The sequence below is a fragment of the Phacochoerus africanus genome, chromosome 2 (assembly GCF_016906955.1).
Source record: "Phacochoerus africanus isolate WHEZ1 chromosome 2, ROS_Pafr_v1, whole genome shotgun sequence".
Taxonomy (NCBI): Eukaryota; Metazoa; Chordata; class Mammalia; order Artiodactyla; family Suidae; genus Phacochoerus; species Phacochoerus africanus.
Window position 1 is genome coordinate 128,443,004 of NC_062545.1, and position 123,112 is coordinate 128,566,115.

Consider the following 123,112-nt stretch of genomic DNA (forward strand, 5'->3'; position numbering starts at 1 on the left):
AGTGTCTTTGCAGATGTAACTAAGCTAAGGAGCTCCAGATGAGATCATTGTGGACTTAGATTGGGCCCTAAATCCAATGACAGATATCCTTGTAAGAGAAAGGCAAGAGATATCTGAGACACAAAAGAGACAAAGGAATATGAAGATAGAGAGAAATGTAATTAGGCAAGCCACAGGCTGAAGAATGCCTAGAGTCACCAGAAGCTAAAGAGAGACCAGGAAGGACTCTCCCCTAGAACATTTGGAGGGAACAAAATTCTGCCAACACCTTGATCTCAGACTTCTAGCCTCTAGAACTATGAGAGAACAAAAGTCCATGTTTTGTTTCTCTGTTCATTTATTGGTTTGTTTGTGGTTTTTTTTTTTTTTTTTGGTCTTTTTGCCATTTCTTAGGCCGCTCCCTTGGCATATGGAAGTTCCCAGGCTAGGGGTTGAATCAGAGCTGTAGCCGCCAGCCTGCGCCAGAGCCACAGCAACTCGGAATCCAAGCCGCGTCTGCGACCTACACCACAGCTCACGGCAATGCCAGATCCTTAACCCACTGAGCAAGGCCAGGAATAAAACCCTCATGGTTCCTAATCGGATTCGTTAATCACTGAACCCCGACAGGAACTCCCTGTTTTGTTTTGTTTTTGCTGCACTTATGGCATATGGAAGTTCCCAGATGAGGAATTGAACCCATGCTATAGCAGTAACCCAAGCTGCTGCAGTGACAATGCCAGATGCTTAACCTACTGGACCACAAGGGAACTCCTATTTAGTTTTGTTTTTAATTGGGGTAACATTGGTTTATAACCAATGAAACACATAAGTTTTCATGTGTGCATTATATTTTTACTTCTGTATACCCTACAGCATGTTTACCACCAAAAATTTAGTTTCCATCCATTACCATATGGTTGATCCTCTGTACCCATTTTGCCCCTCTGGTAACTGAAAGGGAGTAGGACAGTTACAGATAGTTGTAGAAGTCCCAATAAGGGACCATAAGATAGAGAGGGAAACCTAGGGAACTTTGGGAGATCTCTGTAAGGTAATAACTGCTCAAGAAAGCCATCAGAACGAAGCAGGCTTGCTTGACTAGTGGAGGCCTGAGATATGCCTCAGGTCATTGGGTGGGGGATGGAGTGAGGCCTGCATTCAAGTTCAGACCAAGGGCAGATGTTTAAGGACCACCCTTCTGGTGATTTGAATAAGCACCGTGACAGTCCTAGTTTGAAATTTCAGGGTCAAATACTCTTGCTGGATACCAAGGAAGAGATACTACTTGGAGAAAGAGGAAGAGGTGGTCTTTTCCCATCCCCACTCCACTTGGATTATAAAACTATGGCTCACCTAACCCTTGGGGCAGAGCTTCCTCGCCAGCCCGCTTGCATCTCTTACAAGTGTCCTATCTTAATAAATACATTTATTTATTTACTTACTTATTTTTGCTTTTTAGGGCCACACTCATGGCATATGGAAGTTCCCAGGCTAGGGATGGAAGAATCGGAGCTACAGCTGCCGGCCTACACCACAGCTCCCAGCAACGCCAGACCCCCAACCCATTGAATGAGGCCAGGGATCTAACCCGCATCCTCATGGATGCATGCTGGATTCATTTCCATTGTGACACAGCAGGAATTCCTGTTCAGTTTTTTTTCCTGCTTACTTTTTATATTCCCCAATGAGTAAAATCATATGGTATTTGTCTTTATTCATCTGGTCTATTTTACTTAGCGTAATATCATCAAGATCCATCCATACTGTTACAATTGCCAAGATTTCATCTTTTTATGGCTGAATAATATTCCATCATATACATATATATATATACCACAACTTTTTATCCTTTCATCTGTTGATGGGCACTTAGGTTATTTCCATATTTTGGCTACCTACTGTAAATAATGCCATGATGAACATAGGAGTATATGTATCTTTTCAACAAAATTCCGTTGTTTTAAGCCTCCTGTTTATAGTAATTTATTACTGCAGCCTTAGGAAAGTATACAGTGCCCAAAAGACAGAACTAGGCTAGAACCCAAGTCTCTGAACTCCCTCGGTCTTGCACTTGTTTCCCTGCCATTGCTTCACATCCTCTGAGTTCTGACCTTGTCATAGACATGAAGAAAGTCACACTCTTCACTGCTAAAAATATAACTTCTGAGATGGAGGCAATGAAGAATACTGTAGAGGCTGTTGCTTCCATGAGTTGATGTTTAGTCCATCTGACAACTAAGATTTCTGGGCTTGAAAGTAATATATCTGACTATGGTCTTAAGCATTAGAGAATCATTCTAAGATCTGGAAGAGAGAACTAATAAAATGCAGCCGGAAAGGTAGGCCAATTTCCAGCAAAGTACATAAAAAGCAGATAACAGGAGTTCCCATTGTGGTTCAGTGGTAACGAATTGAACTAGTATCCATGAGGACAGTGGCTGTGGCTGTGGTGTAGTCCATCAGGTACTGCTCCGATCAGACCCCTAGACTGGGAACTTCCATATGCCGCGGGTATGGCCCTAAAAAGCAAAAAAAGAAAAGAAAAGAAAAGAAATAGGTTTCAGAGTTCTCATTGTGGCTCAGCAGAAATGAATCTGACTAGCATCCATGAGGATACAGGTTCGATCCCTGGCCTAGCTCAGTGGGTTAAGGATTTGGAGTTGTCGTGGTCTGCAGTATAGGTCACAAATATACATATGCCACAGGTGCAGTCTTAAAAAGCAAAAAACAAATTAAAAAAAAAAGAAATAGGTTTCACTAAGTCTTCAAGATCTTCCTGAGTTCTAAAGGGCAGATTCAAACAGTTGCTAATCAGGGTAGAGAGGGTACACAGAATCAAGGGAGGAGCAGTCAAGAAAGGATAGGGCAGCCTTGGGGTAGAGTCCCAGTTCCCCTTCAAGGAACACCCAAAGTGACACCTTTGAGTTCTTCTACAAGAACTATGGCCCCCACCTAGATGAAGGATGGCAAATTTAGACTGAGACCAAGATTCCTGGAGCACCTCCCTGTTGCCTCACCACCAATCAATCAGAGGAAAGTCACACACTCTGCAGCCCTCACCCCAAGTTTTGTCTGTAAAAACTTCTCTTTGAAAACTACTGGGGAGTTTGGGATTTCTGAGCACAAATCACCCCCATTCACCCTGCATGGCCCTGCAACAAAACTTTCTTTGCTCCAAATTCCAATGTTTCAGTTTGTTTGACTGGGCACATGAACTTGCATTTGGTAACAAGAGGAAGCCACATGCATTTTATAACTTGCATTTGGTAACAAGAGGAAGCCACATGCATTTTATAACTTCATCTCAGAAGTGACACGTCATCACTTCTACCTCATTCTATTCACTGGAAGAAGTCACTGACTCCAGTCCTCAGTCCTGAGGGAAAGAGGTCCCAGAGGGAAATGAAGCTCGACCTGTAGAAGGGAGTAGTATCAAACAATTTGTGAATATATTTTAAAACCAACACAACATTGCTGTGGCTGTGGTGTGGGCCAGCAGCTGAAGCTCTGATTGGCAACGCCTGCTAACTAGCCTGGTTAACTTCCTAGCCTGGTAACTTCCATATGCTGAGGGCGCAGCACTAAAAAGCAAAAAATAAACAAACAAATAAATAAATAAAATAAAGAGAATTAAGGGGGAAAGGAGTTAGCAGCTTTGATGTATGGTAAGAAAAAGAAGTCATCTAGACTTAGTCTGAGGCTCATGAACCAAAGAGTAGTCATGCAAAATTATATTTGAAATTTGCATATTCTGTCATTATGTCAGATTCTCAATATTAACAGTGATATGAAGGCAACACAAATACATCTATTTCCATACTATTATGACTACTAGGACGCTAGAAAATATTCCACCTTTGATATTAGAGCTTCCTCTCAAGCATCACATCCATTCCCTTCATCTAACATGTCCATTCCCGCCCCACCACCACCTCTGAGTTCAGGAGGAAAAAACTATGAGTGTGATGTGAGGGAAGATTAGTCCCCTAGATTCGTTCCCAACCCCAACCTCAAACACCAGAGCAGGGGGCTGAAATCCTCTTCTGTCTTTCCTTTGAATTAAGACTGTCCATAACTACCAATTTACACCTCACCTTTCTAAAAGGAAAATGTGAGGAGTTCCCCAGTGGCATAGTCGTTAAAAGATCCAGCATTGTCACTGCTGTGGCTCAGGTCACTTATGTGGTGCAGGTTTGATCCCTAGCTCAGGAACTTCCACATGCCACAGGTACAACCAAATAATAATAATAATAATAAAAATAAAAGGAAAATGTGATTATGTTCTCCTTCTGCTTAATAATGGAGACTTAAGGTAGTTCCCATCGTGGCACAGTGGAAACAAATCCAACTAGGAACCATGAGATTTCAAGTTCAATCCCTGGCCTCGCTCAGTGGCTTAAGGATCCAGCGTTGCGGTGAGCTGTGGTGTACGTCGCAGACAGGGCTTGGATCTGGCGTTGCTGTGGCTCCAGCGTAGGCCGGAAGCAACAGCTTGGATTAGACCCCTAGCCTGGGAACCTCCATATGCTGTGGGTGTGGCCCTAAAAGGACAAAAGACAATAAATAAATAAATAAAAAGACAAAAAGGAGGAGACTTGAATGGTCCCACAATGCCCAGAAGAAAGTCTCTGAGCAGCTTTCAGGAAATCTGTGAATTCCTGATATTTTATCATAGCTGAAGAATAAGCCTATAGCTTTCAGTGGATCCCCAAAGCAGTAAGTTACCACAAAATGTCAGAAACCACCAGCTTTCCTGAAAAAGCCCTCTCTCAGTAAGGGTCAAGAGATTCATCAATTTGGCTCCACCCTTAGCAAAAAAATGTTGCCTACCATACCAGTCCTACAAGGATCAAGCCATTAGCCACCCACAGTTGCCCACCGGCAGTGTACCCCTAGGGGAATTCAGAATAGAAAGAACAGGAAACAGTCTATGCTTTGGATATACTGGCCTTTAGATAGTTAAGATCTAAGGAAAATTTTCAAATGACCAAGATTCTTGTATCTTCCCAGACACAGAAAAGCACTAAAATCATTGACTTTATAAACAACAAGTTCCTGCTATGTAGCACAGGGAACTAAATCCAATCTCCTGGGATAGACCATGCTGGAAGAGAATATTAAAAAAGAATGTAATATATGTATAACTGAGCCACTTTGCTGTCAGCAGAAATAGCCACAACATTGTAAACCAACCACAATAATATATATATATACATTTTTTGTCTTTTGTCTTTTTTAGGGCCGCACCCGCAGCATATGGAGGTTCCCAGGCTAGGGGGTCTAATCAGAGCTACAGCTGCCAGCCTTCGCCACAGCCACAGCAACACTGGATCCTTCACCCACTGAGTGAGGCCAGGGATCGAATCCGAAACCTCATGGTTCCTAGTCAGATTTGTTTCCACTGAGTACAACGGGAACGACAAAGAATTTTTTAAATTTACAATTTTTAAAAAATCACTAATTTCAGATATCTGTTCTGTGTGATTAGCCATAATCTTTTGATGCTTGACCACATGTTTTCCCCAGCAAAAAAGTTCAAATTTATCCTGGCTCATCCCTTAGGTCTTTGGAGAAGGTACTCACAGCTAGGTAAGGCTTTCTCTCTGGCTATAGTTCTCAGTAAAGTCCTCAGTCTTCACAACTTTTACATTGTGTTTTTCTTTCAGTCCACATCTCCATCCACTCTCCTCTCCATACCTTATGTCATAGCTTTGCCTTGTTTTTTCCAAAGTTGTCTGTTTGTTCAGGCTTCCTTGCCTTTGTTTCTGCCTTTCTCTCTGCCTAGAACACCCTTTTCCCTTCTTTGCCATGAAAATTACTATGCATGCCTTGGAACCCAGCTCAAATGTCATATCCTGGAGGAATGAATGATTTAAGCTCCAATAGACTTTGCATGTACTTCTAGCACGGCTGTAATTATTTCTTCACTTATCTGATTAACCCTTCACTGACATGATCTCAGAGTAAGAATATCTTATTCAAATTTATATCTCCAAGGCCTAACACAGATCATACAAGGACTACTTTTTGTTGGGTGGATGGATGGGTGCCAGCCTGGACCACTGCCTGACAGAACAAGAACATTTCTCCTTCTGAGCATTCCTTTGTACACACACTACAAACGGAGGACCTTTTCTTCTCAGCCTGATGCTTTGCTCGCTGGGACCTGTAGGGAGCTTTGTACTTTTAGATTTCTCTGACTGGAAAATTTCAAAAATAATTTGGGAGATTAAAATAGGATTGCCAATTTTTAATTTTTCCAAGTAAAGATTTTTTTTAAATTGTCACATATTTTATAAAAGTCATTGTAAGACCTCAGAATTAGGAGAGGCATAACCTTAGCCTGGAGGATAGTTCTTTGAATTAAACATATTTAGACTCTTAAAAAGCCTCCTATGTTAACCTTATTACTCTCATTTCATGATTTAAAAAAACAAACAAACAAACAAAAAAACTCATCCCTGTTTAATCAGCTCTAGAATAATGTTTGGAAACCACAGATTTTTTTAAGTTTTTTTTTTCCCCCTCCATGTGGAGTGGCTTGATGGGGGATCTCAGTTCTCAGACCTGGGCAGTGAAAAGCGCTGAATCCTAACCACTAGACCACTAAGGAACTCTATGGAAACCACTGATTTAGACCTTTGCTGAATCCTAACCACTAGATCATCAGGGAACTCTTTGAAAACCACTGATTTTACACCTTTGCTTCTGAGAGGTGGTGGCTTCTATAACATTGACTCAGGAATAAGTTTCAGGCCTCATGACAGGAATAGTCCTGCAGGATCTCCCCATTGCTTTTTTTCCGTGGTGTGGAGAGAAGTACCTGGAAACAACCAACAAACAAATGCATAGTGAACACCTCTGTGCTAGTCACTCTGCATTTATGTGAGGTGCACAGCTCAGGTGACACATGCAAGAATGGAAAAAGGGCACTTATTTGCTTACTGAATTTACTTTTTTTTTTGCCTTTTCTAGGGCCGCTTCTGCGGCACATGGAGGTTCCCAGGCTAGGGGTCTAATTGAAGCTGTAGCCACCGGCCTTACACCAGAGCCACAGCAACGCGAGATCCAAGCCGCCTCTGCGACCTACACCACAGCTCACGGCAACGCTGGATCCTTAACCCACTGAGCGAGGCCAGAGATCGAATCCACAACCTCATGGTTCCTAGTCGGATTCGTTAACCACTGCATCACGATGGGAACTCCTGAATTTACTTTCTATCCAAATATGTTCAACCTGGAGTTCATGTTGTGGCTCAGCAGGTTACAAACCCCACTAGTATCCCTGCTCTCATTCAGTGGGTTAAGGACCTGGTGTTGCAATGAGCTGTGGTGTAGGTCGCAGAGGCAGCTTGGATCTGGCATTGCTGTGCCTGTGGCATAGGCTGGCAGCTGCAGCTCTGATTCCACCCCTAGCCTGGGAACTTCCATATGCTGCGTGCAGCCCTAAAAAGCAATAATAAAATAAAAATAAAATTTAGGAGTTCCCATCATGGCTCAGTGGTTAACGAATTGGACTAGGAACCATGAGGTTGCAGGTTCAATCCCTGGCCTCGCTCAGGGGGTTAAGGATCTGGCATGGCCCTGAGCTGTGGTGCAGGTCGCAGACGCAGCTCAGATCCAGAGTTGCTGTGGCTGTGGTATAGGCCTGCAGCTACAGCTCTGATTAGACCCCTAGTCTGGGAACCTCCATTTGCCAAGGGTGTGGCCCTAAAAAGACAGAAAGACAAAAAAAAAAAAAAAATCCTGCAGGTCCATGTAGGTCCCTACAGAGTCCTGCACACCCTGCCCACACAAGACTGTCTCAGATCTAAAGGCTCTTTATGCCACATATGGGCCACTCTGGGTGTGAGTTTATCTTTTTAGTATAAAACTTTGATCCCTACTAAAAGGCAACACTTACTATTATCAGTCATCATACTTGTACAGTCCAAGGAGCTGAGTGGGTACAAGGGTGGATAATAGGCAGGGAACAGGAGAACACTATATCACATTATTTTCTACTAGCACAAATTCTTTTACTTTCATTTAACTTTCTTATTCCTATAGTAAATATACATCTATGAGAGTAATGCATCTGGAAGTTCCCATTGTGGCTCAGTGGTTAACAAATTCAACTAGGAACCATGAGATTGCGGGTTTGGTCCCTGGCCTCACTCAGTGGGTTAAGGATCCGGCATTGCCATGAGCTGTGGTGTAGGCTGCAGACTTGGCTCGGATCCTGAGTTGCTGTGGCTCTGGCATAGGCTGGCAGCTACAGCTCTGATTTAGACCCCTAGCCTGGGAACCTCCATACGCCGCAGGTGTGGCTGTAAAAGACAAAAAAAAAAAAAAAAGAATAATGCATCTGTCTTATTCATTACTACAACCCCAGAAACTAGAGCACATAGTAGGCTATTAATAAATTTTGCTGATAAAATGAATGGGAATGAATAAGATAAAAACACACCAAAAAATTTTTTTAAAAAAGGAATTCCCTGGTGGCTCATAGGGTTAAGGATCTAGCATTGTCAGGTCACTGCTGTAGCACAGGGGCACAAGTTCAATGCCTGATCTGGGAACTTCTGCATACTGCCCCTGGCCATTCTGGAAGCTTATGTCAGCTCTTCCTTGGACAGTTCCCTTCCACTGTGGCAAGATTTTTTTTTTGCTTTTTTTAGGGCCACACCCGCAGCATATGGAGGTTCCCGGGCTAGGGATCAAATCAGAGCTACAGCTGCCGGCCTACACCACAGCCACAGTAACGCCAGATCCAAACCGCATCTTCAACCTACACTGCGGTAGCGGCAACGCTGGATCCTTAACCCACTGAGCGAGGCCAGGGATGAAGCCCGCAACCTTATGGTTCCTAGTCATATTTGTTTCCGCTGCACCACAATGGGGAACTCCAAGAAATGGCTCTTTCTTCTATAGTATTTCTTGTGTTGTTTTCAGATCATTGCCTTTGAGATAGCATTCTCTTCCAGCTGGAAAATAAACTATTTTGGGCAAGAAGTATTGTAAAGAGATTGCAGTTCCCCATGAAGTATAGCACTCTAAGAGCTAAAAATGCTAGTTTACTGAATAAATGAATGACTAGAACTTGAATCCTGAACATACAGAGAATCCCTGAGGAATGAGTTCAGTGTTTCAGGGGTTTAGTTCAAAGTAGTATCTTCTAGATTGTCCTACTTCCTGAGGTGTAGCACCTCCTAGTGGCTGCAGCCTCCTTCCTGGATGCCCTCAAACATGCATGGGGCCTTCAGTAACTCCCTTCCAGAATTCTCTCTTCTCATCCTCAAAACTTCAGTGTCACCCCCATCATTGAAGCGCAGTAGATGATAAGGCCCAGGAGACTCAGGCAGGTTTCTTCTAGTAACCCCAAGTATTCACAAATCAAATAATGAAGGACTCTATCAGAGCCAGGTACTTCTCTAGACCAGAGCAGCACTTCTCAAACTTTAAGGCGCAGATGAATATTCTGGGGAGAATCTTGTTAAAATGAAGTTTCTGATACAGTAGTTCTGGGTTGTGGGCCAAGATCTGATTATGAACTAGTTTCTGGGTGATACCAATTGATGCTGGTCCAGTCTGTACTGTGTCCCTGCGGTGACTTGCAACTATAGCAGTAGCAGCTCCCAGAGGCACTGAATATGGCCAGAGGCCAAGGGGTTGAATGCTTAAGCAAACACTCTGAAGCTTATAAAACATGTCCCCTTTGAGGTTTTCCCCTTTAAGGTTTTTCCTGTATCTTTCCTGGTGCAAAGCACGTGGTTTAAATCAAGAGGTCAAGGGGAGGGAGCTGACAACTGCTCTGAGAGTGGGAGCAGCAGTCTTGGTGAGGTCATCCCAGGCCAGGGTCTCAGCCCTCAGCTTTGCAGCCCAGAAACTCCATTTTGGCAGTGCACCCAGAGATAAGCAGACTCAAGGGGAATGAATCATACCAACCGGACTCTTCAGAGTCTAAACTAAAATGCCAAAGGTAAGAACAAATGCCAACTAATCAGAAAACTTGTTTAGAGCAATGCTCTTCCTGCAGGAATGTCTACATGGGCAGGCAAATCACTACCAAAATTCTATTTTGTGGGCCTGAAATCTGAGCAAGGGGAATCAAGCAAAGAGGATATCATGACATTTTGATAGCTGGAGGCACCCATCTCCAGGGTAACTGTATACCTGCCAAGGTCAGCAGTCGGAAGTTAGAGCACCTTCCCTTTCTATTACTCTTCCAGCAACCAGTAACTTTCTGTTCACTTTTTAAATTATTTATTTATTTTTGTCTTTTTTGTCTTTTTGCTGCTCCTGCGGCATATGGAGTTCCCAGGCTAGGGGTCTAATCGGAGCTGTAGCCACTGGCCTACACCAGAGCCACAGCAACATGGGATCTGAGCCACGTCTGCAACCTATACCACAGCTCACGGCAATCGTACCCAAAACCTCATGGTTCCTAGTCGGATTCCTTAACCACTGCACCACGATGGGAACTCCCTGTTCACTTTTTTTAAAGCACATTCCTGCTTTTAGAATATATAGTTCAGTGGCCTTGGATGGATATGAAAAGCTAGAGTGGGTCACCTCCAAGGGTATACGTTTGTGGTTTTTATTTTCTTGGTTGACTATTTTTACTCATAAAATACTCACATCTGAGCTGTCCTGTTGTGCAGCTTTAAACTCATCAAATTTAGGATGAGTGTCTTACTTTTACAGGCCATTCAGTGAGCTTTTGCTAACAGATTGCCAGTAAAGGGAGCACAACCTCATCAAAAATCCATCCTTCCTAAGACTACTTCCAAACTTGCTTTGACACCTCTAGGTCCCAAAGCTGGAGAGCCCCGTTGCTCAGGAAGTCCTATCTCATTTCCTCCTTGATAGTGAAACTGCCATTGCCAGCCATCTGAGAGTCAAATCCAAAACTTACTTCCATTTGGCCTAATGACAAATGACAGACCTAAATTCGAGTTTGGATTTTTGCATGTGTGTGTGTCTTTTTTTGCCTTTTCTAGTGCTGCTCTGGCGGCATATGGAGGTTCCCAGGCTAGGAGTCCAATCGAAGCTATAGCCGCCAGGCTACACCAGAGCCACAGCAACGGTGGATCCGAGCCTCGTCTGCAACCTACACCACAGCTCACGGCAACGCCAGATCCTTAACCCACTGAGCGAGGCCAGGGACCGAACCCAAAACCTCATGGTTCCTAGTCGGATTCGTTAACCACTGCGCCACGACGGGAACTCCTGCATTTGGATTTTTTAATTAATTTATTATTATTATTATTATTGCTTTTTAGGGCTGCACCCGCAGCATATGGAAGTTCCCAAGATAGGGGTCAAAGCGGACCAGCAGCTGCCATCCTTTGCCATAGCCACAGCAACACCCGATCTCAGCCACGTTTTCAACCTATGCCACAGCTCACTGCATCGCGGAGCCCGGACACAGTTTAGCCAGGCCAGGCAGGGATGGAACCCTCATACTCATGGATACTAGTGGGATTCATTTCCACTGTGCCACAATGGGAACTCCCAGGATTTTTTTTTTTTTTTTGTCTTTTTGCCATTTCTTGGGCCCTTCCTGTGGCACATGGAGGTTCCCAGGCTAGGGGTCTAATCGGAGCTGTAGCCACCGGCCTACACCACAGCCACAGCAACGTGGGATCCCAACCGTGTCTACAACCTACACCACAGCTCATGGCAACGCCGGATCCTTAACCCGCTGAGCAAGGCCAGGGATCAAACCCTCAACCTCATGGTTCCTAGTTGGATTCGTTAACCACGATGGGAACTCCCTGGGGGGTTTTTTTGTTTGTTTTTTGCTTTTTTTTGTTGTTTTTAATGCTCATAAAACAAACTAAAATTTGCTTTGAACCTGAGGCAGATTAGAAAAAAATCCTCAAGGAGAAAATCCTTCTCACCTAAGAGGCATTGGAGGCCACGAACTCCTCTTTGGCACTCTCACAGTGGCTGTGGGAACCAGAGCCTCCAGAGCGGTCAGATTTTTCACCTGTCACAGTTTACTGTCTAATCTACACTCTTCTAACCATTAGTAAATATGTGCACGATGTTCCTAAAATCCCTGCACTCCCAAGTATTGGGTCTTTAGCCAGTGTGAGGCTTTTTAAGAGAACCTAATAAATGATTTCACCATTGATAGGAAACAAATGAGGAAAGAGAGAGTATCCCACGGTACAATCTCCCTAAATTTAAAAATCATATATAGCAAGGAAGAGGAAGGCTGGCTGATTGACTGGCAGATTGAGTTATAAAGAGACAGTGAAGTCCCAGAATTCATTTTTTGCCGCTTTATAATCTAGGCCCTGACCTAAAGTCAAGCCGATGGGCACAATCAGAGACTTCCAAATCTAAAAAGGCGCCTCTGCCGTGCCATTGTTCCCACAATGCCGTGACTCGGATTCGAACCGAGGTTGCTGCGGCCACAACGCAGAGTACTAACCACTATACGATCACGGCGAGCTACTGGGGCGCCATGAGAATCGCGTCACCGAGTGTTGTTCCTGTTGAGATGGCTGCCGCTCTAGCCTAAAGCTGCCCAATACCGCCCCGGCCCCTTTGGCGCTCATGCCCAGCACGAAGCCGGGTGGAGGCACTGGGCACTCCCGGCCGACGTCTTCGCTTGTCATCTGCAGGCACCGTATAAAACAGGATGTGAAAGTGTTTTACAAACTAAAAGACACCTTGGGAGGTCGGGGCTGCAATCCACCGGGGCCTTCACGCAGTCTGCGCATGTGAAGCGCCGGGGCCGTCCAAATGGCGGTAACGGGCCCCCCCTCTTACACCCACCGTGCCCCGGCGCTCACGCTATCTGAACGGAAATGGGAATGGGGATGTTTCTTAAATCCTACAAGAAGGAAAATCAGTTTGGACCCACCCGCACAACTTCCTTCCAGACGCAGGGTAAGAGAAATTCCGACACGGCCTGCAAGGAGATAGAAAAACGACGGGACCTGGCTCGCGGGCGAGCGCAGAAGAATGCGGAGAGAGCAAGACGCCAGTGAGAAGCGGCGAGGTTAGAGCTGGGCGGGAAAGAGCAGTGACAAGGCAAGGGGGGGCGTGGCTTTAACAGAGAAAGGCTTCAGCGACAGAAAAACAGCGCCGGGCCTCGGTAGCTCGCCGTGATCGTATAGTGGTTAGTACTCTGCGTTGTGGCCGCAGCAACCTCGGTTCGAATCCGAGTCACGGCATTGTGAAAGCAATAGCACGGCAAGAGGCTTGTGTTTTAACGCTCTCATCAAATTTTATCTTCAGTTTGTACCACCATTCGAAAATGGATACTACTCTGCCCGTGACAGTTGGAAACAATATTTACGCCAGACGCCTGGCTAAATTGGATTCCGGAAGAATGTAGGCTTCCTGTTACCCTTGGTTACGCATGTCATTGTTCTTTCGGACAAAGCACAGAGCACTGGCAAGGTTCATAAATGTTATAATTCACATATGTACAAATTTCCATGGCACCAGTGGAAACGGGCTCCCAGTAATAGAAAGAGAAGGATTCGCAGAGGAGGTGACCTTTGAAGCAGCTCTTAATGGCAGAAAGGGAATTTGTCAAGCAGCCAGGGTAATCTAGGGTGCTGAGGTTTAAAGGAGGTCTCTAAAAGGAACTATCACAATTCCTTTTTGTAGGTCTTCTCGCTTCCTCACCTCCACGACTCTCAAAAGCCCTGGCCTGACAGGTAGTAGGCACTTCTCAAGGACGTGTTGAGCAAATGAAAGCGAGTAACTAGGCAATGGGAAAGGACACTGAGGGAAGGCACAAGATGAGCTGGAAAAGGTAGACAAATTTCCTGCAGTGTTGGGGGTGAGGATAAGAGGTGGAGGAGTGAAGGTTTCTATTCGCGTTTAGCAAGATTCCTCTGGCGACTCTGCAGGGTGGAGAAGGGGGCGAGCGATTAGAGCAGACGACACGGAGAGATGGGTGGGTTCTCTGGATTCACTTGTTAGAACGAGTAGCACGTTCTCAGTTTAGCAAAACGTCATTGCCTACTGTGGACTCATGGTTCTAGGAGCCTTGGGGACGGGAGCACGGACGTACAAGAAGAAAAATCGGACCAAGTCCCTGCTGGGCCCAGGGACGCAAAAGAGGAGGGTATCGGCTCCGGCGGGAGCCTTGTGGAGCGACGAGTCAGGGCCTTCGTGGGAGTAAGAGAAACTAGGAAGTGAGTGTTAAAGGAGATGGGAATGGCGGGGTGAGATGTGTTCATTGGGTCCCTTCTAAGTGGCCTGCCGGGTTCTGGGGGAACCCACGTGTTCCGCAGAGGCAGAGTTGGGTCACTCCTGCGGAAATTGTCAGGGAGGAGAAGCCCCGAGGAGCATCCCCTGCGGTTTGGGGCCGCTGGAATGGTCTCCGAGGCAGAGGAGATGGGCGTCCTTCAAGGAGAGTTATTCAGCTTGTGAACAGTCTGAGCTCGGGCCGGGCCGGGCCGGTCCCTGGATCCCCAAGTGGTCCCCACTAAACTTCCACCACCTTTACTGCATTATCTCCACCTCCCGTGGCTGATGGGCCAAACCAGGAGAAACCCGAGCAGCTGGTAAGGGAGCATTGCGCCTGCGCGTTCTGAGACTCGGCCTTGGGCCGGAACCCGCCCCATAGGTGGACCTTTCAGTGACGTACAGAATGGGAAGGCCTATAACTGTTGAAGTAGACAATCAGAAAAGCGGCTCCGCAGGTCCCCGGTAGCTCGCCGTGATCGTATAGTGGTTAGTACTCTGCGTTGTGGCCGCAGCAACCTCGGTTCGAATCCGAGTCACGGCATTGTGGGAACAATGGCACGGCAAGGGGCCTGATTTTTTTAAATTATTTATTTTTTGTGTGCCAGTCTAAAACACGTTGTATAAATCATGACTGACTTTCTCGAAATGAACCGCTGCATCTCTCTACTTTGAAAACTGAGCTACACCTGCGATAGCCACCTTCAGTAATTCTCATTTAATACTCTAAATACGGCTTCAGATCAAACAATTGTTATCCCTTCCCTCATGAGAAAATCGTTCTCTTACACCAACAAACAGCGCCCCTGTGGTTTTGCGGGTTTTTTTCTTTTTCATGCATTTTTTCAAAAAAATAATTTGTCCATTTTCAAATAGAGAATAAAATATGCACAAGTCCAGTGAAGTGTCTCCCTTTCATTCTTCACCCCTTACCCACCAATTATTGCCAGGTTTCAATATATATTTCTTTGTCAGTCTTTGTATAAACAAATATTTATCTATGTATATATATGAAAATATATATCCCCTTGCTTCTTGCATAATAGAGACCACCTCTTCCCTTCCTCCTCTTCACCTCCAGAAATCAGACTAAACTTGAAGCATTAGATTTTGCATCCTAGGCAATTTCCCTTTACCGGGAAGACTATGCATACCTAGAGGGAATCTCCACCCAACTGATCCTGTCCTTTTTCTCCAAAGCCCTGGCTCCTGGCTGGGGAGGGTGGAGCACTGTTTGGGTTGATAAGACAAGGGAAAGGAAGTCCTTACTGTGCCCATAAAAAGCTTTTGGATAGGCGCCTGGGCTCTGTTAGGAATCAGCCCTATTTTGACTTCAGGCTGGAAGGGCACAGAAGCATCCTGGGTTTGGAGTTGGGAAGAGCAACTGCACTTGATAGTTCATTTGGTGACCCCCTGCACTTCCATCTCATTTAAGTCAGGATCCAACTTAAATCACAAACCACTCAAGTTAGAAAATTCTAATGCATTGAAGGGCAGAACTGAATCCTACTATATTTGTATTCCAAGAATACCACCTCTCCATAAATATTTGAACAGAGATTTCTTATTGGGTTCATAAATGAGAGAAGTGGCCTAGTTTACTTTATGGTTGTCTCTTACAAGTTGTATTCTTGCAACATAGAATCACGTTATTTTCCTAGCAGTCCAATGGAAAACGTGGCCCAAATGAAGCTCCATCTACATGCAGAATCTCCAAGAACAGAGTGTGTATATGAGTGTACGGGGATATGTTTGTCCTTTCACGGTTGTGGAGAGCAGATGGGCCCAAGGCAAGGCTGGAGACAAAAGGCAAGAGCCCAGACTTAGAAGGCAGAACCAGAAGGGATGAGAGCTCAGGACAAGACTGGGCATTCAACCTCAGGCAAACAGAAGCAAAGCCACCCTAATCAGTATCCAGTAAGAAAAATAAGTGCTAAGGACTAGGCATTGGGACATGTGCAAATCTAGGAGGTTAAGGGAGGAGGAGAGGATGTGGCTTGAGAGAAAGGAAAACACTGTCATTTTAAAGAAAGTTTGGGAAAAGAAGGTTTCAAGCACAGAGGAAGTCAGCATACTCTGCAAAGGAGAAAGAGGAATAAGAAAGTCAATAGTCTTATCATTTAGAAGTTATTGTTGATGTTTAAAACCTTCTAAAAGAGTAAATAGATAACATGTATCGGGAATCAGAAAAAAAATGTGCACTCTTTGCCCCAGTAACTCCACTTTTGAGACTCTTTCCAAAGGAAATAATCCTAAACTTGGAAAAGTTATCTGCATACAAATGTTTGTTATAGTTATTTAGAAGGGAGAAGAATGGAAATAACTTAAATGCTCAACACATAAAGTGTTGAACTAAACGAAGCTATGTTTATTTGATAAGATATTAAATAGCCATTTTTAAAGTACAAAGTCAATTTCTAAATACCATTTCCAACTAAAAGGAGTAAGACTTCAGAAGTACACGTTGAGTCTGGAATATATTGTATGAGAAAACAAGTAAATATTTAAAGATTGGCAGGACCAAGTCAAATAAAGCAAAAGGCTGTTAAAAAGGATTCTACTGGCCAAATCTGGGACAATTCTCAACATCAAAAAGAATAATGAAGGTAATGGATTATATCACACTGATTTTTTTTTTTTTTTTTGTCCTTTTGGGGCTGCACCCACAGCACATGGAGGTTACCAAGCTAAGGGTCTAGTCAGAGCTACAGCTGCCAGCCTACGCCAGAGCCACAGAAACACAAGATGTGAGCCGCATCTGCGACCTACACCACAGCTCACGGCAACGCCAGATCCTTAACCCACTGAGCAAGGCCAGGGATTGAACCTGCCACCTCTTGGTTCCTAGTCGGAGTCATTAACCCCTGCGCCATGATGGGAACTCCCACACTTTTTTTTTTTTTTTTTTTTTAAAGCTTTTTTGAGACCATGGGGATGGGGAAGGGGAGAAGGAGGAGGGGGAGGGAGGAGGAGGAGAAACTCTTCTTTACAGAGGAATGTCGATAATAAATGCAGAATGACAGACTTAGTCACCATTTTGTACTCCTCACTGTAACAACAAATGTAAGCACAGATCATCAATGGAAGCTAAAACCACTGGGTAAAACACTGTTGGGAACTAATAGTTAAAGGTCTAAGGACATCACAACACAACTTACTTTAAATTGTCAAGCAGAGAAATCTAATAGATTCCAACTTAAGCAAGTGATAAGCCTAGCATCACCAATAAAGAACAAAAGTGTACTATTGGCCAGCCTGCCAGTGTGACACACAGCAAAGTCCACAATGTTCCTTATGTACTTTATATACTGGTCTTTTCAAGAATGTCTAACCTGAACCTAATCACAAGGAAACCATGGAAAGATCCAAAATGCGGGACATTCCATATGACCACTGCCAAAGACACTTTTAAAATGATCAATGTCAGGAAAAAACAAACTAGCAAGAAAAAATGGGGAACTGTTCAAATTTAAAGAGATTAAACAAGTGCAGCAGGGGGAGCTTGATAAATCCTGATTAAGGACAAAAAAAAACCCACAGCACTGAATATATAAAACATTCAGGGGAAAAAAGAAAAAAATTAATATGAACTGTGTAATAGACAATACTATTATGATAATGGTCTTATGGCCCTATAGAATTCCTTTTTCTTAGGAAATGGCTGCTGAAGTATTTAGAGCTTGAAGGGTCATGATATCTGCAACTTGGCATCAAATGGTTAAGGAAACAAAGGAGAGGGGGATAGAACAAATGTGGCAAAATGTTAGAAAGTAGTGAATCTAGGTGAAGGGTATACAGATTTTCACTGTACTTTGAATTTTTCTGTAGCTTTTAATTTTTTTGAAAAAAAAAGTTAGAAGAAAGTAAAGCTTAGATAATTAAGATGGGGAAATTATGCAATGTTAAGTGGAAAAAAACAAGGACGGAATTGTTTATACCACAATTTTAGCTATATAAAAATAAGAACAAGAGAAATGATCTTTATTCATTTCAACATTTGTTAAGCTCCTGCCACATGACAGGCTCTGCACTAAGTGATGGGAACACCCGGCTTTCTCTTCAGAATCCTGAGTCTATGGTATAATGCTTACCATGCTTAAATTCGAGACTTTGCCATCTGGCAAACTGCACTCAAGGCTCAGAGGAACCTTGCTGTCATGGCCTCACCCCTGTGTCCTTGGTTGCTAGCAAGCTCAACAACCCTTGCTTCCAGGAGCCCACACTCTGGTAGCGGAGGAAAGTAAATCAACAAATAGTTTAAAACAAGAGTAAGTTCATCGTGCACATAAAGTATTACAGCTTTTTAATTATCATTAAACTCTACCCTTATGATATCCTCTCCCTTCCTCATCCAACTTTACTTCTTATTCGTCCTCACTTTGAATCCTCCACTTTTTTATGGTATGCTGCTTCCCATCTCAATGCCTTCACTCAACCCATGCTAACCTCCTGGTTTGTAATGTCCTTTCACGCCTTTGATTTATCTGTCCAAATCCTACCCAGCTCAGGCCTAACCCCCTCCATGAAGCCTGCCATCTTTTATGCAGACTTGGTTGATTCCTTTCCTCTGAACTGACAGCTTAATTCCATGTTTCTTAAGAATATGTGGCTTCATTTGACACCTACCCATTGTAAGTATTTTACAGTTTACAAAGCCTGTTCATATCCATCATTTCCCCTAATCCTCACATGACAATTATCATGTTGTCATGCCTTTTGCAGATATAAGGAAAGTGAGACTCAGCGGCATTGAGTACCTTGCCACTGATCCTCAAAGATCTGGCTACAGCCCGTAACTATTGCTGTCAGACACCCAGTGATTGAGGAGACCATCCAATGTGGATCAACTGGACCATTCTTCTAGTCTTTATTATCTCTATGTCCAGCATTGCTTTGTTAGCCAATTTTTTTTCAGCCTTTCAGGGCTGCACCTACGGCACATAGGTTCCCAGGTGAATCGGAGCTGCAGCTGCCAGCCTACATCATAGCCAAGGCAACGCCAGATCCCAGTTGCCTGTGACCCATGGCTGCCTGCAGCTTGAGGCAATGTGGGATTTGTAACCCACTGAGCAAGGCCAAGGATCAAAGTCGCATCCTTATGCATACTAGTAGTGACCCACCGAGCCAAAATGGGAACTCCCTGTTAGTCAATTTTTTAAGCTGCACATTTTTACAATGTACATGGTATTTCCTCTATCATAAGCCATGAAATGAGGAACAATATCAGATGTTTCAGCATCTACTACAGTCCTTCCACTCAGTGTGGTGGGAGGACAAGTTGTATCTGTATCATCTGGGAGCCTGTTAGAACTACACAGGGACCCCATCCCAGCGAGACCTACAGAATCTGAAACTTCAATTTAACAAGTTCCCCAGGAGATTTGTGTTCACATTAAAGTTTGAAAAACACTGTTCTGTAACACCGACTAGAATGTTAACAGGGCAAAAACTCCACGAATATTTTGAGGGCCCTGGGAATCCTAGGAGATTCTCAGTTTTACCATCACATCTTACTCTACTCCAGCTTTAAGGCCTCTTCCCTTTGCGACATCTCTTGAGTCTTTGCCCCCTTACAAGTTAAATAGGAGCCTAAGAATAAGGGAGACACTGAGGCGGTGCCAAGGGGGGTGGGAGTGGGAGTGGGAGTGGGATGTTGGTGAGGTGAAGCTGCTTTCTAACTGAGCCAAAAGAAAATGTTGGCGTCAGCTTCAGGGTTACAACATTTCTGGGGAGAAACGCTTTATTTCTAAGACAAAAATGCCTATTGCTTGAGCATCCCAGCCTCTGGAAGATAAGGGGTTTGTGATAGACAACATTGGAACTGTTTCTAGACTTGATTTATTGACTTGTCTGTTTTTATTCTGTCACTAATCTGATTGACAATGAAACCCAGGATGTGACTTGAAGGGATTTCTCTGTGCGCACACTGCCCTTAGGGCGGGGAGGAAGAGGGGGCATCTGTTTAGCGCGGGTGCGCCTGTGAGTGGGAGGGATTTGCCTGAGAGAAGGATGTGTGGAAACCCCACGGGAGACGTGGGTGCCTCTAGGGAGTTGACTGTAACGTGAGGCGTATCTGCCCAGAGTGGGTTCGAGTATGTGCGGGCGGGGCGGGCAGTTAGATTGGAGGCAGTAGGTGGGGGCTCCCACGGTAGCACGCGGGAGGTGGTGGTTACAGACACATCTTACAGAACAGCCCCTGTTTCATGCCCCACCCCAGTTTTTCCTCCTACGATATTATTTCCCAGGTGGGAGGCCTTGGGGGAGGGTAAAGGTGGGGGCGTAAGGCTCCGGAGGGCCAAGAACCCTGGAGTCTGAGGGCTCCCCTCGCGGCGTCACGCGCGAGGTGGGAGCTGGGGAGGGGAACATATAAGGACAGGCGCGCCCCCAGCAGGGGCACGTTTGGGCGACACATGGGGGATTCATCCTCAGAGGTCGCATTCCCCGCCCCTCGGGGTCGCCACTTCACTTCTCCAGTATTCACAAGGGCTGGAAGCCTCAGCCCTTCTTTTACGTGGGGCAGGGGAGGTAGACCCCTTTAGGTAGCGGAACCCCGCCCCTCCCTTGTTACTGACTAGCCCTGCCCCCTCCAGCCGCCAGTGGAGCTCCGCCCCCTCCCCGCCCCCTCCCCGCCCCGAGCCGGGCCACTGCTCTCCCCGCGTTCAGTCCGGCTGGCCCCATGTTACTGAGCGGAGCTCCTCCGGCTGGCTCCGGCCCGGGGCCGCGGGCGCAGGGGAGCGCAGGGGGCGGCCCGGGGGGATCGCGCCGGGGCGCCGGGGGTGCAGGAGCCGGCCCAGGAGGGGGTAGCAGCGGCGGAGTGGCCAAGTGGCTCCGGGAGCATCTGGGCTTCCGCGGCGGGGGCGGCGGCGGAGGTGGGGGCAAACCGGCGCCCCCCGAACCGGACTACCGCCCCCCTACACCCTCCCCGGCCGCACCCCCCGCACCACCCCCGGACATCTTGGCCGCCTACCGACTGCAGAAGGAGCGCGACTTCGAAGACCCCTATTCCGGGGGGCCGTCCAGCTCCGCTGCCCTAGCCACCCCTGCCGTCCCCGGCCCCACGCCGCCTCCGCGCCACGGCTCGCCCCCCCCACCGACTTATTCGGGTCGAGACCCCTGGCCCCCCAGCGCCCCCTCCTGAGGAAAGGATCTCTGGACTTCCCGCCAGCAGCGACCGGGTGAGTGCCGCGCCGGGCGGAGGTGTCCAGGAGGAGAGGTGGTCAGCGGTCTGGGGCTTTCGAGAGGGACAAAGGTGCCCTGGCCGGGTCCTGGCGCCGCGGTGTCACGGTTCCTGGCGGACACAATTTTAGTCCCGGTCCCCAGGGTTCGGAGCCTTCATCCACCTTTGTTCAGATTCTCGACCTTCTTACCTGGGACGTGCTCCCCAAACTCTGCCTCTATCCCCTATTACTGCCCCAGAACTAGTGACACTCCCCCCCCCCCGCCCCCGCCCAGGCTCTGCTCTCCTCATCGCAGCCCCCAGAGCCTAATCAAGGAGCCTTTTTCTAACGGAATTTGAGCTCCCCTTCTCCCCCTTTTTATGGCCTTTCTGCCCCCTGGGAGCAGCAGCTCACTGCCCTTTGATCTCTGACCCCCGCCCCCAACCCCAGGGCGGCAGAGCTAGCACAAAGCTCCTTTCCTCCTTTTAAGAAAGCCAGAGCATCTTTGTGGGTGCTGAAGCTCCAGGAAGGAGGCGCAGGCTGGGTTTCTCTCTGTGGATACAGCAAGAGCTGGCCTTTGCCTTGCCCAGTGGCACTGGAGCCGGGTGGACTGTTGTTCTCAGGAAGCCAGAACAGGCAGTATGCAGGTCTTCACCAAGGATGCTGACCATTGAGATCCAGGCAGGCCCATTCTTTGTCCCCCCAGGTATGGGAACAATCTATGCTCAGAACCTGTTGCCCAGAAGGGGCTAAGCAACTGAGTCCACTTCTCCTTTCCTCTCTTCCTCTTGGCCTCCTCTTGCCCAGGTTCATTCTAAGGGTGGTTACAGCTTTTCATGAATCTGCAGGCTTGGGGTGGAGAGGAGGGCTGGGCATTCACTGTTCCTGAGAACATCCACTGTGCCTTAGAGGCCCCTGTTAGAGAAGCCACCCCTTGCCCAACCCAGTGTGGCCTTATCCCTCCCTGACAGCTGAAAGCCATCTCCAGGTCCCTGTAGTGCTAAATTCTAAGACTATGACTCTGTGGGCTGCCCTGGCGCTGTTGTCCCTCTTCACTTACCCCTGGGAGCTTAGCTCTGGGGCTTTCTCCCCTCTCCTCAGCAGAGAACACAGTTTTATTTGATTGGAGGCAAAGTTGCTGTCTGAATCCATTGGCTCCATCAGGGTTGAGGCTTTCAGCTGAGAGCATGCCACTGTTCTGCCTGATTTCTTGGGTAAGAAAATTGTGTCAGGGTCAGAACAGTAGCCTCAGGAATGTGAATTATTTTTCCCCTAGTTCCTGCTGTGGGGCATGGCTTCCCATCCTGGGCCAGGATCCTTAGTCTACAGAAGGAGGCTGTGCTTTCTTCACTCATCCTTTGCTTCCTCTTCTTCCTAACTGTTCCCTGCTGTTGCGGGCGATGTGTGGTGATGGTGGCAGTGAGGCAGACAGAACATCAGGCCTTGTTCTTACTATTGACCAGTTAGCCTCCTCCTCCCTGACCACTGCCTGTTGGCACATGGGCCTGAATCGTCCCTGGGCCTCCTCCCCTCTGCATCGTCTTGAAATGGCATAACAGGCTGCCCACCAAGCTGTGGGCTCCTCCTGGGTCGGGACTGGGAACATATCTTCCTCATATTGTGTCTCTCAAGTACCTGACAAAATGTTTGGCATAAAGAGGAGTGGTGCATAAAAATGTCCTGCCAGGGTGACCTGAGGGTCAGAGACTCTCTTAACTACAGTTTCCCTTGTACATTTCCCCAGAGTCCTCCCCCCCAAGGAAGGGGCTGTGCCCACACAACCATGCAGAAACCCACAGATCCTTCTCACGGAGGGCATCCATGCCTCCCCCTTGGTTGCCTCTGTGGTCTGTGGCTTGGGGGCTAAGAGGTATATGACTCCTTTGTCAGCTTCAGGGACAGGATGTAATACAGCAGGATTTCCTTGGAGCCACACAATCTGTTGCTCAGTGTGTGTGTGAGAAGGACCAGGATGTCATCTGAGCTGGCGCAGGCAGAGGGATGCTGACCTGGGGCCTCTCACCATTCAGAGAGCAGCTCCACCCCTTTAGGAGCAGAGTTCAGAGTATCTTCTTAGGGAGAGCCCAGACTATGTACCTAGGCCCCTTACCCTAAACCCAAGTGTCAGCACATGCCTGCAAAGCTCACACAGAGTTGTGGCTTCTGGACAGTGAGCTGGCCTGGTCCCCGAGGCTTAGCTGAGCTGGGGCTTCTGTTCCATGTGGCTGCTTTCTCCCTGGCCTTGGTTTCCCCTCCTCTCAGCCTTGGCTTGTTGCTTTTGGGTCAACTTCCTGAGGTAAGTTGAGGCTGGGGACCAGGTTGTGCCTTGGACTGGCTCATTTCTCTCTGCAGCCCAGATGTTGGGTGGGTCAGAACCCTCTGAGAGGTGCTGAATGGTGAGGTTTGGTGAAATGGGTAGAAATGCTTCTGTGGTGAACCAGAGATATTGAGGGGGAATGAGCTAGTGGATTTGGGGGCGAGAGAGGACCCTGAGAGGCCTTGGGGCTCAGGACCATTAGCCTTCTCCCTATGCAGGGCTCTGGCTGCTGGCCCACCCTGAGACCCATGGCTGCAGTTAGCAGGGGTGCAAGGGTGGCCATCTGGGCAGCCCTGGCATGGCAGGTGTGGGAGCAGCAGGAGGCGCATCCTGTACCAGGCAGGCAGGGCCTTGCCATCTGGCTGTGGGAAGGCTCCCTTGTGGTGCTGGACCCTGTCTGGCCAACAGACCATGCTCTGGCAGGGGGGCTAGAGAGCTGCATCTACCCTTGCTTTGCTCCCTTTTCTTAGGCCTTCAATAGGAAAAACCTGATCTGATTAGGAAAGGGGGATGGGGATGGGAGAGGGGCTCCGACTGGAAGCAGCTTTGAGCTGCCTGTGACCATCTGCACAGTGTGTCCTTTGCCTCCATCATGCCAAGATATGTGTGTGTGAAAGAGAGACAAAGACAGAGACAGAGAATGGAGAATGAGAGTGAGAGAGCAAAACAGAGAGGTGACTTGAACAATAAGACAGTCAGACAGCCGGTATGAATTGAAACTAGGGCTCTTGTTCTTAGCTCATGGAAAGACTTCTGGGGTTCATGAACCTCCAGAAATTGTGTGCAGATGTTTGGGTGTACGAGCATTTTTCTGGGAAAAGGCTCAGTGCTCTCAGATTCTCATTGGTGTTCACAGGGCCCAAAATATTAATAACTTTAAGGAATAGATACTATACTTCATAGATGGTGTCCACAGGGACTTGGATCCTCAAGGACCCAAATTTGAAAATGAGCAAACAGACTGGAAGAAGAAAGTGGAGGATACAAAGGGTGAACAGGACATATCTACCCTGGGGCTAGGAGGGCAGGTAGGGGGCCTCCCTTAGCCAGTGTTCTTTGAGTGTTTGAGTGTCATTAAGCAACACCGGCCTAGGCACTGAAAGAGACTCACTACCTAGAAGACTGGACCCTTGCCTCTTTTTTTTTTTTCTTTTCTAGGGCCACACCTGCAGCATATGGAGATTCCTAGGCTAGGGTTCTAATCGGAGCTGTAGCCTCCGGCCTACACCACAGCCACAGCAATGTGGGATCCGAGCCAAGTCTTCAGCCTACACCACAGCTCACGGCAACGCTGGATCCTTAACCCACTGAGCAAGGCCAGGGATCAAACCCACAACCTCATGGTTCCTAGTTGGATTTGTTAACCACTGAGCCACGACGGGAACTCCATCAGTAGTTTTTAATATATATATTAAAAAAAAAAGACATCCCAACACATACAAAAATCCTTGGGCTTAAAGGAAACCTAAGTCTATTACTAGAAGCCTGGTTAAAAGATGCAGCTAAGAAGGAAAATACAGTGCATATTTCTCTAGAGAGCAGTTTTTAAGGAAGTTTAGGGGTAAGAAGTTTAAAGCTAGTTTGATTGGCTTATATCCCAGGCTCAAACTGAACTGGGGAAAGGTCACAGTGCTAGGTATAGAGTAATGGGATGGTGGTCACTACCCAGAGCCTTGGAATAGATCTTGCTGTCATACAATGCAGGCAACAGAGAGTGAGATAAAAAATAATCAAGCTGCCAACCAATATCTTTAGATCGCACATTCATCATGTAGGTCCAAAAGGTGTAGTCATAGGCCTCTTTTGAGTTTGTTTGCTTTAGTTTTCCTTCTTATGACTTCCAGAGTCTGGAGGTATGATCTTTTTATTTCACATGTGCCCTTGTGTCCTCTAATGGAGATGGAGGAAAAAAGAAGGGTCCAGGTCAAGGGACCTTTATGGACTGGTGAGACCCCTGAACCCTTTGTGGCCAGGGCTAGCTGTCTCTGCTGCTGATGGTGCCACCGCCCTTGATGCTTAAAGGAGGGCTGAGGTCCGAGGCTACCATGGAATAGTGTGGCATGCATGTCTACACTGTCCGCCACTAGTCCCTCGAACTGGGCTCTCAGTCCTTCCGGAAAACATCTTCGTCTTGTTGGCTTGGCCAGTGACTCAGTGACACTGCAGCCCTGGTGTTTCACCCATTGGGAGCCAGAAACAGCTGGGACCCTGTGACTATGGATGGGAGCAGCTGGCTGGGGCCCAGGGCTTGGAGGGGTACCTGCAGCCTACTGCAGTTGCTTTCCTCACAAAACCAGTGTGAAATGATATGAGAGCAGAGGCCAGGATCCAAGCCCTGCATGAGTGAACCTGTGGTGCCTCCAGAGCCTGGAGCCCAGCCTTGCAGTTATATAGCACCTTCAGGTGCTTCACTCTTTTAGAGATTGTTTTGCTTCTGAGCTTCTAGAGGAAATAGGAATCTGTTCTTTTTGTATTTAACAGTGTAATCGTGGACATGGACTGAACCTCTACTTGTATCTAGCACCATTTGAAGCAGCTGATGTGTATTAGACCAGTTGATCATTACAACAACCTATGAGGAAAAGTCTGTTATTATTCCAGCATTACAAACAGGGAGACTGAAACTCAGGAATGTTGTCACACCTGGAGTTCCTGTTGTGGTGCAGCAGAAACAAATCCAAATAGGAACCATGAGGTTGTGGGTTCGATACCTGGCCTTGCTCAGTGGGTTAAGGATCCAGCATTGCCGTGAGCTGTGGTGTACGTCATAGACATGGCTCAGATCCTGCATGGCTGTGGCTGTGGCATAGGCTGGCAGCTGTAGCTCTGATTCGGCTCCTAGTCTGGGAATCTCCATATGCCGCAGGTGTGGCCCTAAAAAGCAAAAAAAAAAAAAAAAAGGAATGTCACGCTTGCATGGTTTCACAGCTAGTAAACTGGAGAGCTGAGGCAGCCAGTGCCTTGCATGGGACCTTTGCACCTGCTGAGAGGAGCCCTGCAGAGAGGAAATGTTCACTAAGCTTTTGCTAATGAAAGAGGGGAAGGAGGCTCTTAAAAAAGGAATGAGGAGGGCATTCTGTGCTGAGTTCACCATTTCCTGAATGCTGAAGGCCAGCACTTGCCACCCAATCCTCAAGTGGCCACAGGCACACCTTATGAGGGTCTTAAAGAATTGGTGGCATGGGGAGTTCTAGCGCTGGCTCAGTGGTTAAGGAACCCAACTAGCATCCATGAGGATGCAGGTTTGATCCCTGGCCTTGCTCAGTGGGTTAAGGATCCACCATTGCTGTGAGTTGTGGTGTAGGTCGCAGACACGCCTCAGATCCCACATTGCTGTGGCTGTGGCATAGGCTTCTGTGGCTGTGGCATAGGCCTTTGGCTACAGCTCCATTTCGACCCCTAGCCTGGGAACTTCCATATGCCGCCGGTACAGCCCTAAAAAGATAAAAAGACAAAAAAAAAAAAAACAAAACAGTTGGTTTTTTTTTTGGGTTGCATGTCTGTGGTGTTTGCATGTTACACAAGCAGGGCATGCTTAGTAATTAGGGAAAGACAACAAATTTGTTGGTGTGAAGGAATTTTCTAGGCAGATAAAATTGGGAAGGCATTCCAGTAAGTGGGAACAGAAGGTACAAAAAGTTTGATCTTGAGGAAGGTAAATAGTACACCATTTCCCAAACTGACAGATTTTTCAATGGAAAGGGGATTTCGTGGTTAAATGCTTTGGAGAAATATTGAATTAAACAAAATCAGACTATTCTTTTGGCTTCAGGACTTCTCACAGCCTTTAACACACTAAGGTGTATTTTAAACCTATAAGTAGAGGAGAGAGATGCTACATTTCCCATTTTGGGGAAGAATCTATGGCAAAGTACAGAGAGTCAGGAGGCCTGGGTATTTCTTGTCTCTGTTGCTGCAAGCTGTGCACCCTGCACAAGCACCGGGCTCTGAGACCTTAATGCCTGAATATAAGAGATTATCAAGGCTAACATTTATTGAGCACTGACTCTTGCCGGCCTCTGGGCCAAGGACCTTTTTTACATTCAATGTCCTCTACCCAGTCCTATAAGGTAGGTATTAGTATGATCCCCATTCTACATAATAAAAACCCAGAGGCTTCCAGACATTAAATGTAAACCAAAGAAATGGAGAAAAGGGGCAGCGGTGGACTTTGGGGACCTTGCAGAGGCCAAATCCTGTGACATGTGTCCTCCTTTCTTCCCAGACCTCAAAACCCCATGGGTGGGTCAGAGCCCAGCTGCAGAGTGGAGGGCCGAACCAGATGGCGGGCTTGCCGACTACCTTAAGAGAGGCTTGGGCAGGAAGGAAAGTCAAAGCCTGACAGCTGTTTTGGGAGGGGCACTGCCCAACTGAACAGAGCAGGGTCCTGGAGGCACCCTGCTGGCTGTCACAAAGGGAGGAGGGAATCTGGCTGGCAGGAGGTATGGGAGCAAGGGACTCTCTGGGCAACTAGTTTGGAAATATTTCAGCATTTCTACAGCATTCTCACTACCAGAGGGTTTGCCTAAATATAGGTCCTGGCTTTAGGTGCCTTCCCTGACAGTTCCTTCCTTCTGCCCTTGAGTCAGAAGGCTGTGATCCACATCAAATGTTGATGCTCCTGACAGGTTGCCTCTAGAGCCCCTACTGGTCAGTCACAGTTAGGATGAATGGGGATCCGAGCATCTCTGTCACTCCAGAAGATGGAGTCTGAGAAGGCGGCCTTTCAAGCATCTAGTAGATGTGCATGGAGCACCTACTGTGTGCCAGGCCCTGCGATGGCTTCAGTATACAATTGTGAGCATGTCGGAGTTGGGCGGAGGGCCCGTAAAGTAAACAGTGTCAGAAGCCTACAGTTTTGTCTCCTCACATGATCTAGAAGCTGCTGGGAAACAGGTCCTGTCTCTGACAGGGTCCTCTATGCTCAGGGCAGGTGCTGGTCCTGCCAGCCTTCTCAGCAGGTGTCCTTGCTGCTGCTCCCAGTCCCGGCCCTGTGGGTGGCTCTTGTGGGTGCCCCATCCCAGGGCGGGGGCTGGGGCTTCCTTGAGCAGGGTGTGGAGCCAGGAATGGAACAGAGGAGCCATTGAGCTGCCCACAGAGCTGCCACCTGGGTGCCCAGAGGCCCTGCGGGCTGGTGCTGGGGAGGCCCACACAGGCCTGGGAGGGGTTGCAGCTCCTGGCACTGGCCCAAGACTCCAGTGGGAAGGGTGCTGCCTGACCCTCTGACTGGCTTGGGAAGGGGTTGGGGGGCTCCATGGAGTTGGGGAGGGGGTACCAGGGCTTGGGCCAGGTGCTTCTGCTTACTGAGCAGCTTCCAGTGGCTTATAACCCCTATCTGACTCCCCAGCCAGACTCATACTTCGTCCTCTTCTGAGTGAACAAGGAAAAGTGCTTCCTTTGTTCATTCTTCCTTCCTGTTTCATATGAACTGATTTAACAGATACTTACTGAGCACTTTTAGGGATTGGGAATATGGCAGTAAACATGGATCCTGCCCTCAGGAAGTTCACAGTCTGCAGGAAGATAATAAAACAAGTGTTTACTATACAGTGTGATGATTGCCCGGCACAGAGGCCTAACCACCTGTGGAGGAGAATGGAAGGCTTTCTAAAGAAAAATCATCTGACCCAGGTAAAGGGAAAGCCTTTGAGGTAAAAAGAGATTATAGAGCTTTCAGGTAACAAAGTGACCCAGGCTGGGTAGAGAGGACCCAAAGAGGAAAGTGGAATCTTTAAATCCCTTTAACTTTTGGACTTTTTCTTGCAGGCACTGGAGAGCCTTTGCAAGGTTTAAGGAGAGCACATATGTTGATTCTGAGTAACACATATGAGTGTGAGGCTGGGGTGGGTACCCAGTGGGCTGGCTGCAGAGCCCCTTGGTCAAGTAGGTGGGGCTGTGGGTACCTGCTAGCCTGGGATGAGGCAGCTCTGGGTGGGAGTGGATTTCTTTTCTCTACTTCTTGGAGAAAGGAGGACTAGGAGTATAGGGCTCTGTGGGGAGATGGGCAGTGATCTAGAAGTGATCTGGTGATCTAGTGCCTACTTTGAACCCGGTGCTTGTGGGAGCTAGAGAGACAAAAATGACGGAGTCCTAGGCTAGTAGGTGATCTGGTGGTGGGAATGGGATGATCTGAGGTGGTGGTCTTCTCAGAGAGTTGAGGGAGGTAAAGGAGCTGGAAGTCTGGAACAAGGTGAAAAGAAGTGAGAGCTGAACTGAGGGATGAGATGGTAGGAGCTGTTGGGATACACTTCAGAGACCCCTCGAGGGGTTTGGTGGTGGTGGGGGCAGGGAATATGCAGATGTAGTCTCTGAGGTGGGAAGTCTTTTTTTTTTTTTTTGTCTTTTTGTCTTTTTGCTATTTCTTTGGGCCGCTCCCGCGGCGTATGGAGGTTCCCAGGCCAGGGGTCGAATCGGAGCTGCAGCCACTGGCCTACGCCAGAGCCACAGCAACTCGGGATCTGAGCCGCGTCTGCAACCTACACCACAGCTCATGGCAACGCCAGATCGTTAACCCACTAAGCAAGGGCAGGGACCGAACCCGCAACCTCATAGTTCCTAGTCGGATTCGTTAACCACTGCGCCACGACGGGAACTCCCGGGAAGTCTTCTTTCTCCACTTCCACCTTATTAGGGATCCCAGATCCTGTCACCCAGGGCAGAGTGGTCACCCTTACAGCCTCCCTGCCCAGCTGGCTTCCACAGCCCTTATCTGGCCCAGAACCAAAGCCCAGATCAAGAACAGGGGAGAGGCTGGAGCAGCCCTTTCCCCATGCTGCAACCCCAGAGCTACCTCTTGTCAACATCTGGCACCCCAGCGTGCAGTGCTCCCCGCCCCAAGGTACTGGCAGCGCTGGGCAGGTTGGGCTCCGTCTCTGCCTCAGCGGATCCTCCAAGTCTGAGCCCAGCTTGGAGAAAGGCTCTATTGTCCTTAGCTACACCCCACCCTGAGCACCTTGGGCTACTCTGTAGGGTGTGCAGCTTGTGGTTCACTTCACCTTGACAGGGAGCAGGGACAGAGGGGTGGCCATGAGCCATTTGTGTGGGAGAAAGGGGCAGCGTGGGATGGGGAGGGCCAAGGCCATGACTTTCCTGTCCCTGTCCTTCAAGAGCCCAAGGGATTTCAGAAGAGCACAAACCTTGTCTGTCTCAGGACTGTCCTAAAGTGTCTCTCTCTAGCCAGGATGCCCAGTGATAGCAGGTTGGATGCATGATTTTGCATAAAAGGCAGAGGTTCCATTCCTGGTTCCTCCACTTATGTGGAATTGGCCCTGGGCATGTTTTTCCCTACCTGCCCTGAGCCTCCATGTCCTTAAAATGGGGATAGTGATTCCCACACGACATTGTGATGGATGTTGTGAGGATAAACCAGTGAACTGTGACATAAAGTCAGTATTCAGCCCTTCCTTCCTTTGATGGTCAGCAAATATTTATTTGTTTAGCATGTGGGAATGCAGTGGTAGGCATGGACCAAAATAGGATTCCCCAAGTTGCCTACTGTTTTCTGCTACTCTTTGAACTCTTTCCACCACCAGTTCTCTGAATTAATTTCCTCTGGTAGGTTGTCTGATAATAGGTTCTGGTCCTGCCTGGGCCCTGACTGAAGCAGGCCTTAAGGCCCAGAGCCTCACCCTGGCCATTTAGCCTAGGGGATGACCCAGAGGCACAAAATTAATAGAAAAGAAAGGTGTACCATTGGCAGCCTAGTGGGGAGACTCCTGCAAAAGAAGAGCCAGAGTTTGCCCCCATTCAAGCTTCTGGGCAGCCTGCCCAGAACTCTTGCTCTCATGGACAGAGCATTTGGGGAGAAGCAGACCTGTCTCTTGTATCTCTGAAGCCTGCTTGCCTCACTCTCTTCCTACAGTTGGCAATCCTGGAAGACTATGCAGACCCCTTTGATGTTCAGGAGACTGGTGAAGGCCCAGCAGGAGCTTCAGGAGCCCCAGAGAAGCTCCCTGAAAATGATGGCTACATGGAGCCCTATGAGGCCCAAAAGATGATGGCCGGTGAGTGATGGAGTCAGGGTGGGAAGTGGGGGTTGCTCCCTGAGGCCTGAGTATCTATCTGCAGAACAGGCCCTGGGACCCACAAGTCTAAAGAATGATTCCTTGGTCCCTAGAAATATGGAGAAAGCCTTTGCTGGGTCCTTGGGGACGGTGGCCATTTCCTTCTAGATAGCTGTTTTGGAGAAGGAGCTGGGACTTAGGCCTGAGGTGGTAGAGAAGACTGTACAACCAAAGGTCAGACAACAGAAGTATTTAGGATAGTCAGGAAGGGCAGCTAGTGGTGTGGGCTGGTGGTCATTGATCCCAAGAAGAGAATCACTAGCTTGAGGGAAGGTGATGGGTTTGAAATGATGACTATCAAAGTGAAACATCTCTGTGGCAATCGGAAACACATGACTAGCAATGCAGATGCAGTGCATGTGAGATTGAGCAAGTAGTTCAAGGATTAAGGCCAGGGAGAAATGAATGGGTCCCAGCCCTGGGAAAGGGATCCAGGGAAAGAAACCAACGGGGGTGATCAGAGAGAAGGACAGGCAGGGGTGGATCAGTGTAAGCCTAGGCCCTAAGGCAGGATGAAAGGAAGGTTTGTTTAGGGGCAAATAATCTTAGTGCTGGGCGTGCAGGAGAGCTAAGATGAGAGAGACCAAGAGTGGTGGTGAAAGGCCTCAAAGGATTTGGACTTGCTCCAAAAGGGGGAGAGGAGCCATTAAGTATGCTTGAGGAAGAAAGGAACAGGATGAATATGGCATTTTAAGAGGATTACTGAGGCTCTGGTATACAGAACAGACTAGAAGAACTGGGCATCATAAAGATGTGTTAGTAGGCTATTGTGGAAATTGTTGAGGCTTAAGGGACCAATAATTAACACCCCTTTCTTCCCCTCTGAGCTTGGAAATAATTGAGAAATAGGATTAAGTAAATAGACAGATGGAGATAGCAGTGTCAGCTTTATGACTGCTAAAGTTGATTGGAGAATGTTACTTACCTATGTCACCACAATGGGCTTCTTAATACTTTGTCCAATATTAAACTTGCCCACTCAGGCTTGGGCAATGCAGGACAGCTACACGCCTCTGCACGGGGGCAGGAGGAAAAAGAACCAGAGTCTTTTCTCTGCAAGTAGGCAGACCTGGGAAAGAAAGGAAGCATCCACTGGGCAATCAGATAAAACTGCTTTTCCTCCTTAGGAGAGGTGGGTGAGGGGCAGAGAGCAGTAGAGTGTTACTTCATGGAGGCCGTGAAGCATGGAACTATAGCATGGAGGTCTGCTCTAGCAGTAATCTAGACATGGAGAGACAAGGGTGAGTGTCATCCAGAATTAGCAGTGTACACGTGGAATTCAGAAAATGAAGGAGACAAAGGAGAGCAGTGTAGTAGACAGAAAAGGAAAAAGTGAGAGGGGCATGGACCTCCAGGAGGTCCTTGTATGTGAAAATCTGCACTTTTTTTTTTTTTTTTTTTTTTCCTGGGAGTAGCTCCATGGCTTTTATCAGATTTTTGCTGAGGTCAGTGATCCCCAAAAGAGGACCATAGAACAGACTAGAAGAACTTTGGGAAGTTTGAAACATCTTTACGGCAGTTGGAAATGCATAGATGCAAAGAGTGCCAGAACACTGGGGAGTGAGGGCAGGGAGAAATGAGTAAGTTTTAGTCCCAGGTAACAGATACCAAGAAAGGATCCAGGGAAAGAGAGCAAACAGGGGTGATCAGAGAGGAGGACAGTCCATGAAAATGACCTGTCAAAGGAGACAGTCAAGGAGGGGGTGGTCAGCAGTATCTGAGAAGAAAGGATTTTCTGATTGTGAAACGACATAACTTGGGACATAAGGAAATCAATGGATCTAGGTAGCAAGGAGGAGATGACCCCTGCTTCAGTTTGTTAAATGTGTAAGCCTCAGCTCCTCAGCCCTTGCTGGCCAAGTCACAGGATCTTTCTTCTTTCACTTTCAAACATCTCTGCCCCTGCCTCTGCTGAGTCCCATGCTTTTGGACACCCAGAGGTGTTTTGAGGGCAGGGGATCCCACTTGCATGGCCACTGGGCTCCCCCCAGAGCCAGAAGCATCTCCTTAGAAGGCTCGTAGCTGGGGAGCACTGCTGGGGTGACGGGGGGAGAGATGAGCCAGGCAGCCAGGTCTCACTCCTCCCCTCCTGCCTTGCCCTGGCAGAGATCCGGGGCTCCAAGGAGACAGCAGCTCAGCCCCTGCCTCTGTATGACACACCCTATGAGCCAGAGGAGGAGGGGGCCACCCCAGAGGGTGAAGGGGCCCCCTGGCCCCGGGAGTCTCGCCTGCCTGAGGATGACGAGAGGCCTCCCGAGGAGTATGACCAGCCCTGGGAATGGAAGAAGGAACGGATTTCCAAAGCCTTTGCTGGTGAGTCCCAGGTGGGGAGGGCAGGTCTGCTGGGGCCTCTGAGTTGCTTTCCAGGCTCAGGGGAATGGGAGGAATGAACCCTAGGGGCAGCCAGGAAGCCCCAGAGCTGGGCTCAAGGGAAGTGTTGAGTCTGCACCACGGAAAGTGGTGATTCGGGCATTGTGGACACAGCAATGTGTACAGAGTCAGGAATTGACTCCCTGTATCACCACCTCTCAGAGGCCAGAAGGCCTGGGCTACTTCCATCTTTTGGGGGGTGGGGTATATTTAAAAATAAAGAAATTCCAAACAAAATGATAAAACTTGTGGCATATATTAAATGATTACACTTAACAAAGGAAGGCATTTAACACTCCAGACAATGAAAACAGCTGTGTGCATCACCTTTAGAGATAGCAGCCCTGATTAGAAGACTTTCCAGTGTCTTCCCAGTGGTAGCTATGCCAGACCATGGGCCCCTAGCCCCAAAGGGATTTCTCAAGAGTAGGAACCAGTGGGGAGAGGGAGGCTGTGAGAAATCCGCTTTGTTAAGCACCCCAGTGTCCATCCCAGGCCCAGAGTTCAACATGGGGAAGGTCTGAGTGGGTGGTTGATCAGTGAGAACATAAAGGACTTAAATGCCATTAGACATTCCCACTCCCATGTCCTCCTCAGCCCTCCTTGGGCAAGGGGCTTATCCTGGTACTGGACCCATTTCTTCCCTCTGTCTTCCACCCTGGCAGTCAGACTGGGAAACCACAGGTTTCTAATTTGTTTCCTATAAAGCGTGCACCATTGAGGATGGGCCGTTTATTTCCAGAAGTCTCCTTGGAGAATCAATACTGTTTGGATTGCTTAATGGGAAAATCTATGCTCATCATTAGGAAACCTAGTTAGCAGTCCTGCAGCTGCCAGTGGCATCACTCTTCTAATTGTCAAGCCTCAGGATTGAGGGTGTAGGGGGTAAATTTCAATAAAACATCTGCCCCTGTGTCTGAGTGTTCCTGATAGGCTGAGGCTGGGCTGTCTCAGTCTCCCTGCCCATGAGTTCCCAGGCTGCAGGTGGAAGGGGAAAGAGAGGCCAGGAGAGGGGTGCCAGCAGGCTGTGGGGGTGCCCGGGTGGTCCTGGGAGTTATGGGCAGCTCCTTGTCCTGTGTTCCCCTGTCTGGTCCCTTTGGGACCTAGAGGCTTGTGAGAGGTCAGACAAATGGGACCTTTGGGGATCGCAGAACAAGACCCTGTGTCCTGCTGTCTGCCACCTGGGCCTCCCACCCTGGTGTGGTCAGTGTGGCTCCACCCATCCCTCCAAGAATCCTGTTCTTCCCTCAGAAGCTGCCCCTGCCTCTGCTCTGACCCTCCTCCTTTCTAGGCTGTCCTGTGTCCTGGCTCTGGATTTTGGTGTCTCAACCTCTGCCTTTCTCTGTCTCTGTCTCTGTCCCTGTCTATCTCTCTCTTCTCCCTGCTGCTTCTGGCTCCAGTTGACATTAAAGTCATCAAAGACCTACCTTGGCCTCCACCGGTGGGACAGCTGGACAGCAGCCCCTCCCTGCCCGACGGGGACAGGGACATCTCCGGTCCAGCCTCACCCCTCCTTGAGTCCAGCCTGGAGGACAGCAGCGGTGGGTCCTGTGGGGACTTCTGGCCAGGGTGACATGTCTTCTCACCCCTCAGGCCCTATGGAATTGGATTGGAGGAGCTGAGAGGTGGGGCAGAGTTCAGAGAACCAAGGAGGAGTCCCTCTTGCCTTGGAGGAAGATGGAATGGATAAAGTACACATTCCTCCTTCTCCTAAAGGTGTGAGGAAGGAATCTTCTAAGGGAGGCCCCTTCTAAGAATCTTCCCCACCATGTCATAAAAACCCACTATTTTAAATTCACTTACTTGGGCAGAATTTTGACCAGATCCTTCAGCAATGCAAATAACTCCTGAGCAGAGTGATGCTAGCACAAAAAGTGTCTAACTCCTTCGAGTAAAGGAAAGATCTGATCTCTGCCTTTGATGCCGGAAAGACAATGAGGGCTTGAAAGTGCTACAAGGAAAGAAAAAAGAGCCCAAATGGGGAGAAAGAAATCATTGCACACTTTGCTTATGTTCCGTTCTATCCAGAATGGGCAGCCAAGGGTGTGCATGCATCTGTGCCTACAAGTGAGCACCTGTTTGTACATTTGAGTGTGAAGGGGTATTTTTTAAATACAGGATGAAGGAGGGCCTTTGGCACCTGTGGATGTGTGCTTGTGTTCCGTAGCCCACTGGCTTCAGACCTCCACAGGGAGGCTCAGCGGTCAGGCCTGCCCTGGCCTTGGAAGGGCAGAGCTGCCTCCGCTGGGCTTCTGTGAGTGGGGGAGGGGAGCCTATGGGCAGCAACCTTGGGGGCGGGGGAGGGGTGGGCTGGCTGGCGGCTTTGGGTAGGATTAGCCTGTCAGGATGGCACCAAGGGGAATCGGATAATTGTTCTCAGATCGATAAGTCATTTCTAGAGAATGGCTTGGCAGGGTGATTTGGAGAACAGTAATGAACTCTGAGGAGGAGAAAGAAACAATATTATCAGCGCTGAAGCCACCCTTGAGGGGGATGGAATAAGGGAAGGCAGTCAGCTGCCCCAGAGGGAGAAGCTTAAGTGGTTTCTCATGTTGCTCCTCTACCCTCCTGCCCAGTGTGGGGACTTGGAGGCCCTGTGTGGCACAGGAGGGCTAAGCCCTGTCCCTACCACCTCCCCCACCAGGCGTGGACCCAGGATACTGTCCCTAGAGCCAGTCATGCCCAAGAGCATGCCCCACCCTTCCTGAATATTCCTTTGTCCTCTTTTTGCCAGAAATGGGGATGGGGCACTGGCTATTCTATAGGGCTCTACTTCTAGGGTCTTCAGAGTCTATGACTGGTATGTTCCCCACAGCTCAGTTTGAAGGATCTGAGAAGAGCTGCCTGTCACCTGGCCGGGAGGAGAAGGGGCGGCTCCCTCCCCGACTCTCTGCAGGGAACCCCAAGTCAGCCAAGTCCCTAAGCGTGGAGCCCAGCAGCCCCCTGGGGGAGTGGACAGACCCAGCACTGCCTCTGGAAAACCAGGTGTGAGTGTCTGTGTCCAGCTGGGGACTCTCCCCTCCTGGCACTGTCTCGCCTGCAGGGGAGATCAGAATGGGTGGGCCTGGATGGCCAAGGACCCAGCAGAGATGCCCCCGTTCCTCTCTCTTGTTCTCAGCTGGTACCACGGGGCCATCAGTCGAACAGATGCCGAGAACCTGCTCCGGCTGTGCAAGGAAGCCAGCTACCTGGTGCGCAACAGTGAGACCAGCAAGAATGACTTCTCCCTGTCCCTCAAGTGAGTGGGCCGGCACCTGGTGACTTTAGGCAGGATGAACCTGTCAGGATGACTTCAAGGGGAATCTGTGGGAGGAAAACCAGCAGGACAGGAGGAGACTCCAGTATCTCCCTTACGCCCAGCCAAGCTGGGCAGATCATCATCCCTGTGAACATGTGCCAGCTCTGGGCCAGACCCTGGGCATATAGAAAGGTCTGAGGCTCAGCCCCTGCTTCCAAGAAACTTGGCGTCCACTGGGGGAAGCGGTTGAGCTATAGAGTCCAGCTCAAGAGGGTTCTGTCACTTTCTAGGCCTGTGGCTGGAGCCCCTTTAACCTCTCTGGGTCTCAGTTTCCTTACTTATAAAATAGAGGAATAATAATATCTGCATTATAGGGAAAGATTAAGTGAAATCACTACTATCATTCTTTAATGGAAGTCCAAGCAAGGAGATAGGAACTTTGCCTAGGGTTCTTAACAGGGTGAGATGGAGGCTGGGTCCTGGGAGGAGGGTGGAGCAGTGGACACCCAGCTATTCTTGTTCACTCTGGAATGAGCAGAAGGTCTGGGTGCTAGAGGCTGACAACTGAGCTTTAAAGGGCCCTGGAAGAGGGAGGGGAGGCAGGGCTTCTCCTTAGCCTTCCACTCTGGGCACAGATATGCTCAGGTCAGCATCAGCTTCCCAGGTTCTACTGACAGGATGGCCAGTCCTCTCCTTGGCATCCAGGAGTTCTGCCTGGTAGAACTTGCACCCCATGTGGCAGTCTGTCAGAGTGCCATGTCCATTCACATCCTCCATCACTACTGGGGCATCTGTCCCACTTCTGCCATATTTTCTAGGAGGCATCAGAGCACAAGTATACCTCTACTTCGAACATATCCAATATATGGAAAGTTGGGAGTATCAAACAGATCCATTTGGGGATAATTTATTCAACTTCACCAAAAGATAATGGAGGAAAAAAATGCCAGACTATAGTCAGATTACCTGAATTTCATTCTTTGTTTTAATAAAACTAGCTTGGAGTTCCCTGGTGGTCTATCAGGTTAAGGATCTGGTGTTTTTACTGCTTGGCTCAGGTAGCTGCTCTGGTGCAGGTTTGATCCCTGCCCCAGGAAATTCCACTTGCAATGGGTATAGCCCCACCCCTCCTCCCCAAACCTAGCTTTATGACCCAAGGCAAATTATTTAACCTCTCTGGGCTTCCATTTCTCCCTTTAAAAAATATGTCCATGGGTACATCTTAGGTTTCTTCCAGTTCTTATGTTTGGGGAGTCTTCACATTATAAAATCAAAGAAGTATTTGGGAAAAATTCATTTGTCAAAATTTGATTTACATAACTTCAGGAATGTGTATTGCTCTAAAAATTCATAGAGCACCTGCTGTGTGCCAAGCAGCATATACACCATCACCAAACCAGCTACCATCCTGCAAGATCCAAAGAGGTATGTGACTTGCTCAAGGCCATCAGCTAATGAAGTGCTCAAAGCAGGATCTGAACCCAGCTCAGGCTGACTCTAAGAACCATACTGTTCCATTGCACTGTTCCACCCCTCATCAAGTTGGGTATGGTCCAAGGGAAGAGGAGATAGCAGGATCTGGCTCCCTGAGCAGAGCAGAACTGAGCCTAAGCACAGCTTTAGCCTGAGGAGTGAAAGAGGGAGGCAGGGCTAGACTCCACTCCAACCTAGGCTGATCTGGCCCCACCAGCGTCTGCCTGCCAGAGCCTCATTTGCATATAAATGGGCTTCTTTGAAATACAATTATGGTTTCTCATCTCTCTGTAATGGAAGGGCTTTCACTGGTAATTAAACAGCTTCCTCCAAAAGCCTGCCAGCCTTGGCCCTGCGGCCCAGCTAGTCCCACCCTGTTTCCCTGAGAGGGTCAGGCAAGGGCTCTGCTGTGTCTTAATGGACCCTTGGGACTTTGTCCCAGGAGGTTAGTTATCCAGATGGAGGCTGAGGTCTCAGCTTCCAACTCAGTTCTCTGGCCACTTGTTGCCCTTCATGGCCAGATCTGTCCCTTAAGGAGAAGATACAATATAAAGTGTTCTGGAGACGCAATTCCTCCAAGTGGATTTCTAGGAGGGGGCTGTCCCCAGACTGTGAGAGTGAAGGGCCTACACTGCTGCTCATAGCCTTGGGCCTTGGTCTCACCTGAGGGTGATCATTCACTGCCCCAGGGGCTGTACATTTTCCTCAGGCCTATGTGGGCACTGTCAACTTCAGTTGTTTATCTCAGACCAACAGATGAAGCATGGCCCCACACCCTGACATACACACCCAGGCTTTGGGGCACTGAACCCCAAGGAGGGAAGGGAGGATAAGGTTAAGGGCCTGTGTTTTCCTCCCATCCTTTTCTTTAATCTCCCCACTCTCTCTGAGCTTTTTCACTTGTGGGCCTAGTGAAATGGGTCCAGTCAGAGCCCTCTCTTCACAGACATGGGATGCAAGTGAAGAGGTGAGGTGCTAGCCTCACCTCTCAAGGGTGGGGGCGTCACCAGTCCTACCTCCCACACTAGCTTCTGAGCCCAGCCCTTGTCCCCAGGTAGGTCCTGACCAGCAGAGACAAGTATTCTAGCTTCAGGGCTTGCCCAAGCATTGCCTGTCTGTGTTTCAGACCAGGGGCCTGGCTGCCTGGGCCTGTGGTAATTTGAACAAAGGTTCTTGCTGGGAGCTGGCCAGAACTCTGAGCAGCAGGGTCTTTGTCTCATGGGCAGGGCTGGGCACTAATGCTGATTTCCTGGATTGTGATGGGGAGATGGGAGAGGCAGTGGAGCGAGTCCTGAGGGAGGGAATGGAGCTGCAGACTCACTGATGATGTCATCCCAGGCAGAAGAGCTGGATAGATGAGCTGGGCAATTGGCCCAAGGCCCAGTAAGCAGGAAGGTGAAGGGATGCCCCCAGGACAAGGCAGCTGAGTATTCCCAGATTGGGGGGCGGGGGGATGTCCAGAGCAGCTCACCCTCCTCCCCTAGTCTCTTCAAGAGAGAGCCCCAACCAAGAGTCCCTTGGTTGTTCTATCTACCCACCCACTGCCCTGCCAAGGGTGTCATAAGGAGCTTTCCGGAGTTCCCGTCGTGGCGCGGTGGTTAACGAATCCGACTAGGAACCATGAGGTTGCGGGTTCGATACCTGCCCTTGCTCAGTGGGTTAACGATCCGGCGTTGCCGTGAGCTGTGGTGTAGGTTGCAGACGCGGCTCGGATCCCGCGTTGCTGTGGCTCTGGCGTAGGCTGGTGGCTACAGCTCCGATTAGACCCCTAGCCTGGGAACCTCCATATGCCGTGGGAGCGGCCCAAGAAATGGCAAAAAGACAAAAAAAAAAAAGGAGCTTTCCCCCCACCCCCTACAGGTGTCCTCCCCCACAGCTCAAGAAGGGGGAGGGTACCCCCTCCACATAGACTGGGGACCAATGACAACTGGATCCCAGGGTTGAAGGATACTGCTGATCATTCCTTTCTACCTGTACACACCCTGTACACTCACCACACACCCATTCTTGACACACCCTGTGCCCTCACCACAAAACCAATGCCTACTCACAAAATCCCCTCCATTCCCTCCCTGCTTTTCTGGACTGACCTCCACCTTCCCTAGTTGTTTCCACTCTGCTGGCTTGGAACAACCGCGTTTGCTGCTGCCAGGGGAGGAGGGGGGGGGTACTGGAGAGGGCCCCCACTCACCAGGGTCTCCCCTCCTCTTCCTAGGAGCAGTCAGGGCTTCATGCACATGAAGCTGTCCCGGACCAAGGAACACAAATACGTGCTGGGCCAGAACAGCCCGCCCTTCAGCAGCGTCCCTGAAATCGTGCACCACTACGCCAGCCGCAAGCTGCCCATTAAGGGGGCTGAGCACATGTCCCTGCTCTACCCCGTGGCCATCCGGACTCTGTAGGTGTGAGGCATGGACACTGTGACAGATCTGGACTCAGCCCTGTGCTCGTCCCCTGCCTAAGGGCTGTGGCCCTTTTTGGGCCCCAAGATCTCATACCTTTCTTCCCCCGTGCTTGGAATACTGGAAGGTGGAGATTCCTTAATTTATTCTAAAGGGGAAGGGCTACGGGGCCTTGGAGGAAGAGGTGGTCTGGAGCTGAGGATAAAGGAATCCCTGGGGAGAAAGGATGGCCCTTGGTCTCCTGAGGAGTTTAAGATCGAGAGCTCCCAGCTCCTTTCAGCCCCTAGGGCAGAGGTGGGATCTCTTTAGCCGCCTCTGCTCTTTCCCCGCCACTCTCTTGCCCTGGGGTGGCGGTGTGGATGTGGGGTGGAGCTGTACGCAGTAGCCCCGCGGGGCGCCCTGACCATCTCCATCTTTCTCCGCCTCCACCCTTAAACCTCGGCGGGTTCCGCCCAGAGTCTGGTGCGGGCTTTGGGAAGGCAGACCCTTGGGATGGAGACGGCATTGGGGGTGGGGAAGGAGGGGAAGGGCTCGGCTGGAGAGAACTTGTGCGGGCCCCGGCCGACCCGGCTCCGGGCCAGAGGCAATAAATAAACCCGGTCCTGCCAGGCACAGCCGCGTCCGCGCTTCCAGCGCCGCTCCCCGGGCCGACGTGGGAGGGAGAGGAGTGAGTACAGATTATGTTTATAAATCAGTTTTGGAGCAGAACTGGAGGCTGTGAAAAGCACTTTCGAACCATCAAGTTCGTTCCTTTGACGAAATGTCAGAACATCCCCCATCCCCGGCTGTGGGCACCCGGAGCGGGCTGGCCCCGCGGCGCCCCCTCCCCGCCGCCTGGGCGAGCGCGGCTCCCCGTGAGCGCGTCCAATTTCCTGCCAACAGCCATTTGTCTGGGAGGAGGGGAGCCGCGGAGAGACAAAGAGGCAGCACGCCAGCCGGGAGGGAGTGGGGCGGCCCTGCCACGCGGAAGCCGCACGCCGGCGGGGGCGGGAAAGCTGGCGCGACAGACTGCGTTTCCTTCCCAGAGGAAGAGCGGAGGCCGCCGCGCCTCCCTCGGCCCCGGGCGGGTGGGTCCGGCCCCGAGTCCTGCAGCCGGCCGTCCTCGGCCCAAACCGCCTTAGCGCTTGTGGTGCCCGACGGGGCCGTCCGCGCGCGCCCTCTGCTGGCCATGCCTCTGCCCGCGGGGCCACACAGCCCACAGCCCTCGTGGCTCCGAGCCGGCGCCCACAGCTGCAACCCGCAGAGGCAGGGGGCCCGTCCTTGGGAGCACCCCTGGGCCGCCAGGCGGAGCTGCTGTCAAACCACTCAGGCCCACCCTCCCACTCCTACCGGCAAGCTGAACAGAAACTATGGCTGAACACCCTCAGGACAGCTGCCCTGGGAGGGCAGTCTGAGGGCCTCCTTCGAATCCAAAACCTCCGACTCCCAAGGAAAGTGTGAAGCAGGGGGATTTGGATTTTCTAATCCAGGGGCTAGTGTATCGACATCGAGGATATGCGACCTGACAAATGTACGAATTCTGGGGGAACAATGGAAAGGATCACTTAAAACTGGATCCTGCTTCAAAAGTTCCCCCATAGAGCTTGCCTTGTCTTTAAGTAGACTTGGAGGGCATTCAGTTATTTGCAGATGAGAAAAAAGAAGCTCTCTGGTTAGGTGTTGTGCTCCCCTGTCTCCTGTCATTTCACTACATAGAAGACTCATGTAAGCACAGGTACGATCTCCCATTGCTCAGAGAAGGACTAGGAGTAACTGAGGTTCTAGAGCAAGCCAAGTGAACTCTGGCTCCCTGTAGGCTCTTGCTGTGTCCTACTCTGCTCTCAGCTATGTGCCCAGCCCACCTTCTCCAGAAGCCCCACTAGTTCTCTGCCCCTCCTGATCAGGCCTCAGAAGCCCCACACTAGCCGCCCTGAGAGGCTGTCAGGAAAGGTGCCTCTGAGCAGGAAAGAGCTCTCTAGCTGGGGCACTTGGCCTTAGGGGAGTTCCTTTATTCAGTGGATAATAGCAAGCTCAGGGAGAATGTCTGGACCAGCCTTGGTGAGCTGGCTGCCAGTGCCTGCCCCATCCTGGAGCAGAGTAAAGAAACCCTAAGGGCAGAAAAGTGTTCTATTTATAAAAGAGACTATAAGAACAGGAAGAGGAGAGAAGAACTGAGGAGAGCAAGACAGATTCTGACTACAGTACATGTTTAACAGGAGAAAAGATCAACTGTGTTCTTAGAATAGGGTACAAGGGGGTTCCCGTAAATTGCTCTCTGTGGGTCTACCCTCTACGCTCTCTAAGGCATTTGTCAGTCCTTTTGACAGTGGGGGCCCAGAGGAGGGGAGATTTGGGGAAAGGGGTTTTAAGATGCCAGCATCTGTGCTCTCACTTCATCCTCAGGCTCACAGTCCCCTACACACACACACACACACACAGGCACACGCACACACACACACACACACTTTCCAGTCTTTTGAGGTTTTTTCCTTATTTTGGAAGAAGATGTGCCACTTTACCCCAAAGCAATAATAGCAGCTCTCCTACCTCCCAACCCTTAGTCCCCATGCAGTGCCTTGCATTTGTCCAGTCTGGAAGTTTCTGAACCCACGTGGGGTGACTGACCATGGCCACCTGGACCAAGGTGGGGAGTTGGGAATGGGGAGATGGCTTAGGGAGCCAGGAACAGGAAATATAGAGGTAAGGTATAGGGTCAGACTGCTGCCCATCTGGGCAGTAGGCAGAAGCCCTGGGCAGGAAGCCTAGAAGTTCTCATAATGGTGAGAAAAATGAGTCCTGTCCTGCCTGTTGATGAGCTGACAGGCCTTTTCCACGTTCTTGGTCATGCCAGGGGGGCCACAGCTAAACACCCCAATCTTCCGGACCTGTCGAGAGAAGAAGAGTGAAGGGTAGCTCAGTGTTCAGAGGGAGGGCTGGCTCCATGTCATGTTAAAGACCAGCAAGAGTCCTTGGTGAGGACTTATTCCATCTTCCTGATGGAGGTTTACTTTATACCATATGCATGGTGAAGGCTGGCTCCGTATTTATAAATCTAGCTTAATTTTGGTAGACTTGCTCTCATGAGTCTAGCCTCTACGCCCCTCCAAGGCACATGCCAGCTTCAAGCGCAAGACAAGTATTTCTTTTTTTTTTTTTTTTTAAGGGCCTTACTCATGGCACAGGGAAGTTCCCAGGCTGGGGGTCAAACTGGAGCTGCAGCTGCTGGCCTACACCACAGCCACACCAACACAGGATCCAAGACACATCTGTGACCTACACCGTAACTCATGACAACACTGGATTCTTAACCTACTGAGTGGGGCCAGGGATCGAACTTGCATCCTCATGGATACGAGTCAGGTTCGCTATCACTGAGACACAACAGGAACTCCCAGATCAGTGTTTCTAATAGGGCCCAGGCCAATCAATGTCCAAGATGAGAGATAGCGCAGTGCCTCATTGAGGGCTAAGCGTCCAGTTTTCATGAGAGTGTGGCTAGCCCAGTGTTCATGGCAAAGATTAGCTCAGCGTCCATGGTGAGGGCTGGATAGTAAGTGTATCTCTGAGTTCATGGTGAGGATTAGCTCAGTCACCAAGCCCTTCCTTCTGGACAAGGCATCTTACCTTCAGAGATGGCAGTTACCTGCTGGCTGCTTTCTCCCTTAGTCCCTCAGGGTGACCCATAGCTCTCCCTTTCCATTCCATTACCCCACCAGTCTCCCAGAGGGTGGGTTCTCCTTCCCTTATGGAGTAGGTTTGGGAGCTTTCCTTAGCCCCCAAACAGTGAAGAAAACCTGAATATGGGGTGGGAACTGACCTGTGGGTGGACCTCCTGCAGGGAGTTGAAGAAGGGCTCAAAGGGAGGGCGGCCAAAGTGGGTGATGGAGCGCAGGCCCGTGAACAGACTCCGGTTCAGCACCTTCTGGAAGTGCCGCTCACAGATGTACTGGAGGAGGGAGTAGAGGAGGAAGGTCACAGCCAGCCAGAGCCAGGATCAGCTCCTAGTCTAGATGGTGGTTCAGCCACTGCCCCTGGCCATCCTGCTTTGCCCTGCCAACCCACATACCCACCGAGCTGCCCTACCCGGCCAGCCCTGACGTACCAGCATGGTGGTCCTGAGGTCAAACTTCTCAGCCAGCTGGGTGATGTAGATGTGCACAGACACCAGGTCCCGGTGGTCATTCTCCTCCACCTCCCGGATGATGTCAGCCAGCCATTCGAACTGCCGCTGGGTCCGTGTCACCCAGATGAAGTAGATCTGGGACATAGGGCTGGAACTTAGGACCCAGCTCATCTCAGGCTCCCTACATCCCAGGAATCACCACACTATTAGAACTCTTCCAGTCTCCACCAGCTTGTGCCTCTTCCCAGGGAGCTTGAGGAGGTAGACCATGCTCTGAGGCAGGAGATGGAGTTGCCCCAGGGCAAGGAGAGGTGGAAGTGAGCAATAGCCTGGGGCATGAGAAAGGACCCTGAAGGGAACCAAAGGTCTGATGGGGTGGGAAGCAGCTTTCTCTTGTGGAGGCTGACCTGCCTCTCCCTCCAGGGGCCCTGCTCAGGCTGCTAGGCTCCCAACCTATAGGCTGCCCAGAGGAAGAGGGTTCCACTAAAGGATGTGTCATAGAACAGCCTCTGGGAAGACCCAGCTGGTTGCCTGGAGTGGATGGGCATTGGCTCAAAGAGAGACCAGGGGAGGGGAAGTACCCCGAGTGACCTATCTCCAGCTTCTGATGGGGAGAAATGGAGCTGTGAGCCATGGGGAAAGGAGTGGGTTAAGCAGAGACAGGGCTGGCTCAGACAGAGGAGCAGGGGAGCTGTCACCCTCTGAATGCTGACAGCATATGGGCTAGGCCTCTGCCGGCTGCATTCCTGTGTCCCTGACTCACCTGTTGTCAGGCCCAGAAAAACAAGCAGAGGCCTGCCAGCAAGGCCAGGCTGAGGTGAGGGGGCCTAGTATGGAGGGACCTGAGGGCCTGGGCTGTGTTCTTGGAGCAAGCCCGGGCTCTACCAGCCCTGTCCTGCCACCTCTCCTCCTCTTCCTCTTAAGAACAAAGCCAGTTTCACTTGTTCCCTACCCTAAATGTGCCACTCCCCCTCCCAACCCAAGAGTGCTTCAAGCGCTGGCTTCCTCTGTAAGAGGGGATGGAACCCTCTCCAACCCCGCCTGGAAAACTCTCAGAAGCAGTTCCTGAGTGGGGTACCCCATAACTGAGGGAAGAGACTGGAAGCATTAGTGAAACAACTCTGTCCTTTAGGGTCTAGGAGTATCCTGACTCCCTTGGAGTCAGATCACCTTGGCCTTGACGAGGTCAAGGAGGCCAAGAACAGAGGCAGGGGACAGTCAGAGATGGACACAGTGATAGGGAGCACAGGTCCTTGGGCTGGTGGTATGGGGGACACTCACTTTCTTACAGAAAACTTGGCAGCTGACTGATGACTTGAAGACCAGATCTTTAAGGATAGAGGCAAAGGGGGTGACCCCAATGCCCCCTCCTACCAACACTGACACCTCGAACTTATGCCACTCCTGATGGCCCTCTCCAAACGGTCCATCGAGGTACAGCTATGGAAAAAGGAGTGGGTTTGAGTTACATTTGGCCAGTCACTACCAGAGTTATGAAGCCAGAAATGGGAGGCAGGGAAATGCAGGAGATTTATGGAGTGAGGGAGAAGTGGGGGACTTGTAGCATCATCTGTGGATTGAGGGGAAGGGAGTAACACTGTGGGGAGTCGGGTGCTGCAGGACAAAGGCTTGCTAAGGGGAATGTGGGAGCATGGGCACCTTTGGGTATTTGGCACAGTTCTCATCTGTTGGAGGTGAGTAGATCTCCCTGAGGCGGGTTGTCCAGGGGCCTGCGGCCCGGATGTGCAGGCTAAGTGTGTCCTCGTGGGGTGCAGAAGTCAGTGTGAAGGGGTGGTACTCCGTGGTCCCCAGAGCCAGGCAGGCGATCCGCACCCACTGTCCTGACTTGTACTCAAAGCCTTGGGGCCGCTGGAACTGCAGATGGGTCACTCCTGAGGAGGGGAGGTAGGAGAGAGGCTGCTGTCCTGAACACAGCAACAATGTGGCCTCGAGAGAGTTCCCCTGCCTGCAGCCTCAGTTTTTTTTTTTTTATACTTATGTATTTATGTATTTATTTTTTATAATGATTTTTATTTTTTCCATGATAGCTGTTCTGTCAATTTTCTACTGTACAGCAAGGTGACCCAGTCGTACATACACATATACATTCTTCAACCTCAGCTTTGCTTTCAGAATATGACAAGGAAGGCCTCCCCCCATCAGGCATGTCTACCCTGAGGCGGCACTAGGCAGCGCTGGGGCTGGTGGTCAGCAGGGCAGGGTGGGCAGCCTGGCCAGGATTCCTCTCTCTCTGCTGTGAGAGAGGCTTGGGCCCCCTGGCAACTCCTCTCTCATTTCTACCACTACCAGTCTCCTCCCCACTCCACTGGGCCAGGCCAGGAGATTGCAAGGTCTAGGCTCTGCCCCTGTCCTGTCAGCTTCCCCAGTAACATCCACCAGTCTGCCCCCTCGACAGCCTCTAGGCTGGTACCTGAAGGCAGCAGCTCCGCCTTCACTACGCTGATCTCCACCTTCTTCCGGCTCAGGCTCACCAGCTTGTCCCCCACATAGATTAGTGCTGGGACCAGGAAGAAGATGTGGAAGCGGGGCAGCTGGATCAGAGCGAAGCTGCCATGGATGATGAGCTGGAGAGAGCAGAGAGTACAGCTGAGATCCAAGGCACACCCACATCAGTGTGGGCCTTATACCCCTGCATCCTTCTCCAATTGGTCCATCCAATCCCCCTTATCAGGTGCCATGCTCCTTCCCAACCTATAACCACTCCCAACCTATCCTCCAAAGCATCCAAGTTAATGCGCCTACTTACATCTCCCTGCACCATCCTAGACCAAGCCACCTGCACTCATGCAGTAGGCTCCTAACTCGTCTTCCATTGTATTGTCCCACTGTGATCCAGTCTCTTCAAGACAGCCAGTGCGACTTTCTAAAGTTCATTTCATCATGTCATTCCCAGCTCAAAAAAACCTACAGAGACTTCCCAAAGTCTTCCTTAACCAGTTTGGCCCAGATGAAACTCCCTTCAATGAGTGCTTGTAACTGACTGACGGAACACTCAGCTCAACAATTAATCCTGTAGTATCTGTTCATTTGATCATTTCACATTTCACGTGCCTGGCACTTAAATCTGCAGCAAATCCTCAGTTCCCAGGGCAGAGTTTAGCATCTCCCCCTCCTCTGTTGGGCCTAGCACAGAATAAGTATATACTAGACCTCAGCAGATAACTGTTAGTGAACTCTGGTTCCTCATTCAGCTCTCCATTCCCGGCTGAGTATTCCCCAATTTTTGAGCTTTTCCCCACAGAGCTAACTCAAACCTCTTTGGGCTCCAGTTTTCCCAAGTTCGTCTTTCCTTACAGAGCACCCACGCCCAACCCCAAGGCTTTCTGAGCATCCAACCAGGCTGAGAACAATGTCAGGATGACTTCATATGCCTTTGTTTATACACCCTCCCTGCTTGGTGCTGCTGCAGACTCTTGGTTGACTGAGGAGCCTGGGGAACAGCTTGCCAGCTCAGCTTCTGCCTTGCTAGCTCCACCTTCCACAGCCTAGATCAGGAGCCCGGACACCCTTCCAAGACCCTGGGACACTGGGGTCATTTACTTGCAACTTCTCTTTCTGCCTGAGGTCAAGTGACAACACCTGGAATAAATGGGCAGACAGGGGTACTTGGGCTCTGATTTCTCCCCAGGGCTCTGCCAGGGCTAGGAGCCCACCTTTCCAAGAGGCTAGCTTCCATGTGGGTCCCCCAGTGATCCTAGAACCCAGAGATAAATCAGAAATGAGTCTTGGTCTGAGGGAACCAGGCTGACAACTCTTCTGGGTCGCCTATCTCATTCAAAAAAAGTTCCTGCTTTATCACTGGGAATAAGACTGTCATCTCCACCCCCTAACAGAAACAGTAACCCAGATGCTAGGGCTGTACCCATTATCAGGAAGGGAGGGAGGGAGGGATAAATTAGCAATAGCTTCCAAAGAAGGCAGAGATTTCTTTGGAAACAAAAACCATCAGTTCCTAGGAAACATCCTAAGCTGGGGCTGGGCAGTCATCTTCCAGAACCATGAAGTACTGAGCCTCAGGCAAGATGGAACCAGATCCACCTACCTACTAGGAGAGACAGGATTGCACCTGGGAGAAGGCAGGGCAGACAGCCAGGACCAGCCTGACCCAGGCAGTGATGACCTCTCTCCCTTTGTCTCAGGACAAAGGAGACTCCTGTGTGTAGGTTTGCCTGGAGCCAGGTGACAGAGCAGGCAGCTATCTGGGCTCTCCTTGAATGCTGGCAGCCATGCTATCACCATTGGGGATGTGAGAGCTTTGGGACTTGGTTTAACCTCTCAGCAAGGCCCTCAGGGTGCCCTGTGGCAAATGCCTGTGTCTATGAGAAAGGCAGACCAAGCAGAGCCATGACACAGGAGCAAAGATGAGAGTCACCTCTGAGACCAGCCAGCTGAAGCAGTTGATGACAAAGCCAGCAGAAGGTGAAGGGAACAGGAGAGGAGAAGGAAGGGAATCTGAAGGAAGGAACCTGTCTCTCCAGGTTAGGGAGAAGGAAAGGGGAAGGGGGGGTCTTAAAAATCCATTTTATCAACAGACCAGCTGAAGACATTTCGAACCATTCATTAACTTTGAAGGTGACACTTAGCTAGCAGGGTGGGGTGGCTAACACCCCAGAAACAGATCAGAACAGAAGTGGCAGAATCCATTGAAGTTTCTCTTTAAAAAGGTGATGCTTCCCTAGTGCAGACAGTCTACCTAGGAGCCCAAACAACCACCCAAAGTGGGGAAAGACTGGCTAGGCAGAAATGATGTGGGGGTGTCTCCAAGGAAGGTAGATTGGACTGGTAAGGCTGCTACTGCAAAACCCATGCCAGGGAGTCATTCTTCCAAGTGCTGCAAAATGGGTCTGTTTACCTGAGAGCCCCCTACAGTCTTTTAAGAGGGACTGGGAGAAGTGAAGAGGGTACTTGAAATAACTAAGGGGATGGAGAACTGGTGTCTCAGCCGTCACTGCACGCCCCCCCTCCCCCCACCCCCGTCCCCTGCCACCAAGAACACCTGTCTAGACTCTGCTGGTCTGGTTTAAAGCCCAAAGTCCTCACCAGCATGTAGAGCAAGATGTATAGGTGGTGGGTCAGCCAGAAGCCCCGGAAGCTGCAGCGCCGGAAGTGGTGGGAGGCAAAGACATACATGATGGCCAGAATCAGGAGCAGCATGACTCCTGTGAGGCCTGCAAAATGAACACTGGGTGAAGAATAGAGGAACAGGCCCTCACAGAGGGGGCTTTCTGAGGTTGCCAGGGTCCCCTTTCCATGCCACCAGTCTAGGTAGGGGCCGGAAAGCCCAGCATCCTTCCCTCTTGCTCTCCCCGACACTACCAATCACAGGTGCCTTTCATTTCAGCAGACTTTACTTGTCCTTCATAGACCTTGTCATGATTTGTTATTTTCCAAACACCTGGATCATTATTTGTTTTATGCCTGTCACTTTCTTGACTCTCAGGTTCATAAGAACAGGGACCAGGCTAGGCCGATTCACCACTGAATCCTAGGGCCTCATGCAAGGCCTGGTACACCATGGGCATTATGGAAACTGTGCTGAGTGAATGAATGCACAGGGATGCCACCCTAGGCCCTCTGGACATTACAGGCCCTGCCCTCGGGGAGTCGAGGCTTGGTCAGCGTCTGGGCAGCATTCCACACGGCAGCCACAGCACAGCATATGAGCACTGGTACCGTTAGTGAGCAAGTGGGACCATGCTGTCCCTGCTTATCACTAGAGCCCCCCTGGGTGCCACCCAGACCTGGTGGGAGACCTATCCTCTCACAGGGATCCCAGGGGTGCAGAGGAGGGCAACACTGGTGCCATTCCAGAGAATAGCCCCTCAGGTGATCAAGGAGAGAGGCAGAAGTGGAAAAGTAGAGGTTAAGAAGGGATCTAGCCAAAGACTGTAAAGTCCTGAATGGAGAGAAGGGCATAAAAGCAGCCTAATCCACTGAACTCCAGTGTGCAGGAAAAAGCACTCTGTGAGGTTCAAGACAGATCGTTTAGGGATTTAAAAAAAATAAAAAACCAACATTCTGTGTTTCACAGAAAGGAGTGAGTGAAGAAAATGTGTTACCCCCAAGGAAGAAGACTGAAGATATAAATAGCTTCAAGAAGCATTTGAATACATTCACAGCTGATAGCTCTAAAATGGGCGATTATGGGGAGTTAGGAATATGCCCCTAAACAGCTCTTGTCAAGACAGACCATGGGATGAAGGGGGTGAGGTGAAGGGGGTGTCTGCCAGACTCCACAAAGAGCCTGGCCCCTCCCCCATGCAGCTGGGGCACAGCATACCTCAAAATCATAGTCATGGTAGGTGTGTGTGTTGGGGGTGGAAGGGTGTACTCCCATTCCTCAGATGAAGGAACTAGTTCAGAAATAGGGCGGGAGCCCAGCTAAGCTCCTGAGAGAAGGCCTGCAATGCAGAGTCTCCTACTGCCCAGGAGAGCGCTCAGAGCAAGGGGCAGAGCCTGGCTCACCATGAGGACCTAGAGTAGACTGAGCTGCTGCCCATGGGAGACAGAACCCAGAGCCTGGACCTCAGAGCCAGGCCTAGAAATTCACAGAGCAGAGAGGGCTCTCACCTGGTACGGTCTGGAAGAACCACCAGTAATACTTCTGGGGGAACTCAGACCTATGGGGAAGGGAAAAGAAGGAAGGATCCTGTGAGGAGATGTCTGAGACTTCCAGAAACGACCTTCCAGGGGAGGCACCCCGACCCAGCCACCAGTCTCCCTTTCTGCCAACTTGAGACTGGGGGCTTAGGCTCATCATTGTCCCATAAGCTTGAAGGTGACATACTCCTCTGAGCCAAGAGAATTTCTGTGAAGAATTCCTCCCCCATCCCTTGGCCCTGAGACACACACACTCACCCATTATCATGGAAGAGGCCAGGGAAGAGGCAGGAGAGGACGCTGAGTGGGCTGATGGAAAAGAGGTACACATTCACCACATGGCCTGCACTGTGTAAGACTGAGGAAGACCATACAGGGTGGGGGTGAGTCTGGGTCAGCCCATTGAGGGTGCGTAACCCATTCAGCCCAAGGGGGAGGACTCCAGACGGCCAGAGTTGGGGGCCTGAAGAAGGACCTGAGCAACATGGACTTCTGCTCTCTAATCAACCCCCTGTTCCTCCTCTGCCCCATATATACACCATCCATGAGAATAACTGCATGGGTCTGATATTATACCATTAGAAATTCATTCCTTTGGTTTCTCTCACAGAATTATGTTTTAAGACATAAAAACTGGGAGAGCACATACATCATATGTACGCATTCTGGGGTGTTAGTAACCGGTCAGTGGGAGGCTGGTGAGGTGTGAAGAGGCACTGGTGGTCCAGTGGGGGCTCCTGGGCTTACTTTATGGCATTGTGGGGGCTACCATCATCCAATAAGAAGGACATCTAAGATGCACACTCAAGTGCAGGTAGAGAGGAGGGAACTTGCAGAGGAGGGGAAGCCTGCAGGGGGCTTGAGGACATGGAGAGAATCCCCGGGACTCCCAGGCCCTGCCTGTGAGGATGATGGCAGTGGAGGCAATGAGGCGATGGAAGTCCACAGCGGCGTCGAAGGGCACGTAGCGGTTGAGGAAGGTCTCTCGCAGGAAGGTGATGAGGTTGCGGCACATAGTGAGCAGGATGTAAGAGAACATGAAAGAGATGCTGGCTGCTGTGCCCCGTGACAGGATGATGCCCACACGGGTGGTGTCTGTGATGCCCATGTGGTGAGCTGCAAAGGCGTAGTCTGCGGAGGGCCCAGGCGGGTGAGGCCACCACTGATGCCTGACAAGCCTTCCACAGTCTCCATTTAAGCAGGCCCCTCACCCCACTCCCCAGAAGGGCCTGCTTTCAGGGCTGTTGGTCACTGCTCTCAGGGCCTCCCACCCAGGGCTGTCATTGTAAGCCTGTCCCCACCACTGTCACTCACAGTAGGCCCTCTCCAGGAAAAGGCCCCCAGCGATGGTGTAGAACACGGCTAGGCAGCCGATGTGGCGCCGGTAGTTCTCCACAAAGCGCTTGAACTGCTGCACTGTCTGGTGACGACGGCTACGTTGAAACTTCTCTCGGTGAGCCTCGGTGAACAGCAGGGGCTGGAACGATGTTACCCTGGGAGATGGGAAGTCTTGACTCTCAGCTAAGGCAGACCCGCTCTCCAGAAGGGAGAAAGGAGCACTGAGTTACTCAAGCTAAGTAGAGTTCAGACCCCAAAGACTCCTCAATACCATACTCCTCAAGCTGCCTGTCACTGAGTGGATGGCTTGTTTCATCCCAGTGGGTGCACTCCATCTACCCCAGCTTCCACTCACACTCAGACAGCCCATTCTCCTTCCAGTCTGGGGCTCTCAACTCCCACCAGCACCATTCTCATGCTTTACTGGAGGCTCCAAGGACGCCTCTTCCAGGAAGCCTTCCCTGACCTCCCAGGCAGAAGTGAGCACTTCCTTGAGTTCTGAAACCCTTTGTTCTCAGCACTATTATAGCATTCATCAGTGGGACACTGTAACTATCACTGTATCAGAGAATCTTATCAGACTGTGATATTCTTGGGCAGGGACTATTCATCCTGCCTGCACCCCCAGTGCCAGCGCAGTGCCTGGCACCAAGTAATCGATGTATGAATGCTGAAGGGATGGATGAACTGCCTGGTCATAAGGGGAGAAGCAGCCGTACTTTTTGCCAAACCTCCGTCGAATTTCCTGGGGAGGGTCTGTGTCTGTGGGGCACTGCAGTTTCCATGGTGTCAGCTCCACCTCGACATCCACATTGCTGCGGGGACAGTGAGCGCTCACTCTGGGAGAGGACTAGGACAGGAATGAAGGAAATAGGATGGACCTTGGCTATCTGAGCCACCTGGTCCTCTGCTGCCCCTGGTCTGCCTCCAGACCCACTCTGTTGAGGAAGGGTCAGAGCTCTTAGCCAGGGAACAACAGGATTCCCACAGAGACCTAACCAGAGGATGAGTCGGATCCTAGGGGGTCCTGCCAAGATGTCAATACAGTTGTGCCATTCAAAAGGGCATCTGATCCAGGCACCAGGTGAGTGCTGAAATCCAGCAGGCTCTCTGTTCTTCTCCTTGAGCCAGACTATGTCTGCCTTTTTCTTTTTCTTTTTTTCCTTGTAAGGCCACCCCTGTGGCATATGGAAGTTCCCAGGGGTCGAATCGGAGCTGGAGCTGCCGGCTTACACCACAGCCACAGTACCACTGGACCCCAGCCACATCTGCGATCTACACTGCAACTTTCAGCAACACCGTATCCTTAACCCCCTGAGCAGGGCCAAGAATCAAACCCACATCCTCATGGATGCTATGTTGGGTTCTTAAGCTGCTGAGCCGCAATAGGAACCCCTGTCTGCCTTTTCCTAATTTGCATGAAGGCACTGCTAGTGAGGGTCCTGATCCTAATCATTCTGGGGAAAGGAAAGGCATCCCCCTGACCCCAGCCCTCCCCAAACATTCCCAGATGAGGGCTCACCAGAGCTTCTCCTGGCTGATGTAGGAGGCTCGTCGGCAGAGGTCCTTGATGACTTCAGGTACCTCCACCCCTGCAATGTAGAGCTGGGCTAGTGAGAAGCTCAGGGCCCAAGAGCCCAGGAGGACTCAGCTAAAATACCTAGTATCCACTCTATGCCCAGACACTATAGAGGGTCCCTGGCCAGTACCCTGCCTCTAGGTGCCCCAGTCTCAGCCTATGCCCCCAGTGGCAGCTAGATCCAGCCACAGGTGGTCAGGGAGAAGGCCTGAAACAAAGTTGGCTGGGCAGACTCCCCTGAGTGTGTTTCCTTCACACCCAGTTCTGGTATCAGGCTTGTGTGGTAGGGTTCAGGAGCTGTATGCAACGCCTGCTATGGCTACTCAGCCACAAAACCCTGCTAAAGAGCCTCCAGCTTAAAATCTCCCAGGAGGTAAATGTAAAATCCAGGTAGTGTAAGTATATATATGAGAAATCACTGTAAAATTCTTTTCACTTTTCTGCATTTGAAAGTGTATTTTCATAATAAAATGTTGCGGGGGTGGGAGGAACCTTCCCAGGAGCCGCCAGCACCGAGTGGCAGGGCAGGACTGAGCTGCAAATCCAGGTTCTCACAGTAGGCCTGGGCATCTCCAGGTCACTTCCAAGTGCTAATCCAATCTTGATTATCCTGGTTTACAGCCGCGAGGCCAAAAGTCATTAAGCTGAATTTAATGAAATGAGTATTTAATACAAAGTATAGATGTCTATCCTCTCAAATGGTTCAGCAAACAGCAAATGTGGCAAAATGGTAACAAATGGCAAGTCTAGGCAAAGGGTAAAAGGATGCTCCTTGTGCTATTCTTATACCTTTTCTGCAGATTCAGGATATTTCAAAGTGAAATATGGAGGAAACAGCAATTAAAAGTGAAAAAAAAATAGTACTCAACCTTCTACTTAATCCTCAACCCCCAATCCTGGTCCTCCCTCCATTCCAGGGGCTGGATGTCTCCAGGATTCTGGCCTGGGCTCACTTCCAGGCGCCTGTCCCTGTTCTGCCCTCGGGGCCCAAGTGCCTACGGCCCTGGCCCTCTGGGAAAGGTGGAAAATTGTAGCATCACAAGTGTTGGGTCTGCACTTTACCAGCTTTCCTTTCCAACCAGAGGCCCAGCCATGTCTTGGACGATTCGCCTCTTACCCATATCTGGGCTGCTCAGCCCCTCAAATTCTCATAATCCTGGGAGGGGCTGGATCTGGTCTCAACATGTCCTAGTGATGATCCCAGGCTGTGAATACACCGTAACAGCCTAGAGCAGGCCACAGGCAGTCCCTCTGCCTGCTACCTGCCCCCTCCTTACCCTGACTCTAGCCACCATCCACCTGTCTCAGACACAGTGGGGCAGGAAGAAGAGGGAGGGACAACAGAAGTAGATCTCCACATACTCAGCAAACATTTAATGAGCACTCCTCCAAAGGATAAAGCAGCGAACAAAACCAGAACAGCCCACCACCACCAGACACCAGACACCTCAGGTGAGATGGGTATAGTCTAGGTAGGGCTGTAACGAGGAGACCCTCATCCCCCCTGATCTGAGCAACACCACAGGGTGTTTGACAGGATAGCAGAATTCCAGCCACCATCCCCCACCACATCCTGACCCTGCCCACTCCACCAGCAGGGCGGTACTATGACTTTTCTGGGCTGTAGGCACTACTGCCTGCTTGCACAAAAAAAATCATATTTTATAATTATGTTGATCTAAAGAGGAATGTAATCCAGGCTGGATACATCACATATTTATTATTATTATATTTAGTCTTTTTTTTTCTGACTTTAAAGAAATGTAAGCATTTCTACGGGCTCCTCATAGTATGTGGGCCCCAGGCATGTGCCTGCAGTACCTAATGGGTAAGTCAGCCCTGCCCAGAAGGTCACCTGACCTTTGACACAGAGCTGTGTGAAGCGGAGCTCGCTGTCATGGTCCCGCAGCATGAAGTGGAAGTCCTCCCATGTCAGCTCCTGCTTGTCCTGGAAGCCAGCCTCCCGGAACATGGACTCCACCACCTCGGTCAGCTGGGCCTTGGACAGGCAGTTGTTGGAGATCTCAATGAAGGACCTGGGGCCAGGGGGAGAGGAGCCATCAGGCCCCAAGAAAGGTCCTGGGGCCTAGGCGCTCAGGCCTGCTGGCCATCCCACCAGGCCTTCAGAGCAGAGCCTACATGAAAGGACTGACCAAATCCTGAGCCCCCTCCTAGTTGTAAAGTCTCTGGCTATAATGGTGAGGATGGGGAGGCCCCTGCTCTTCACCCTCTTGCTTCCTGCTTCATGTCCCACCTCTCTCCACCCCCCTACCCCCAGTCCATATTCTCCTGGCTCTCCCAAAGGACCAACCTCAACATCCTAATGAACTCATCCTTGGAAATGAGACCATTCCCATCAAAGTCATACATGCGGAACATGAGGCGCGACTTCTCCTCGGGGGAGCCTGGGAAAAGGAGACCCAGTGAGAGCCCCAGCCCATCTGCCTAAACCCTGGGCAGGCCGGGAGTGGTCTCACACTAGAGTGACTCACTGCTGCACACAGCAAGGGGTCGCTCTGCTTTCTGGCCCCTACCAGGGCATTCCCAGATATCTGCCATGACTGGAGACCTGGCTCCAGTGCTTCTTTATCTCCAACAGGTCAGCTACACTCCAGCCCCTCCCACATCTTCCTATCTAGACAATGGCTCCCTTCTCTCCTACCTTTCATAAAGACCACCAGGATGTCCAGGAACTCTCGGAAGGACAGGTAGCCATTTCCGTCCTTGTCAGCCAGAGAGAACATGGACTCCACAAACATGTCCTGGGGCTTGAGGCCCAGGGACTCAGCAAACTCGGCCCGGCTCAGCTCACATGCCAGGGCCTCCCGCACCTTCTGTGATGAGTCCAAGGGCAGGGCCCCTGCATCCGCCTGGTCAATGTCTAGCACCTGCACTCGGGCAGCAGCAGAGGGTGGGAGAGAAAATGACAAGGCTTCCTTGACTTGAAGGCCAGCAGAGGTTCTTGGTTCTACCTTTCAAGGTGTCTGCCCAGCACTCCCTCCCCTAAGCACTACCTCATCAACACTCTGACTCATATGTTCTGCAGAGACCTGGACCCTTGGCATTAGCTGATTGGACGAGGGATGCACATCTGTTCCAAGCAGAAGATCTAGAATTGGGTCTGAGAGGTCCAGACCTGAGCACAATAGAAGGTGCGGACCACCCTGTTCCTTCAAGTGCTCAGAGACAGAGAGACAGAAGGAAGCAGGGGCACAGAAGCAGTCTGAGACAGGAGTGGCCTTGCTTGCTGATAGCTTTCCTTTTCCTGGTCCCTTCCAGGCCAGGTCATAGTCCTCCTTTTGGACTTTCTGAGACACCATTATGTCCTCAGAGTCAACTGCCCCTTTGTCAATTCTAGCTTGAGCAGGTTTCTCCTATCTCCAAAGGAGTCTGGGCTGAGAAAAATCCTCAGCTGGGTTGAGAAAGATTTGTGCTTGGGAAAGGGGAATTCTCATCACAGGCCATCTCCAGCCCCCTATAGCCCCCTAGCCCCTGGGGGCTGCCACAGCGTAAGAATAGACAGTGAGGGAAGCAGGGCACAGAACCTGTCTTTCCTGTCTATCAACAGGGGGCCCCTAGTCCAGGCCTGGCCATGATTTAATGAGCTAAACTTTGTTACTTCAAACAAGGTGCTTTAGTGGAAAGAGCCTGGGGCTGGAGGCAAGAGACCTGGGTTCATGTCCTAGCTCTGCCACCTGCTCACTGCATGACCTCAGGTAAGTCTCTTCAGTTGTCTGGCATTCATTTCCTTGCCTGCCCCACTTATTTCACAGGGTTATTGTGAGAATCAAGGAGAGCTTGTATGGAAAATGCTTTGAAAGCTGAAAGCACTGTGCAGATAGAAAGGATTGGCATCTACCCCAAAGATACAGTAACACACCCTCAGCTCTCAGCACAGGGAGTTCCCAGAGCCCTAGATCCCAAACTGAAAGGAGGTACCCAGGTCCTGCCTGGGCCCTGGCAATGAGTCATCCCAGCTGGGGTCCCTCCATTCTGGTGCATACTCAGGTTCAATTTGTTGGAGGAGTGAGTGACATGCCATGTTCCTGGCATATAATGAATGACCATTCAATGGTGGTTTCCCTCATAAATCTTCTCCCCAGCCAGCCAACCCTGCTCCTCCTCAAACAATTTTTTGCCCTTCCACTTGCACCTCTGTTCAGTCCTTCATGCTTTTTCCTTCTGAGCCAAAATTTTTCCAACTTTTTTTGAGCATTTGCCAAATCTCACCTCCGCCATGACTTTACACCAGCCTGAAGCCTCGCTACACTTTCTGAACTCCTAGACCACTTATTTCCTGAATCTCTTTTGTAGCTGTCATCCTTTGCCAGTTATCTTCCTTTCTACACTTGTCCCATCTTTCCACTGGGATGATAAACTTCCCCAGTGGTAGCCCATGATGAATTTATTACATTGCCCAAGCTTCTCCTCTTCACTGTTCGGCTCCTAGGCTGCCTGGGCATATAGGAACTTGAGTCCTTGCATTTCTCTTCCTATATTGCTTTCCCACATCCTCCTAATAGTCTCAGAAATCTTCAGGGTGGGCATTAATGTCCTATAGAGGCCTCTGGCAGCTGTGCTCTCCCAAGGAGGGGTGACCAAGGACTCTCACTGCCTCTCTACCCCTTACTGCTCATCTCACCCAGGCTTCTCTGCAGCCATCCGGGCAGGATGAGCTGAGTAAGGGCAGAAAAGTGGGCATCCCTGAGGAGAGAAGTGGCACATGCCAAAAAGCCCTTTTCCTGGGCACTGTCTCCCTGGAGTCTCATAGATTAGGATGGGAATGGGAAGTGAGCAGGAGCATCTCCTTACAGAAAGGTCAGGTGACTTGGTCAAAAATCACAGTAGACATGATTATTAGCTGAGAACTCAGGGCTTCTAACTTTCCCTGGAGTCACCCCATGGTCTCATGCAGATAGGGGCACCACCACAGTCAGACACGCAAGGACAGATCTGATCCCACATACACACCTGGGAGAAGAGGTGCCGGAAAAAGGTCTCCAGGAGGTGACTCCGCTGCTCCCGCGTCACAGCTGCCCTCATCAGCTCCTGCTCCCGAAGTTCCCACTCCTGGAAGCTCAGCCCACTCTCCTTCAGAGCGCTCTGAAGGTTTTCCACCATCACCTGCCGCTCCTCCTCCAGGTCAAACAGAAGCACCTATGGAGGGAGCAGTAGGGAGAGCAACCACATGTCAAGGCCTCATGAGGCCAAGAGCTTTACATGAATTTTGTTAGAGACAAGGGTGGCACTTAAGAGAACCCCTTCAAAAGAAATATTGTTATCTCCTGGGCTCAGTGAGTTAAGTGGCTTGCTTGTAGGCACAGGGGTATCGTTCAAGGCTCATCTGCAATTCCATTCTTCCCTCTTTGTTCCTTACTGGAGAAGAGAGGGGAAGGCAGAAGGCAGAGGTGAGTCAGAGCCAGAGCTGAATATCAGCCTCTGATTGAGCTTACTCCCTAATCTCTAACAATTCACTGGATCCTGCAAACTGGACATCAAAAAGAGTGCTTCACTTCTTTCAAGTACTCCCAGCTAGGGCCTGCCAGGGAGTCCTTAAAAAAGAAAAGGGCAGACTATATCTGCAAGGTTAAGAAGGGACTGTGGAGACCATGTCATCCAGCAGGCTCAGAGCAGGACAAACATGTTTAAATTTATCTCTCTATCAGGTACTACAGCCAGGGATTAGAAGCCAGAAACCCTGCCTGGCACAATGTTCCCTCCCCTCCACCTGGCTACCTTTCTGGCTCTGGCTGTGGACAAGGAGCCAGGGGCTGGCTAGGTCGTACCAGGTCATACTCCTTGGGGATCTTGAGCATCAGGGTGCGGCGTCCGTGGTTGCTGGACAGGATGAGGTTCACCTGCTGCGGGGGCCGCAGCTGGATGGTGCGGAGCACGGAGAGCCTGCCATCCATCACGTGGATCTGGCCTGGCTGCAGGTGCACAAGTACAGGCCGGCAGGGCTCCTTGCGGCCCTGCCATTCCAGTGCTGGAGAGAGACAGGGCTGGGTCAGCAGGGGCCTGCGTGGTGGGGAGGAAGAGGTCCAGCTCTGGGCTGGAGTTGGATCAAGGCCTCTAACCTCCTTGCCCCTTGCAGGATACTGAGGGTCATCCACTCCCGACAATCCCGCTATGCCTCTTGCCCATGAGAAGTATAAGTACCATTTTCTGAGTATTTACTATGTGCCCAACATTGCACCAAGTGCTTTGTATGAACCTCCTTTATTTAATCTTCATAAATCTATGAGGTAAGTGCTACCATTACTATCATTTTACAGATAAGAAAAAAATGTTTTGGAGAGATTAAAAAATTTGCCTAAGGTCCAACAACCCATAGAGGTGGAACCAAGTTTCCAAACCTCAGTGAGCATGACTCTAGACTTTCATTAATCACTTCTCTGTTGCCTGAAATTCTGGTGTGAGACGCCACATAGCAGCAGCTGTCAGGAATTTGTGTGTCATAGTAACCTTGTGAAATGTAGGCAGGGTCCTGTGACTCCTCCCCATGAGTCTATCACATTCTTTCTATTTGGGACCACTGGAAGGAGCTAAGGAAGACGGAGGACTCCAGGTCCAACTTCCACCTAATGTCTCTATGGCTCTTCTCACCTGCCCTAGCCTACCTGGAGGCCTAGAAAAGGGAAGCCTTTTCCTCAGGCTGCTGTGGGAAGTGGGGTCTATAGCCCAGAGTCATGTCCTCCCCACTCCCACCCAAGCCAGCCCCAGGCCTACCTTTCATGCCCCCCACGAGCTTCTCACACATGATGCTCTGGCGGTTCTGGACCTGGAGCCTCTTAAAATTTCTCCTCCGGAGCTGGGCAACAATCCAGGCACTGAGCAGGCTCACTGAGAGGGTAGAGGCAGTAGGATGCTCGGAGGAGGGTGGGGGTCTGGGGAGATCAGTGGCTTCTTTCCCAGGCTCCTTGGCAACACCCCCTGCTTTCTCACCTCCTAGGTTACCCACTCAATTGTCTCAAATTATGAAGCTCCCTGAGGGAGGAGTTGCTTTGGGAGGCTTTGGGTAGTATCTAAGGGGCCTGCCCAGCCTCCCCTGCTTTCATCACTCAGGTCCCTTCCCAGCCGGAGACTAAGGCAAGAGTCCTTGTGCCAGAGCCTGGACTCACTCCGCCAACCATGTCCCTCCTGCTCTGAGGTTTTCTTCATCTGCCCAAAGGAACAGTACCCTGCATGGCTAGTTGGTCGGTCATCGTTAATGGAAACACTCCAACCCCACCCCCTAGCTTCCACCTCTCGCCCAGCCCCTCCCTGCCCATAACTTTTACCCAGGGGGAAGCAGCACAGAGTCCCAATGGTGACCCCAAAGCCAAATCCACTGCCTTTAAAATAGTCCCGCATGATGAGGGGAGCACAGGCTGGCAGGTCCTCGGTGCTGAGCTGTCTTGGCTGTGGGCAGGGGTCTCCTGGGGAGACAAAGGAAGATATAATCCTGGGGGTTTCTGGGCCACAAGGATCACTGAGAAGGTTAGGGTGGCAGAAAGAGTTCTGAGTAGCAAAGGGCAGGGGGCTTCTCACCCCTACCATTGTACCAAGAATGTGGCATTTGCCCTCTTGGTTCGGTTCCTGGCCTTGCTCAGTGGGTTAAGGATCCTGTGTTGCCATGAGCTGTGGTGTAGTTCACAGACGCGGCTCGGATCCTGAGTTGCTGTGGCTCTGGCGTAGGCTGGCAGCTACAGCTCTGATTAGACCCCTAACCTGGGAACCTCCATATGCCTCAGGAGCGGCCCTAGGCAAAAGGCAAAAAGACAAAAAAAAAAAAAAAAAAGGAACCTCAATCTATCTCTCCTTTACACATATGTACACACACACACACACACACACACACACTCTTCCCTCATCATTGCTGTGGGATTAGGATATCCTTAAGATATTCTTACTGTACTTCGCCCTCCTCCTGTTACAACTATCCTGGCCAAAAGCTGGCCTCCTGTCCAGATCTCTCTGCTTCTCAGTCCTGCCCTTGCTTGGGCACCTGCTGGAGTTGTGGAGAAGGGAACGTACACAGCTGTATGTGGCCACCCAGGACCACAGTTCCCAAGGGCAGAACCACACCTCACTGTCCTCCTTGGAATCCAGCCTCACTGAAGCAAGCTTACAGCTGAAGAGGGATGAGGCGCCAGACCCCAATCCCTGCCAAGTGCCCCCTGGCCACTCACCAGCATGCCAGAAAAAGACGTTGGGCTGCAGGGCACCAGGGGTCATGTTGGTAACAGCTATTAGAACATCCCGTAGGGAAGTGTTTCTGATCTCTGCGATCTCTTTTTCAGAGAATAGCCTGGAAGTGGGAGAGGTGGGGAGCTGTTGAGGTGAGAGAGAGAGGCAGGCCCCCAGGTCCAGAACTCAGAGGAAGAAAAAGACCCAGAGGGGTTGGGGAAGGAGTGATGGGAATCAAGGGCCCATGGGTGCTGTTTACAGGCTGAGGTAGAGTCTAAGGCGGGAATCCAGGTGGGCCTTACCCATTCTTGGTGTTCTCAAACCAGTAACGGTCACCATCCCTCAGTCGCACAAATTGATCGAGGACAATTGTGCTGAAGAGGGGTCCAGGGTCCCCATAGCTCTCCAGGAGCCCCCCAGAGAGTAGTTCCAGCCGGGACAGGTCCTGGTTGTACAGAGCAGCTGTGGCCTCCAGCACCTGGGGCCAAGGGACAGGAGTGAGTGCAAAGACCTAGCACCTGCCCTCTGGCCAAGAGGTGGCTCCCAGGGATCAGCTTCAGGGATAATCATAATAAATGACAGTGATAATAACTCTCTTATCTCTGGGTACTGCTTTGAGTGCTTTCCATATGTTAATTCATCTACAAGAACTCTTTGACAGATTCAGCTGCCTATTTTATAAAGTTGGAATGAAACAGGCAGTCAGTCCCCTATGTTACTTGTTTTGAAAGGTATGAAAGTTGAAGGGTCAAAATCAGCACAAATGATGAATGGTAGAAAAGGTTTCTCTTCTTTAGAGGTAAAAAAAGTTTTTGAAAATCAAATTCCTGCATATACACTGCCTTTTATTTTATTTTTTTATTTTGTCTTTTTAGGGCTGCACCTGTGACATATGGAAGTTCCCAGGCTAGGGCGAACCAGAGCTACAGTTGCTGGCCTATACCACAGCCACAGTATTCAGCATCCAAACTATGTCTGCGAACTACACCACAGCTCATGGCAACACTGGATCCTTAACCCACTGAGTGAGGCCAGGGATCAAATCCAAGTCCTCATGGATACTAGTAGGGTTTGTTATTGCTGAGCCACTACAGGAACTCCTATGTTGCCTTTTAGAGAGAGTCTTCAACAGTATATGAGCGGTATTGTCTACCTGACCTTTACTTTAGTTCTTTTCTCCACAGGCAAATAAGCACTTAACCAGCTAAATTCCAGTGAGGCCCAGTTGAAGTTAAAGATTTGCTACTTTTGGGTACAGCTGTTGACTCCTATCTACCTACTGATTTTATAAAGTTTATAAGCCCCATGTGCACATCATTTCTTTACAGCCTTTCAACAATCTGACAAAATAGTAAGGGAAAAAGCAATTAAATAGGCACAAAATTGTAGAAGCACTGCTGTGCCAAGATGCTAAGACAGCTAAAACTGGTCTGTTGGCTGGCAGTCAATGCCACTTGCCTAGGTGACAGCTCAGGGTATGACAGGGGACGCCCCAAAAGCAGCTCAAATATCACTGCACAAAAGTATATGTTGTTCCTGAGTCAGGAACCTTCTAAGCCAATTTAGGGAGCTGTTGGGAAGAGTAAAAGAGTAAATGGTATGAATGCTATTAAGTGCCTCACATGCAATAGATGCTCAATAAACACTTGCTGGATCTGCACAGTCAGAGTCTAAAGCTTAATTCTGCTGGTTTGGTAACCTCCATCCTGGTGTATGATACTGGAAAAAGTGACCTGGGGGAGCCCTGCCCCTCTCACCAGGTGCTTGTCTCTGGTGCCTGTGTCTTGCTGCCCATCTTCCATATCTCAAACCAGTGTGCCCTGGTCCTCCCACCCTGCCCTCTGGGTCCCAACCCTCCTCACAATGCCATCACTCCGGGAGAGTGCAGGGTTGATGTCCTGCCATCTGGTAACTGGAGGAAGGCCCAGTCTTGCCCTGGCCTTCGTGTAAGAGGGCAGGCCCAGATCCCGGCCCCGCTGCAGGCAACTGGCCAGGTGGTCTGTGCGAGAAAACTTCAGTGGCCCAGGCCAGAAATCTGGGGATGAGATACCAAAGAGTCTGAGGGAGCTCCTCTAGCCCACGCCCCAGGTGCCAGCCAGCCCCAGGGGGGCCTGAGCATAGAGAGGGAGCAGTGGTCAGCAAATCAGAAGCTCTCAGCAGTGAAAGGATGTAGGCTCCCAGACCTGGGCACCCCTCCCTGCCTGGCCCTGGAGGTCCAGCTGAACCTTCTCCCAGGGGCCAGAGGTGCATTGCAGGAACAGTCTCAGCCTCACCTTGCACATCCTCAACCACCATGTGGTCCTCTCGCTCAGCAATCTGGGAGGCCATACCCAGCAGCAGCGCATCCACATCTTCAGCTCTTTGTAGGTTTGGGTGCTTTGGGGAGTGGGGAGGGGAGAGGGATGTGGCTAATGAGGCTAGAGGTTGGGCAGCTAAGCTCCCTCCACCTACACAGTCTGTGTTCTGGGTCCACCAAGTCCCACTGTTTGCTCCTATAATCACCCTCTTCTACAGGGTGATTCCCCACTCAGGGTGAACAAGGTACCCATCCAAAGCCCATGCTGCTAGGACACAGGTCTTCATAAGCACAAGGGATCTAAAACTTTACTTCTCTTTTAGGAAATTTGATGGTATGGTTGACAAAGGCACGAGATCTAGGTCTCTCTGAGATCAGGACCTCTCTGAACTCAGTGTTCCTGCCTTCATGAAAAGGGCATTAGGGATTAATAAAATAATAAAATAAGTAAAATTAAAAAGGGATTAACAGGACAAAAAGGTCTCTTACAACTCAGCTCCATGACTCTGATTCTATGCTTTCCTCTTCTCTCTTTCCTCCCACTTGCCTTCCCCTCTTATGGACACTCTACAAAGAGTATCTGATTTTGCTTTTAAGTCAGTGCTCTTCACCCATACTGGCCTGGTTCAGATGGACAGATTATCCCTGGTAATCTCTCGGAATCCCTCCCTCCACCTTCCCCCAACACACGCACACATTCATGTGCTGCCCTGGGTGTGTCTAATTGGGAAGTTTCCTGGGGAGCTGGGGTATCCCAGTGCTTACAGGAGACCCGGAGGTATCAAGGAAGCAGGAAAACCTAAGAGGAAGCAATGGACGTAGAGCCACACATGCACAGTCTCCTCTATGCCTCAAACAGCCCTGAGGTGGGGGTGGAGGGCTGACAGGTGGAGGGCTGACGTTTGACAGTGTACAGCTACCTGGTCATTGCAGACATTGGGAGGGGAGATGGCTGAGGCGCCCCAGGCTTCCTCTTCCACCCCAGCTCAGCCCAGCTGGATGCCTCAACCCTCCTTCCCACCTTCACACACCTCAAACACAAACACACCCACACCACAACATACACATATACCCATCCACATATGTGTCCCCAGCCCTGACCTCTCGGCTCCAGTAGCTGTTGCAGACCCGGAGAGCTCTGGAGACACTTGAGTTCCTATTGATGACCCCCTGGAAGTGGCAGCTGGCGTTTCTGAAATGCAAGGAGCAGGTTAGTGGTGACTGAGCCTATGAAGCCCTAAAGTCCGGCATCAGCTCTGGTCTCCAAGGCTAGAGGCAAGGGCCCCAGGCCATTGCTTCCTTGAGGTGGTATGTGTTCAGGGTAGGTCCTGAACAATCTGATTTTTCAAATGTCCCTCTCCCCACATCAGATCAGACATCTAAAAATGTAGCCTATAGTTTGCCACATTCCTCCCTCTCTCTCTTCACATATATATGTAGGTAGATAAATAGAGAAATATAGATATATAAAATCTGCCAACTGAAAGAAAAAAATCCACAACATAAGAGTTATGAGTTTCAATTTTATTGGTGGACCTTACTGAGAACTATAGCCCAGGAAACAGCCTCTCAGTAACTGAGGGGACTGCTCCAAAGAGCATACATATATGATTTTGGTTAGGAAATGGGTTGCAGTCAAGCATACATCTCAGTAAAATGATATTGCTGGTCACAAGGATCAGATATATTAGTTAATGATTTTGTGTTTTACTATGTATGGGAAGATGCAAGAATCTGGGTTCATTACAATTTTTTTCTTGAGCTATCTCTGTCTTTCTACCTGCTTTTTTTTGGTTTGTTTTTGTTTTTTTATAAACTGTCTTTCTGTTTTTCTAAAGCGCAGAGTGCCTTATCCTGTTTTTTGTCCTGAATTCCTTTACACAGTGCACTGTCAGAAGGCAGCTTTAGTGACTAATGACTTGATCCTTGCAGAAGTGAACAGTGGGAAACATTCTTTATATATATAAATATATAGATAGACAGATATACACATTCTTTATATATGTATATAAATTACAAAATTTAAAACAGATTAATTATTCTTTTGAAATTACTTGTTTATGGATAACTCAATTACTGCAATTTCTTGACCATCATCAGCCATATCCTGAATTGGCTCTTGAATAATGTAAAATGGGTTTTTTTTTTGTTTTTTTTTTTTGTCTTTTTAGGGCTGCACCTGTGGCATATGGAAGTTCCCAGGCTAGGGGTCGAATCAGAGCTGTAGCTGCTGGCCTACACCACAGCCACAGCAACACAGGATTCAAGTCAAGTCTTCAACCTACACCACAGCTCACGGCAACGCCCAATCCTTAACCCAATGAGGAAGGCCGGGGATTGAACCTGAGTCCTCATGCATACTAGTCAGATTGGTTACCATTTTGCCAGGGTGGAAACTCCATGAATCATTTAAAATTATAATGCAATTGTTAAAAAAAAAAAAAAAAAGACTGGCCTGCTTTGCTTTATATTCTTTTTTTTTTTTTTTTTGGTCATGCCTGTGGCATGTGGAAGTTCCCAGGCCAGGGATAGAACCCTCGCCATAGCAGTAACCTTTGCCACAGCAGTGACAACTCTGGATTCTTAACCTGATGAGCTACCAAGGAACTCTTATATACTTTTAATGTAATATATGTATTTTTAAAAGTTCCATTTTCATTTTTTTTTTTTTGTCTTTTTGCCATTTCTTGGGCCACTCCCGCGGCATATGGAAGTTCCCAGCCTAGGGGTCGAATTGGAGCTGTAGCTGCCAGCTGAGCCGCGTCTGCAACCTACATCACAGCTCACAGCAATGCCGGATCGTTAACCCACTGAGCAAGGGCAGGAGTCGAACCCGCAACCTCATGGTTCCTAGTCGGATTCGTTAACCACTGCGACGGGAACTCCATCCCTTTTCATTATTTTGGAGCCAATATTTTTCTTGAGCTTTCACACATTTTTAACTGTAATTCCTTCTAAAGGCTAATAAGCCCCACTTCCTCAGCTTATAGCTAAAAATGCCCCCAGGAGTTCCCGTCGTGGCGCAGTGGTTCACGAATCCAACTAGGAACCATGAGGTTGCGGGTTCGATCCCTGCCCTTGCTCAGTGGGTTAATGATCCGGCATTGCCGTGAGCTGTGGTGTAGGTTACAGACGCGGCTTGGATCCCGCGTTGCTGTGGCTCTGGCGTAGGCCAGTGGCTCCAGCTCCGATTCGACCCCTGGCCTTGGAACCTCCATATGCCGCGGGAGCGGCCCAAAGAAATAGCAAAAAGACAAAAAAAAAAAAGATTAAAAATGCCCCCAGTGTAGTGCCAATATCTGAGGTTCAGACCTACAGACTTCCTGACTCACCCTCTGAACCTCGATTTGCTCATCCTTAATTGGGGGATTAATATCTAAATGAGCTGCAGGAAAGTGGACACGAAGGTGCTTAAAAGCTACAATGATGTATGTTTTTAAACAACTGTTGGTCTTCTTCCCCTACATATTCACTGTTCCCCAGGGGAATGGGCACACTTCAAACTGATAAGCTTGTCCTGAGGGCTCCTAAGGGCAGATTTTTCTCAACTGTCACCTTCCCCTTCCAAACACACAAACATCGAAGCCCCTCCCTCACCTCATGTAGACGCCAGGGGGCACCATGGTGGAGAAGAACTGCTCAGAGGCTGCCAGGAACTCTGGGGAGATGCTGGGGTCCAGGAAAGGGCGGTATCCTTGGGGGTAGTGGAAATGAGAAAGAGGACTGGTAAAATTTAGCCCTTAAACCACCCAACCTTCTACCAGACACACACCATAAAAGCTCCTACAAGCTCTCCATCCTCCCTCCCCTTCCTCTCACCTGCATACTCCTGTGGCATTTTCCGCAGAAAGCTGGGCAGCCACTCATACATAGTGATGCTCTGAGGGTCAAGAGAGGGGAAAGGGGAGGCCAGCGCTGGAGCTGCTGTCCTGAAGGCATCTGAGCCCAGGGAAGGCCTAGGTGGGAGATGAGGACCAGGCTGGGGCAGTCAGGGGAGAGTCACTCAAACAGGAGAGGGGCAGAGGTGCCTGTCCCCCACAAGGAACCAGGGGGTCGCGGAGGGCGACAGCTAAACAATAATCACTGGGAAATCTCTTGTCTAAGTAGCGTTTTGCCTCCTTGTCATTTTCAGGGAGACAGTAGCTCTCGGGGAGGGGTGTTTCTCTGTGGGGTTGTGCAAGGAGGGACGGCTCTGGGGACCAGGACGTGGGCGAGGAGCCTTGCGACTGACCTGGTAGGTGGCGATGACCCTCTTGCGCGCGTGCTGGAAGAGCTCCTCGTCCCCCCAGAGCGGGTGCTCGCGGGCCAGCTTCTGCGCGCACAGGTTGTGGTAGCGGAACCAGAGCAGGCCCAGCGCCTGCAGGAAGGGCTCGCGGTTCCCTTGCTCCGCCCCGAAGGCTGCACGCGCCGCGGGGACGCAGGGGAGGAGGTGAGCGCCGGTGGGACCGAGGCGGGTGCACCTCGCCGACCCCCGGCCCGCGTCCCCGCCCGGCCTCACCGTACAGCCCCTGCGGTCCGCGCTGCCCTGTGGCAGGGTCGGGCGGCGTCCACATGAAGAGCGGGTCCTGCGCCTGGCGGGGGAAGGCGGGGTCGGGCCCCGACGCCAGCTGCCCCCCGGAGAAGCTCCGCAGCTCGTCGCTCCAGGAGTGCGAGGAGCCATAGATGGCGCTGCCGTCCAGCCAGCCCGTCACCTCGTTGGTCTGCGGGGACGGCGGGAGCGGAGGTGGGGGCTGAGCCGGGGGTCGGATGGTCGAGGCGGGTCAGGGAGGGCGAGGGTCGGGCGCGGGTGGAAGCCTCTCCCCACCTGCCTCGGGTCCGGTCCCCCAGCCCTGCCGCCTGCCCTGCTCACCAGGTCCCGGGGGTTGCTGGGGCTCTGTCCGGTGTTGGGATCCCAGCGGCTCCTCTGGAAGGGCAGCACCACGTCCCCGCTCTTGTGCGGGTCGAACACGGGGTCTCCGGGCGGGATGTGGATGTTGAGGAACTCGGCTGGGCAGCCAGGCTTTTCAATGCTCACCAGGTCCGAGAGCACGTGGTAGCCTGCCCGCAACAGGGGAGGGCGTGGTAGGGCCACTCAGCCATGTATTTGACCCCCTCACCCCTTCCTTGAAGCTTCAAAAGCCTCAACAGCCATTATGGGCAAGTCTAAGCCTTGACCTCCCCACCCCTTCCCAAACTTCTGTCCAAACTGTTTTCATTGTCAGTAACTGGGAGGTGCCCAGTGAGGGTGCCTAGGCAATAGGGCTGGCAGCACCTGCTCTGACATGCAGCTGGGAACAGCCTTCCTAGAGGCCTTGCCAGCCTCAGTGGGACACTGGAAACCAAATGTGGCACCATGGATGGCCAGCAGGAGTCAGTCACTGTGGTCAGGGTGGCTCCCATTTTGCCAGTTCACCCCAAGTGGTATTACCAGAATCAGAACCTTGCCCTGAACCTGTCCTAGGAGCCCCAGGGGCAGAGTGAGAACAGAGTCCCACCAAAAGTCCCTACCAGATTATTTCCATGCTCCTCTATCCCCACTCCCATCAACGGCTCAAGGTGGGGGCAGATCCCTGTCTCCCCTAACCAGACATTCTCCCCCTGCTCCCACACCTACCCCAACCCATTGCCTCCCCTTGCATTTCTCAATCCCTCCCTCAGACCCTCCATCACTTCTCTCTCTCACTCCCTGACTCCCCCCTCGGACCCAGAGGTGCCCAGCTAGTCCTACTGGCCTCCTTTCCCCAGAGGTTGAGTCCTTTACCAAAGAAGACCCCCAGCACTGTGCGGTTTCTCAGGGAGGCCTGCCCTGCAGGGCCCCTCATGGCGGTGTTGCTAAGGTCTCGGGGGTTGGGCAGGTGGGGCTCTCCCAAGGGCTGGTACACACCATCTGCATAGCTGGCTGGAACCAGGCGCTGCAGCCGAGAGCCTAGAGAAGCAGGGGCAAGGACAAGGATGAACCCTCAGGGAGGCCCCCCTGACCTCTCTCCCAGGCTCTCTCCATATCACAGATCCTAAAACTTAGGAACGGGTGAGCCTTTGCTGATACCTGCCAGCCCTTGGCCCTTAGCAGTGGATACCACCCTGATCCTGGGGCTCTGTCTCCACTTGGCTCTCACTTACCTTTGCTGCCCCACTTGTGCTCCATGAGGTTGTTGTACCACCCATCAAATCGCTGCACCTCCCATGAAATGGAGTTCCGAGCTCCTGTGCAAGAACAGAGGGAAGGGGCAGTTTGAATAAGTCAGTACATGAGAGCACAGGCAGGCCTGCAGGATATGGGTCTTGTGGGGCTGGCACTTGGAGCAGCAGAAAGTGGACAACAAGCACAGTGTGGGAAGTAGGGTACAAAGGGAGATCACCCAGGACAAAGTGATGCCCAAACTCAAGCTCAATTTTTAAGGCTATTCAGTGAGGAAAATACGGCCGGGAGCACTAAAGCAGTGGTAGCCAGTGTGTGCTGATAAGTGGCCTCAAAGAGGAAGAGGAGGGTGAGGAGAACAGTGGCGATGGGTAGGGAGCTTTCTACTGCTATCACACCTTTGCTCCCTGGGGGACACAGCAGGACAGAAACTACTGCCAGTCCTAAAACATCATGCAGAGCAAGGACCAGCCACTCTTCCACCTAGGCAAGGAAAGACATGTCATTCCGTGACTCATTCCTGGGCAGGGGCCTATTGAGCAGAGCCCAGAGTAAGGGCATGAGCCATGGGCTGTGGCTTTGAGGCCTGCTGCTGCTCTGGTCTTTTCCCTAGTTTCTTGGGTGGGATCAGGGACCGCCTGGTCATGTGGATAACCTTGCCACCTCCTCTTCCAAGTCATCATGTTCCCCATATAATTCCTCCTATTGACCCTATTATATTCTCCAAAAACTAGGGTCTAGGAGGAAGCACTCAGCTGTTGAAGGATGAACTCAGGCAGTGGGGGCAGAAGGAATGATCCACAATCAGAGATGGAGCAAGAGTCCTTTTGGTCAGTAAAACAGATGACCAGCCAGATTCCTTTCCCCAAACTAGGAGGCTATAGGGCTAAGGCTCCCTCTCTGCTTACCTCAGAGAACAAAGAAAAGGACTCTCAGCCAGAAAGACCCATCCCTCTAGTTATCTCTCCCCTTAGATCAAGGACAGGATCTCAGAGCTACTTTCCTGCCCCATGCTAGAGGAGTACTCCTGTGAGTGCCTACATACACTCACCAGGGGGTCTGAGAGGGAAGAGGACTCAGGGCCTGATGTTGGAGCAAAGAACTAAGGATCCAGGACTTGGGGCAGGAACTAGGGCAGCCACATACATGTGATCTCTAAAATAAGATGAACTGGTGGCAGAACAAGGAAGGCACCTCTTGGGGAAGGTATAGGGGAGAATGCTTCTTGGGAATAAGAGCCAAAACCTGGGGGAAAAAAGGGAACTCCAAGGCCAAGGCAAGGAGAGGACTGGGAGGAATGAGAATGTGAGCAGTTTTGGCCAGGGAGAAGCTGCAGGAGCCATCTCACCATCCTATTGCCTCCAGCCAAGACTGATCATTCCACAGATCTCTGCTTTCCCCTCTTGCATCCCCACCCCGATGATCAAGGACTTGCTCTTTTAACCTAATTTGTGGTACCTTAAGCCCAGTTTTCTCCTCAGAGACCCAGACTCTAGACAGAGGCCTCAGATTCTAGTAAGAGGCTGTCCAAATCTGAAGTAACAAGACGAAACTCAAGGATCTTGTTGGGTTTTGTTTTTATCATATTGCCTTAAAACATTGTTGGAGTTCCTGTCGTGGCGCAGCGGAAACGAATCTGACTAGGAACCATGAGGTTTGGGGTTTGATCTCTGGCCTCGCTCAGTGGGTTAAGGATCCAGAGTTGCTGGGAGCTGTGGTGTAGGTCACAGACATGGCTCGGATCCCACATTGCTGTGGCTGTGGCTAGGCCAGTAGCTGTAGCTCTGATTCAACCCCTAGCCTGGGAACATCCATATGCCATGGGTATGGCCCTGAAAAGACAAAAGACAAAAAAGTAAAAAAATAAAAAAACTAAAAAGAAACACTGTTGACTTCCTTTGGGTCCAATCCGATTTCAAGATCCTTTTCTATCTTGTGTGTCTAATCAATTTTTTCCACTATGAGGTCAGGGGTCCTTACTTTATTTTATTTATTTATTTACTTACTTATTTATTGTCTTTTTGCTTTTTTAGGGCCGCTTCCTGCGGCACATGGAGGTTCCCAGGCTAGGGGTCTAATTGGAGCTGTAGCCGCCAGCCTACGCCAGAGCCACAGCAACGTGGGATCCGAGCCGCGTCTGTGACCTACACCACAGTTCACAGCAACGCCGGATCCTTAACCCACTGAGCAACGGCAGGGATCGAACCCACAACCTCATGGTTCCTAGTGGATTCGTTAACCACTGCGCCACGATGGGAACTCCTGGGGGTCCTTACTTTATGAAGAAAGAGAGAAGATAGAGGAGAGAGAAAGGAAGGGTCCCCAGATTACAAGGAATAAAAAGGGAAGTGCTGACACAGAAGCTGAAGGCTCTCTAATTCTGTGTATTTGGGGAAATTTTTCATTCCATTATCTACCCATCTAGTGCACACGCTTGAAATGAGCACCCATCCTGTGCGGCATGCTGTGTTAACTGAGGACTAGGGATGCAGAGGTGAATATGACACAGCTTCTGTGCTTGGAGGATCCCAGAGGATGCTGGTTTCCTCTGCCCCTAGCCATGCTTCTCCTCCAATCTGTACTCACCCATGGGCATCCATGGCCCAACCAGGAGTGTCCATGCCAGAGCCAAGCGGAAGCCCATGATGAAAATGTTAATAGGGCTTAGGTATTAGAACACCTTAAAATGGAGACCCTAGAAAAAGACAAAGGACAGAAAGAATGAACTTCAACATTGAGCATTCAGAGTCAGGATGGGGCCGCTGGAGACCCCTGTGAATCCAGGCATGGGGCTGGGCCGAGGCCACAGTGTGTAGTGAATGGCAGGAGACTCACTGTCTCCAAAAAATCTTTCATTCATTCAATCTTTGATAAGTACCCACTACACAGCGGGCACTGATCTAGGCACTGGAGATTGACAAACAAAGCAGACAGAAATCCCTGCCTTCCTGGACTTTACCTTCTAGGATTAATTGGAAACTTGTTTGGCCCAGCTTCCTGCAATGTGTGCTCCTTGGGCAGATCCTTGCTTGGGGACCAGAACACGGGGTTGAGGCCAGGATACTGTGCTGCTGCCAGTCCTCTAGTGTGATCTTAGGGAAGTCATTTATCTCTTCTGGACCTTGATTTTCTATTCTGGCTACAGGAGTAAACATGCCTGAACGGTCTACTTCCTAGCCTGGTGGCCAGAATTAAATGTGAGAATGAGGTTCAAGGCAAAGCAAGAAAAGGGACAGGTATTAGGTAAATGTGATATAAAGAGGATGGGATGGAACATGGCTTCTCTGGGTGGACTCAGAAAGGATGCAGCCGCCATGCTCATGTGTTTGGTGCTGGCCTTCTGCTCTCACTCTAAGCCAACAAATCACTTAGGGATGACAGGGATACAGAGGCAGCAGGGGACTCAGGCTGGGACTCCTGAGTGGTGAAAGGAGTGCCTAAGGCCATCAAAGACCTCTGAAAGGTAATGGAGATTGGGGACAGGGAGAGGCTGGGAAACTATCTAGTAGAGGAAGGTGGGAGCTCAGGGAAAGCCTCATCTCTAGTCAAACCCTCAGGACTCCTGGACAGGTTGTCTAGTCACAGAGGAGGGAACCTAGAGGAAGATCTCCTACTCACTTGCCATCTCCTATGAAATGAAAAAAAAAAAAAAAACTAGACCCGGTCATAATTCAAAAGCTGAGCATTCCACCCCCTCCACCCCCATAGACTGTCCAGAAGCAGGCCTTTGATAGTGCATGAAATGCAGAGCTTTGGATGGTTGAAGCCATAATGGTGGACATGCTGAAGTGGCCACAGTGGCCCTTCCCTGATCAAGAATGTCTTGTCCCTTTCCTCACTGCCACTATGTCTTCAGGATCCTCGGCCCCAGCCACCAGTGTACCACTTAACTGGAAAAAGCATGCAGTGAACTCAGGCCAGCCTGTGGGGACCATCTGAAGGGAAAGGTGGACAAGCTTAATAACCACTCCTTTTGGATGGCTAGCCACAACCATTTACACAGCAACACCGGTTCTGTAACTTCCCAACAACCTTGAAAGGAAAGCACAGCCTCATGACAGAGCAGTGAAACCACAGGTACTGGCAGAACCAGGAGAGAAAATAGGCTGCCTGGTTCTTGCTCCACATGGCTGCTTTTCCAGCCTAAAGTCATAGAGTGGTGTGACTTTGGGGAAGGGGAAAGATGAGTCAAGGCCATAGGTATTCCAACTTGGCCTCAAGGGGGGGGGGGTGCTGAAAGGGAAATCTTGCACTCTAAATGTTCAAAGCTCCCCCCACCCCCATGATGTGCTGGTGCCAGGAGGAGCTCCAGAGAGAGCCCTTAGGCCCAAGCAAACTAGGCCACCCCAAATTTCCTGTTCCCAAAGAACCCAGCCTCCCAAAACCTTGGTGGAGTAGAGGATAGGCCCTTACGGGTTTCATTTTAGCTTCAGGCTCAGAACAGATGGGTCAGGAGGGTAAGAAGAAATTCTTCCCTCAAAAACGTGGCAGAACTGGGGCACTCGCCACCGTGGTCAACACCCCCCCCCCCCCCCGCCCGCCCAACCCCCAGCGCCTGGCCCCGCGGGCTGGAGAGGCCCTTCCGAATCTGACCTGTGACCACCCTGATCTCTCAAATGTCGACAGCAGATTGGCTCCCACCTGAGACTCCTGCTCTGGTCCAGCTCCGTCTCCAGCTCTGTGCGGCAGGGCGGGCTGGGCTCAGGGGTGAAGAGGCGAAGGCGCGCCCCAGTTCTTAGGCGGGGCTGGGTGGGGCGGGGTGGAAGGGGATAGAAGCAGGCGCGCGGGGGGAACCGCCGAGGTGCGCCTGGGGAAGCCGCGCGCGCACAGTGAGAAGGCACCAGCTCGAAGGACTCAGATCGGGTAGATGTCGACTAATGCGGCCGCGTGGACAGCGAAAAGGGCAAGTCTGCTTCTACAGGTTTGCTGGGGCTGAGAAGAGGGCAGAAGAGAGGAAGAGGGTGCGAGAGGGCGGAGGAGGCGCTCCCCAAATCCTCCCCACACGGGCAGATCTGGGATCTTAAGACCAAAAGGATCGGTAGACGCCCGCAGCCCAAGCCAGGCATTCGAACAAGGCATCGGTCCTAAGACCCTGTAAAAGTCCGTGTTAAACCCTTCTCCGGAGTTCTTTATGAGATCTTGGGGTTCTCACCGATCTCGAGCCCCGCCCACCGCCCCGCCGGATTGCATTGCTAGGTTTGTGCCAGAACTGCCCGGGGGTCTGCAAGGGGCAAAGAGAAAGAGGGGCTGGAGGGATGACTGCAGAGGAGATGGTTCTCGTGCACCGGTCCCCTTTCTCTGTCCAGACCCGGACCAGTACAAGCACAGCGCCTAAGAACCTGGGGTGCGGTCTGAGAACATTGAGAGCGACTTGAGGTGGAGTGGGGAAGCACCCCGGACCCGGTTTGTCTGGTCATAGATTAGTATTTAAGTGAATTAGAAGAAGAGTAGGGATTGGAAGGAAGCCCACCAAGAGAGAGGGTGTGCGGTTTTGGTGACAGGATGTCCAACCTTGTTCCTTCTTTATCCTACCCCTAGAAGTGCTGCGTGTGAGGTTCCATCAGGAAGAGGCAAGTGGCGCGGGACTGCTAGGCACGCGTTGTTTAGAAGAGTCGAAGGTAGGAAAACAGTAGTCGGAGTTTGAGCGGCTGGGGTGGGGCTGCTGGGGTCAGTGAGGTTGGGTTGGGTTTTGGGGAGGGCCTTGAAATGCTGCCCCTGCCCCGGCCCTAGGGGACCACTCCCAGCCTCTGCCCAGATCAAATTCAGATCAAGTGGGAGTTCAAAGAGAAAGTTCCATGAGAAATTAAGAAGAGGCAGCAAATAAACAAAACAAGAAAAAACTTAATAAAGCCAAAAGGTTTACAGACATCAAATCCTTTTCTTGGTTTAACTGGAGTTTAGATAGTTTTGGCTTACATGATTCAGCATCCCTGGGCTTAACCACCCCAGCTCCCACCCAACTTTTTTTTTTTTTTTCGGTCTTTTTAGGGCCACAGCAGGGGCATATGGAAGTTCTCAGGCTAGGGGTCAAATCAGAGGTGTAGCTGCTGGCCTACACCACAGCCACAGCAATGCGGGATCAGAGCCATGTCTGCGACCTACACCACAGCTCACAGCAACACTGGATCCTTAACCCACTGAGCAAGACCAGATATTGAACCCACATCCTCATGGATACTAGTGAGATTTGTTACTGCTGAGCCACAATGGGAACTCCCCAACCCAACTTGTAAGATTTTGTTCTATTTCTTCACTTCTCCTTTGGTGCAAAAGCATACATACACATGCCCACACCTTCTTCGAGAAAAGCGCCTGGGACAGGATCCCCTTAGCCATCCAGAGCTATAAACTTGTATGGGGTCAACCCCAACCAGAGAAATAAATCATCACATTCTGGTAGCTATGCATCACTAGTCAGAGCTCTTAGTGACCCCAGGCATGTCTCCCACTCCCACTTTGGAGAGAGTTAGTAATCTTTATGGGTTTCAGAAGAAGGGAGAGACAGTCAGGGAAAGACTTCCCAATGAAATGCCTGTGAAGCTACCAGAGAGGCCATGGAGCCTTAAGAAAGCACATAAGAACTTTGAATGCTTAAGTCCGGAGATTGTACTAGGCTATATTTTCTTAGAGATTGTAACTTTATTTCTTGCCCATGCCTCATACACACACAGAAACCCTATTTCATCTTGTGGTAAGTAAAGAATGGGTAACTATCTGAAATACAACTGAGCATGAGAAATGCTTTAGTATTTTAGGAGGATTCAGAAAGAGAAAAAGGTGTTCCTTACGTCTCCAGCCAGGTGAGAATGGAGGACCCCCAAGTGGGAAAGCACCTCAATTTTGTCGCAGGAGCCTCAGATGGAGGATTTTTGTGTCTAGATGTCTATGTTACTTGGAACTCCTTCCTTCTTGTGTCTATATTTGTTTATAAGAACATATAGGTGTATGTCTGACTGTATCTTGTGTTTATTTATATTAATATATACCTGTGTCAATATTACAGTCATGGTAGTCGGCTAGGGGAGAAGTGGTGGAGTAAAGATTGACATGAGATTTTTCTCAGATTAGAAGAAATTCTACTGTCAGACCCTCCTTGGCAAACCAGAGATGTTCCCAAGGGAAACTACAAGCTTTACGGGAAAAGCAGAATTGCTGGGCGTGGTGATGTTTCTTTTCAGTGCCACCTCTTCATGCAGGAGGCCTGTTAGCTTAATAATTAAAACCAAATTATGATCAGGTCATCAAAAATTAACTTTAAATTGGGCAATGTAGATAAAAGAAGGCCTAATTCATTAAATTTAATAGGATAAAATTAAACAAGGCCCAGGGAGGAGGTCCATATGGAGACATAAATTTGAGAAGCATCAACTCTTACTTTTGCTTTAGTCATCTTTAATAAATATTTTGGAGAATTGGAAATAAGTTAACATTGTTATTCTATACTTAAGATACAGAAAGCTTTTTGTTAGTATTTCTTTGAAGTACCATGTTAATAGAGATGAGCCATCCCTATAAAATATTTTATAACCTCTCTTTGACATAAATGCAGGAGTAGTGTTAATACATGACCCTGACCAAAATATTTCACATCATTGTTATTGGCTTATATTGCAAATATTCATTTTTGAAATTCTAGCGTATAACATGTACTCTTACTTGAATACTATGCATTCAAACTTGCTTTATCTTCCTATCATTAACCATAATAGTCTACATTTTACAGCCTTTTCTAAAAAATACGGCCTTCCATCAAAATTGTAATGGCCTTGGTCTAGGTATCATAAATAAAAAAATTCTTAGACCAATAAACATCTGCTTTAAAATAAGTATTGCTGTCACTTATTTTATAAAATAATCCTCAAATTCTTATTCATCTTCATCTAGGGTTGAAATATATGTTTCAGATTCAATTGAACATAAACACTCATGCTTTAGAGATTCCAACTATTGGAAGAGGCTTTCTGAAAATGTGAAAGCACTAAAATTTGACAGGGTTGGTCAAATCTCTTCCTGCTCAGTCCTTAGCCCTGTATTGGCTATACTTGGTTAATGTTAAATGAGTGTGGTATAAAACAGTGAGGGAGAATAGCTCCCTCTTGTGTTGCAGAATAGAAATGCCACCAGTAAGGAGGGACTCATTCATATATTCATCCATTCCATCCACAGACTAATTAGTAAGTATATGCTACATGCAATGGATGCAAAGAAGGAAAGACAAAGTCCTCGGCCTTAAGGATATTAGAAGCCAATAGGTTCTAGATGTTCAAACAATGAGAGTACAAAGTAATTATTGTGATTGTGGAGGTATGTTCAAAATGCAATCAAAACATTAGGGAACATCCACCCTGGCCTGATGATGTCAGAGGAATCTTTACCAAGGAGGTAATTCAAGCTGAGACTTGAAGGGTGAAGAGGAGTTTGCCAAGGGAGGAAGAGCATTCCAGGCAGTGGAACTAGCATATACAAGGCATGAAGACTTGAAAGAGCATGCCAGATTCAGGGAGAGGCTTGAAGCTTTGTATGGCTGGAGATATGTATGTGCAAAAGATGGAGATGGGAGTTAGGGTTGGGGGGAACCAGATCACAAAGAATTTTGTGTGTAATGGTGAGGAAATTAGATTTAACCCAGAGCAAAGAAAGGAAATGATTATATTGGCTTGTCAGAAAAACTGTGCTGGCACCAGGCAAGATGAGATGAGGCTGAATTAGGGCAGAGGCAGTATGGACAGAAATGCATGGGCAGTTCCAAGAAGTATTTAGGAGGTAAGGTGATCCAGTTTTCTGGCTTATTTGATTGATGAGGTGGTGATGCCAAAGAGACAAAGAAAACAATAAAAAGCAGGGTGGGCATCAGTAGAACAGCTAAGTGAAAAATGTCCACAGAGTAAACGGCCCTTTTCTTTTTTTTTTTTTTTTTTGTCTTTTTGCTATTTCTTGGGCCGCTCCCTCGGCATATGGAGGTTCCCAGGCTAGGGGTCCAATCGGAGCTGTAGTCTCCGGCCTACGCCAGAGCCACAGCAACGCAGGATCCGAGCCGTGTCTGCGACCTACACCACAGCTCACGGCAACGCCGGATCATCAACCCACTGAGCAAGGGCAGGGACCGAACCTGCAACCTCATGATTCCTAGTCAGATTCGTTAACCACTGCGCCACAATGGGAACTCCATAAATGGCCCTTTTCTGTTTGGATCCCAGGTAGGAGGTCTCTGTGGAGACATAAATTTGAGAAACACCAGCCATGGGAATGTACGAGCTTGTCTAGGGATTCATGAAGAGTGTTAGAAGAGAGCCAGGATAGAATCCTGGAAAGCGTAAGCATTTAAGCATGGAGGAAGGGCTAGCAAAGGAACCACAAGAGGGAGGGCCATACGCAGAAGACCCAGGAGGACATGGTATCATGGAGGTCCAGGGAGGAAAGCTGAGGAAAGAGGAAATACCACAGAGAGGTCAAGAAAGATGACAAGTGAAAAGTTCCTTTAGATTTAGCACTTTGGTAAACTACTGGAGAAGTTGGGGAAGGGGGAAAGCCAGCTTCCTTGGGCTGAGGAGATAAGGCAGTGGGAATACATAGACCATTCTTCCGAAAGGCCTGGCTGTGAAAGGGAGAGGATGGGAAAAGAGAGTAACTGCGGGGGACCCAAAAGGTCAAGAGAAAGAGTTCCTTTTCTTCGAGTTCTTAAGATGGCAGAAATGTAGGCATATCTTTGAGAGAAGGAGTCAGCAGAAAAAGAGAAGCTGAAAAGTCACCAAGAGAAAGTGGGGGGCAGGTAACTGATAAGAAAGGTAGTGGTGAAGGCAGGCAGGACTGGGGTCAGAGCCCAAGAGGAAAAGAGATTCCTCTGGGATGGGAGAGGAAAGAAAAAAAGAAAAGAAAAGAAAAGAAAGAAAAGAAAAAAAAGCAAAACTTCATGTTAAAACTGAGATGTGGAGGTTATTTGACTTGCCCAAAAGATAGGATTAAAAGTTTAAACTGGGTCTCTGCTCGGTACCATGCTACTCCCTCCACCCCCAACCCCCCCATCAGAGATAGTACCAGGAGGTAGCCAACCAAGGAGAGGCAGAGGCTGGGAGCTATGGTATATTATAGAGAATCACAGAATTTAGAACTAGAATGGATCCTGGAGCGCATCATATCCAATTGCAGATGAGGAAACCAAGGAGGTTGTTATTTGTCTGTCCAGTTATAAAATCAGTATGTGAAGAGCTAGAATTAGAACCAGAACTGATTCCAGCCCAGCGTTCCCTCCAAGAAGGATTGGAGAAAGAGAAAAATGGAGTAATGAAATGGCCCCTCCTTCCCAAACTTGAAGCTTCCACTTATTAAAAGTATTCTGTTCCAGGTACTATACTTAACATTTTACAGACACAATCTTGTTTCATACTCACAATGACCCTATGAGGCAAGCATCAGCATCATCATCCCTATTTTTAAAAGTCTATGCTTGAGGTCAGGTAACTTGCAAGGGGCAAAGGCAGAATTTAAATACAGACCTGCTTAACTCCCAAGCTTATTCTTTCACTGTATCAATAAGATACCACCTGGTCAGACTAAATTATGGAGCTTCCTGGGTACCAAGGCCCCAGATCATACACAGGGAAATGAGCAGAGCTAGGTTCATTGATTGTAAGATGCACTTTTTTTTCCTCTACATTTTAACATCTCTGAAATTGCAGTATATCTTACCAACAATGGCTGTCATGGTTTAATTGATAATGATTCTCTCTCTCTCTCCTTTTTTTTTTTTTTTTTTTAAGGCCAATCCCTGCATATGGAGTTCCCAACCCATGTTCTCATGGTTTCCTTACCACTGAGCTACAATAGGAACTCCCATGTCTCTTTCTTTCTTTGGGGTATATAAAATAATAGCATGTCTTGCAATCCAGTTTGGATTTAAAAAAACACAGTAAATTCAGGTCCTATTTTCCCCATAGCCTGTCTGCAAAGGGACAAACTAGAGCTAAACTGGGTCTGAGATCAGAGGATGGACAGAAAAGAGCTTAGCAGGGTTTGAGCTGAAATTAAGCCTGGGAATTTAAATCAAGGAGGAAAGCCACTGTTGATGATGTGTGGGGTAGAAGGACCTCTGGACCCAGCCTGGTGAAGGGCAGTCTCCTTCAGTGCTTGTTGAGATGAACTCAGTTCAGCTTGATTGTTCTGGAGTTGCCAGAGCAGAAGCCAAGAGCTCCAGAAAGCTGGTCAGACCAGTGTGGGCAGTGCTAGGTCTTGGAATCAGCCCCCGATGATGTAGTTGGATTATATACTTAGCAAAGCTGTCTGGCCTTTGTTCCTTTGGGGACTGAGGAAGAAAGCCAATCTTTTTGTAATCTGTACCATTTTTTAGCCTTAGGCCTTCCCTTGATAGTAAATATAGTTCTTTTTATGTTCTGTGACCTTCTGTTTATGCTGGAGGCCTGAGGGAAATAAAAGAGAATTATATTTCTTAAGACCGTCCCAGAGGAAGCAGAAGAGCCTCAAGGGTAGTGGTGGCACTGATGTACGGGACCTGGGGGTAAGGAAGGGAGCAGCAGGCGACAGAGACTGATTGCCAAAACCCTCATTCACCCACAGCTAAAACATGCATGGAGAGGTGATGGCTGAGGGGTAGTGGAACGGCAGTAACAGTGGAGTCTGGTGAGCTCTGGAGAAGAGAGGTCTGGTTTATTCTCTGCTGCTCCAGCATGGAGAATAGTGCCTGGCGCGCAGAGGCCACTCAATAAACACCTATTGTTGTTGTACAGCTTCCACCTCCCACTGAACAACCCCACCAAAATGGCTGCTTTTGGACACACCTTCCCTTTCTACACTGGCCACAAGCCGACCTTCCCAATGGACACCAGCTTGGCCGTCATCATCGCCATCTTTCTGACTTCACTGGTCACTTTCATCATCCTCCTGCCAGGCATTCGGGGCAAGATGGTGAGAAACAAAACAAACCCCGGAGACCTCAGCCCCACAGAGACCTTGGCCTCGAAGGGAGGGGGCCGGACTTTCTGGTTACAACCAGTTTTAGCAAAAAGATTCTAGTCCTGAAAAGTATCACCCACTCTCCCAGCAGAGAGCTCCCTATTTGTTGATTCAACAAAATATTGAGAACATATGATGTGTCAGGCACTCTGATCTCAATTGACTAAGTGACCTCAGTTTTAGAACACCCTCCCCAAGTCTGGAAAGAAAAGGCAGACTTGGAAGGAGGGTGCTCCATCCTAAACCCACCCACCCTGTGACTCAGAGGCTGTTCTGGATGCTGCGGGTGGTGACCAGCTTATTCATTGGAGCTGTGATCCTGGGTGAGTGTGAAGTGCAGCTGATGTGGACAGCTGCCTCTATCCTGTCTAGTTCCCTGCAGCGGCCTCTTCTCTTCATGGGTTTTCCCGCGGCAGCAGCCTCTGCTTCAGGGTGGGCTTCCAGATACTGGCCCCCATACCTCCCTCTCTGTGGTCTAATCCTCTCACTCTTGCACTTGCCCTGAGAGGTGCAGGCCCAGGAAACCATGCTGCTTACATCTCTTCAACCTTCCTAAAATTTTTATTCAGAGGAAAGCAAGTCAAAATGAGTGTCTGTGGGGAGAGAATCTCTGGAGACTGGAGGGAGAGAATGGTGGAAGGCTACTTGCTTTGCTTTGAGGATTAGGCAGTAGGAAAAACAGAAAATCTCTAGGTTAAAGCTGTGTTTGCCCAGCAGTTTTTTTAATGTTAATGTTTCCTCCCCCAGCCGCATGAATAGCTCTCTTTAATTGGCAGAGGTGTGGAGGTGGGGAGGAAGGAGGGAAGGGGTAAGAGGAGTACAGTCAGGGGAGATCTTGGATTTTCACTCATTTATTCATTTATTCATCTCATACATATTATTGGCAGATTTACTGTAAGTCAGGTCCCAGTCTAGCTAATGATATAATTATGAGCAAAACAGAAATGGTCCCCTTGTAGCTCTCCCTCTAACACAGCAATGTCCAGACCCCTATGTCCCTGAAAACCTCTATGTCCAATTCCCCAACTCCAGCCGTGAATTTCAGTTCTGAGTGGTCTGTGGGCCAGGTCAGCACCAACATGTCATACAAGGCCTTCAGTTCTGAATGGATCAGTGCCAATGTTGGGCTTCAGATCGGGCTGGGAGGAGTCAACATCACACTCACAGGTGAGGGATAGCTTTTGTATTTGAGGGAGGGGAATGGTGCTCTGTGTCCTTGAGATCTAGGTTTGGGGTGGTCTAAAGAGGTATAGGATGAGGAAGGGATGGTGGGAAGGTGGGAAGGGAAATTCTCAAATGCCTTCTCTTATTTGAGACCAGCACCTGTCCCTCTTGCCCACTGTGGCAAGCCTTTACCCAGATAAATACCCACTCTGGCCCTTGGGTCCCTGCTGAGCACAGCTGCTCCATTCCCCAGGGAACCCAGTGCAGCAGCTGAATGAGACCATCAATTACAACGAGGAGTTCACCTGGCACCTGGGCAAGAACTATGCTGAGGAGTATGCACAGGCACTGGAGAAGGGGCTGCCAGACCCTGTACTCTACCTGGCTGAGAAGTTCACCCGAAACAGCCCATGTGGACTGCATGGCCAGTACCGCCTGGCAGGACACTACACCTCGGCCACACTATGGTGAGGGTGGGATGGAGGCCCTGCTGGCCTAGATCCAGGAATGGGGTGTCTACCCATCTCTCTCCACTCATGAGGAGCTCCCTGGTGGGACAGCCTGGCACCAGCCACCATGGTGCTTGGTTGGAAAGCCCATGCCAGGAATCTCTACTTCATCTCTTTGGGGTATTCCTGGGTCCCTGAGCCTCTACCTGGGACCCTCTGGGTCGAAGTTCACCCCAGGTAGAGGTGCCTGGGCCAGCCTTCACCAGGTCCTGGCCCTCCAGGGTGGCATTCCTCTGCTGGCTGCTGGCTAATGTGATGTTCTCCATGCCCGTGCTGATCTACGGTGGCCACATGCTGCTGGCCACAGGCATCTTCCAACTGTTGGGGCTGCTATTCTTCTTCATGGCAACGTCACTCACCCCACCCTGTCCTCTGCACCTGGGCACTGCTATGTTGCACACTCATCATGGGCCTGCCTTCTGGATCACGTTGACTACAGGTGAGGCCCAGTCCTACAGACAGGCAATGGAAGGCTCAGGGTCAGACCAATTATATCAGTGGGGCTGAGGGTCTGCCTCTGGGGACTGGGATATCTTTCTTCTCTTTAGAGCCCCCTCCCTATCATATCCCTTATCTCCTGGTTTCCCTTCCTTAGGTCCATGGCCCTTCCCTCCTCATATAGGCCTACTTCCCTGTGTCTTATCTCCATCTCTGCCATGTTCCTTGACCCCTCTTTCTTCACTCAGCTCTTTTCCAAATCTTCTGACCTCATGTCCCCTCTCTCTTCAGCCATTCTTCTCTGTGTCCCCCATTTCTAGAACCCTTCTTTGTCCCTAACTCACATAGCCTTAAGTTGCCCTGCAGTTTTAGTCTCCTATCCTGTCCCACAGTGTCTGCCTCCTCATACCCTTTCCTACATATCTTTCTCTGTGTCCTGCTTTTCCCGCAGGGTTTCTAGGTTTTCAGAATTCCGTCCCCACCCCCACCCCCACCCCCGAAGTAGCTGAAGGAGCACTGGGTTTGGCATCCAAAAACTCAGAACAGCAGAGCCACACCAGCCTTATGACCCTAAGCCAGTCACCTCTCAGAGCCTAAGCTTCCCTGAAGCAGAGACACTAGGCCTCCCTTAAGAGGTGTCCTGATGCTCTTAAGATGTTCTTGGGAGGGTGTTACTCTCACTAAAGCCCAATATTCGTTGCCTCATCCCCAGGACTGCTTTGTGTGCTGCTGGGCCTGGCCATGGTGGTAGCGCATAGGATGCAGCCCCACAGGCTGAAGGCTTTCTTCAGCCAGAGTGTGGGGGAGGACCCTGTGCTGGAGAGGAATCCTGAGGAAGGGGGACTCCTGAGCCCTCGCTATCGGTCCACAGCTGAGAGTCCTGAGCCCCAGGACATTCCTCTGTCAGAGGCTTCCTCTGAGGTACCTTGTGAGGATCCTGATTGTGCCCTGTGAGGTTCCTCTTCCTGGTGGCTACCTGGACTGCCAGTCTGGCTTCAGACTTCGCCCCATAAAACCACCAGAACTGCCCACAGGATGGGTTGTATCAGCCTCTCTGCCCCAATCTGTAGGTGGAGTAGAAAAAGAGGCTCTACCTATTGATATTAAAAAACAAAACAAGGAAGTTCCCATGTGGCGCAGCAGATTAAGGATCTGGCATTGTCACAGGTGCTGCACAGGTCACAACTGCAGCATGGGTTTTGATCCCTGGCCTGGGAACTCCCACATGCTGTGGGTGCAGTACGGGGGGGGGGGGGGGAGGAGGAAGAAAGAAAGAACAAAAAGCCCTAAGGTGCTGAACAGACATTGGGACTGCCCCACAAACCCTGTTGTCATCATAAGACCAAGCAGGGGCTGCCCCTGTTTCTGCACAGCAAGCAACCCTGCCCTCCTTTGGTACTTTGCCTCTTCAAGGTGCCATTTACTGAAACCCAGCTTCACCTACATAATGACTTATGCGTGTGGGAGGTTACAATGTGATTCTCCTATGGTCCCTCTCATTCCTCTGCACCTCATTTTCCCTTTTCCTGGGTCTCTTTTGTTCTTCCTTTACTTCCCCAGCTTGTGTGATCTCTTGGTGGAATAAAAGCACTGCAAGGGAGAAGTGACCAAACTTCTTGGCCCAGATCTAATATTAACTGATTGTGCCACATTCTCTGAGCTTCAGTTCTCAAACTTGTCAAATAGGAGTGTATTGTAGGATTTGCCAAAGACCTAAAAAAATCCCAGGATTACATCTTTATGCCTTGCTGACAACTACCTTGGCCCTCAGACACCACCACTTTAGTGAATAAACTGAAGTTAGTGAATAAACTCTAAAATGCCATTTCTTCCTAGCATACTCAGCTGGGCCAGCAGAGGAGGATCCCACTGGTCCAGTGGGGGGATGACCTGCCTGGTCACTGCTACCTACCTAGAGCCACTTGGGGAACTCAGGAAGATGTGGCTTCTACTAATTCCGCTCTGAGCTCACTAGAGGGCACCTTTTTCCAGAGCTTTTCCAGGGTTACTCTGCCTTCTTCAAACAGAACTGACATTGGTGGCAAGGCAGAGCAAGAGTACTAGGCTGCCTCCCGCCCAGGGAAGTCTCTCCAGAGCTCGTATCCCCCAAGAGCTTTGAAAAGCCATGGAAAATAATGGGGAACTGTTTTTGTTTGTTTGTTTTTAAAGAGAAAGAATGTATTTACAGCAAACCTTGGGGGACTCTTTCCCAGGTGCAGGCAGCACATCTGGGGCCACCCGGCCTTTCTCACCACGCCCTCAGCACAGTGCCCTCCTGGAGCTCCCTGGGCCAAGGCCAGGCGGCACTGCTCCCCAGCCCTCCGGGAGAGGGGAAGGAGGCAGAGTAGGAGTCCGAGGTTGAGTCCTTTTTCACAGGTTAGTACTGATGGTTAAGTCCAAGGCCCCGAACTGCTTATGCAGTGGGTTGTTGAGGATGAGAGGCGAGCTACCTTTTGCCTGACTATCGCAGTCCTTGATACTTCCCTCTAAGAAGGTGCGAAGAGCTCCGGGTCGAGCGTAGTGGAGACTCACCACCGCTGCTCCGAGGAGGAGGCACAGGATGCCTGCGGGGGCGCAGTTGGGGGTCAATGGGGCGGTCAGAACTCCAGAACCCGCTCCCCTCCCCCGCCTCCATCTATTAGAGACATCTGCATTTCCTCCTGACACACACACCACAGAAAGACCTCTAATATGGAATACATGCTACACGAGTTCGCACGCTCCCTTGGGGCAAGATATCGAACCCTTCCGAACTCCCTTCCTCCGGCCTGAAGAACAGGCATAATAGTGCCTGCCTCTACAAACTATTGAGAGGGGCAAATTAGATCATATATGTGAACTCATTATGCAAAGTGGAAAGCGCACACCAATATAAAATCCCCCCCCCCCCCCGCCCCGGCACCGGGGCAGTTCTCTCGGTCCTCACCCGTGGCCAGCGTGATCCAAAAGGCAGCACCGTAGTGAGTGGTGAGTTCGGAGGAGCCGAGGCGGAGCTGGCAAAGAGGCACGCTGGAGATAGAGGCGAAGGCGAAGACAGAGAAGAGCGCGAAGGCGCCGGTGATGAGGAGAGCCAGGCCTCCATAGTGCGGGACCGGCATGGAAAACAGCAGGTTGGAGAGGAGCCAGAAGCAGAACGCCGTCCTGCGGAGAGGGCCCCATCCGCGCTGTAAGCCGGGTTCCCACAGGCTCGTTTCCTCTACATCCCTTCCCCAGAGCGAAAGCCGGGGGCTGGGATGGTGGAGGCGCAGGGAAACCCTCCGGGGGGGAGTAGGAGGGTCTCAGCTGCTGTCTCGTCGGATTCCGGTGGTTGTAGAGACCTCGTAACCATCCACCCACGAGGCGGTAATTCTCACCCCAAGCGCGTCAGGCTGTAACTGTACCTCACATTCTCCGGCTCACAGCCCCACCCCCACTCCCGCACACACGTAAATTGCCTTCTCTAAGCGCTCACCACAATGTAGCGGAGGCGTAGTGTCCAGCCAGGCGATATTGGCGGTAAACCCCGCAGGGGCTTCTGGGAGTGAACTTCTCCGCCAAGTAGAGAACTGGGTCCGGCAGCCCCTTCTCCAGAGCCTTCGCATACGCCGCCGCATAGTTTTCGCCCACACGCCAGATGAACTGCTCGTTGTAGTCGATGGTCTCATTCAGCTGCTGTACCGGATTCCCTGCAGAGAGCGGCGGGGTCACCGGGTTGCTTACAGCCAGGACCCGGCAATAAACGGATTCAGATAGGAAAGAGAGGATCCGAGAGAAATGGGTTTGGCAGCGGTTGGAGAAAACATAAATCAATGAGGACCAAAAGCTATTTGAGCTTGCGGGATCTGTGAGGTCCTCCAGCTGCCCCTTCCACACTCCCCCCAACCATGGTCTCTGCAAACCCCAGATCACTTCGACACAGACCCCTCACCTGTGAGTGTGATATTCACACCCTCCAGGCCCACGTGCAGACCGAGGTGGGCTTGGACACGTGCCACACTGAAGGCCTTGTAAGATGTATTGCTGCTAACTTCGCCCACGGTCCATTCTGCGCTGAAGTGCACCGCTGTGGGGAGAGGCACACCGTGGGGGAGGGGAAGGCTTAGGCGGAAGATGGGGGGATGGAATTGGGAGGGTAGTGATGGGAGGTGGGACACTGTAGAGAGAGAGGAGAGGTCTAGGAGTACAATATGGTACACATGGCAAGGGCAGAAGAGCGGTCACTAGAGAGTGCCCACTAGAAAGAGAATGGTAAGAGGGATCAGGAACCCAACCCCTGTGCTCCAGTTTCCCAGGCGCCCTCTGGCCACCTCCTTCCTCACCCCAGGTCCTCTTCCCATCCGCAGCATCACACACTCACCCACAATTTCTGCGCCTATGAACAGGCTGAGGAGAACTCTCACCAACCAGAACCAGCGCTGCAGGGACAGGCACCTGGTCAGGTCTGGGTACTGCCCAACCAGAGTCCCCAAGGCCTCCCTTGACCCCATGCCACCCAGGGCCTTTAGTGCCCGTGCAACTTCCTTCTCTTGCCCAGTTTGCTTTTCCCAATTACATTCCTGACCTTTAAAAGCTGAAGTCAAGTTGTCCAAGTCCCTCCGAACCACTAGCATTTCTAATGTTTCCTGACATCTGTGTTTCTGCCACCCCCACCCCATTTTCCAGTTCACCTTGCAACTGGGTTGTCTCAACTGGGTGCTTTCCCATCACCTTCACTCCCTTTCCTCTCCAGCTATCTGGCTCCTAGCCCTGGTCCCACCTACTGCTCCAGTCACTGCTGTGATGAGGCTCATTAAGTTCAGAAGTGCTAGGTAGGCAGGGGTCACCTCCCTCAGGAGAGGGAGGCCTCAGGGTCTGGTCATCAAGTAGAGGATGTGGGAACACAACCTCTTAGATATTCTTAGATGTGCCAGGCTTCCCAGAAAACCAAGATAAGTCAGGTCCTACTGGATTGAAAAACAGAGAACTTAGGTTCTGGGAGAGGAGGAAATTAAGAAAAAGTGCCCAATTTGCTATAACTTCAAATCCTGTGCAGGAATATCTGAGTCTTTAGGATGAGGAGCACCCACACACATCTCAAGCCAGTGCACAGGCAAAACACAGCAGTCTGAGCAGCTGGGTTTTGTCCTCTTGGGCGGAAGATCACCACCTGGAGGTCAAGACAGGAGTGGGATGGGAGTGGAGATGCAGTCTGGGGAAAGGCAGGAGACCCCTGCAGCCTGTGAAGACCAAAATTGGCCCAAGATTACTAGACTGGGCACTCCCTCTCACTGCAGCAGCCTCCTGAATGATCTAGCTGGGATCAGTCTCTAGGATGTCTTGTACGGATCTCTCCCTGTTCTTGGGAAGGGGTGCTTCCTGGACCCAAATTCTGGGTGTGCTCCACCTGTGCTTCTCTGGTTCAGTGCTTCAGTTTTGGCTATTCATGAAGGGCCTTGCCACAAGGTCCAGAGACAAGCTGCCCATGATGCCCTCCACCCCCAGACCAGAACTTCTAGCATCTCCTTACCGAGTGGCCACGAATCCCGGGCAAGATGAGTAGGAAGCTGGTGGCTAAGGCCAAGAACACCAGAATAATGATGAGTAGTGGGACGCTGAAGCTGGCGGCATACCGAGGCTGAGGGTAGAAAGGCAGCACGCCGTTCCACAGAGTCATGCTGCAACTGGGAGGAGGGGAGTCTGCTCCAGCCGGGAGAGCAATCCCTGGCGTCTGTGCCTGGGTCCTTCTTCCCTTTATCCCACCCCCTGTGTGTGAGGATTGGACCCAATGAGCAGTGAAGTTTGAGCTCCTTGGCAGGCTTCTGCTGGCCCCTAAGGAAGCTCAGAGGCTGCCTGTCCTCAGGCGTTCTGAGTTGGCTAGAAAGGAGTCAGGCAGGAGAGCGCGCTTTGCAGGTTCTCTTTGCATTTGGAAGTCACAGGGGAACTGCCCCCCTTTTATAGCAGCATGGGCACCTTGCCAAGCAGCGTAGGGGTGTGGCAGCCAAGTCTGAGCGGGAAGAGATCATGCAAATAAGGGGTGGAGGTCGCTATGTAAATGAATGAGCGCCACCTGCACAGCAAGAGGCAGAGCCTCTGTCCAGATGCTCACACCTGGTGCAGCTCTGGTCTGAGTGGATACCTGCGCAGCTGGACTCAGAGGACCCAGTGAGAAGGGTAAGAGTGAAGCCCTGGAGGCTGAGAATCTGTGGAGCTGGGGAGGAGAAGCAGGGAGAGGCGGGGAGCAGAATAGAGAAATAAAGATTCCAAGAAAAAGAAAACGAATGGCCCCAGTGGGGGCCCTAAGCCAGAAGTTAGACCAGGGGCCTATTAGGGCCTGATCTTCCCATCCCTAGTGTCCATGCACAGGCATTCACTGAGGAATACAAGGGACTGCAGGTCCGAGGCTTTCAGCTCACTAGCCACTTTACTTTCCCTGCCTCCTCTATGAGAAGCAGTTCCTGAAGGTTGGGATTCAAGTCTTTGTGAGGGACCTGGAAGGCTGGAGGTAAAGTTCTGCCAGGGACTGACAAGCCCCAAAGGACTTATGCCCCAGGGGTTCCTGTGTGTGGTGAAGGTTACTTCAACAAGGTGGTGGAGAGTGGGGACCAGCGACAATGCCTACAGGGCTGCTTGTGCCCTAAAAAGAGTGGCTATGGGTGCCCTGGTGATGCTTCTAAAAACTTTGCTCTAGAAGTGGACACAGCTGGCACCTTCTCCCCCACCGCCAGCTATAGGTGTGGGTGTGGGGGATGCCTGCTCAGTGCCCCTCACGTACCACCTCCCACCCCTCTGGCTTCAGGGTAAGCATGCACTGCGCAAGACCAGAGGCACTGGTGCTCTTAGGAGCTCTGCTGACTGTACCCCTGGATCCAGTAGGTAAGTATCAGGTGCCCCTAGCTTCAAGATGAGATGTCACCTAGTCCCCCCTGGTTGTTGGGGAAGGGAGAAGTGAGGGTAAGAGGTTCCCTGAGGCTGGAAGATCGGGTCAGATCGCTGAGCAGGTCAGCCTGGAGAGAAACTTCCCAGCGCAGACGCTGCCCAAGTATTGCCACTTTGGTCGGGTTGTGGGCAGCCGGTGGTCTTGAGAAGCACTGGCCAAGAGTACAGGGCCCCAGAGAGGCTAGCACTGAAGGGACCACTCTCTGACCCACAGGTGCCCAGGACGCACTCTCACTGACTTGGGAAGTGCAGCGCTATGATGGCTGGTTCAACAACCTGAGACAACATGAGCATGGTGCTGCGGGTGCGTATTGCAGTCTGGGAAGGGGATGGATGTGGAGGGTGAAAAATGGCTAACAGAGGGCAGGAACGAAGGAGGTCCTGTGCGGAGAAGACAAGAGAGAGCATCACCAATCACCTGCCTGTCTGCACAGTGACTCCACTCCAGGGGCAAGAAAAGCAGTCTCATCGGAGGGAGTGGGGACTTTGAGGGAGGCTTAGGATGAGGTTCCTGGGCTTGTTGGGAACAGATTACTCAGACAGAGCCTGGTTCCCTATTTCCCGTAGGCTCCCCGCTGCGGCGCCTTGTACCAGCCAACTATGCAGACGGTGTTTATCAGGCTCTGGGGGAGCCACTGCTGCCTAACCCGCGCCAACTCAGCCACACAACTATGCGGGGCCCAGCCGGGCTTCAGTCCATCCGCAACCGCACGGTGCTGGGGGTCTTCTTCGGTGAGGGCAAAGTGGGAGAACACTGGGGTTGACCTGGCTCTTCGCTCACTGCCTGGGGAGAGAGGCCCTGAGGCCTCTTTCCAAGTCCATGGGAGAACTATCTGACTCTGAACCACCTCCCTCCCCCACCGAGCAGCACTTCAAGGCTTTCTCCCTCTTGGAGGGCCTTCAGAATGTTGATTCAGGGGTGCTTGCTCTCGGAATTTTTCTCTAACTCCTTACTCAAACCCAGGAGTGCCACTAACCCCCATTGCAGCTCTTAGGAGCTGAGTCCCCTGCTGCCCCTCTCCTCCAGTTGTGATTCTAACCTCTTTCCCTGGAAGAGGGATGGGGAGCAGATATCTATTAGGAGATGGGGACTGGTCCGGGGGAGCACTTAGAATAGCTATATTATTTTGATTCTCACAACCTATGAGGTGGGTGAGGAGGGTACTATATAACCCCACTTTACATACCGATTAGAAAAACATTCTAGAGCTGACAGCGAAGCTTGCACAGGAACATTTGTCTTTAGGCTCTTAAGAAATTGGCATCAGCCCTGGCTGTGGGAGTAGAGAGCTCACGAGTTTGCACCCCATGTCCTCAGGCTACCATGTGCTCTCGGACCTGGTGAGCATTGAAAAGCCTGGCTGCCCAGCCGAGTTCCTCAACATCCACATCCCGCCCGGAGACCCCGTGTTCGACCCGCACAAGAGCGGGGACGTGGTGCTGCCCTTCCAGAGGAGCCGCTGGGATCCCAACACCGGACAGAGCCCCAGCAACCCCCGGGACCTGGTGAGCAGGGCAGGCGGCAGGGCTGGGGGACCGGACCCGAGGCAGGTGGGGAGAGGCTTCCACCCGCGCCCGACCCTCGCCCTCCCTGACCCGCCTCGACCATCCGACCCCCGGCTCAGCCCCCACCTCCGCTCCCGCCGTCCCCGCAGACCAACGAGGTGACGGGCTGGCTGGACGGCAGCGCCATCTATGGCTCCTCGCACTCCTGGAGCGACGAGCTGCGGAGCTTCTCCGGGGGGCAGCTGGCGTCGGGGCCCGACCCCGCCTTCCCCCGCCAGGCGCAGGACCCGCTCTTCATGTGGACGCCGCCCGACCCTGCCACAGGGCAGCGCGGACCGCAGGGGCTGTACGGTGAGGCCGGGCGGGGACGCGGGCCGGGGGTCGGCGAGGTGCACCCGCCTCGGTCCCACCGGCGCTCACCTCCTCCCCTGCGTCCCCGCGGCGCGTGCAGCCTTCGGGGCGGAGCAAGGGAACCGCGAGCCCTTCCTGCAGGCGCTGGGCCTGCTCTGGTTCCGCTACCACAACCTGTGCGCGCAGAAGCTGGCCCGCGAGCACCCGCTCTGGGGGGACGAGGAGCTCTTCCAGCACGCGCGCAAGAGGGTCATCGCCACCTACCAGGTCAGTCGCAAGGCTCCTCGCCCACGTCCTGGTCCCCAGAGCCGTCCCTCCTTGCACAACCCCACAGAGAAACACCCCTCCCCGAGAGCTACTGTCTCCCTGAAAATGACAAGGAGGCAAAGCGCTACTTAGACAAGAGATTTCCCAGTGATTATTGTTTAGCTGTCGCCCTCCGCGACCCCCTGGTTCCTTGTGGGGGACAGGCACCTCTGCCCCTCTCCTGTTTGAGTGACTCTCCCCTGACTGCCCCAGCCTGGTCCTCATCTCCCACCTAGGCCTTCCCTGGGCTCAGATGCCTTCAGGACAGCAGCTCCAGCGCTGGCCTCCCCTTTCCCCTCTCTTGACCCTCAGAGCATCACTATGTATGAGTGGCTGCCCAGCTTCCTGCAGCAGACACCTCCAAATTACACAGGTAAGGAGGTTGGGGAACACCTGGGCTCAGGAGGATTTATAGAGAGGAAGAGGTAATCAGGATTCACAGAAGAAAGAAGACAGATGGGTGTATGTGATGAGAGTATGTGAACAGAGTTCCCTTCGTGGCTCCGTGGTTAATGAATCTGACTGAGGTTGTGGTTTTGATCCCTGGCCTTGCTCAGTGGGTTAAGGATCCGGCGTTGCCCTGAGCTGTGGTGTAGGTCACAGATGTGGCTTGGATCTGGCGTTGCTGTGGCTCTGGCATAGGCCAGAGGCTACAGCTCCAATTAGACCCTTAGCCTGGGAACCTCTATATGCCACAGGAGCAGCCCTATAAAAGGCAAAAAGATGAAAAAAAAAAAAAGAGTATGTGAGGAAGGAGCTTATTTCTTTTATTACTCTTGCGGGCAGAGTACCGGCCTTTCCTGGACCCCAGCATCTCCCCAGAGTTTCTGGCAGCCTCTGAGCAGTTCTTCTCCACCATGGTGCCTCCTGGTGTCTACATGAGGTGAGGGAGGGTCTGGCTGCACAGCACACTGGCAGAGGTGAAGAACCAATGGCCTTGGGGGCCTGGGGCCTTTTATATACCCCCACAATTCCATAGGGGAAGAGAAGCAGAATTTGGTGCCCTGAAACAGAATGCTGAGATAGGAGTTTCAGTCTCAAACAGGGAAATCTCCTCAGTTCTTCCTAATGAGGCTGAACTTCAGTTGCTGAGAGCAGAATTTGTCCAGCATCTGGGTCAATCCCTTCTTCCCCTCCTACCCTGTGTGGACAAAGAGAAATTTCTACCTTCGACCCACACTGAACATATGTCAAATTCCTACTGTGTTCAAGGACATTCAAGGACCACTCCTCAGTATTGGCCAAAAATTCTCTGAGTCCCTTACCTCACTCAACCCCGTCTCAGATTCTTCCCTGCATTCTCTTACCACATCCTTGATTCCCCATTTCAGAAATGCCAGCTGTCATTTCCAGATGGTCCTCAATGAGAGTTATGGCAGTTTCCCAGCTCTCAGAGTATGCAACAGCTACTGGATTCGAGAGGTCAGCCTGGGACCAGGGGCAGGGGAAGGTGGTTAAAGTCAGTCTCGTCACACAGGCTGGGAATTGCAACAATTCCAGTTCTTGGATGTTACTGCTCCAGGGTTGTGGGAGATGAAGGGTAGAGCTATCCAAAAACTATCTGGGGGAGTTCCCGTAATGGCTCAATATTTAATGAATCTGACTAGTAACCAAGAGGTTGCTGGTTCGATCTCTAGCCTCACTCAGTGGGTTAAGGATCTGGAGTTGCTGTGAGCCATGGTGTAGGTTGCAGAGTGGCTCGAATCTGGTGTTGCTATGGCTGTGGTATAGCCTGGCGGCTACAGCTCCAATTTGACCTCTAGCCTGGGAACTTCCATATGCCATTGGTGCGGTCCTAAAAAGCAAAAAACAAAAAAACAAAAAACAAAAACCTATAAGAGAGTCTAGGATTGGCCAAGGGCCCTTTGTCCTGAGTGCCGCAGTGGTCCTGAGTGAGTGGGACCCAGCTTTTGAGAGGGGCCTGAGACCCTACCTTGAGTATGTTGCTTGCTTATTTTCAGAATCCCAATCTGAACAGTGCCCAGGCAGTGAATCAGCTGCTGCTGGGAATGGCCTCCCAGATTTCAGAGCTGGAGGACTGGATAGTGGTTGAAGATCTGAGGGGTGAGCTCTGAGGGTCCAGAGGCCCGGGAGGTACCTACAATGCAGGAACACAGATAAACACACAGCCAACAGCCATTAGAAGAAAATGAACTTTATTCTAAATTACCTAAGTCTGAATATGTGGGGGAAGGGTAACACCACAATCTCTGGTGCTTTAGGTCTCTAAATGTCTTTAATCCAGCCCTGCCTTGAGATTAAGGAGGTGGGTCAGGGAATTTACTGGTTGGTGACTAGAACAGTCCTGAGTCTTGGGGGAAGAGTCTTACCAGCAAAATTGGCCCTGGTTGTACATGGTGACCTTGACTCCATACCAAGGCAAATCACATGCTGAGGAGTATTGAATGTGGGTAGTGCCAACAGCCCAATTCAAGGCTGCTGGGCTGAAAAAGGTTAGGGGGACTGAGCCCATAGCCTGGTCCTCTCTCCTCCTTAGATTATTGGCCTGGCCCTGGAAAATTCTCCCGCACTGACTATGTGGCCAGCAGCATCCAACGTGGTCGAGATATGGGGCTGCCCAGCTATACCCAAGCCTTACAGGCCTTGGGTCTAAATACCCCAAAGAACTGGAGTGACTTCAACCCCAACGTGGACCCTCAGGTCAGGAATATTGATGATAATAATGGCTGCTAAATCTTTCTTGTAAAGATACTGTTCTAAGTTGTTTATATATGTAACACATTTAATCTACATCAAGAAGACGTCACGGGGTAGATACCATCATTATCCCCATTTTACAGATGACGTAAGTGGTAAATCAGTCTTGGAGGCAGGATTTAAATTCAGGCATCCAATTTCAGAGTATTCTTACCATTACATTATACCATTTCCCCAGAGTGGCTCATGGGTTGGGTACCACTGTCCTATTCCTGCAGTATTTCTCCTCATGTGTTGGGTGACCGTGAAGCTGCTAATTACAGGCAATCTGGCTAGTGACATATACTGGTCCTCCAGACTTGTCACCACCTGAGGGAGGCTGCCTAGAAAGAGGAGACTCCTTCAGGCCTGAGCAGCAAACCAGGCAGCTGATAGGGTCCTATGTTTGAGGAATGGGGCAATAATGACTGCCCTCCTAACGCAGAAATACATATACTTTCACACTCCTCACCTCCTGTGGTGCCCCAGGTGCTGGAGGCCACAGCTGCCCTGTACAACCAGGACCTGTCCCGGCTGGAGCTATTCCCTGGGGGGCTCCTGGAGAGCTATGGGGACCCTGGGCCCCTCTTCAGCACCATCGTCCTAGATCAGTTTGTGCGACTGCGAGATGGTGACCGTTACTGGTTTGAGAACACCAAGAATGGGTAAGGCCCACCTGGATTCCTGCCTCAGACTCTACCTTGGCCTGGGCCCCAGACCGTCTGCTGGTAAACAGCTCCCACTGTCCCACCACCTGTCCCCAATCCCTCTAGGTCTCTTTTCTCATCTGGGTCCCTGAGTCTGGGTTTGCTGGAGACATGTGTCTCCTTCCAACAATTCCTGGCTTTCTCCAACTTAGGCTATTCTCCAAAGAGGAAATTGCAGAAATCAGAAGCACCACCCTTCGGGATGTGCTGGTGGCTGTCACAAATGTGAGCTCCAGTGCCCTGCAGCCCAATGTCTTTATCTGGAATGAAGGTAGGTGGCCTGGGAGAATGCAAGTGATGGTGGCCAGAGAAGGGACAAAGTTTGGGAGGGGAATCACTTGGTGCTGTCTAGGGAACTAGGCCTCAGGCATCTCCTTCTGTGTTAGGCTGGAAGGCCTGCCTTAGGTCGCCTCCCCCACTGGAGACTAGACTGGTTTGCAGGATGTACCTTGTGGCCACCTTGAGGTGGGCACTGAGAGATGGGATGTGGAAAAGGACTTTTTTGAGGGGAACAAGTTCCAGGGAGGTAGGCCTGGGAGGGAGAGGGGTACCTAGTCCTTTACAGGAGAGAGGGGAAGGATGCCTGGCCAAGGAGTGGGATCCTCAGATTTTGAGGTCTTCTCTTCTTTTCCCTCAGACTCACCATGCCCTCAGCCCCAGCAGCTCACAACCGAAGGCTTGCCGCATTGTGTACCCCTGACTGTGATCCAATACTTCGAGGGCAGTGGTCCCGGTTTTGGCATCACCATCGTAGCTCTGTGCTGTCTTCCGCTAAGTGAGCCCTTCACCCTCCTCACCCATCTCTCTTCTCCTGGCTCCCCTCCTCCCCACAGGCTGCCCCCACCCCTCATTACCCACAAACCTGTAGGGCTAGCTCCTAGGTACATTTGAAGCCAGGCTCAGGGGGCCTTGGGAAGGGCGAGGCAGCAGCCAGAGCGTCAGTGGCGCTATAGGCAAGGGGCTCCCCTCCCCACTGGCTCCTTCTGACTCCCTTCAGTGAGCCTGCTTATCTCTGGGGTGGTGGCCTATTTCCGGGGCCGAGAGCGCAAGAAGCTACAAAAGAGAGGCAAAGAGAGTGTGAAGAAGGAAGCAGCCAAAGATGGAGTGTCAGGTAAGATGGGGTGGAGGGGAGGGAAGGAGGAAGGGGAGAGATGAGAAGGGCACTGGGAGAAAGAACAGGGCTACAGGTGTGGGGGGTGTCAGCTCAGACTGAGTGGAACCGTACTGAGGGCAGAGGCCTGAAGACCTCTGCTGAACCACTCTGCCACATTGTTCTTTTCCAGCGATGGAGTGGCCAGGCCCCAAAGAGAGGAGCTACCCTATCAGCATCCAGCTGCTCCCAGACAGGCATCTGCAGGTCCTGGATAGGCATCTCTCAGTGCTCCGAACCATCCAGCTGCGACCCCGACATCGAGTCAACCTCATCCTGTCCAACAACCTTGGGCGCCGCACCTTGCTGCTTAAGATCCCCAAGGAGTATGACCTGGTATGACCCAGCCGGCCTCCCCTGCCTGGGCTGCCCTCACAATCTCCTTTCTCAGGTCACCTGCTCCACAGCTACAGAGCTCACCTGTGAAGGCTGATGCTGGGGAGAGACACTTTCTTCCAAGGTCTCCAGACCCCACCCAACTCTCCCTCTGACCCCCTTGGGCCACTCACCTGGCCCCAGCCTGACTGGACTGGGAGACAGCTTTTCTCTCCTTCTCCCAACCCAAGCCCGTTTGAGAGGAGGCTCAATCAGAGGCTTGAGCACTCTCATGGCCTTCCTCCCACCAGGTGCTGCTGTTTAACTCTGAGGACGAGCGAGGCGCCTTCGTGCAGCACCTGCAGGACTTCTGTGCCAGCTGTGCTCTGGGCCTTGACATAGATGAGATGGGTGAGAGAGAGCTGTTCAGGAAGGCTGTGACCAAGCAGCAGCGGGGCCGCATCTTGGAGATCTTCTTCAGACACCTTTTTGCCCAGGTGCTTTTTGGAGATGAGACTTGGCCAGGGGTTGGAGGGAACATGGGCTGGACAGGACCATATGTGTGGGGTGAACTGAGCTTCTGCTCTGTGGACTGGAGGCAGACAGCGTTAGTTGAATTGAGGCTTTGCCACTCACTAGCACATTGCCTTAGGTAAATTACATAATCTCTGCTCTATATTTCAGTTTCTTCATCTATAAAATAGTGATTAAAATAGGATCCATCCCCTTGGGTTGTTGTGATGATTCAGGGAGATAGTCTACATCAGTGGTTCTCAAAGTGTGGCCTCTGGACCAACAGGAGCAGCCTTACCTGATTTGTTAGAGATGCAAGTCCTCAGGACCTTCCCCAGACCTAGGAAATCAGGAACTCTGGGGTTGGGCCCCAAGCCCTCCAAGGGATTCCAATTCACTCTAAAGTTTGAAAAACACTTTCATATATAGTGTTTAGCCCAAGTGCTTGGTACATTGCATAGGCATTTAGCAAATGGTAGTTACATGTATATGACTTTTAAAATCAGGCGCATGGCAGCCCTGTTTGAAATGACAAGAGAATGTTGTCTCCAGCCCCTTCTTGCCTGTCCACTTGTGTCTACTGTGGCTTCTCTCCCCAGTGTAGGCTCCGTCACTGCATTCCCAAACTTTGCCCCTCCTTTTCCCTACTCTCTCCCCTGCTGCAGACCAGGCACCATTCCTATTGTATAAGGCTTCTGGTTCTTGGGTCCAGGGGGAAAATGGGCTGGTCGCTAGAGATTTGAGTCACCCCCTCTGCAGAAGCATAGAGGCCCAAGTCAGAAGTTTAATGACCAGGAGCAGCCACCAGGGCTCACCTGTTCAGATTTGGACTTTGGGGAGATGTGAGGGGTCACTAAACTGCTTCCATCACAGGCCTCACCTCCTTCTCTCCCACCCTCTGCTGCTGCCCGAGTGCAGGTGCTAGACATTGACCAGGCGGATGCAGGGGCCCTGCCCTTGGACTCATCACAGAAGGTGCGGGAGGCCCTGACATGTGAGCTGAGCCGGGCCGAGTTTGCTGAGTCCCTGGGCCTCAAGCCCCAGGACATGTTTGTGGAGTCCATGTTCTCTCTGGCCGACAAGGATGGAAATGGCTACCTGTCCTTCCGAGAGTTCCTTGATGTCCTGGTGGTCTTTATGAAAGGTAGGGGAAGGATGGACCATCCCAGGAGCCAAATGTCTTTCAGCAGAGAGGTGACTGGCATCCCCCTCTCTCTTCCCAGGCTCCCCAGAAGACAAGTCCCGCCTCATGTTCACCATGTATGACCTTGACGGGAATGGCTTTCTCTCCAAGGATGAGTTCTTCACCATGATTCGGTATGGGGTAGGCCCCTCCCATCTTGAGGCTTCCTGATATTTTAAATAGGAAGATAGGTCAGAGAAGAAGTAGATAAAGAGGTTTTGTGGCCATATGCATTGATAGGTGGCCTAGGTACTACATCTCAACACTCGGAGCACACAGATTTAAAAGTTTATCTGGCCAAGCCCCTGCCTCCAGGAGGGTCTATATCTGCACTGTCAACACCAACCAGAAAATTCTCCTTAGTTACAAAAAACAACCAACATCAAGATGACCAGTAACACTTGGGTCATTGCTGTGGCTTGGGTTTGATCCCTGGCCGGGGAACTTTCATGAACTGTGGGTGCTGCCAAACAAAACAAAAACAGAAACAACCACTCTAAAAAAAAAATGAGAAGTGTGGTATGAGGAAGAGTCTATATGATACTCTAAGAATAAAGTAACAGCTACATCTGATCTATTGCTATGGTAAGACAATCTTCATTTGGTAACTTAAAACTGTTAATGGCTAAAAAAAAAAAAAAATCAGTAACAAAGCCCACTAACCCCTTTTAGATGCCTTTGGGTCTCTGCTAACTTTTCTAACACTGTGCTTTACACAGTGAAGTAATGAATCATGGGGGACGGATGCCTTGGTTACTGCCACTATTAATCACCACACAGGCAGGAGAGACATGGAAAGTTCTTCTATATTCCAACGCTTCTGTCTTCCTGCTACTTAAGCCATGTGTGGTTGTGGCGTGCCAATAAAGACCAGATTTGAGCTCATAGACTTCTTATTCCTAAAGACAGTCCTCCAGTAACACAGCTGCCTGCAGCTCTCTAAGGACAGGGTTGATACCTCTCTTTGTTTCCTGTTGAATCTATCTCCTCCACACTGTGATTGGCATATAGCAGACATCTAATACATAGTTAACTGAGTCAAATGAAACAAATAAGTAAGTGAATAAATAGAATGCATAAAATAGCCCAGATCCTTTTCACTTTTCTAGTCTTGTAAACTTCCCATTGCTTTCAGCATTCTCCTTAACTGCCACATCCTCTTACACTCCAGACCATAACTGGACTTGGGCTTCTGAAAGGGGTAGGGTGAAGTGGTCATCCCTCGCTGGGTGTACCATGCCACTGCAGGTGGGCTCTAGGGAATCTAGGAGAGGGTTCCTGCCCCCATGGACTGAGCCCCCCTCTATTCGTTCTGTACTCAGTGTGGCTCTTGCTCAGTCTCACCCTGAGAAAGTGGGATGAAGTGTATGTGTGTGTGTGTGTGTGTATTTTATGTGATGGCAGTCCTTGCTGTGCCATGCATGCAGAGGTCTTTTTCTTCTGGATTCACTCAAACTTGCAGTTTTGTTTGCTTTTGTTCCAAAGTACAGTCTAAGAAAAGAGCATAGCCACTGTAGCTGCTACTGTGGGTGCTGTCACATTGGGTTGGAGATTCTGCTGACTGTGCCCTGGGGTTTTGGCATGAGGAAGCAGCGATGATTGCAGCCACATCTCTTTCCTCTACTTCTGTTGTCTGTGCCCCCACTGGACTGTGAAAGGGGAGCTTGGCGGTGGTGTGGGAAGTATCAACACAAGAGAGTGGGCAGAGGGCCTGCCATGCAGGCGAGAGGGCCACAGCACCCTGGGCATATCCTTACACTAAGTGGACTTTCATCCCAGCTGTAGATGCCCCCCTGTTTGAGGACTGCTTTCTTTAATTGGTCAAGGTCACTTTCAGTCTTGTTCTGCCTTTCAAGCCTAGGGCCACCCCACCCAGCTTAGTGTCAGCAGCAGGCTGGATGAACACCTTCTCAGTGCCATTTCCCGGGTCACTGTTAACCACATTAGATAATCTGAGTCCCGCCCTACCCTGAACCTGCCTGAACTTGACCTTCCGGGTGACAGGCTGCTTTCTCTCTGGTCCTCCCCCAGGTCCTTCATCGAGATCTCCAACAACTGCCTGTCCAAGGCCCAGCTGACCGAGGTGGTGGAGTCCATGTTCCGGGAGGCTGGCTTCCAGGACAAGCAGGAGCTGACGTGGGAGGACTTCCACTTCATGCTGCGGGACCACGACAGCGAGCTCCGTCACACGCAGCTCTGCGTCAAAGGTGGAGGTGGAGGTCTGTGAGTTTAGGAGGAGTCAAGGAGCGGTGTGTCTTCAAAATGAGAGTTCTTGTTTCTTTTTTAGTCCTTGGTGCTTAGTACAGAGGTAGGCACATGTAATGAAGGATATCACATACAGTTGTGCAATATATGCACAAAAGTGCCCACTGAGGGGTCAGGACAGGCTGAAATCCAGCCTACGTGCTGCTCACTTGCCATGCACATTGGGCTAGGTCAGAGGAAAAGGCCCTATTTTCTTTACACAAAGGACCTGCAGGGTTTCATCCACCTGGAGGAGCCCCCTTTTCTAATTGCACAAAGTCACCACATTGTCTAGCAGTGGCTGCCCTGTGTATAGTGGAAGATCAGTGTGGGCAGTGAGGGGAGCAAGGCTGGAGCCAGAGATGAGGACATGACCAAGTCACTGGCAAGTGCCATGGCAGCTTCCTGGGACAGTTTCTCTGTGCCACGCGACCCTCCTGGGGAAGCCTCTCCAGCTTCTTGTTCTCCCCAGGTGTTGGAGTCATCTTTAAACCAGACATCAGCTGTCGAGTGTCATTCATAATTCGGACTCCTGAGGAACGGTGAGCAGGAATGAGGCACTGGGATGTGACCTGGCTGAGTCTCCTGCAGAGAAATGAAGGAAGCAGGGCTGGTGGAATCAGTCCCTGGGCTAGACATTTGCCCTCTGAAAGTAGCCCTCAGTGCATGGTTATTCCTAGCTTAGATTCCAGCTGCCTCACACACATACTTCTTACCATTCAAGAGCCTGGCTCTCTCTCTGCCCCTCCAGGACAGACTCACTCTATAGAACAGATGGTCATATCACATTAATTTCTTCTACTTTGCCTCCTGTCCAGCTTCTCGCCACCAATTTTGTGGGGAGGTTCTGTGGGTAGAAATGAGTCCTAGGATCTACCCCCACCTACCCATCCTCCAAGCTTTGAACTGCGAGTTCTTCTGCAGCTGCAAAGACAAGGGGAGAATGAGCCCCATTTTTCTTTTCCCAGCTCCTCCCCTCAGGGAGTGAGGCTCCCTGCCTCAGAAGCCCCAGAGTTGGGAGGCCCTGTGCTGAAGAAGAGGTTTGGCAAAAAGTAAGTGTTTCCCAGACCTCTGGCCCAAGGAAATGTGGGGAGAAGTCTCAGGGTTTCTTGCCTGTCCATACCTACATACACAAGGCACCATCCATTTGTCTGTGACCTGATTTGCAGGCTATAGAGTTGAACGACTCTTCAACCTCCTCTAACCTTTTAACCCTAATCTTTAGCCAAGGGGCCTGGTTCTCAGATGCAACACCAAGAAGGCAATGAGGAGTCTCCTGGCTTTTGCCTGCTTTGGGCACAGCAGTGAGGCCTGTGTAGGGAGCGGGAAGAGCTAAAGACAGGCAGACAGGAAGAAGAGGAGGTGCAGTAGTGGGGGGATGGAAGAGTGGGCGGATAAGGCAAATAAAGATGAGAAGAAGTGGAAATCCACTTCCAAAATGCTTTTTCCTTCATCTGTTGTGACCCATCCTGATGGCTACCAGATCACAGGGTTGCATTTAGGAGAGGCTAGGTTGTCCTTACCTCACGGCTGCCTACCTCCCTTTGTTGCAGGGCAGTGGTGCCCCCTCCCCGACTGTACACAGAGGCATTGCAGGAGAAGATGCAGCGAGGCTTCCTGGCCCAGAAGCTGCAGCAGTACAAGCGCTTTGTGGAGAATTATCGGCGGCACATCGTGTGTGTTGCTATCTTCTCAGCCATCTGTGCGGGATTATTTGTAGAGCGTGCTTACTGTAAGAGTTCCAGGTTGTGGGAAGGGAGATGTGAGAGTTTTCTGGTTGTTCTTCCACTCCTCAGCATCTGGATGGGGGACCCCAAGGATTGTGACTCTGTGCTGTGCTGACCCACCCCCACTCTGCCCCCAGACTATGCCTTTGTCTCACCACCCTCGGGCATTGCAGAGACCACCTTCGTGGGCATCATCCTGTCTCGGGGCACGGCAGCCAGCGTCTCCTTCATGTTCTCCTACATCCTGCTCACCATGTGCCGCAACCTTATCACCTTCCTGCGAGAGACCTTCCTTAACCACTACGTGCCCTTTGACGCTGCTGTGGACTTCCATCGCTGGATCGCCATGGCTGCCCTTGTCCTGGCCAGTATGTGGCTCCTGGGCACTCGCCACTGCTGTAGCCCTCTGGATCTAGCTGTGAGGGAGACAGTGGGGAGACTGGAGCTAGTCATACTTCTTTCCTCCATGTGCCTCCTCTCTCCTCAGGGCCGGAGGTAGGGTTGGCACTAGGAGGCATATCTAATAGCATTTGTCTCTTTCAGTTTTGCACAGTGTTGGCCATGTGGTGAATGTCTACATCTTCTCAGTCAGCCCCCTCAGCCTGCTGGCCTGTGTCTTCCCCAGTGTCTTTGAGAATGATGGGTCAGTTCTGGAGAGGGTCCCCCTTGGGAAACCTGGGGCAGGCCTGAGGGTACAATAGAAGATATTAGATGGCCCTAGACCCTCTACTCTTTCACTGAGTGAGGGTGAGAAGCTAGCCCCCTTGCAGAAGCTGAGAGGTGACTTCCTTGACCACAGGAACGAAACTGGCTGTGATTGGCTAGGAAAGGAGTTTGGGAGGTGAAGTTGGAGACTTTTTCCCACGTGTTCCTGACACACAGCTTGCTATCCTCAGCCTGTCATCCACTCACTGGGCAAACATTTATGTTGCATGTCTTATGTGTCCATCTACCAGCCAGAGAGTAGGGATGCCAAAATACACGCAGTCATTCAACACATGTTTATTGAGCATTTATTCTGTGCCTGGCATTGTTTGAGCGCAGGGATAGAGCATGAAGAAAAGCTCCCTGTCCTCATGGAGATTATAGAATATGAACCATGCACTCAAGGAAGCAAAAGTCAGACGCAGTAGGAGAATTCAACAGTAGGAGGAAGACTTGCTGTGAGATCAGAGTGTGGAGCTGCAGGAGGCTGGGTGCCATGTTCTTTGGAAGGATCCCTGGCCACCTGGGTAGAGGCCCAGTAACCTCTGTATTCAGGGCCAGCAGGAACAGAGTCACATTGTGACAGTGGTGGAGCCCTTCCTGCCCTAGCCTGAGGCTCTATGTGCCTTTGCCCTACAGGTCCAAGCTTCCCCAGAAGTTCTACTGGTGGTTCTTCCAGACAATCCCAGGTAAAGAGTGGGCTGTGTGTGAAGTCTGGGGATTCTTTTGTCCCCATCTTCCCATGAATACACACTTGTCTGTAGTGGTCATAGGTTCTCTTTGCAGCCTCCAAGATAAGCCTTCAGTTCTAGCTTCTTCGCACAAGCTGTTCTGGGAGCCAGGGAGAAGGAGGGAAGTTGGAGAAGGAGATCAGAATTGGGAAATAACTCTCTGATATTCTCAGCCAAGGCTAAGGTTTTGAGACTAGGGACTCTCTGACCCCGTCCCCACCATCCCCAGGTATGACAGGGGTGCTCCTGCTTGTGGTTCTCGCCATCATGTATGTCTTTGCCTCCCCCTACTTCCGGCGCCGCAGCTTCCGTGGCTTCTGGCTCACCCACCACCTCTACGTCCTGCTCTACGTGCTGGTAAGGGACTTCTCTGGGCAGGGCCAGGCCGCTGGGCAGAGACAGGAAGCAGGCTGAGTTGGAACTAAGAGCTCAGACTGAGACTCCAAGATCTGATACCACAGTCTGTGCAGACTATGCCAGCCCCATCTACTCAGCCCAGGCCCAGGGCCCAGGCCGGAAGTATCTGGGTTAGGTGGGTACAGGAAGGGTGCCTGGCTGGGCCTGAGCTTTACTAACTGGCCATGTCTCCAGCTCATCATCCATGGCAGCTTCGCTCTGATCCAGCTGCCCCGCTTCCACATCTTCTTCCTGGTCCCAGCACTAATCTATGTGGGGGACAAGCTGGTGAGCCTGAGCCGGAAGAAGGTGGAGATCAGCGTGGTGAAGGCGGAGCTGCTGCCTTCAGGTACCAGGCCTGCCCTGACCCTGGGTGGGGAGCAATGGAGGTCAATTCATAGGAGTGGGAAAACAGCTCTCTAGGACTCCTCATCCCATTACTGCCTCTGATAGCATCTCAGGGACGCCTGCAGCTTTCCTGATGGAACTGCAGCCCTCAGAAGAGCTGTGCTTAGTCCCCAGGAGGTGTAGACAGTGAGAAGTAACTATGAGAAGAGGTGGCTGAAAGTGCATTCAGAAAGTTTTAAGGGAGTTCCTGTCGTGGCTAAGTGGTTACTGAATCCGACTAGGAACCATGAGATTTCAGGTTCGATCCCTGGTCTTGCTCAGTGGGTTAAGGATCTGGCCTTGCCGTGAGCTGTGGTGTAGGTCACAGACGTGGCTCGGACCCTGCGTTGCTGTGGCTGTGGCATAGGCCGGCGTCTACAGCTCCGATTAGACCCCTAGCCTGGGAACCTCCATATGCCTCGGGTGCAGCCCTAGAAAAGACAAAAAAAAAAAAAAAAAAAAGAAAGAAAGAAAGTTTTAAGGACAAGAAAGACCTCGCTTGTGTGCAGGGCAGGGAACCATATATTTGTCTCCTATTCCTTTATTTAGAAAAAGAGACATACAAATGGTCCAGACTGAGAATCTGTTGTTGAGAGTCAGTATTGATCAGAGTGGGGATTCATATCACTGTAGAGGATGGCAGAAAATGATTTAAGTGTTGTGGAGCCATCTAACCTTCAGGACTCACATAGTAAGAAAATAAACCTCACTACAACTTTCTTTCAATCATAACTATTTAAGAGCAAAATCTCAGCATGGTGTTAGCCTGCCTTTTGCCATAGGCACGCTATCCAATACTTGGAGAATCTGCTTTCCCACAAAGAGGCTCAGCTGTGGTCAGGCAATTAACAGTATCCCGCTAAAATTTGATAAAACATGGTGCCTTCTATTTAGAGCACATGATACAGTTTTCTATCTACATTAGTGACCTAAATGTTCTTGTTAACGTAAATTGAATTGAAAAAGTAAGTCAATTTAAAGAAAAACATGAGGGAGTTGCCATTGCGGTGCAGTGGAAATGACTCTGACTAGTATCCATGAGGATGCAGGTTTGATCCCTGGCCTCACTCGGTGGGTTAAGGATGTGGCATTGCCGAGCTATGCAAGTTTCGGACACGTCTTGGATCCTGCATTGCGGTGCCTGTGGTGTAGGCTGGTAGCTGTAGTTCCAATTTGACCCCTATCTGGGAACTTCCATATGCCTTGAGTGCAGCTCTAAAAAGCAAAAGAACAAAAACAAAACAACAACAACAAAAAACCCCACACACGTGGCACATCACAAAGGTAACTCTTAAACTGTGGAGGTTTGGTAAACACTGAAATAGTACCTGGATTGCCTAAGGTCCCCTGACTTAGTAAGCTGGTATCCAGGACAGTGCTATCAGACCTGAGCAGCAAAGAGGAGGGGAGGGGCTAGAACAGCGAATCAGAGAAGCCTAGCTCTTGAATAATCCAGGAAACAGGAGGAAATCCTCCAACTCTCAGGAAAAGAAGCCCTACTCACTCAGATCATGAGGCTGCTTCTGATATGTGGAGAGGACAAGGTACTTGCTAGTCCTTAGGTACTAGGAGCAAGCTTTCTAATCCCTGCCCCTCCCTTCCTATGATCTCCAGGAGTGACCCACCTGCAGTTTCAGCGGCCCCAAGGCTTTGAGTACAAGTCAGGACAGTGGGTGCGGATTGCCTGCCTGGGTCTGGGGACCAATGAATACCATCCTTTCACACTGACTTCGGCACCCCATGAGGACACGCTTAGCCTGCACATCCGGGCAGTAGGGCCCTGGACCACCCGCCTGAGGGAGATCTACTCACATCCAATGGGTGATGGCTATGCCAGATATCCAAAGGTGCTCATCACTGGGAACCACTTTTGGGGCTCTAGCATTGACAGAAGGTCTCTGCTCTCCCCACCCTTTAGATAAGAAGTCCCAGCCACCACAAAGCCAGACTGGGAGAGGGCTGGGGTGATTCAAAGAGACTAGGATGCTCCCATATCCTTCTTCTCCCTGTCCCATCTCCCTCTCCTCTGCTATTTCTAACTTCAGAACTGGGGCAAGGCCAGGCTTACCATATATTCCTCTTCTGTTGACAGCTGTACCTCGATGGACCGTTTGGAGAGGGCCATCAGGAGTGGCATAAGTTTGAAGTGTCAGTGCTGGTGGGAGGGGGAATTGGGGTCACCCCCTTTGCTTCCATCCTCAAAGACCTGGTCTTCAAGTCATCTTTGGGCAGCCAAATGCTCTGTAAAAAGGTGAGTGTCCCTCTCCCATTCTTCAAAGGAATGGAGACAGACAGCCTGACTGTATCCTCACATCACAGCAGAGTAGCATGAGAAAAAGCCCCTGGCTTCTAGGCACTGAGTCTGCTGAGGCCACTCATATGCAGTTGTCCAAATGCCAAACATTTGAGGGAGGGTAGGTGGTTTAGATAGAAGGACCTCTGCTGGGGTGTGTGGCTAGAAGCCTTGGATCAGGCTTGTGGGTCCTGCCAGAAGTTTGGTGGCTGTGAGTGGTCTAGGAATTCCCAGCCTCTCAGGTAAAGGCATTTGAGGCAGAGGAACCTTGAGCTGCACGGAGTTTGAGTCCTAGTCATGTGTCCCCAGATCTACTTCATCTGGGTGACACGGACCCAGCGGCAGTTCGAATGGCTGGCTGACATCATCCGGGAGGTGGAGGAGAATGACCACCGGGACCTGGTGTCTGTGCACATCTACATCACCCAGCTGGCTGAGAAGTTTGACCTCAGGACCACCATGCTGGTACGTCAGGGCTGGCCGGGTAGGGCAGCTCGGTGGGTATGTGGGTTGGCAGGGCAAAGCAGGATGGCCAGGGGCAGTGGCTGAACCACCATCTAGACTAGGAGCTGATCCTGGCTCTGGCTGGCTGTGACCTTCCTCCTCTACTCCCTCCTCCAGTACATCTGTGAGCGGCACTTCCAGAAGGTGCTGAACCGGAGTCTGTTCACGGGCCTGCGCTCCATCACCCACTTTGGCCGCCCTCCCTTTGAGCCCTTCTTCAACTCCCTGCAGGAGGTCCACCCACAGGTCAGTACTACCCCCACCCATCCTTCCCCTGCCAGGACTTCCTGGCCTTTAAGCAGCTTGCAGCAGAGGACCCAGGATGGGGTGGAGTGTTGGAAGAGGGCCTTAAACCCTACCTCCTGCCTCCCCAACACAAGCATCCTCCTCATGGCCTGGGGTCAATGCCCTGGTCATTCCAGCCAGGCTTGAGAAACAGCTCCCTCCTTGGGAGTAAGCATCTCAAGCCTGAGTGCTTCTCCTTCAGCCACTACTCCCCACGACTTAACAGGTGCGGAAGATTGGAGTGTTCAGCTGCGGCCCTCCAGGAATGACCAAGAATGTAGAGAAGACCTGTCAGCTCATTAACAGGCAGGACCAGACCCACTTTGTGCACCACTATGAGAACTTTTGAGCCCACCCTCCCTGGTTCCTGATCCCTCCATGGGCCAGCTCTGCTGGCAGTTTCTGTCAGAACTCACTTCAGGCCTTAGCTGGAAAGCTGGAAGAGCCTCTCCCTCATTGCCCCATCTGTTCCCATGCTCTGAAAAAGTAGAGAAGACCCTTTCAGCAGGCTGTGCCAGATGAAGTGGGGGTGGGGGGGAAATAGTCCCTGCCTTGTGACAACTGTGGAGGTGAAAAGATACGACAGGATTTGCCTCTGATAGGTCCCCGTGTCTGTTTTCCTTCCATAAAATCAATGTATTACTTTGGTATTTTCTTGTCCTGGGCATTTGAGGGAGGACAGGGTGGAGAGCCTAATGTGAAGAGAGGGCTCAAAGTGAGAATCTCCTCAGAGCCCAGGTTAGAAGCCACAATGCTTAGAACCTGAACAGCCTGACCACCTCAATTCAGTCTCCAAGGCCCTTTCCCCCCAGCTCTAGCCCCTGCCCCTTCCTGCTCCCAGGGAGTCTTGATGTTCCTGGTATGTGCTAGGAATGCCTGCTGCCCTGACCTCTTGGCAGGCCCTTCTCTGAGCCCACTGGAGAAGCCCCTCAGCTCCAGGACCAAAGGAGTCCAGCCTCTCTGCCAGTCATCCAGAGTCCCCTCTCAGCTCCTCACCTCCACAGGAGTTGGATGACCAGCTGTCTTGCTTTGCCCAGGACTCTCTAAGTCTTAGCACTGAAACTCTCTTGTCCTAGGAAACCCCTCAGTCCCAGGCAAATCAAGACAGCTGATGGCCTTCCACAGGAGTCATCCTGGAGCATCACCTCCATACCCTTTAAGACCCTTCCTTTTCCTTCTTCAACAGAGTCTTTCTCAAAGCCAAGCTTTAATTTTTTTAAAAAAAATTATGTATATAAAGCTGTTTCAAAATAGTTGCATAAATAGGATGTAAAAAAATTATGTATAATTTGCCAAAAGTAAAGTGTTCAAATTTTAAAGTTACCGTGCACTACATGTGGTACTACAACACAAGTCAAGATATAGAACATTTCCATTACCCCTGAAATTTCCCTGTACTCCTTCCAGTCAGCCTCCCCCAACACTTAGAAGCTACCCATCAATGTGATTTTTTAAAATTGCTCTAGATTCGTTTGGTCATACTGAATGTACTCTTTTGAATCTGGCTTCTTTCACCCAACACAATGTCTCTGATTCATTCATGTTGTTGTGTGTATCAATAGTTTGTTCCTTTGTATTACGTGTTACATAGTCCACTGTAAAGATATATCAAAGTTTGTCCAATCTTCTGTTAATAGACATTTAAATTGTTTCTAGTTTTTGATAATTATGAATAAAGCTGTTATGAACATTCTTGGATGTATCTTTTGATGAACGTAATGCACTCATTCCTCTTGGGTATACATCTAGGAGTGGAATTGCTGGGTCACAGAGTCCTCTAGCCAATAGGGCCTGTGTCAGGGAGAGTTTCAGGCCATCTTCACATTGCTGCCTTGGGCTTCTCTCCTTGTTGGTCCTACCCTCTTCCGACAGGTCAAATGCCCTTAGTTTCCTACTCTCTGTATTGAAGGAATCTCTCTGGAAGGGCACCAGATCAGAAGTCAAGAGACCTGGGTACTGCCAACTTTTCCTAGAAGTAGCTACAGAGGAAAATCCTTTAACTTCTCTGAGCCTGTCTCCTCATATATTAAAATATCTGTGTGGGTAGTAGGAAGACAGTGATACTGGTCCAGAAAATTATATAGATGTGAAAATGTGGAGTTCCCGTCGTGGCTCAGTGGTTAACGAATCTGACTAGGAACCATGAGGTTTCAGGTTCAATTCCTGGCCTCACTCAGTGGGTTTTCATGTTGTTGTGTGTATAAGTTGCTGTGAACTGTGGTGCAGGTCACAGGTGAGGCTCGGATCACGAGTTGATGTGGCTGTGGCGTAGGCCGGCAGCTACAGCTCCGATTCGACCCCTAGCCTGGGGACCTCCATATGCCACAGGTATGGCCCTAAAAAGACAAAAAAAAAAAAATGTATGAGAATATATTATACAACTGCAATGTGTGATGATAATTTATCTACCTATTTACCAAAAGGCCTCCAGCCCTCCAGCCCTCCTGCCCCTCCCTGGGTTTACAACCAGTTATTAATCCAAAACTCCAGCCCCTTAAGTCTCAGCCTTAGCCATATTCCCAAATCTGGCCAATCATTGCCTTCCCTTTTCCTTTCCAAAGATCATTCAACATATTTATCGGTCTCATTCTAACTAACCTATCTTTGCTAGACTAAATGATGCTGTTAATGTGGCTGTCATGCTTGTCCATGATAATCTCTACTCAGCCTTATCCTCCCTACCATGCTTGGGCCTGAGTGAGGGTGTGCTGAAGTCTCCATGATCACTCTTGCCTAGACCCCAGACAGTGCCACTTGCATGTCCAGCTGGATAAAGAGATATGCCATCATGATCTTGAATGGCCTTGTGTGGCACAAAGACTGGCTGGCCCCGGTCCTGACTTCACATTCCAGCCGGGTTCTTGGTGTCAGCTCTAAGCCTGTATTCATGTGATACAGCTGTTGTCTAACCTTGTCTAGTTTCCAGAAAGCCATTTGTTACTGGGATAAAAGTCAAGGATTTGTAAGGAGGAGGAAAGAAGTGTTTTTAGCCTGGGCATTCACCAGAACTTCAACTGGCCCCACCCTTCCAGGAACTCTGTGACAAAGTCTTCTTGGGTAGTGAGTTAAAAGGCGGGATTGGGCAGCTAGTAGGCAATGTACTTTTGGATTGAGAAAATGAGGTCACTGTCTGTATGGATATAGGCGAGAGGTTATACTCTGGAATATACATAAATGCAGTAGGCTGTAAAAATGTCTCAGAGAAAGAGAACTAGGGAAGAATGGCTCAGAAAAAAATTCACAGAAATGTTTATATAGACTGTGGAAAAAAAAAGTAAATCTTGGGAGTTCCCATTGTGGCTCAGTAGATTGAGAACCCAATGCAGTCTACTACAGGAGGATGCAGGTTGATCCCTGATTCCTGGCCTCAGTGAGTAAAGGATTAAGGATCCAGTTATGGTTTTTTTTGTGTGTGTGTGTGTTTGTGTGTTTTGTCTTTTGTCTTTTTAGGGACGAACCTGCAGCACATGGGGGTTCCCAGGCTAGGGGTCGAATTGGAGCTGTAGCTGCCGGCCTATACCACAGCTCACAGTAATGCCGGATCCTTAACCCACTAAGCAAGGCCAGGGATCGAACCTGCATCCTCATGGATACTAGTTGGGTTCGTTAATCACTGAGCCATGACAGGAACTCCAAGGATCCAGTTTTGCCACAAGCTGCAGTGCAGTAGATTTCAGATGAGGTTCAGATCTGGAGTTGCTGTGGCTGTGGTGTAACAGCTGTAGCTCTGATTCAACCACTAGTCTGGAAACTTCCATATGTTACAGGCATGGCCTTAAAAAGAAAAAAAAAATGTATAAAAAGAAAGTATACCTTCTCTACCTCAGGTTACAGACATAGGTCTTACGACAAATCCCCTGTCCCTGCCCCACACGGAGATTGCTGTGTGCCCAGTGCTATTGAGTGCTTTAGATTCTTTAACTCAATCTTTAGAACAACCTATAAGGTAGATATTCTCCCCATCTTACAGATAAGGAAGCTGAAGCACAAAGAAGACTCGAATAAATAGCCCAATATTGCCCAGAATATAAGTGAGAGGTCTATATTTGAGCATGGAAAGTTTTAACCAGAGACCAGGCCCTTAACTATCACTTTATCTTGCCTCTCAAAAGCAGGCTGCATGTTCAGGCAAAGATAATGTATGGAGAGCCTTTAACTCTGCCTGGCACTTAGCAAAATTGTTGTTGTCATCACCATCATTATTACTAAGAGAAGTCGAGACTCCAAGAGGCAGAGCTCCATATTCTGAGGAGTTTTGGAGTGTTTGGGGCTTGAGTGATGCCACGTGACTTGTTCTGAATCCAGGCCTGTCCTGTACTGACCACACCCTCCCCTACCCACCTCCCCAGGAAGGGCGATGAGGAGGGCTGCCCTAGCCTTTAGGGATATCAGGGCCCAAGATCTCTGGAAATCACTCCATCCTAGCCTTTCCTGGAATGTGACAAAGAGAGCTGACTATCTCCCCACCCAGTGTCCAGGAGGTTGAAAGGGCCTGGAAATCTCTCCAGCTGACTTCACAGGAATTGTTTTCTTCCCCAGAAAGAGACCTTGGATGACCCATAACATGAAGGCACTCCCTTTTCTTACAGTGAGAGGCCGGCAATAAAATTCTGGAAGAAATTGCCTCCAGAGAACTGGATGCTGGATTGGGACCTGAGTTCTGTTTCCAGCCCTACAACTAAAATCACTGTGTAACCTTAGGGGAATTACCTGAGTTCTCTGGGCCTTAAATTTTCTCACAAAGAAAATAAAAGGATTAGGTTAAGACCTCTTCCGGACCTAAAATTTTACTGTTTCTCTCTACATTTATTATCCTAAATGAATGGAAACCTTACGTTGGGAAAACAGCTTGCTTATATCGGGAAAAAAACCCTTGGTCTCCCATTCAAATTTCAATTGGCTAGGTAAAAAAAACCCTAACATTTAAAGGTTTGTAGGTGTTCCCACCTTGGCGCAGGAGGTTAAGAATCCGACTGCAGCAGCTCAGGTTGCTGCAGAGGGGGTTGGATCACTGGCCTGGGGCAGTAGTTTAAAGGCTATGGTGTTGCCGCAGCTGTGGTGTATGTTGCAGTTGTGGCTCAGATCAATCCCTGGTCTGGGAACTTCCATATGCCTCATGTGTGGCCTAAATACATAAAAGTAAGTAAATAAGTAAATAAAGATTAATATGTGTTTTATGAGTTCCCGTGGTGGCACAGTGGTTAACGAATCCGACTAGGAACCATGAGGTTGCGGGTTCGGTCCCTGCCCTGCCCTTGCTCAGTGGGTTAACCATCCGGCGTTGCCGTGAGCTGTGGTGTAGGTTGAAGATGCGGCTCGGATCCCGAGTTGCTGTGGCTCTGGCGTAGGCCGGCAGCTACAGCTCCGATTCGACCCCTAGCCTGGGAACCTCCATATGCCGCAGGAGCGGCCCAAGAAATAGCAAAAAAAAAAAGACAAAAAAATAAAACAAAACAAAACAAAAGATTAATATGTGTTTTAGATCCTATACCACATTTACATAAATTACCTTATTTAATCTTCACAATAAATCTTTGGAGAAGGTATGGTTGCTTTCATTTTACGGGTAAGGTATTACTCATGGCTCAGAGAATAAATTGCCCACAAACATCCAGGAAGTAAGAGGCAAAATCAAGATTTGAACCCAGGTCCCATGAAATCTCAGAATCTCTGCTTTTTCTATTCTGGTGCCTCTACTGGTATAGAAAGTGAAGGCAATCGAGAAGCAATCAAACTATAGCCATGCTAACTATAGTTAATAACACTGTATTGTATATTTAAAAGTTGCTAAGAGAGTGGATTTTTAAAGTTCTCATTACAAGAAGAAAATTTCAAACCTATATTGCTGATGAATTTTTTTTTTTTTGGTCTTTTTTTTTAATGGTTGCACTGGCAGCATATGGAGGTTCCCAGGCTAGGGGTCTAATTGGAGCTGTAGCCGCTGGCCTATGCCACAGTCACAGCAATGTCAGATCCGAGCCATGTATGGGACCTACACCACAGCTCACAGCAACACTGAACACTTAACTCACTGAGAAAGGCCAGGGATTGAACCTGTGTTCTCATGGATGCTTGTCAGATTCGTTTCTGCTGGGCCACGATGGGAACTCTGGTGATGAATACTAATTAGATTTACTATGGTGATCATTTTATGATACATACAAATATCAAATCATTATGCTGTATACCTGAAATGAATGTAAATGTCATATATCAGTTATATCTAAATTAAGAAAATAAACAATTAAACATTTTCATAAACTAATTCTCATTGTTAATTGATTGAATGGTACTTATTGAGCAACTGCTATAACCACAGATCATGTTAGAGCCCACAGGGCCACAAAAGAAGGCAAGAGATATCCCCAGCCCTCTGGGAGTGGAAAATCAGCTCAGCTCTGGGGAGAAAGTACAGTAACTCATTATACTTGTAAGCACAGTGCTTATCCAAGGTCCATCTTTTCCTGTAATGCTGTAAGCTCCTAGAGGTTAGACACTGGGCTGATGCTGTTCACTGTTGTTTCTCTATTGCCTAGCACAGTGCTGGGCACAGAGAAGATTCTCACAGGCTTTTGGGTGAATAAATTACACTACACAATAAGTGATTGACTAAATGCCAAGATGAGTGGGAGGGCTGTGAGGGAGTTCAGGAAAGGTCTCTGGAGGAGGGAGATTGTAAGCTAAACCTTGAAGGATAAAGGTCAACTGTAAAAACTCATCTCTAGGCTAGAGGCCACACTCTACTGGTTCAGACTTGAGCTATGTTCCCCTTCCACAGCCAGATATTCCTAAAGATGGTATTTTCATAAAGAAAGAACATCTCTGAATTCCTACTACCTTCAGATCTGCCAACGCCCAGTGTTACAGGACTATCTTGTCAGTGTCAGTGACCTTGACAAAGAATTGTCACCTTAGCACATCACTTTATGGGAAACAAAAGTTTCACCTGGTTTGGGTTCAGGAGAGGTTTGGCCCCCACATAGGGAGAGGAGGCATTTAGGCCAAGTTTTCTGAAGGACAGGAATGCCATTATCTGGAGGGGCTGAAGAAGAGGGTAGGCAAACAAGGTAATGGAGATCCTCTCTGAGTCAGGCCCGGGACCAGGTTCCCTAATATGCATTCTCATTTAATTCTCTAAGCAACTGTATAAGGCAGCAATAATCATCTGGATGTCCAACAGGAAGGGAATAGTTCAATAAACTGTACAATCAAATGGAATATGATCTGAAAGACTGAGGTGATGTCTAATGGCATGAGGTCTAATTAAATGGTACATTAGATATGATACTGTGAGAGCTAACAGAGGAGTAAATAGGAATATTTGACAGGTGTTTTAGACAGCTATGTAGTACCAAAGGCTCAGTAGGGCTGGAGAGGAAACACTTAAATCCATATCTCTAAAGCAAGATTAAAATAGAACTTTAATTGTTCATAGAAATTAATAATAGGAATGATAAAAATATTCCATTAAAGCTTTTTTTTTTTTTTTGTCTTTTGTCTTTTGTCTTTTGAGGGCCCCACCGTGGCATATGGAGGTGCCCAGTCTAGGGGTCTAATCAGAGCTACAGGTGCCGGCATACGCTAGAGCTATAGCAATACCAGATCCAAGCTGCATCTGCAAACTACACCACAGCTCACACCAACGCCAGATCCTTAGTCCACTGAGCAAGGCAAGGGATTGAACCCTCATCCTCATGGTTCATAGTCAGATTTGTTAATTACTGAGCCATTAAAGCTTTTTAAGGTAAAAACCAGTTTTAAAAACTAGAAAGATGAGATAACATTCTCTTTTGACCTAATTTAAAAGGATCTGGAAAACACAAAGTTCTTTAAAGAAATCACATGTGGGGTAAAGGAGGCCAAAGAAGTAACCAAAGCAGGTCCAAAGGATGATGAAAGCACAGACACCATAATCAGAGGCATAAATGAGACCATGTGAATTCTTCTGAAAACGGAAAGGCCTTTGATTTGAGTCAAAAACATGGACCCTGCAAAATGTGGGCCAAAGTATACAGGCATGTGAAAACTAAAGGGAAGACTGCCAAAGATTGCTCCACTTTGGGCGGCTACTCTGTTGGCCATCAGATAAAGGGGGTGATTAATTAAGAAGACCAAGAGTTAGGGCAAGGATGCAGCCTCATGACTAAAGCATGCAAACAGCTCACTTCTCAGAATCCGTTGTTCAACCTCATAGTCCTAATGCTTCACCAGTGACCCCTGGGCCTGTATATAACAGGTTACCTTAACCAGGTTGTCCGAGGTCTTCTAGGGGTCAGTGGTGGGGTTGTCATTGAGAATGGCTCCCTCCCTCTACCTGCTCCTAGAAACTGGCTTCAGCCAAAGGATTTCTGGGAATGGAGAGTCTTCTGCCTTAGGGGGCCAAGCCATTTCTGCATTTGAATCCAAAAGTCCCAGTGAATTGTGACACTCTTATTCATTTTTTTAAATTACAAAGTAATGCATAATCAGGGTAAAGTCTTTTTTCCAGTCAATAGAGGAATTTATATAGTTAAAAAATGAAGTCCTCTTGTTCCCCTCCCCTCAAACACCACAAAACTCCAAAATCCTCTCCTGAAGAGTTAACATTATTAGCAGTTTGGTGTTTATCCTTCTTGACAATTTTCCTCACACATATTCAAACACAGGTATGTGTTTGTGGTAGAGGCAATCCGGGGCAGTTATTTAATCACTCTATCTCAGTTTTCTCAGCTTTAAAACTGGGGGAATACTAATCCCACAGGGTTATTATAAGGATGAAATAAGTTGTCTAGTGTTCTTGGACCATAGTAAGCACTCAGAAGTTAGCTGTTATGATTATTCCCTCATTATTTTTCTTTTCTTTTCTTTCTTTTTTTTTTTTTTTTTTCGTCTTCTTAGGGCTGTACCCGTGGCACATGGAGGTTCCCAGGCTAGAGGTCGAATCAGAGCTGTAGCCGCTGGCCTACACCACAGCTCACAGCAACACCAGATCCTTAATCCACTGAGCGAGGCCAGGGATTGAACCCGCGTCCTCATGGATACTAGCCGGGTTCGTTAACTGCTGAGCCATAATAGGAACTTCCCCCTCATTATTTTTCACAGTAGCTTAATATCCTACTGTACAGATGCCTAAGAACACACACAAATTAAATCGCTCTCCTAAAATTAGTGTGTGTGTGTGTGTCGGGGGGGGGGGGGTTGAATCCAGAACCTGGGATTCTGCCTGTGGTCCAGAGTTATTCACATATCACAGGGTTCCCCACAAATGCCTTAAAGCCAAAGAGGCCTGGAGGGGGCAGCTGGTCTCATTCCTTTTCCTTCAGTGAAATCCAGCTCAGTTGCCCCATCTTATTTGGATTCCAGGCTGTCTCTGATAGGTTTCCAAGGCAGGGGGCTCTAGGCCCAGCTGAGCTCTCTTATTACTGTGTTCCCCAGATACACTCCTCCTGATCCTTGATGTTTCTACATAGTAAATCATGCTGAGGACTCCCAGCTGCTTTGGGGTTAGCTCAGGCTGATTGGTAGGAAGGCAATGGCTTAGAGCTGAGAGATCAGGCTCCCTGATAAGGCCACAGGGAGGTCCTAAATGCAGTTACCTCATTCTTGCTTCTCCTCCCTGCCTGGCCTCCATGTCTACTTCTGATGCCATCTCCCTTGCTCTGACAGGTTTACGGAAGAGTAGGGGATGCTGGGTCATGGGCAGGCTGAGGCTTTTTTGTCACCCTGGGAACTTTGTTGAAGCACTTTTACAGACTTCAGGCTCAGAGCTGGAAAGTCTTGAAGATCATCCACTCTGCCCATTTGCTAGCTGGAGAAAAAAGGTTTGGTGAGAAAGGGGCAAGGGCACAAACACAAACACTGAGCACTATCACGGTGCCATTCGCTATGCTGAAGATTTCAAGATATCTTCATTCTGCCCTTATGGCAACCCTGAAGTAGATAGCCTTTCCCACCTTAAAGAATGAGGAATCTGAGGCTTGAAGAAGCTAAGTGAATTGCTCAAGGTCATAAGAAAATGGAATAGCCAAAAGCCTAATTATCTACTTACTTTCTTACTATAGGGAGCCCAAGACATCCAAATACCCTACTGGCCTCTTTCTTTACCACCTCTTCCAAATGTGTAAGAGGTTTTCCTCTAGTCAAGCCAATGATAAGACACATTGGATGACAGAAACTCCTCCTCAGCCATCCACCTCCACAACGTCTGTCTTCTCATTGGAAGATTCACTCCCTCTGGAGCCCTATTCTGAGAGAATGGAATACGGCTTTAGGGACCAGTGAACAGAGCAATAGTGTTCCTCAGGTTCTAGTTTTGTAGGATTTGCAGCAAGGTATGGGAATTTTGTATATTGGTACTAGGGAGGCCAAGTCCAGGGTGCCCAGGAGAGCTCTGTCTAGAGCCTATCTGCCCCTGTGCTGTGCTGAAAGCCCAGCTATTGTTCCCCAGAAGGGGAAGACCCAGTCTCCAAAACCCAGTTCTGGGTCACTTTCTTTACCCTGCTCTGGGTTACTAGTTCTTTTGCCTCTGAGCTTTTGCCTCATTCATTCCCTCTAAGGCCATATGTTGTCTCCCATTCTGTTAACTGATAACAGTTTTTCCCAGAAGTTTCTTAGAATCATCAACCCTTGAGATTAAATGTGGGCAGTCCCATCTCATTCCACATAATCAGTGACAAGGGAGAGGATTCACTTTAGCATTCCTGAAAGCCCATGGAACGAATAATCAAGTACACTTGAAAGTTTATATTGTTAAGCTACATAAGCACAGCATTAAATATATATGTGACTAGAGATTAAAACATCAATTGATGATTGTATTTGAATCACTCACAGTCTTAAGTTCCTTCCTTAAGAGTACTATAAACTGTCAATCTGTTAGGGTCTGAGAATTCCGAGATTTGTATCTTATTAACTACTCCAATCCCTTTAATGACACATTGATTTGCATACTTACAAGAGGCTCTTATATTCTATACACACCACCCTCTCTTCTTCCTAGTGACTTATTAAAGTAAATGGTTATCAGAGTGCCCTGGCACTGAGATTTGGTGTAGTGGGGAGAGTCTTCCACTATAAGTTTATTTATGGAGCTCACTGCTCCACAGTAATCCAGTCACAGACCATGAATCCTAGATAGCTATTTGTAGTCATATCCTGCTATAAGGGACTGCTGAATTTACTCATAAGCAGACTAAAGCCTGAAGAAATAGTGACCTGTCCAAGTTACAGATGGTAAGGTCCAAGCCTCCAGCTTTCCCAGGGTTGGCCTGATGCCAGAGAGCCAGTGGTTTCATGGCCTATCTTCAGCAGCCTATGAAAGTTCTCCTATTCCCCAGAGTCCTCTCACATTGTAGATGGACTAGGGCACACCCAGTTTCAGATTTTCATAAAGTCTTGATATTTTGCTTTCTTGTCTAAGTCACTTTTCTTCTTCTTTTTAGGGCCGCACCAGGGCCATATGGAAGTTCCCAGGCTAGGGGTTGAATCAGAGCTGCAGTTGCTGGCCTATACCACAGTAACACCAGATCTGAGCCTCATCTGTGACCTACACCACAGCTCATCATAACACCGATCCTTTTTTTTTTTTGTCTTTTTGTTTTTTCTAAGGCCACTCCCGAGGCATATGGAGTTTTCCAGGCTAGGGGTCTAATTGGAGTTGTAGCCGCCGGCCTACACCAGAGCCACAGCAACACGGGATCCGAGCTGTGTCTGTGACCTACACCACACCTCACAGGAACGCCAGATCCTTAACCCACCGAGCAAGGCCAGGGATCGAACCCATAACCTCATGGTTCCTAGTTGGATTCGTTAACCACTGAGCCATGACGGGAACTCCAACACCGATCCTTAAACCACCGAGCCAGGCCGGGATGGAACCTTCATCCTCATGGATACTAGTCGGATTCGTTACTTTGAGTCACCTTTAAAATGTGTATACTCTTTTTTTTCTTTTTCAGCCTCACCTGTGGCATATAGACATTCCCAGGCCAGGGATAAAACTGGTAATGCCACAGAGACCAGCCAGATCATTAACCTGCTGCATCACAGTGGGAACTCCATAAAATGTGTATACTCTTTTTTTTTTTTTTTTTAATGTGTATACTCTTCAATTCAGCTACTGTCATTTTAAAACATAATTTCGGGAAATAATAAGCCAGAAGTACAAAAATGTATGCACAAGCATTGTCATTGCAACTTTATCATAAGCCCTAAACCCTGTAGACTACCCAAATATCCAAGCTACTATGATTTGCTTTATAAATAATAGTACATCTATACAATGGGATATGTTGATAAAAATTGATGATGTGTGACATAGTGATAGGAGTGGATAAGATGGTGGAGTAGGAAAACCCTGAGCTCACCTTCTCCCAGAGGCACACTAAAATTACAACTATTTACAGAGCAACTATTAATGAGAAAGTCCTGAAGACTAGTGGAGAAAAAAATCTACAATTAAATACATAAAAAAGGAATCACAAAACAGCTAATAGGGTGGAGACACAGTATAGTAAGTCCCATACCCCCATGTATATGACCCACAAACAGAAGGATAATTATGATTGCAGAGACTCTCCCCAAGGAGCTAGAGGTCTAAGTCCCACATCAGGCTCCCCATCCTGGGGGTCCTGCATGAGGAAGACAAGTCCCCAAAACATCTGGCTTTGAAGGCCATCAGGGCTTACTCACAGAAAAGCCAGACAGCTATAAGAAATAGAGATTCCTAAATGGCATAC

At 50.0% G+C, this 123,112-nt stretch overlaps 5 protein-coding genes, 1 long non-coding RNA gene and 3 other non-coding genes across 18 annotated transcripts; 5 read left to right on the plus strand and 4 right to left on the minus strand.

Annotated features, from left to right (window-relative positions):
* Positions 1-12,351: 12,351 nt before the first annotated feature.
* Positions 12,352-12,423, minus strand: TRNAH-GUG (transfer RNA histidin (anticodon GUG)). The gene has a single exon. It is a non-coding gene; the product is annotated as a tRNA-His (tRNA).
* Positions 12,424-13,082: 659 nt separating this feature from the next.
* On the plus strand, positions 13,083-13,154 carry TRNAH-GUG (transfer RNA histidin (anticodon GUG)). Its single transcript has one exon. It is a non-coding gene; the product is annotated as a tRNA-His (tRNA).
* Positions 13,155-14,653: 1,499 nt separating this feature from the next.
* Positions 14,654-14,725, plus strand: TRNAH-GUG (transfer RNA histidin (anticodon GUG)). Its single transcript has one exon. It is a non-coding gene; the product is annotated as a tRNA-His (tRNA).
* A 6,132-nt stretch (positions 14,726-20,857) lies between these two features.
* SHF (Src homology 2 domain containing F) lies at positions 20,858-41,813 on the plus strand. Its single transcript, XM_047766456.1, is given in 8 exon segments — positions 20,858-21,262; positions 21,264-21,356; positions 31,517-31,658; positions 33,825-34,031; positions 35,489-35,629; positions 36,904-37,075; positions 37,207-37,326; positions 41,015-41,813. Coding segments are annotated over 8 exon segments (1,467 nt in total). The 3' UTR covers positions 41,202-41,813.
* On the minus strand, positions 34,329-36,986 carry LOC125119460 (uncharacterized). The gene is made up of 2 exons (XR_007133103.1): positions 35,892-36,986; positions 34,329-35,684 (listed from the first exon to the last, which is right to left on the minus strand). It is a non-coding gene; the product is annotated as an uncharacterized LOC125119460 (long non-coding RNA).
* A 1,557-nt stretch (positions 41,814-43,370) lies between the features above and the next one.
* On the minus strand, positions 43,371-74,077 carry DUOX1 (dual oxidase 1). Of its 5 annotated transcripts, XM_047766463.1 has the most exons (34): positions 74,011-74,068; positions 71,406-71,489; positions 71,047-71,211; positions 70,156-70,343; positions 69,805-70,006; positions 69,538-69,704; positions 69,126-69,186; positions 68,904-69,000; positions 66,408-66,498; positions 65,284-65,386; positions 64,873-65,045; positions 63,313-63,488; positions 63,013-63,131; positions 62,122-62,259; positions 61,571-61,684; positions 60,628-60,827; positions 59,813-59,998; positions 57,504-57,729; positions 57,153-57,246; positions 56,702-56,877; positions 54,785-54,854; position 54,542; positions 53,982-54,112; positions 53,239-53,417; positions 52,825-53,055; positions 52,183-52,282; positions 51,895-51,944; positions 50,365-50,492; positions 47,735-47,888; positions 46,963-47,195; positions 46,585-46,743; positions 45,283-45,438; positions 44,998-45,126; positions 43,371-44,065 (listed from the first exon to the last, which is right to left on the minus strand). In XM_047766463.1, the coding sequence occupies exons 1-34, from the start codon at positions 74,066-74,068 to the stop codon at positions 43,943-43,945; spliced, it is 4,662 nt and encodes a 1,553-aa protein (XP_047622419.1). In that variant the 3' UTR covers positions 43,371-43,942. The 5 variants fall into 5 exon arrangements, with proteins under 5 accessions (XP_047622419.1, XP_047622417.1, XP_047622414.1 ...); XM_047766461.1 differs by lacking the exons at positions 53,982-54,112; position 54,542 and adding an exon at positions 71,823-71,907 and having other exon boundaries at positions 74,011-74,077; XM_047766458.1 differs by lacking the exons at positions 53,982-54,112; position 54,542.
* On the minus strand, positions 74,064-94,126 carry DUOXA2 (dual oxidase maturation factor 2). Of its 5 annotated transcripts, XM_047766465.1 has the most exons (8): positions 94,029-94,089; positions 90,988-91,223; positions 89,839-89,896; positions 89,410-89,544; positions 88,954-89,167; positions 88,429-88,643; positions 87,953-88,066; positions 74,064-74,119 (listed from the first exon to the last, which is right to left on the minus strand). In XM_047766465.1, exons 1-8 carry the CDS (start codon positions 94,087-94,089, stop codon positions 74,106-74,108), a joined length of 1,047 nt encoding a protein of 348 aa, XP_047622421.1. In that variant the 3' UTR covers positions 74,064-74,105. The 5 variants fall into 5 exon arrangements, with proteins under 5 accessions (XP_047622421.1, XP_047622423.1, XP_047622424.1 ...); XM_047766467.1 differs by lacking the exon at positions 74,064-74,119 and having other exon boundaries at positions 87,659-88,066; positions 90,988-91,141; positions 94,029-94,126; XM_047766468.1 differs by lacking the exon at positions 74,064-74,119 and having other exon boundaries at positions 87,659-88,066; positions 90,988-91,031.
* On the plus strand, positions 76,178-87,139 carry DUOXA1 (dual oxidase maturation factor 1). Of its 2 annotated transcripts, none has more exons than XM_047766470.1 (8): positions 76,178-76,327; positions 76,963-77,042; positions 83,166-83,343; positions 83,657-83,714; positions 84,424-84,558; positions 84,809-85,022; positions 85,286-85,503; positions 86,215-87,139. In XM_047766470.1, the coding sequence occupies exons 3-8, from the start codon at positions 83,197-83,199 to the stop codon at positions 86,454-86,456; spliced, it is 1,014 nt and encodes a 337-aa protein (XP_047622426.1). In that variant the 5' UTR covers positions 76,178-76,327; positions 76,963-77,042; positions 83,166-83,196; the 3' UTR covers positions 86,457-87,139. The 2 variants fall into 2 exon arrangements, with proteins under 2 accessions (XP_047622426.1, XP_047622425.1); XM_047766469.1 differs by having other exon boundaries at positions 76,202-76,345; positions 86,215-86,625.
* On the plus strand, positions 91,531-112,090 carry DUOX2 (dual oxidase 2). Its single transcript, XM_047766457.1, has 34 exons — positions 91,531-91,631; positions 92,257-92,333; positions 92,611-92,700; positions 92,964-93,128; positions 93,715-93,902; positions 94,052-94,253; positions 94,354-94,520; positions 94,872-94,932; positions 95,346-95,442; positions 95,891-95,981; positions 96,521-96,623; positions 97,057-97,220; positions 97,746-97,921; positions 98,116-98,234; positions 98,601-98,738; positions 98,961-99,074; positions 99,247-99,449; positions 99,740-99,925; positions 100,860-101,085; positions 101,165-101,258; positions 103,156-103,343; positions 103,841-103,910; positions 104,337-104,420; positions 104,922-105,100; positions 105,233-105,463; positions 105,639-105,738; positions 106,440-106,489; positions 106,761-106,888; positions 107,123-107,276; positions 108,929-109,161; positions 109,407-109,565; positions 109,917-110,072; positions 110,229-110,357; positions 110,623-112,090. The coding sequence occupies exons 2-34, from the start codon at positions 92,264-92,266 to the stop codon at positions 110,743-110,745; spliced, it is 4,638 nt and encodes a 1,545-aa protein (XP_047622413.1). The 5' UTR covers positions 91,531-91,631; positions 92,257-92,263; the 3' UTR covers positions 110,746-112,090.
* The last annotated feature ends 11,022 nt before the right edge of the window (positions 112,091-123,112 follow it).

Excerpts from the sequence above, each read along its gene's own strand:
- DUOX1 (XM_047766463.1), bottom strand. The coding sequence starts at position 74,068 with ATGGGCTTCCGCTTGGCTCTGGCATGGACACTCCTGGTTGGGCCATGG. Across the intron at positions 56,878-57,152 it reads GAGTTCATTAGGATGTTGAG|GTCCTTCATTGAGATCTCCA; the intron begins GTTGGTCCTTTG and ends CCCTGGCCCCAG. Across the intron at positions 50,493-51,894 it reads GTTCTTCCAGACCGTACCAG|GCCTCACAGGAGTCATGCTG; the intron begins GTGAGAGCCCTC and ends TTCATTTTGCAG.
- DUOXA1 (XM_047766470.1), top strand. The coding sequence starts at position 83,197 with ATGGCTGCTTTTGGACACACCTTCCCTTTCTACACTGGCCACAAGCCG. Across the intron at positions 85,023-85,285 it reads TACACCTCGGCCACACTATG|GGTGGCATTCCTCTGCTGGC; the intron begins GTGAGGGTGGGA and ends CTGGCCCTCCAG. Across the intron at positions 85,504-86,214 it reads CTGGATCACGTTGACTACAG|GACTGCTTTGTGTGCTGCTG; the intron begins GTGAGGCCCAGT and ends CCTCATCCCCAG.
- DUOX2 (XM_047766457.1), top strand. The coding sequence starts at position 92,264 with ATGCACTGCGCAAGACCAGAGGCACTGGTGCTCTTAGGAGCTCTGCTG. Across the intron at positions 94,933-95,345 it reads GACACCTCCAAATTACACAG|AGTACCGGCCTTTCCTGGAC; the intron begins GTAAGGAGGTTG and ends TCTTGCGGGCAG. Across the intron at positions 98,739-98,960 it reads TCTGTGCTGTCTTCCGCTAA|TGAGCCTGCTTATCTCTGGG; the intron begins GTGAGCCCTTCA and ends GACTCCCTTCAG.
- DUOXA2 (XM_047766464.1), bottom strand. The coding sequence starts at position 94,089 with ATGGCGCTGCCGTCCAGCCAGCCCGTCACCTCGTTGGTCTGCGGGGAC. Across the intron at positions 89,897-90,987 it reads CCGGGATTCGTGGCCACTCG|CGCTGGTTCTGGTTGGTGAG; the intron begins GTAAGGAGATGC and ends CTGTCCCTGCAG. Across the intron at positions 88,067-88,428 it reads TTGGATCACGCTGGCCACGG|GCATCCTGTGCCTCCTCCTC; the intron begins GTGAGGACCGAG and ends GCGCCCCCGCAG.